This window comes from Amia ocellicauda, chromosome 5 (assembly GCF_036373705.1).
Source record: "Amia ocellicauda isolate fAmiCal2 chromosome 5, fAmiCal2.hap1, whole genome shotgun sequence".
NCBI classification, from domain to species: domain Eukaryota; kingdom Metazoa; phylum Chordata; class Actinopteri; order Amiiformes; family Amiidae; genus Amia; species Amia ocellicauda.
Genome location: NC_089854.1, coordinates 6,413,811 through 6,557,989, shown reverse-complemented (window position 1 = coordinate 6,557,989; position 144,179 = coordinate 6,413,811). Strand labels below are relative to the sequence as shown.

The window sequence follows — 144,179 nt, the reverse complement described above, 5'->3', positions numbered from 1 at the left end:
TAATGTAGTGTCGATACTGTTCCAGTAATAAGTCAGACAGTTCAACCAGATTCTGGACATTGTGACAACCTTTCATAGGTCTAAAATAAAGTTAGCTCTCTCATAATCTCTACATCTCACCTCATAAACCTAATGGCTCGACCCATAGACTCACATCTCTCCTGGCTTCAGTCCTCTGAGAGGTCAATGTGCATCCCAGAATGCATTACCAGGTGTAATTATCTTAAATGAGTAAAGAAGGTAAAAGAGCAGGATAACAAATCCACTGAAACATTGTTTTCAAAAGGGTATTTTGTTTGCTTATGGTCTGATGAGAAGAATTTATTTTTAAAACTGCTTTCAAAGGTGTCTGAACTCTAGTGTTCAGGGTGCATGCACAAGTCATATATGCGTTGCTGCTGCATCAGAGGACTGCCCTGCTAGTGGGTTTGTACAGAGGTCCTATATTGTGGACTCCATTCTGGCCAGTTGAAGTTTCCATTAGAATCTTTTGTTGTTCTTTGGAGGAAAATAATTCACCTAATTAAACTTTCTTAATATTTTTTTCTCAAGTTGCTCCCATCAGACTTGCTCTTAAAATAAAAGCACAAACATTTATTTTATATACATTGATATGGGTCTTTCTTTCCATCAGCTAAAAACAGCCTCAAAACTATTTCACTGTACAAAGGGCATTGTGCAACAACAGACAAGAAATGAAAATGTTCGGTTATTTTCACCTACCAAGTGGAGTTCAACAAAGCTTCCTGTTACGACTTTAAGAGTTCTCGCTCTGTAAAGAATATTAAGATTACCAAAGGGGCTGAAAATGCCAGCGTCTTTGCGCTGTTTGCTTCTCCTGGTAGGTGAGTTGTTGTGGTTTAATTATTTTATATATTTATTTTTTCAAAAAAGAATGTATCACTGAACCAGTAACTAGAAACCAGATTATCTTTAGCTTCCAATTTACGGTCAATGTTTCCCATCAAAGGATCTTACAATGATGTGACCATGGCATCACTTTATTTTTCTACTGTTGTGATTTGATCTAAAGTATTAGAGCAGTTAGTGTTTAGTGTTGAATTAAGTCTTCAGTTTCGTTTCAAGTGTTCTGTCCTTATGGAGACTCACTCTAGTGTCCATGATGAACCTGTCCAGGATGCGGGAAAGGGAAAGTGAAATCATGCAAAAAGGGGTAAATGCCAAACATCTTTGTAAATGTAATGTGGTAAACTGCTCAAATTAAGGGTGTTTCCACACTTGGTTTGTTTCGGACATTGTAAGTGAACTCAGAGCGGCTGGCAAAACAATTCACACATATGTGAATGCTCCAAACGATCTCAGACGCTCTGAAGTGAACCGGACTCAGCCCATCTCAGGAGGCGCTCTCAGTGCGGTCCGTTTCAGGTCCGCCGTGTGGTTCGCTTAACCTGTCCATTGTGAACATGGCACGCTCTGGGTTCGCTTGCTTTCATAATCGCTTTTCCGTCTTGGCCCTCTTAATTCATTGCACATACATAATTCACATGACATACATAATACATAAAGCGACCGTGCACTTCTTATACTAGTGCTTTATTTTAGCATCCACCCTCTGGTATGTTGCAGTACCCATGTTTTGATAGAAAGGTGTCAGAACACACAGTGCATCGCAGTTTGTTGCGTATGGGGCTGCGTAGCCACAGACCAGTCAGGGTGCCCATGCTGACCCCTGTCCACTGCCGAAAGCGCCTACAATGGGCTCGTGAGCATCAGAACTGGACCACGGAGCAATGGAAGAAGGTGGCCTGGTCTGATGAATCACGAGTTCAAGGTGTTGACTTGGCCTCCAAATTCCCCAGATCTCAATCCAATCGAGCATCTGTGGGATGTGCTGGACAAACAAGTCCGATCCATGGAGGCCCCACCTTGCAACTTACAGGACTTAAAGGATCTGCTGCTAACGTCTTGGTGCCAGATACCACAGCACACCCTCAGAGGTCTAGTGGAGTCCATGCCTCGACGGGTCAGGGCTGTTTTGGTGGCAAATGGGGGACCTACACAATATTAGGCAGGTGGTAATAATGTTATGGCTGATCGGTGTATGTATACACTGGTGGTCTGGGTTCCCAAAGAACAATAGTGTGAATGGTAAGTGGACTGAGACCCCTAACAGCTGAAGTGGACCAGAAAGAGATCTGGGACAGTGTGAAATCAAAGAGAACTGGGTTATTTTTCTCTTGGTCCACTCTTTGGTCCACTTTTAAAGAGGACTATATGTGAAAACACACTAAAGGCTTTAATTTATGAGAACTTCTAGTCCAGTGGTGGGCAATCTGCGGCCCACGGCCACATGCGGCTCAGAGTGCATCCACTTGTGACCCACAACCACCCTCCCCACAAAATAATACACAATAAAGTAGTGTATTTATGACAACTGCTTATTTTGTATCAATGTGTTACTCCTTTAATACATTGTTGATATGTATATATTGCATTATATTGCTATTTGTGGATTAAATGTAGCATTCATGACTTGTAATTGTGGTAAAAGTGGTCTTGCGGCCCACTGATTAATTTAGGTTGCCCACCACTGTTCTAGTCAGACAACCATCGCTGATTTTCACTGAGGTTGCTGGAGTCTTGCTTTTGATTGTTGTTCACTCCTCACTGATGAATGAATTCCTGATTATACAATTTTTCATCCAGTTCTAGGCTGTGTGAAGTCGGCTGACAGAAGAGTGACTGGGGCTGAAGGTGGAAGTGTAGAGATTAAGTGTCCATATCAGGATGGTTCTCAGTACCGTGTGAAGTACTGGTGTCATGATCCCTGTGGGAATAAGGATGTTCTCATTAGAAATGGCAAGGCAGACACTGTTGTTACTGCAGGGAGATTCAACATGATTGACTCTGTCTCAGCAAAGACCTTTACTGTGTGGATGAACAGACTGACACTGCAGGATTCTGGGGTCTATTACTGCGGAGTGGAGGATTGGGGCAAAGACACATTAGAAAAAATACACTTGAGCGTCAGTAAAGGTAGGCTGTCCTTACTTACAGGTGTTTTTGAATTAGCATTATGTGACAGGAAGCTGTCTGTCACGGCTCGGCTGCTGCTGCCGCTCGCTGATTAGGTGCTCATGTGCAAACAGGCTGCGGACTGTGACGTCAGTGGCAGCTGTGCATCATCTATTTAACCTCTCTCCTTTCCCGGGTGAAGCAGTTATCCGATGAGAAGAAGGACTGCCACTACAACTCCTGGCTGCCTGGAGCACCCCGTTTGTGTCGACGTTTGTCTGCTTGTTTTGCTTTTGTTTTTCCCCCTGTTTGTGTGTTCCCACTGGACGAGCCTGATCAAAGCTCAATAAAGCCCAGACACTGCTGAAATCTGAGACTCTCTCACTGCTGTTTGTGTCCGGGTTTTACACATTATTTTGTGACAAATAATGTAGGTGATGATGCATATATGAAGCGCTTAACTGAATTGATTTGTGTGTGAATTGAACACCTGACTGCATTGGTCAGGGTCAGGGTTCCCAGTAATTCATTCGATGCAGACAAACACTGATATTTCGGTTATGCAGGGAATCTAATTTGTCTTTATTCTGTTGATTTTTATTTATTTAAATAACAATGCAAACTATGCAATAGCAATCGAAATGATCACAATGATTTTCTTTTTCTTTCCCTGAAGATTTAGACTACTAAAAGCAAGTTGCTTCATCCAAATACCATCCCAAATACAGAAATAAAATAGTCTTAATTAACACAAATTTGTGATCAACTATATTGAAAATTCAGGCTACAGAAAACTGATTTCACAGTTGATCAGTTGATAATTATCCTACTATTGAAATCAATGCAATGCACACAACACTGACAGGTCTTTTCACCTTTTGAGTAAAATCTTTAGTTTTCTTTTATAAAGGAATGATGATCCTATCTTCTTATCTACCATGTCTGGCATGTTGACAATGATGTTACAATGAAGCGCCCTGAACCAGTACTGTGTTTGTCTCTCAGCTCCCTCAGTCTCCGTATTGTCCACCCCTGGACCTGTGACTGTAGAGACCACAGTTACTGTCACACCAACCACAGAGATCTCCACCCAGGCTGAAGACAGTGAGTTTATAAGGCTGTAGTTTGATTGTTATTTTTTGCTCAAAATGATTCCTACTTGGTTTCTAATTTGATAGAAAAGCACTGATGAAACGATAATCACTGAAATGTTTGCTGCTATTGCTTCCACTTGAGCACTTTTGAGAACTTCTAGCACTTTAGACCAGATTCCACAAAGAAATAAAATGTGGTGTCAGTGAAAATATTTGTTTTGTTGACTTTGTTTCTTCCTAAATACAGTGTGTGGATGGGATTTATCGCTCTCTCGTTTCTAATTTTTTGTCATATTAACAGACTTTTCAAACCCAGTCTATTGTAAAGCTTTATTATCATAAATCTTCCATTTACTCGTTGAGGCTGTTCTCTTAAAAATATATTAAAAAAAAACTAACATCAAACATAATATTGCAGCCTTTCTTTTGATTTTTAACCTGCCCTTCAGTGTCTCCTGTAGGAGCCAGCACAGCAGGAGCAGTACATGATGGCAGACGTCCAGGCATCAAAGGTACAGTACGCTATCGCACTAGGATTTGAGCCTCTCACTACAGGGATAGCCAAGCGAAAACAATGCCCTTTTCTTGCTCTTCTAACTGTTTTTCATAAAGTGAAGACATGTTTATAAAGATCATTGGTCAAATAAATCACACATTTCAGCATTCTATCTGAATCTGGTTTGTTGCAGAAATATCTATAGTGTCGGGAGCTCTGTCCGGGGTGGGGATCATTGTGTGTTTTGTGGCACTTTTCTTTCTGTACATGAAACGGCGTACAGGTGTACAAGGTGAGTTTCCTTAATCAGGGCTTAAAGGCACAGCGCTATCAGTGCGACTCCCATTTATTTCATAGTGGGAGGCTGGGAGCAGGGTTGATATTCAGCTATTGGTTTCTGTCCTATAGCTCCATTGAATATCAACATAGCAATCTAGTATTGTCCCACAAAGTGTTATGTGTGCCAGTATACCATAATACACTTTGTACACCCTGGTGTGTTTGGTGTCTGCAGCTCAGTCCTGTTTACAACATATTTGACATTTTATACAAATCCTATTTAAAACTGATTTTAACTATTAATGGCCAAGAAAATCATTTTCTAGAATGTAATTGGATGTGTTTTATATATCTATAAAATAAGTGTTTTATGCAGGGTTTTCAATGTCAATACCACAGTGTTTCACTTTGCTTTAGTACTTTAGCACACTGTCACTTTCATGGTGAAATATAGCACTATGCACACTGACAGAGCTTTCATTTTACTTAAACTTCATGGTCTGATTTAGACTAACAAGCAACCCAAAGCTCACATCAAAACTGCCAGCGCAGTCCCGGACAGTGCTGTGTATGCCAATGTGCCTTTAACAGATTATCACTAAAAGACCTCTGACACACTCCCCTGACCCAGGACCAGGTATTAACGTCAGTTGTGCTGTGTGATATCTATTATATTTGTTATATTTAAATATGTTTCAGTTCTTGTGCCTGACCTTTACTTTGAAAAGCTAATTTTGATACATTTCAGTGGAAGGATGTGCTAAAAAGCAGGTTGCTGAAAGCGAGAACTGATTTTAGTAAAACAGGAAAATTACCTTCTCGGCTGTGGTTCTGTTTTCTACCAGGTTGAAGAGGATGACAGTTCACTGAAGAACCACAAGAGGGGACCAGCAGGACACAGACATGGACCCCAGACAACAATATTGTATTGTACCTCTTACAAAGAAGAGCCGGCTATTGACCCGAATATTGTATTTCTGTACTGATCTTCACTGAAGAAATCATTCCCAGTGTGGCTGCACTGTAGTGTGTTTTAAAAATTAATTAATAAAGTTTAACTTGTTTTTGTTTCAGAAAACACAATCTTCAGTATTCCATTTTTTACATTATCCACATGCCCACACATGGGTACAACATACATCGTATGTATAATTAAAACTGAAGAACCGCATGTCTGTCCCTGAGTGTCTGTGTGAACAAGGTCACAGTCTCACAGTCTTACTGGGCTACGGTACTGTGCTAGAGTTCAACTCTTGAACTGTTTCAACAACAATTTGGCTAAATCATATATGGGTGTTCCTGACTAGTTGTCAGGCAGAAACCGAATTTCCACTCATCACGGGACAGACATGTGGGCCCTGTAATCCATCTCTCCTGTCTGGTCTGCATAAAAGTACCTGCACTTCATAACTTTTCTAAGACTGTTTGTGAGATTGCCTCTTGGACCTCTTCTGTGCAGGTGTTCGTAATAATAAAACCTTTTGATTGGAAATGCATTTCTCTGGATGATTTTTGACTCTTAAAAACAACAAACAAAACAGCAGCAAGAGGAGAAACATTAGATGAGTGTATGTCAGCACTGAGTTATCCATGATGCTGTGACTGTATGAAGTTTTGGCAGTGAATGTTAACACGCGTTTGGCGATGGTTAGTTGGCAGTTCCAGGGAAAGACTGCAGTTCTGACGCGCTGCTGTATTTGTAGTTGTGTTGTACAGTAGACGAAAGTGTAAATATGAGAATTACATTAATTGACAGTCTGGCTTCTTTCATGTGAAGCAGGAATCCAGTGGCAATAAAATGAACAGGAATGCTCAGAGAAGCTTCAGAATTAACACCCGTTAAAAACAGTATAACTCCAAGCACTGCAGCGCAAAGGCAAGTATGAGCGAAACAAATCAACAACAAATGAGTAGTATTTCAAAGAAATAAAAAGCTTTGGTAACAGTAAAGCCCATGTATGGCATCCTGTCGTACTCATAAATTAATATACTTAAATAACACCTTAAGAACAAGAGTGTTTCACAGGAAACTGTGGTTCTGTAGAGCTGCAGCCACAGCTGATTAAAGGCTACAAAATTTACACATTTTTCAACTCGACTTTACAGTTGCATTTTAAGTGTTTAAAATTGAAAAAAGAAAAGCAAGAGAAGGGAAGGGGGAAAGGACAGATGTGTGTTTGTAAACTTTCTTATGATCTTATGTTTTACGTCCACGATATGCAAAAACTATTCAAAAAGATCATATAGTACATTCTTAACAAAAAAAATGTAATTCAAATATTGAAAGAGACTACAAAGTGTTAATTAATAACAGTTCCTTTTCCTAAGTCCCATCATTATCTTTGCCTTACCAATCAATAGTGTATGAGGTTTGCTTTGTATAAAAAAATTGATTAATCCTTTGGCAACTACACCACATTTATTCTTTAAAAATAGTAAAAAGCTTGTAAACTTACAAACTGTTCATGGTGTTATCTTTACTTAAACATTATTAACATGTTTCTGCCTTCAAGTTTGCTGTCAAAATGGATGCAGAAAAGTTAATTTTATATACATTGATATGGCTTCAAACAGCTAAACAAAGCTTCAATTGAGTAACACTGTAAAGAGGGCATTCTGCAAACAACAGAATAAATTAAAGTGGGTGGTTGTTTTCTTGTGACGTTATCAAGCAAAGTTCCAATAAGCTTCTGTCATTTCCTAGTATGACTTTGGTACGCGCTCTCTCTCAGTACAGAATATTAAAATTACCACAGGAGCTGAACATGCCAGCATCTTTGTGCTTTTTGCTTCTCCTGGTAGGTGAGTTTTTGTGGTTTCATTATTTTTTAATCTTACAGAAAAAGATAGAATGCATCAGCGAACCAGTAACTGGAAACAAGGTTATCTTTAGCTACCAAATGCCTGTAATATGTTTCTCAAAGTATCTTACAATACTGTTTTGAAATAGAGCTGTTAGATGTGACAATGGCATTCATTTCAGCACATATTTTTATACTGTTTAAGATGTGATGCGGTCTAAAGTATCAGAGCACTTGATGTGTAGTGTTGCATGAAGTCTTCAATTTCCTTTCAAAGTGCTCTGTCCTCATGGAGATTTACTGTAGTGCATCATGATGAACCTGCAGCCACTTTTACCACCGATTGCTACTACAAATTGAAGGTAAAACGATGAAAACATGGGTAAAATGCCCATCAACTAAAATTGCTCAAATTAAAGGCTTCTTTAAGAGTATTTATACTCTGATATACTCATTTTCATTGCTTTTCAATCCTGAATGACCAATTCATTTTTGATTATACATATTTTTTCATCCAGTTCTAGGCTGTGTGACGTCGGCTGACAGAAGAGTGACTGGGGCTGAAGGTGGAAGTGTAGAGATTAAGTGTCCATATCAGGATGGTTATCAGTACAGTGTGAAGTACTGGTGTCGTCATCCCTGTGGGAATAAGGATGTTCTCATTAGCACTGGTACGACAGACACTGTTGTTACTGCAGGGAAATTCACCCTCACGAACTCTGTCTCAGCAAAGACCTTTACTGTGTGGATGAACAGACTGACACTGCAGGATTCTGGGGTCTATTACTGCGGAATGGAGGAATGGGGCAGAGACACATTAACAAAGACACACTTGAGCGTCAGTAAAGGTATGTAATACTTTTAAGCTTCATTACATTTATGTCACTTTGAAATGCACATTATTTGTGTATTTTTCCTTGACAATTTTAAAAAAGAAATATAAAACATTTATAAACCAACAGGTATCACTTGATGGAAGCAATGCCTCATATAAAGCACTTCCTTTAATTGATTTGCTTGTGAATTGAATAAGGTGACAGTGTTGGATGGGATCAGGGTTCCAATAGAATTTCTTTTCTGGCTGAGAGTTCAAAATTTAGTTATTGTGTTGATTTTCTTATGTAAATTAACGAGTAATACATTAAATGCTAATCACAGACCTTGATTAGCACTAGTCTAAGCCCCATTCACACTGAAATGAAAGCAAAATGCAGGCAACATTTGCTTGCTTGTTTCCTATTGCACCACCATTCACAACAGTTTTGAAAGCCAGCAAAATGCAGGCATGTATCCATTCCCACCCAAAACAGAGAGCCTTGAGAATGAGGCGCTATGAAGCCGGTGGATTCAGGAGAGCAGACACGGACCCATATTCTGGATGTTTGTAAATGTTCAATCATTTTCACATTTTGCCAATTTCCTTCCATTGTGTTTACTGGGCCATTGGTTCTAACCAGGGCGCCGGGTCGGTTCTGACTCACTACCAAAAACAAACAGTCAGGAGGGAAACACAAACGGTACATCAATCTGGGGTGCATTTTTGCGTTTGTCTGGTTGTGTGTTTCTGCGGTGTGGTCACTGGACCCAGAGGTCACAGATCATTTAAACCAGTGAACCCAGTATGACACTCGGCTATCAGCTCACGGTCAATTAACGAGAGGCATTGTGTGGGTCTTGACCAACTGCAGCAAAGTTAAATCAACTGAAATAAATTAGAAAAAAGCATGGCATTACATTGTATGTATATCTATATCTAAAAGTCTGGGAGTGCAGATCTGCGATTGATTGCTCAAAACAACTTCTTTTAAAGTTTGACATTACTGCCTTAAAATGAAATAACGTGAAACAAAGTAATGCAGTCTAACACGTTTGCCTATGTATAGAGATATTATATTTTGTGTGACAATAGTTAACACACGGGTCGGCAAGCCGCGGCTCTTTAACCCCTCCTCAGGGCTTTGAGAAAAACCCCGCTGCTGGCTGGCCTGTGTGTTTGATCTGTAGCAAGACAGACCAGCTGTCAATCATGCGGTGTGGAGTGTGGAGGAGCAGTCAGGGCTCTGGGCTCTGGACTCTGCAGTGGATGGCTGTGGGCTCAATCCCCAGGTGAGGGGCACTGCTGTATTATCCTTGAGCAAGGTGTACTTTACCTAGATTGCTCCAGTAAGTGCCCTGCGGTGTAAATGGGTACACATGTAAAAAATATGTGATGTTTTAACAATTGTAACACTAATTGTCTGTTAAGAAGTCAGGTCATAATAACTGAGTCAGACCCACTTGAGTCCTTCTAGCCAATCGGAGCAGACGCGCCTAAAACTCCAGGTTCACATAAAATGGCTTCAGCCAATAATGCTGCAGTTTATTAGAAAGTGCGTTTCTCGTGTCTCTATGGCTGTGTCTGAAATCGCCCACAAGTTCACTCATTCAATATTCCCCATATAGTGAGTGCACTATTAATCAGCAGTGAGGGAACGAAATGAGTGAGCGATTTCAGACGCTGACGTCAATTACCTGCACCAGAGAGCACTGAGGAGCTGTCCCAGACATGAATTTGATCATCTCTGTAATTTTTATATATGTCACGGTACTCTTCTTGCGTTGTGTATTTTCTTAATAAACCGCAAGAGGACTCCAGTATGTATCACCAATCATTGCTTTATTGGACGATCTGGTCAGAAACAAAGGGAATACAGATGACACGATGCAGCCACAGATCATCACCGCTGCATGTACACGCTGGCGCTTGTTTGGCGCTTGCAGACTGGGCGATTTTAACTTAAAATAAATCACCGACATACAATTACATAAAACATTCAATGCAAAATAAAATAAAAATAATGTACCTGGTCAGAAACAAAGGGAATGCAGATGACACGATGCAGCCACAGAGCATCACCTCTGCATGCATACACTGTACAAAATACATGAGACTCCGTTACTCACGCCGCTATCTCGCTCTAGCTAGCAAACTAAAAACAAAAGGATATTCGACAGAATACTCTTAAAACATATATGCACAAACACCACATCTCATGCATAAAGTATCGGAAATAATTACAAACAATATTATCTAACTTAAATACACAAATCTGATTTAGGAGTATACTATTACATGTTTATGTACAGTGCCTTGCAAAACTGAACGTACCGCTGGTTTGGCGCTTGCAGACTGGGAACACCGCCCTCATCAGCAAGACACACAAACCAGCCAATAATACACAGTGTACAGCAGATGAAGGTGGTACAAATGAAACAGAAAATCCCATGGGTGCAAAAATATATATAAATAACAGCAGCGTTTTCATTCTTTTTATCTTTGATGTCATATGGAGTACTCAATTCTGTGCACGAGCAATGTATGTTTGCACTCTGCCGCCGGATCCGCGTTGGATTCTGGGAAATAGAGGCCGGTTGCGTCCCAAATCGCACACTTGTTCCCTTGTTCCCTTCCCTTGCGGGGCGGCGGTGCTGCGGTGTCCATCTTAAGCGCTGTGTCCCAAACACGGAGGGAGCGAGTGAAGAGCCTAACCGAGCCGGTTGCCCTTCAATGCTCCTTCAGCGGAGTGAACAGAAGAGCGCACTGACGCGGAAGTGTTTAGCGCTGAAGTCCCAGAAGTCTTTGCGGTAAAGGCGGAGACACGTCACCTGGGAAAATAGAGCAGCGGCGGGTGAATATAAATGTAATGTTAGCAAGACAGTTGTAGAAATTGTTAAATTATGTATCAAGGGAATAATACATAGATAGATAAAATAAAATGATTATATAATCATGATTTAATATACGATTAGAAAGTTCAGCCAAAAAAATATTAATATTAATTAATTACTGAAGTAGTATCCTATAAAACTAGGAGGTGATATTAACGAACAGTGTATTTCAAAATTATTATTATTACTATAATTAAATACAGAGACAAATGACAAGAAAAGACTGCGTAGGTACTTTTTCAGACAAAGGCGCTGAAGTGAGTCCCATTGAGCGCTTTTATCTTCACCTACACCTACTCAAGTGCACACTCTGTGACGTCAGCACAACGTCACGCAAAGTGTACACTTGTCGAAGGGTGTAGGAGCAAGTGTGCGATTTGGGACGCAGCCATCGTATGTCCCCTCGAAATCAGATTGCACTGTGGGTAAGAATGAGTGAACAAATGTAGGGAATGAATTCGGACACCACTACAAAATGGCTGACACCCTAAATAGTGAACTATGTAGTGGATAGGGGGCGGTTTCGGACACAGCTTATGTAATCGTATGGAAATTAAAATGATAATTAACATAGGCTCGTTTATGAGAAGATTAATAGTTAAAATAGGCAAGGGTTAACCACAGCTTTGCCTAGAGCCTTGGTTCTCAAACTGTGGTACGCCAGACTACCCTGCAATTTGTTGTGTGCACAGAAAAATTAGTAATTAAAATAATAACAATAATAATAATAAAATCTATGTCAATTCATTATTTGTAATGTATTGAATTTGTTTAAGAAAACTTGAGACGGGTTTTCATATTTTCTATTTTAATTGTCTATTAAGTTCCTATTCACTACGTCTGTACTGCACGCGCTAATACGTGAGTGTTTACACCGCTCTCGAGTATGGAGCGCCGTTTGTGCCAAAAGTGTTCGTCCGTCAATTTGGTAGTTCATCCAGAAATTCATTCGGAAATTAGTCAATTTGATCATACAGTAGTACATTCATCCAGGACACTATCAACTTTGTAATTAATGTGGCTATTCATTAATATAAACAGACAAACAGACCAACTTTCAGACAAACTAATTAACTTCCAGACGAACAGACAAACTTACAGACAAACCGATGAACTTCCAGACAAACCAATGACCTTCCACATGAACAGACATGCCACGCCGCTGCCTAGTTGCGTCAGGAGCCGCTTGTGAGGAGGGGGGTTCTGTCACATCTGTGCCCCACACTTCCGAGGTCAGCTACCACAGGTCCTCATCCCCTGAATTCTAATTGCCTTCACCCTACCTCAGCTTCTTGTCCAATTATTCTAATAACATTCCACAACACCATGTGCACTTGTTTCTCCTGTCCTCCTTCCCATTTGTTCAGCACTTCCACCACTGGTATCCTGTCTTCCTCTCCACTGCATATAACCCTCCTGTGACTTCCATTCTATGCTCAGTCTTGTCTATTCTCCATAGCAATTCCTTGTGCTCCTTATTCCCCCTATTGCGTGTTTGCTTGTGTTCCCGTATTACGACCCTTGCCTGCCTCATCGACTACGACACTCGGACTTCCTTGGACACTCCTGTTTGCTGGTCTCAACCCCTGCCTGTTTCCAGGTCTCACTGCATCCACACTTGTGTTCCTCTCCCCGGTTAGTCTCCCCGTTACTATGGCCAAATTGATGAATTTCCCAATGAATTTCCCAATTAACTACCAAATTGACGGACGAACACTTGGCACAAACGGCGCTCCATACAGCGCTACTCCAGTTTCCAAAGCCCAAGAAGCATCTTACCATGCTAGTCTGCGCATTGCTAAAGCAGGTAAGCCCCACACTATTGATGACTAACTTTGTTTCCCATTTTGGCAAAAGAGCTGACGCATTATGTGTGGAAACAAAAAAAGCACATGTACATAAGTATTCACAGCCTTTGCTCAATATTTTGTTGAAGCACCTTTGGCACCAATTACAGCCTCATGTCTTTTTGAGTATGATGCTACAAGTTTGGCACACCTATTTTTGGGCAGTTTCTCCCATTCTTCTTTGCAGGACCTCTCAAGCTCCATCAGGTTGGATGGGGAGCGTCGGTGCACAGCCATTTTCAGACCATCCAGAGATGTTCAATCAGGTTCAAGTCTGGGCTCTGGCTGGGCCACTCATGGACATTCACAGAGTTGTCCTGTAGCCACTCCTTTGTTATCTTGGCTGTGTGCTTAGGGTAGTTGTCCTGTTGGAAGATGAACCTTTGCCCCAGTCTGAGGTCCAGAGCGCACTGGAGCAGGTTTTCATCAAGGATGTCTCTGTACATTGCTGCATTCATCTTTCCCTCGATCCTGACTAGTCTCCCAGTTCCTGCCGCTGAAAAACATCCCCACAGCATGACGCTGCCACCACCATGCTTCACTATAGGGATGGTATTTGCCAGGTGATGAGCGGTGCCTGGTTTCCTCCAGACATGACGCTTGCCATTCAGGCCAAAGAGTTCAATCTTTGTTTCTTCAGACCAGAGCATTTTGTTTCTCATGGTCTGAGAGTCCTTCAGGTGCCTTTTGGCAAACTCCAGGCGGGCTGTCATGTGCCTTTTACTGAGGAGTGGCTTCCGTCTGGCCACTCTACCATACAGGCCTGATTGGTGGAGTGCTGCAAAGATGGTTGTTCTTCTGGAAGGTTCTCCTCTCTCCACAGAGACACGCTGGAGCTCTGTCAGAGTGACCATGGGGTTCGTGGTCACCTCCCTGACTAAGGCCCTTCTCCCCCGATCGCTCAGTTTGGCCTGGCGGCCAGCTCTAGGAAGAGTCCTGGTGGTTCCAATCTTCTTTCATTTACGGATGATGGAGGCCACTGTGGTCATTGGGACCTTCAATGCTGCAGAAATGTTTCTGTACCCTTCCCCAGATCTGTGCCTCGATATAATCCTGTCTCGGAGATCTACAGACAATTCCTTGGACTTCATGGCTTGGTTTGTGCTCTGACATGCACTGTGAACTGTGGGAACTTATATAGACAGGTGTGTGCCTCTCCAAATCATGTCCAATCAACTGAATTTACCACAGGTGGACTCCAATCAAGTTGTAGAAACATCTCAAGGATGATCAGTGGAAACAGGATGCACCTGAGCTCAATTTTGAGTGTCATGGCAAAGGCTGTGAATACTTATGTACATGTGCTTTTTTTGTTTTTTATTTTTAATAAATTTGCAAAGATTTCAAACAAACTTCTGTCACGTTGTCATTATGGGGTATTATTTGTAGAATTTTGAGGAAAATAATTTAATCCATTTTGGAATAAGGCTGTAACATAACAAAATGTGGAAAAAGTGAAGCGCTGTGAATACTTTCCGGATGCACTGTATTGTTTGTTTATTTTATTTTCGTGTGCACATATTTAATAAAATACAGTACATTATCCGACTTAAAGTAATTAGCTAATATTGCAATGATTTTCAATCGGTAAAGTTTAAAACCAAAATCTCTGTATGAACACACGTTTTATACTCTAAAAAGTAACAGTTCTAATAAGACCCTTTTAGGGTTTCCGGGGTTGATACTGTGGAGGAACCCTTGAAGCTTCTTATTAGGACCTTTTACCCAGGTTCCTCGCAAACAATGATCCTTAAAGAACATCAAATGTGTCTTAAATCAACCGCTGTCATGATGAAAAGGGCTCTTAAATGCTCCCATGTGTTTACCACGGACCTGGCGGTTCTTAAACGACCCTTTAATGAAAATAAACTCACGAAGACCCCGAAGGCCCCATAGACTGCTGTATGTGGCTGCGACAATGATTATACCTCGCACTGAACTGGTCATTCTTACCACTTAACTTTCTTCCAGATTAAACCAGCGGTGCCTCTTCAACCTGAAACTGAAACAGTTGATTTCTATAGTTAGCCTATGATTGAACTAGGATGTTTCTTGATACTGAATTCTACAGAAATGTAAAGGCAAACGTATCAAAAGTAATTTTTGATTTACTATAGTTACGTCAATTGAACCAACAACATAGGTCGTAAATGCTGCCCAATGAATGAACGCACTGGCGATTAGGCTTACAAAGCCTCATCTACTAAAAGCACGGTTCACTTATTTACTTTTGTTATTTTTTAAATCTATGTTTTATTTATCCTATTATCAAAGTAGGCTAATTTTGATTTCATGGTCTGACACGTATTCAATCAATTTCACACGTAGTGCAGCCACCTTGTAGTAAACATATGAACGACAATTGTAGTGGTGGTGGGCTAATACAGCGTAAATAAGATGGCCGATTTATACTTCTGCGTAGGTCCGCGTCTGCGTCCCTGCGTATAGACGCAGAGCAGGGGTTTGTGGGTAAGCGCAGCCCGCAGACGCACCGACGCCACTCCTCCGAGATCAACAGCACGTCTCTGCGTCTGCGCGTCAGGCCAGCGCTGATTGGCTGAGCAGGATATTCTGAGAGCCGCGGCCAGGCGCGCAGTGCTGCAGGTCTGTGTGTGGCGCCGCCGCAGAGAAACCGTGTGCTGACACACGAAAGTATTTAAAATGCATCCACAAAACGCATTTGTCCACATAATTAGTATTTTGTCCCTCAAACAATTCACATTTCATGAACATAATTCACATTTTATCCCACGAAATGCCCACGTATTTCGTGCTTGGCAATTTTGGACGAAAGGTAAAATGTACTTTGCTTTCCGTGGACGGAATGAACAATTAGCATCAGGATTGAACAGTGATTGATCAAGGCATTGATCCAGAGACCTGGGTTTGCAACGTGATCAGGATTGAACTTGCTGGGCCGATCAGACGAGCGCTATATCAAGTGCAAATTAATACAATACATAATTATAATTAATATATGATGTGTAGCAAATAGCGTATTTCACCAATAAACACGATTATAAATATTTCACAATTACTAATTTGATTACAAAGCCCATGTTGTCGGCTATATGTATTACATTATTCAGTGGGCTATAAACTCACATAAACTGTGGGTCTGGCAGTTGGAGAACAACGTATTTAAAGCTCATTAATTTTGAGGAGTTTAACAGCAGAAACGCCATATATGTATCTAATTCAAATATACAGTAACATACATGCAGGAGAAATTCACATACGCAGAGATGTGCGTTTCTTATGTGTCTATGTATGTTCTAGTGTTAAGTCTCTAGCCAACTATAGCAAGACAATAGAGATCTGCACATACAGGATGCAATTTGCATGTGTGTGTGCGTGTAGTTTCTGTAATAATAATAAAATAACATGTCATTAACAGTACATTATCAGTTATCAGATTTCCTTGGCTCATCACTTCTGGATAGTGACCCACATGTTGAAGTAAGAACAAGTTTTATGACATTGAAGGCAACATTACACAAAGGGACTTTGTCTGTTCCCTTCTAATCTGATTATTACATTGTAATTATCAGCCCATCAAGCAATTACCGCACTTGTTCCTCATTTAACAGCTCACTACTTAGTACTGCAAAAGTACTGCTTTGCCTCTCTCACAACCATACTGAGCACTTTGATTAATCTGCTTCCTGAAATCCTGTGCATTGACCCCAGCCTGATCACCATTCTTGTTATTATTATTATTATTATTATTATTATTATTATTATTATTATTTATTTATTAGTAGACGCCCTCATCCAGGGCGACTTACAAAATATAAGTGCAATACACAGTGCAAAAATACAGTGGATTGCCTTGTCTGGCAATTGATTGACCTACTGCTTGTTTACATGGCTATGCCTTTTGCCCCTCTTGCACTGGATTTCCACTCCTCAGTGAAACTTTGTCAGTCCTCCAGAATCCACAACTGGATCCTCACCTCTGTTTACTGCTGGGCATATGGGCCTGAGAAGGGGACGTATTGAATTCACAATGCTTAACAACTGACTATATACACTCAACTAAAGGATTATTAGGAACACCTGTTCAATTTCTCATTAATGCAATTATCTAACCAACCAATCACATGGCAGTTGCTTCAATGCATTTAGGGGTGTGGTCCTGATCAAGACAATCTCCTGAACTCCAAACTGAATGTCTGAATGGGAAAGAAAGGTGATTTAAGCAATTTTGAGCGTGGCATGGTTGTTGGTGCCAGACGGGCCGGTCTGAGTATTTCACAATCTGCTCAGTTACTGGGATTTTCACGCACAACCATTTCTAGGGTTTACAAAGAATGGTGTGAAAAGGGAAAAACATCCAGTATGCAGCAGTCCTGTGGGCGAAAATGCCTTGTTGATGCTAGAGGTCAGAGGAGAATGGGCCGACTGATTCAAGCTGATAGAAGAGCAACTTTGACTGAAATAACCACTCGTTACAACCGAGGTATGCAGCAAAGCATTTGTGAAGCCACAACACGTACAACCTTGAGGCGGATGGGCTACAACAGCAGAAGACCCCACCGGGTACCACTCATCTCCACTACAAATAGGAAAAAGAGGCTACAATTTGCACAAGCTCACCAAAATTGGACAGTTGAAGACTGGAAAAATGTTGCCTGGTCTGATGAGTCTCGATTTCTGTTGAGACATTCAGATGGTAGAGTCAGAATTTGGCGTAAACAGAATGAGAACATGGATCCATCATGCCTTGTTACCACTGTGCAGGCTGGTGGTGGTGGTGTAATGGTGTGGGGGATGTTTTCTTGGCACACTTTAGGCCCCTTAGTGCCAATTGGGCATCGTTTAAATGCCACGGCCTACCTGAGCATTGTTTCTGACCATGTCCATCCCTTTATGACCACCATGTACCCATCCTCTGATGGCTACTTCCAGCAGGATAATGCACCATGTCACAAATGTCGAATCATTTCAAATTGGTTTCTTGAACATGACAATGAGTTCACTGTACTAAACTGGCCCCCACAGTCACCAGATCTCAACCCAATAGAGCATCTTTGGGATGTGGTGGAACGGGAGCTTCGTGCCCTGGATGTGCATCCCACAAATCTCCATCAACTGCAAGATGCTATCCTATCAATATGGGCCAACATTTCTAAAGAATGCTTTCAGCACCTTGTTGAATCAATGCCACGTAGAATTAAGGCAGTTCTGAAGGCGAAAGGGGGTCAAACATAGTATTAGTATGGTGTTCCTAATAATCCTTTAGGTGAGTGTATATATATATATATATATATATATATATATATATATATATATATATATATATATATATATATATATATATATATATATATGAATGGGGTATATGATTACGTAAATTACACTGAGTAATCATGACTAGTGCTTATGTGGATCTGTGAAACCAGACCTAACTGTAATATGGATGAACTGAATTTAGGCTGAGTGTGATGATACTATTGTGTTTTTGTTTCTCAGCTCCCACAGTCTCCATTTTGTCCACCCCTGTAGAGACCACAGTTACTGTCACACCAACCACAGAGATCTCCACCCAGGCTGAAGACAGTGAGTTTATATATAAGACTGTACTTTGATGGTTATTTTTTGCTCAAAATGATTCCTATTCGGTTTTTGATTTGTTGTCATTAAAAGGCTCTTCAAACACAGTATATTGTAAATCTTTACTATCATAAATCTTCCAATTACTCATTGAGGTTGTTCTCTTAAAATACAAACCAAACAAACGAACACCAAAAATAATATTGCAGCCTTTCTTTTGATATATTCTTTTAACCTTCCCCTCAGTTTCTTCTGTAGGGGCCAGCACAACAGGAGCAGTACATGATGGTGAAAGTCCCAGCATCAAAGGTACAGTATGCTATCAAATTGTGATTAGAGCCTTTCACTACAGGGATAACCAAGGAAAAGCACCCCTATCTTATTTACACAGGTAAATAGGTCTATAAACTGGTAACAGATTATCAGAAAAATTGTAATTTCTGTGTCAGTTCTTCTTAAAAAAAAAAAAAAAAAAAAAGTTGTTCCTGTTTCCAGTATATAGAGTGAATATGTTGCATACAGGGATGTGGAGGATGAAAAGCAATGCCCTTTTGTTGCTCTTCTAATTGTTTTTAATAAAGAGGGGATGTGTATATATACTGAACACAAAGTTTAATGAAACATGCAACAATTTCAGCAATTTCAATAACTTCAAACTCGCTATTGTAGATTATTGTATTCTACACAGTCATGTTATTTAATTCATTGAGATACAAAACGTTTTATAAAATGCCCCAAAGTCTAAAACTTAAAGTAAGTGTGGTGGAGTAGGCCCATCCCTTTGTTAAGGTGTTTGGAAAATAACAGCCCTTCCAAACAAAGGCTTACTTTGGGGTGGGGTTGTGGAGCGGCCATCTTGGGAAGGGACTTTAGAGACCTGGGTCGCCTTATCGCTGACATGGGAGGGGGTTTATACTATTGGTTAGTGTTTATTTATTTTGTTTATAGTTTGATTTTATAATCATGCATTTCTTGTATTATAAGTTTTGGTATTTTGATGTAAACCTATTTTGGAATTCAGGGATGTATGTTTTTAATATTTCTTTTGTCACCTTTATTCTCTAATGGTTGGGTCTAGTGGGTGTGGCTAATATTACAGCAGTATAAAAGCTGGGTCAAGGGGTTCAGTAGGGGGGAACTGTGTGGTGGTTAACACCTACCAGTTTGTGGTCCTGTTTTGAGAATTTTTTTAGTGACCAAAAGACAATAAATGTCCCTGTTTTTGAAGCCTTGTTTGTGACTGTCTGATTTTGGGACCACCACAGTAAGCAAATGAGAATTAAGATTACAATACAATAATTTCTAAGACTTGTGTGGCCTGCTTTTTTTAATGATATGACTAGCTGTTATTTTAATATCAGTCTCAGATTTTGAGAATTGAACACCACATACTTAAGGCCAAATTTCACAAAATAAAGGAGTAAAAATGGAAATTAAAAGTTGTAGTGTGACTTACCAACAATCAACTCACATGATCTACTCGCAGAGGAATCGTTGGCTTCTGTATGCAAATTGATTAATTCGGCCACTGACAACAGTTTGTACGTCTATTATATCCAAATGGTCACATAAGTCTGTCCATGTCAGCATTTCTTATTTGGAGTGACCTTATAACTGTCTCACTAACTGGAGTGAGGTTGTTAGTGGAGTTCCACAGGGGTCAGTACTAGGACCTTTGCTGTTTCTAATCTATATTAATGATCTGGACTCTGGGATAGTTAGCAAACTTGTCAAATTTGCAGATGATACTAAAATAGGTGGCTCAGCAGATACAATCTCGGCAGCACAGGCTATTCAAAGGGACTTAGATAATATTCAGTTGTGGGCCGACAGCTGGCAGTTGAAATACAATGGGGACAAGTGCAAGGTATTACATGCAGGTAACAGAAATGTCCACAATAATGACACTATGGGAGGAATATAAGTAGATGAAGTAACACATGAGAAAGACCTAGGAGTCTACATGGACTCCTCACTTTCTCCATCCAAACAATGTGGGGAAGCAATAGAAAAGGCAAACAGGATGTTAGGGTTTATTGTCAAAAGTGTAGAATTGAGAACAAGGGCAGTGATGTGCAGACTGTACAATGCACTAGTTAGAGCTCATCTGGATACTGTGTGCAGTTCTGGGCTCCACATTTCAAGAAAGATATCGCTGCTCTAGAGGCAGTTCAGAGGAGAGCAACCAGACTTATTCCAGGTCTGAAGGGAAAGTCCTACTGAGAGACTGAGGACCTGAACCTTTTCACCCTGGAACAGTGGAGACTACGTGGGGACTTGATTCAAGTCTTCAAAATCATGAAAGGCATCGACCACATCAAACCAGAGGAGCTTTTCCAGATCAGCAGGGACAATTAAATATCAATGTCCACACTCACAGCCAGAATCTTAACCAACAAATTCCTTTTCCTTCTCTACCTACCTCATCTTTAAGGAACTGTAATTCTAATAGGCTGTAAGCAAGATCAAACACAGTACATGTTCATGGATAACTGGGTTAGAACTACTTGTTAAATTGCAGAAGAGAAAATAGTAGTTTTAAGGAGAATTGAAATAGGCCTAAAGCATGTTGTGTAACAGTGGAATGTATTTAGTTCATGTTGAACTGGAACTTGTCACCATGTAAGCGTGGAGCCTTGTGCCGTAATACTGAAGGGGCAATCTGGAGCACAATTCTCAGAAAGTCTAAGATTGTTTGATGCCCGGAAGACTAAAAATGAGCAGTACACAGGAACAAAACAAGAAATAGGACAAAGTAAATCAAAAGAAACACTTAATAACTTGGAAACAAAACAAAATACACACTCTCAATAAACAGAGAGTGTAATCACAAACAAACAAGTTCTTTTTTTTTTTTTGGCTTAGATTTGGGGTTTTAAGCAGACCCTCCCAGAGCCCATCCACTCGCTCTGGCTTGTAACTCTCTCTCTCCGCTCCTGGACAAACAAACACAGCTCGACTTCACAACAGTGATAGCGATATGTGGCTACAAGTTTGTGTATATGTTGCATTAGTCCTTAGTGGAGGAGGGGTGCCGTTTATTGGTAAGACAACACTGCCGTCAGGCGATTTCAGCTCCTTCACACACCATTTATATATTTTAATTAAATTAAATTTTTGGCACCAAATTGTGATTTTAATCCCCTCACCGGTTGATGTAGCCTACTACCGCCTCACTTCAATTTGCAGTGGTGAATAAAACCACACGGCCGATTAAATATAGGCCACTTGCACAAACTCTGAAGACTAGTGATGGGGAAACGAAGCATTGAACCATTTTAAGCTATTGTACCGAAAAAAGGTTTGCTGCTTCGAAGCGCTCGATACATGCTCTCCATAGATACCTGTCGTATGTTAAGTAAGTAGCGGTGTCAAATAAATGTCAAATAAATGCGATTAACTATAAATGTAATCTTCATTTCATATAGCCTATGGTCAACAGTTACATACGAAACTGTTACAAAAGATCCTGTAGGAATAGGAACAGGATCCCGGCCAAAATCCTGTTCAGAAACGGGATACTGTTCAACATCCTGTTCAGAAATAGTATCTTGGGTACAATCCTGTGAGGAATATGATTTTATACCAATCATAATGTTTATGATCTTTATCAGGATTTTTGATATTTTAGGAGCTATCAGCAGCACACACAATTGGATTTGTCAGGTTTGTAAACAAAATAAGCAATACAAGATAAAGAACTTTGAAGACCAAGGCAAAGGAAGTCACATTAAATTTGTAATCTTGTAATCAGTCATTCAGCCTATTTAAATGGAGGAGAGTAGTCACTGTGCCGTTTGGTAACATTGTGTGCACCACACTTAACATGGACCAGAGAAAACAAAGGAGAGAGTTGTCTGAGGTGATCAGAAAGAAAATAATAGACAAGCATGGTAAAGGTAAAGGCCATCTCCAAGCAGCTTGATGTTCCTGTGACAACAGTTGCTAATATAATTAAGAAGTTGTAGCCAACCTCCCTGGGTGGCCGCAAGAGGAAAATCGACCCCAGATTAAACAGAAGGATAGTGCGAATGGCAGAAAAAGAACCAAGGATAACTGCCAAAGAGATACAAGCTGAACTCCAAGGTGAAGGTATGTCTGATCGCACCATCCGTAGCTTTTTGAGCAAAAGTGGCCTCCATGGAAGAAGACCCAGGAGGACTCCAAACATAAAAAAGCCAGACTGGAATTTGCTAAAATGCATATTGACGAGCCACAATCCTTCTGGGAGAATGTCCTTTGGACAGATGAGTCAAAACTGGAGCTTTGTGGAAAGTCACATCAGCTCTATGTTTGTAGATGAAAAAATGAAGCTTTCAAAGAAAAGAACACCATACCTACAGTGAAACATGGAGGAGGCTCGGTTATGTTTTGGGGCTTCTTTGCTGCGCCTGGCACAGGGTGTCTTGAGTCTGTGCCAGGCACAATGAAATCTCAAGACTATCAAGGCATTCTGGAGCAAAACATACTGCCCAGTGTCAGAAAGCTCTGTCTCAGTCGCAGGTCATGGGTCCTCTAACAGGATAATGACCCAAAACACACAGCTAAAAGCCCCCAAGAATGGATAGGAACAGAACATTGGACTGTTCTGAAGTGGCCTTCTATGATTCCTGATCTGAATCCTATTGAACACCTTTGGAAAGAGATGAAACTTGCAGTCTGGAGAAGACACCCATCACACCTGAGACAGCTGGGGCAGTTTGCTCAGGAAGAGTGGGCCAGACTACCTGTTAACAGGTGCAGAATTCTCACTGAGAGACACAGAAAACATTTGATTGCAGTGATTGCCTCTAAAGGTTGTGCAACAAAATATTGGGTTGAGGGTCCCATAATTTCTGTCCATGCCATTTTCATTTGTTTTATTTACGATTTATGTTGAAAAACAAAAACAAAATCAAAAGCAAAGTCTGAATTCGATTAAATATGGAATAAACAATGGTGGATGCCAATTACTTTTGTCAGTTTCAAGTTATTTCAGAGGAAATTGTACATTCTTCATTTTTTGTAGAGGGGTACCAACAAATTTAAGCACGTCTGTATATCTAGGGATGTGTAATGATCCAAGTGATGCTGATATAGAGTATAGCCTACATTTTGTTTATCAGACAGGTATGCTTGTGCAACTGGGAAAGTGATGGTTTATATAGGGCAAAAGAAAACTATATTTTGGGAAGTGGAGAGAGATGTATGATCTTATATAAACAAGAATAGTGATTGTGTGAAGAGCAAATGTGTTGGAGTGACATAATTATGCAACTGGACAATCAGTGTAATTTAAATAATTTATTTAAAGAAAATGTTTCTACACTGCTGGGGCTGACTCTACCACAGTATCTATCTATCGCTATATCTATGTCTCTATCTAACTCGCTATCTGTACATCTGTCTAAGTATCTATCTCGCTCAATAAATGCATTCTGTAGCATCTGCAGATCTGTCTCCTCTCTATAACCCTTGGATTTGAGGTGGTTCAGATCTCTTTTAAGTATTATGGGGGTTTGATACACTGACACGTATTCCAAACCAGTTTGACAGTCAGCTGCTGGTGTGACGTAACGAAGCTTAGTTTGCAGTGATTACATGGTGCTGGTAATCAAACCATTGTATCTATGCATTGTGCTTCGGAAGTGTCAATCCTGCTTCGTAACATCACTGCTGAAGACGCAAACTGCGTATTTCTGGTGAGGACTAATGGGAGTTTTTTACTCTCCCTTTGTCATTTGTCATCTGAATCTGTTCTGTTGCAGAAATATCTATAGTGTTGGGAGCTCTGTCCGGGGCGGTGATCATTGTGTGTGTTGTGGCACTTTTCATTCTGTACATGAAAAGGCGTACAGGTGTACAAGGTGAGTTTCCTTAAACAGTACTTCATAGTGGGAGGCTGGGAGCAGGGTTGATATTCAGCTATTAGTTTATGTTTTATAGCTTCATTGAATAGCAACATAGCAATCTAATATTGTCCCAGAAAGTGTTATGTGTACCAATATACCATAATATACAGTTAGGTCCATAAATATTTGGACAGTGACACAATTGTCATCATTTTGGCTCTGTAAACCACCACAATGCATTTGAAAGGAAACAATCACGATGGGCTTTAAGGGCTTTCATCTTTAATTTGAGAGTAGTTTCATCCAAATTGGTGAACGGTGTAGAATTACACACATTTGTATATGTGCCCTTAAACGCCCGAAGAACAAGCAGGCACTAAAGACAGTTGCAGAACAGGCCTGGCAGAGCATCACCAGGGAAGAAACCCAGCATCTGGTGATGTCTATGCATTCCAGACTTCAGGCAGTCATTGACTGCAAAGGGTTTGCAACCAAATATTGAAACTCACAATTTAATTCATGATTATGTTAGTTTGTCCAAATACTTTTGAAATTTTAAAATTGGGGGGACCACATACAGAAATGGGTGTAATTCCTTCACCATTCACCCAATTTGGATGCATCTACCCTCAAATTAAAGATGAAAGTCTACACTTAAAGCACATCTTGAAACTTTTGGACAAGAGATGTGGAGGATTAGTGGTAGGAGTGTGTTACAGACCACCCAACTCAGATATTCAGAAAGATGTTGTATTGTACAGTGTAATCAAGACTGCATGTAGCAAGGATGTGGCTGTTATAATGGGGGATTTCAATTTCCCAAACATAGACTGGGAAAGCCCGGTTGGGACTACAGAAGCAGAAATAGAAATGGTTGAGATGGTAAACGACTGTTTTCTAACTCAATTTGTCAGGGAACCAACCAGGGAGAGTGCATGCATTGACTTGATATTTTCAAATGACCAGGATAGAGTCAGGGGGACAGTAGTTAGAGAACCAATGGCAAATTGTGATCACAACATGGTTAGCTTTGAGGCATTCTTTCAAAAAACAAGACCCAAGTCTAAAACAATGGTCTATAATTTCGGAAAAGCAAACTTTGAAGGTATGAGACTCCACTTAGAAGAGGTAGACTGGAGCACACTGGATACAGATTCAGTTGAAAATGGATGGTTATATTTTAAGAATATACTACTTGAGGCTCAGGAGAAATTTGTACCAAAACTTAGCAAATTGGGGACCAAAAAACAGTGGCCAAAATGGTTTAATAGAGGTATGTAAAATATCAAGAGGAAGAAAATGTTGTATAGTGCATACAAAAGGGATGGAGACGAAACAAAATACATAGAATATGTTGAGCTGCAAAGAGATCTTAAAGGGATCAGGAAAGCAAAGAGGGAAATTGAAAGAAACATAGCTCTTGGAGCTAAAACTAATGCAAAGAGCTTTTTTCAATATTACAACAGCAAGCGGTCAATAAAGGAGGAAGTGAAACAGATAAAGAGCAAAAATTGAGGTATCTTGGAAAACTAACAAGATGTGGCAAATGTTCTAAATTAGTATTTCACAGAGGTTTTTACAAAAGAAAAGACAGATGACATGCCACAGTTTAACAATCAGTCCAGTCAAACCCTAAGAGAGATCAGGATAATTAGGTACAATCTCGGCAGCACAGGCTATTCAGAGGGACTTAGATAATATTCAGTTGTGGGCCGACACCTGGCAGATGAAATTCAATGTGGACAAGTGCAAGGTATTACATGCAGGTAACAAAAATGTCCACAATAATGACACTATGGGAGGAATAGAACTAGATGAAGTAACGCATGAGAAAGACCTAGGAGTCTATGTGGACTCCTCACTTTCTCCATCCAAACAGTGGGGGGAAGCAATAAAAAAGGCAAACAGAGTGTTAGGGCATATTGTCAAAAGTGTAGAATTGAGAACAAGGGCAGTGATGTCCAGACTGTACAATGCACTAGTTAGAGCTCATCTGGATACTGTGGACAGTTCTGGGCTCCACACTTCAAGAAAGATATCGCTGCTCTAGAGGCAGTTCAGAGGAGAGCAACCAGACTTATTCCAGGTCTGAAGGGAAAGTCCTACTGAGAGACTGAGGAACTGAACCTTTTCACCCTGGAACAGAGGAGACTACGTGGGGACTTGATCCAAGTCTTCAAAATCATGAAAGGCATCGACCACATCAAACCAGAGGAGCTTTTCCAGATCAGCAGGGACACACGCACTCGGGGACACAAATGGAAATTGGGCATCAAGGCATTCAAAACAGGAGACACTTCTTCACACAGAGAGGCGTCACAATCTGAACAAACTCCTCAGCGATGCGGTTGAAGCTGAAAATTTGGGAACATTTAAAAACAGACTGGATAGGATCCTTGGATCACTCAGTTATTAATGGACACCAAACGAGCACGATGGGTCGAATGGCCTCCTCTCGTTTGTAAACTTTCTTATGTTCTTATGTTTCCATTCAAATCCATTGTGGTGGTGTACAGAGCCAAAATGATGACAATTGTGTCACTGTCCAAATATTTAAGGACCTAATTGCATTGTGTACACCCTGGTGTGCTAGGTGTCTGCATCTCAGTCCTATTTACAACATATTTTACATATTATACAAATCCTATTTAAACTTAAGTTTAACTGTTAATGACCAAGAAGAGCATTTTATATAATGTAATTGGATGTATTTTATATATTTATACAATTTGGTGTTTTATAATGTGTATATACAGGGTTCTCTAATGTGTGTTGCATTGCACTGGACTGTGAGAAGGCAGTGTGCACTTTGAATTATGGATCATTGATCAATTATCTTCTTTCCTAGCAGCAGAACACTGCAGGAGAACAGCCCCAGTACAGGTAAATCAGATCAATGTCTTAATGCCCTTTTTCTTAATTTTATACTGATGGCAGCTTCTAGTTAACCCAGTTCGTTCTGGTAACATTTGCAGATGAACAATGGTTTAAGCATACTGTGTGAAATTAAAGGTTCTGCTTTTCCCCTCAAGAGGAGCAAAGTGGTAAAACAAAAAGGTTTAGCAGAAATTGACTGCGTTCTTGTTAACTGTGTGTCTGTCAATACAACAGTGTTTCACTTTGCTTCAGTACTTTAGCACACTGTCACTTTCATGGTGAAATATAGCACTATGCAGACTGACAGGGCTTTCATTTTACTTAACCTTAATTTTCTGATTTAGAGTAACAAAGCTCACATCAAAACTGCCAGCGCAGCCCCGGACAGCGCTGTGTATGCCAATGTGCCTTTCACCAATTATCACTCCAAGACCACTGACACAATCCCTTCATCCAGGAGACACCGATATTGACCCAGGTATTAACGTCAGTCATGTTGTGTGATATTATATTTGTTATCTTTAAATATCTCTTAATTCTTGGGGCTGACTTTACTTTGAAAGCGCTGGACTTGGTGAGAAACTTTAGCAGGCCTCCCGAGTGTCTCAACAGGACTCTCAGCTTGCATGCTATAGCCCAGTGGTGTGGAAGTTAAGCAGCTGCATCCATGAAGAAATCATTATTTTTATGAATGTGTTTAATACAGTATCATTCCTGCTTCTGCCGCTACATCACTAATAGATAACTCAAAGACTTGTTTAGGCAGCTTTAGTTTGATACATTTCTGTGGAAGGATGTGCTAAAAAGCAGATTGCGGAAAGCAATAACTGATTTTAGTAAAACAGGAAAATGGCCTCCTGGCTGTGGTTTTGTTTTCTCTCAGGTTGTTTTCTCAAGAGGCCTGACAGTTCACTGAATGACCACAAGAGGGGGCCAGCAGGACACAGACATGGACCCCAGACAACAACATTGTATTGTACCCCTTACAAAGAAGAGCCGGTTATTGACCCGAATATTGTATTTCTGTACTGATCTTCACAGAAATCATCATTTCCATTGTGGCTGCACTGCAGTGAACTCCAACACATGTGTTAACAAGGACAAGGAATCTTGATCAACGTTAAAATAGTTTTAGTTTCAGAAAACACAATCTTCAGTATTCAATTTTTGACATAATCTACATGCCCACACGTGGTTACACAATACACCATATTAATTCAAACAAATAAACAAAACAACAGCAAGAGGAGAAACATTAGATGAGTGTATGTCAGCACTGAGTTATCCATGATGCTGTGACTGTATGAAGTTTTGGCAGTGAATGTTAACACGCGTTTGGCGATGGTTAGTTGGCAGTTCCAGGGAAAGACTGCAGTTGTAGTTGTGTTGTACAGTAGACGAAAGTGTAAATATGAGAATTACATTTATTGATAGTCTGGCTTCTTTAATGTGAAGCAGGAATCCAGTGGCAATAAAATGAACAGAAAAGCTCAGAGAAGCTTCAGAATTAACACCCATTAAAAACAGTATAACCTCAAGCACCGCAGAGCAAAGGCAAGTATGAGCGAAACAAATCATCAACAAGTGTGTGTCATGAGCATTGAAAATAAATAAAAACCTCTGGTAGAAGCTTTGGTAACAATAAGGCCTCTTTATGGCATCCTGCCATACTCAGAAATGAATATACTTAAATACTAACAGTCAACTTCTTAAGAAATGCATGTAGTGCAGGAAACTCTGTGCTCCTGTAGAGCTGCAGCACAAGAGGCTCAAGCTTCAGGGTTTCGTGGTTTTCATACTAACCAAGACTTCCATAAAGCCTGCGGGAATAAGGCTCTCATGGACTTGGGCTGGAGAGCACAGCTGTATTGACACTGTACCGCCCACCAAGCTCTTGCCACAGCTTATACAAAGGCTACAGTTTTCAACATGATATTACAGTTGCAGTTTAAGTGTTTACTTTAGCATTAAAAAAGAAAGGAAATAAAACGAAGGGGGAAGTACAGATGTACATTTGTTTTAAGTCCACGAGGTGTAAAAACTATTAAAAAACAGATCCTATAGTACAATCTTACCAAAAATCATTTACATCAAATATTAAAACATTCCCTGCAGACTAAATAGTGTCAATCAATAACACTTATTTTTCCTAAGTCCCTTCATTATCTTTGGCTCACCAGTCAATGAAGTTTGCTTTGTATAAAAGAAAAAGAAGAATGAAAAGATCTGAGGACTTCAGATGAAGAAAAAGGGTAATGTGTGAATCATTACATCACACTTATCCTTACCAAAAAAAGCTTATATAAAAAAGCTTGTCAACTTACAATCTGTTTATAAGGTTCTCTTTTATATAAAAAAGATTTAATTCAGAGTGATGAATGTATTGAGTAGGTGTCCGTGCTCTGTCTGCTGGTTACCCCTGTGAATTGTGTCCTGCCATGTAGTCATTGTGCGCAGACAGCCCTGCAGGAGGGGCAAGAACAGGGCACAGTGAAGGTCACTTCAGGTCTTCGGTTCAGAGGCAGTGTCTAGCTGTCCATCTCCATGTCATTGAGGCCCGAGGACGACTTCAGAGGAACGGAATCGAACCCATCTGATGTCCTCTGTGGAGACGTGAACATGTCACACAATTACTGATCCCCCCCTCTTACAGAACAGAGCTGGTCTCCTCTCTTTAGCATCTGTACAGCCAGACTGATCTGAACTCTCTCACTAAACTCGTGATCAGGGTGTTACTGGTGATGCGCACCGAACACAAGGCTCTTCGGAGATTAGGATTGTCATGATTTTAATCAATGCAAGTTTCTTGGATCTCCAGATCTCCTTTCAGTGTTACTCAATGACTATGTTTATATTGTTTTACATTTTTGGCACTTATTGTAATCTGTTTTGTGAAATGAGTAGATTTTGCCCTGAGTGATTGTTTGCTCAGAATGAAATAATAGCAATAACAGATGCTGTGTATCAATCTCGGCCCGTTCCTCGTACCTGGTTGAACTAATTCAGACTAAGCAGATGTTAGCCGGATTCAATTAATCTGATAATTTAAATCAGGCTGTCTCCATTCCTTGAAGTTAAATAGATACTAAACTTGTCTTGTTAACTGGATCCCGACTTGAGAAATCCGGGTGCTTGTGCCGCCTCACAAGGTGGATTGCGGAGCACAGAGAAACTGATTTGCACTAGAGATTACATCAAAACAGAGAGCAACTTTTGTCAGCATGACTGAGCAATGTAAAGTTTTAAGGAATATAAAGACATTTTCGCACCTAAACGAAACACTGCTGCTGCGCTTCCTTTCATTGCTTCATTTTAAATATATATATATATAATATTATATTTATGTATTTACCCCATTATAATAATTTCACACACATCCAATTTAAATCAGCATGCTTGTAGTTATGGAATATAACATGGACAGCGTTTGCTGCATCAGAATTGTTAGCTCTCTATTGTGTTGTCATATTTTGCCATTGTTCTGTCTGATATAAGTTTCTTCGTCTTTTCAGAAAAAATAACAGGAAATTATCCCTTCATATTGATGTATGAGATAAATACTATTAGATCACTTCATAAAATAAATATTTAAGCAATGATTTCTGACAAGTACAATTATTTCCTACATCCATCAATTTTTGAAACAGCTTATCCTGATGAGGGTCGCAGGGAAGCTGGAGCCGATCCCGGCAGGCACAGGGCCCAAGACAGGAATACACCCAGGACAGGACGCCAGTTCATCACTGGGCAACACACAGACAGACACAGACACACACAGGGCAATTTAGAGAGACCAATCAAGCTAACCCACATGTCTTTGGACGGTGGGAGGAAACCAGAGTGCCCAGAAAAAACCCACACGGACACTGGGAGAACATGCAAACTCCACACAGACAGGACTCAAACTCAGGACCCTGAAGCTGTGAGGCAGCAGCGCTAACCACCAAGTCACAGATCATATAGGAATAACTGAGGTCAAGTCAAGGATGATGTACAGTGTTATCCAAAAGCTGATACTCTGCTGTCTAGCATAGGCATTGTATAGACCTAATTGTCGTTAGAATTGTCATTAACGTCATGAGCACCTGTACATTAATGCTGTGAAATTATTTCCTGATCAAAAAATCTTCCTCATTTGGTCCTGAGGGTACCTTGATGTGGATCTGACTGTACAACACCATTGACTTTGTGGATCTCTGCATAATAATGTAGTCTATAAAAGTACAACAATAAGATTACCTTTTCATTAACTTTTCACATAAACTGGTAGCAGTTGTCTCATCCCCACAACCCAGTCTAACCTGCCTTGAGCAAACGCTTCCCCCTAGCAGTCAGATCTTTGGAAATGTCATCCCGGTCCCAGCTAAATTGATGGAAGACTTGACCTAGCTGCACCTACCTTGTTGGTAAAGGACTTCATCTTGCCGAAGATGGATTTCTTGGTGAGGAATAGGAGGTCATCCTCTGCGTCCTCACCCTCCATGATGGCACAGCTGTCGGCCGCCGGGAGCTCGCAGTCCTTAATGCTGGAGTTGCTCACCAGCTTGGAGTACTTATACTCCAACCTGCACAGCCAACACCCACATTAGTTACAGCTCATCTGAGTGTCATCTACTCAACAGGGCTATCAGTCTCTCTCACAGGAGAACACTAACCACTAGCTTCTTTGATTTCTCTTGACTTCACTAGGAAACGAGTAACAGGAAAGTGCAGATTAGAAATATCTCTTTCACATATCAAGAGAGCAGGAATGCAAAGCAAAGTGGTCGACTAAATAGATTTGGTTTCACATTTCTCAACCAGGCCAGATTGCTCCCTCGTTTGCTCTGGGTTTCTAGGTTTCTAGGTCATCCGTTTGCCACAGACCACCCATATCAGCGGTGGCATAAATGAAGAGATTAAAAAGAGTGGGCGACAACGAATTGCACTCACTTGCGTGTTTTCTTCCAGAAGTAGCAGCTGATCGCCACCAGCAGCAGGGCTGTCAGCGTCCCAGTGGAGACCCCAAACTTGAGCCAGAAGTCCATGGTGACACAGGCACTGACTTTCTGCTCGGGCAGGGAGACCCCGCCGGCACACTGCCTGGGCTCCTGCCACACATACGTGGTTCTCTGGGACAAGAAGAAACGCGATTATGCCTACAGCAGCTACGATGGTGATGTAATTGGACACACTGCTGCTTTGGGCTCCTGAACCACACTCTTGTAATATTTCACAGATGGAATCTTGAGTCCAACTATATTCACCTTATTCAGGTTATCGGCAAGACTGGCAGCATAACTGGACACTCAGTTATCTTGGGATCTTTGCCTCGCATCTTATTTTCGAGGGACAGAGTATCAGTAGGCTCAGTGATTTGCACAGCGTTAGTTGTAACCAGTGGGAACCTCCTATTAACAAGAGACCTGGGTCCTATAGCTGTTATATATCGCAATTCAGATGTGAGTGTAGGCAACATGCTGAGAGAGGAGGAAGCAGCTGCTGGGTCTTTACCTGAATGCCTTGGATGCAGGCGCTCACAATCTCCTTGTAGTCATTTTTGGAGCACAGCGGACAGGCCTGTCTTGACCTCCACAGAAAGTGGAAAGAGCAGCCGTCACAGGTCCCCTCGTGGCACTTACTACAGAGAGAAAGAGGCCATCACTAAGCCAATAGAACCAAAAAGCCATTTATACTGTACTATCATTTGTCTGCTCAACTAATATTCTTTGACGGTACACGTATCACAGGAAGTAACTCAGTTTATTAAATGTCGATTCTGCTATATTCTGACTGGTCTGCGAGTCCCATGTCTGAGTCTGCAGGCGGATGTTTCACGGCTGTTGTCTGAATACCTGGGCAGAGAGAGCTGGTGCTGGACAGACTCAGGGTCGCATCTCACTCTTATTGTGGTCGCTCTACCGGTCTTGCAAGCCTGTGTCACCTCAAGGGACCTACAGGAATAATCACAAAACAGCAAAGCCACAGATGGTTTTATTAACCAGTCAGAAATCTTTGCATAAGGTATCTTGTTTCGTTATACCTGTCAGGACCCCATTCAAATGTGAATGCTCTCACAGCTTCCAGACAGAGCTGAGTTTATGACTGAACAACATTGTCCTTTTTCATTGCTAGTAAACCAGTGATATTACAGTTTTGTGTGTCTGCTAATAAATAAATAATAATAATAATATAAGAACATAAGAAAGTTTACAAACGAGAGGAAGCCATTCGCCCCATCATGCTCATTTGGTGTCCATTAATAACAGAGTGATCCAAAGATCCTATCCAGTCTGTTTTTAAATATATATTCACTTGTAAGGTAAGTCAAGGGACCAACAAACAAACAAAGCCAATTTCGTTAGGTTAAATAGCATTGCGAAAGGGTTTATATCCAGTAACTGCTACATTGAAGTTGCAATGGGATCCTGGGGAAAAAAGGGGTTTTCAAGGTTCAAGCATAATTTAGATCAAAACAATGATCCAAATAGTGAATCCTACCTGAAGTAGAATATGACATCTGGCCTGGGGGTTTTGTCCGGGAACAGATCCTCTGGTGAAGTGATGTAATCAAGCACAGTATCAGTAGTGATTCCTGACAGGAAATGAAAGAAATAGCAAATCATTGTCGACCAGAAGAGTCATTCCTTCATCATATTGTCACATCCTAGGTCCCCTCATCCCCAAGTCCACTGGCAGATGTTGCCCTTACCACAATCCAGTCTGACTTTTTCACATCATCTGATTATTTCATTATCATCCCCAGGTCATCAAGCAATTACCGCACCTGTCCCTCATGTACCAGCGTTCTATTTATACTCCTTTGTCTCCACAAACAATTGTGAAGTCTTGTCTTGCCTCTGCAGCATTACTGAACTTTTCCCTTGTGTGTTTGCCTGGTTTCCTGTATTATTGACCCTCGCCTGTTTCTTCGTCTCTGTCCTTGGATTCTCCTTCTGCACCCTGTCCGCTTGATCGATTGACCCATTGCCCGTGACCCCTACTACGCCCTTTGGCTACTCTACATCGCCCTGCTTGCCGGTTTCCTGACTTCTGCCTGTTTCTGACCTGCCTCCTTTGGCCGCACTTGGGTCCTCCAGACCACTGTCTGCTCCAGTGTGTGAAACCCTGACACATACAGCTGTACACGTGTGACTCGAGGAAATTGCTTTTTTACAAAGGTATGAAAAATATATAGTTTTGATCTGTTCAGAACATTGTTCAAGATTCATCGACTATTATTCAGGAGGTTATAGCTCTTGAAATGTCATCCTTGAATAACCAAGACCTTTCTACATCAGAGTATTTTCAGTATGGAGGTTAGCCAGGCCCTGTCACTTATGAAGTAGGCTGTCGAGTGATTTCCACTGCGGCGCACAAGTACCTTGTTATCTGTTGCATAATGCAGGCAGCGATGATAACGCTCAATAGGAGTCCTTACCTATCAATCTGTCCGCGATGCTGAAGGGCTGGGAGGACACCACGGTTTTCAGGCCTCTAACATCCGAGGGGATGACTGCCGACTGGCAGACATGGGCCGCGACCTCTCTCCTGGACTCGGTGATGTTGTCAACACAAGACGCCAACTTTCTACCCTGGGAGACGCCCAGAAAGAAATCAAACACTTAGAAGAACAACAAATCAAAATACAAACAGTACTGTCTTTCTGACTAGCTGACAAACAAGGGCTTATCTTACTCATCAATCTTGTCTTTATCCCCCCACTTTTTATTTTCCCCAGTGTTTTTTAAGATTGAGGAGGTCATGTCAGAGGACTGAAACAGAGCTGCCACAGAAAGGCAGTCCTTCACAGTTCCATCCTTAGTTAAAGCTCAAATCGGCATGACTTAAATCATCAGGGAAACCTATGGGGTAACAATCTGTACCTCGTTTCCACACAGGCTGATGCTGAAAAGATTGAAGTATTTGAGTCCCCGGGAGGTGAATCGAGGTCCACTCTGTAAGCTGGTAGTGTTGGAGAGAGGGCTGAAGTCATACTCGAGGCTCTGTCCTTCATGGACCACTTCCAGCTTGCAGTCACTGTAGCAGGCAGAGCGCAGCTGAAACACAGCACAGTACTTCAATAACACCAGGCCTGCTTGACTGGCATTCACAGATTGTCCGATACGAAATGGACAGTTTAAAAACTAGAGAAGAACACTTTCAATCCCTGTGAAACAGCAAACACTTTTTCTCTCTAGGGGTATTTTACACCCTTCCAAAAGAAAAATTTTAAACATCACGATCTACAACAGTGTTCAGCTGACATTCTGAGTGAATTGTTACATCATTTCCAATACAGTTCATTTTATTACATACAATAGAAGTTCTGCTTCTGGTGCACAGGTTCATGAAACAGGGCTCAGGCTGTTGAAAATATCTGTGTGTTTAAATCCTCTTTGTGCCAGTCCTTTAACTTTCCAATTTGCAATGTAAAACATTTGGTGCGGTAGGCAAATGTTAAAATTAGGATATGAAGCTTTTAAACAGCTCAACTCTTTACATTGAGGTAACTTAATGGATGTTGGCTTGGAAACATGGAAATGTCCAGGCTAATAAGATGCGAGATGGCATTCAAATAGCCCGAGGAACACTAAAGCAATTATAAAGTGACCCTGCTTATCAGATTTACAGCAAATGCTTGGTACCTTTCAGGAATTACCTGTGAAATGCATGGAAAAACAAGTTGGGCAGGTCTGACAGAAATCTGCAATTTTCCTTTACCAACTGAAAGCAATCGAAAGCACTCAAGCGCAGATACAGATGGGGAAGCACTGAAGTAAATACAGCAAGTTAACAGGTGCACTGAATAATCAGGAATACTATGACACTGACTGAACCGTGCAATCAGAAGATAAACCAAGACATTTTCCTATTCACTGCACACACAAAAAATATATATATTTTTTTAACTACAAGGATTTAAACTATATATACTCTAAAGAAAGTAACAGTCATTTCCAAATAATTATGACAAAACAACCCAGTTGTGGTGAATATTCCATTGGCACCAAATCTCAATCAACAACAAAATTGAAGTAAACAGTTTTGGGACAGTCTGAATACTGCATTACTTGACTGTAAAGACATACCAAGTGAGCAGGATGAGAAAAATGGCTTCCTCTCATTTGTAATCTTTCCAATGTCCTTAGGTTCTAAGCACACTAAAATGAAGATGCTTAGGAGAGGTAAACAGGAATAGTTAGGTTACCTCATTGCTGTTTGTGTTGGGTCCACATGGGATGCATGCCTGCTTGCCAACTGGCTGGTCAGGACTGATGAAGGTGTTGGGGGGGCATTGCTTGCAGGCGCTGCTGCCACTCACTATGTAGTGCCCCGGGGGACAGGGCACACAGGAGGAGCCCGACTCGGCGGAGCCCAGGGCGCAGTGACGGCACTCAGACGCCACTCCGTCGATGGCATTGCTGATGTGGATGGAGTACAGTTTGGCAAAATCACTGCTGTATTTCCTCTCCTGGAAGATCAGATGTCAAAGCGTGTGAGAAAGCCCTGCAGTAACAGTCTGAAGCTGGAATTAGCTTTCCACTTTGTATCTCTGCGTTCCTAAATTAGCTCTACAAAGGTGTTTCAATCAATAAAACATTTATTGTGCGGCAACGATTCTCAGAAATAAAAGCGTCACACTACACCAAGCCATATCAAATTTCTTAATCTGCCATTTTCTCTGCCTTCAGCCTCTCCCTTGATCCTGGTGACACCAAGTTCAAGTCAGGAAAAATGAAAATTAATTACTTGCTTTCAACTGCACCATCTGCCCAGATTCGTCCTACCCAATAAGCGTAATCAGCAGAAGTAAGGGATATGTTGTGGATGAAGGAGTAAGCTGTCAATAGTACATATTTAAAGCATCTGCCTTCGCTACATCTCTAACAGAGACAGAGAAGCAACCGAATCCAAGACAAAGAAATACTATGACCAATATGGCAGCCAATTTGAACATAGTACATGAGGTGTGACTGTGGACTCCTTGCCATGGTCTCCACTGAACACAACACATATTGTTCAGGGTGACACAAAGAAGGAAAATACAGATATACTGCGCTGAAAAACTTCAGTGTCCTTCATGCGATAAACACAACAGAAAACTCTGCACACACATCCCATGGTGCAATGCTCCCTCCTCCTCTCTGCCTGATGTCTTACTGTGGTATAGTCCCCAGTGCGCTGGAAGGCCCAGGTGAAGCTGACGGTGGCGTTGCTGTTGATGATGTAAGTGTAGGACTGTCTCTCCCTGGAGCCGCTCCAGTGCTCCAATACAGTGTTGGCCCTTTCACCGTAACCCTGAAAAGGTAACACTGTCAGTCAGCTGAAGTCCCCTTTATAGTGTCAAGACCATTTCAGGTTGTATTTGGGGATATGGATTTTGCTGCACCAGTGGAGTACCAGCAAGTGTGAAGAGCATTTGTTGGTCTTGTTTTGGACTCATTTTGTGTAGGCCTACTTGTTAAAATACCTCATGGGCCCAACCATTTCAACCCTAGTTTGAGAACTTAATCGTTTAGTCAGACTTATTCTTGCAAGGAATGACCAGCTCCGGAACTATCACTCCGAAGAGTGTCTCAAACTCTTGGGTCCTATAAGAATATATTTGAGGAAACAAACTAAAAAGACAAGACAGACAAAATAATGAAAACCTCACCGCCATGAAATGCAGCGTACAATCAGCCGAGCACTGAGTCTCGAAGACGAACGTGATCCGTGACATTTCTGTATTCTCCGTGTCCTTTGCGACAGACTGGGGTAATCTGGAGAAATAAGTTACAGCAACAGTCATTTGTTGTTTGTGTTTTAACAGTGAGGAGCTCACAAACAAAAACCCTTCACTGTGTAACCACTATAACCACTATTGGGTTTGAAATCGAAATCTTCTTCAGCTTGGTTTTGACTGATGTATCAATGAGCGTACGCTCGTCTCAGGCGATTCTGAACTTCTTTGAGACAGTTGAGACATTTATTTGATCTTTTAACTTATGTTCTTTCTTCGACAGGGATAGTCAAGTTCATGTGTCTGTTTTATTTCTGCAGTTATTCCAGAATGTAACACACTTTTCTGTAGGGCATCTCCAACTCATTGCCTATTACAAGTGTATGTGTGTGTGTGTATAGGATACTCAACATAAATAATCACAACTTTATAAAGCTCACCTATAGCCAGGTACAGTCAAGGTCAGCATCTGGTAATCAGAATCTAGATCCCCCGGTGTTGTGTAGACGTATTCACCAGCCACCTCCCACGCTAGCAAGAGAAACACAATCAGCACTATACGAAGACGTGCACGTGAACAGGGCCTTGTATTGCCCAGTACGTTTGGCATCCAACATTCCTATATGCAGTTAAACAAGCGGTCTCTGCAGTGAAAGAACACTCACTTTGCACTCATTTCTGAAATGCATTCTTCAATCTGGATCTCTCAGCCCGTTCTTAAACCTAACCCTTTGAACGTTGAACCCTGGGCTCAGTTTAGTTCAATGGCTGTTGTCTTTAATTAGGGATATGAGTAACAGTATCACAGAATAACATTTCAACTACTGTTTTGCATTGGTTAAGTTGACCTCATTTAGCTATGAAATCAGGGTTCAATTTTGGTTTGGGCTAGGGTTAGGTCTAGAGCCAATGAATGACGTTAGAGTGGCATTTCTAACTTAGGAGTGTGAACTATGGACTATTGCTAGGGTTAGTAATGGCTTATACTGATTTGTATGAGCTTACTGTGCTTTGTTAACGTATATATGGCATATTTTCTGCTCCCCACCCAACAACCTCAGGGGGTCTGCCAACAAATCAGTTGAGCTGATCAGTTGTGTCCTGGTTTTTATTTCCGCCCCCCAGAGATCAGACCCTCACCTGTTTCTCTGCCAGAGCTGCTGTATTCTCTGCTCAACACCGATGACTTCATGTTCCTGGGCATAGTGTTCCACCACTTGTACTCAAACCCCACCATGGGTTCAGTCCCAGCGGGGCACTGCACACAGTCTGCGAACAGACACGGGGAGCTGGTTACTCTGTGGCATTGTTCTGATTTCACAGCGATCAGAAACTACACTTTAGCTAGAGCTAGGCAATAAAACAAAGTCTGTAAATGTGTCCAACAATGGGGCATAGATAACATGTTTAAGTTAAGTAAATGCTGAATTCCCATTGATAAGCAGCACTTGATAGAGCCAATAGCCCATATTTCTCAATCCATGCCAAAATAATGTATTTTATGACTAAGAGTAACAGGTTTTGTGTTTACTATTGCATTCCAAGTTAAAAAAGCTAGAGGCACTATTATTATCAACTTTTTGGCTGCAACTACAGTAACTTCATTACAGTAAGAAATATTGATGTTGTTTTCTCAAACTGTGCAAACTGAAACACAATTAAACCGGTCTTGGCCTTTTCTGTCTGTGTGGGGGCCTGTATTAGGTCTGATGGTGCTGGAGGGGAAGCTTGGTTGTGTACATATTAGACAGTAATGTCACAAGTCAAAGTTGGTGCTCCATTTCAAATTCCACTGGAAGCATAGAAAGAGGATTAAAGAAGGTGCCTAGAGATCAAGATTTCAGATTTCATAGAGGGCCACGTCTCCAGACTTAGAGTGAACCGGACGGGGGCTCTCTGGCGACACTGCACCTGTTCCGTTGGAGTAGGAGCCGTAAGGGCAGGGCTGGCAGTTCAACATGTTGTTTTTGAAGAAGCCTGGGTTGCAGGGGGGGCAAGTGATCTTTTCTCCAGAGGCCGGCAACTTCACCGCTCCCTCCACGTTCTCGCTGCAGATTTTGGGCTCACTCCACTTGTACATTAGCTGGGTCTGAAACACATGACCAGTTTACAAAGCACAGATTTCAGTCTGACCCTTTAGTTAGTACAAGACTGCATCGGCATCATTCCTACAGACATTATAATAGACAAAACATGTTACACTCTTTGAAAATAAGATAAATCTCTACTGTATTGAAGTTCAATATAGCTCCCCTCAACCATGTGCAACCTGGAGGTGCAAGCAGAACATTGTATGGATGCTTACTTGTCCATTAGCATCACATGGCGTGTGGGTGTAGAAATAGTCAGTAGCATTGCAAGGAGGGCGTGGTTTGCAGGACCCAGATCCTATTTCTAGGGAACAAGAATCAGAATCATATCCAGAGACAAAGTACAGAAACATCAGAGCTGAAGTCAACATTAGAACGTACAACATGAGAAGCAAAGCTCACTTTTGATTAACTGGACCCCATTTGGAAGGGCACAACCAACATTCCTCAGCAGGGACCCAGCTAACACATTTAATTCTGGCAGTGTTGTGCGAAGTTGTAGTTTGGTGATCTTTCGTTTGTATTACTAGCCTGACCACACAGTGTTGTTTATGTTCTCGATTGTAGCACAATATCATTGTCTTGCACATTTCATAGGTCCATCTCTGGAACTTTAATACATATCAACACAACTGTATCATTGTGCATGCAGATATTGAGAATATTTTGTTTTATAGAGTATACAAATTCATGTTTCCACAATCCGCCAACATGTGTCAGTTTGCAAAAGTCAATACAATGAGTGTGGCGACAAACAGGCTTTGCGGGAGAGAGAGTTGGACATACCTGCATACTTCTCACCATCACACTGGCTGCACACCGTGGCTCCCTTGTTAGAGTAGGAGTTTTCAGGGCAAGGGGCGCAGAGCGCAGAGCCGGGTTTGGAGGTGTAGGTGCCAGGCTTGCAAGGAAAACACTCTGAAGTGTAAGCAACCCCTTTGGAAAAATGACAGAGAAATTAAAGACAGATAGAAATTAAATGGATTTGTTTAACTTGTGGCCATTTGAGAACAAATCTCCATGGTGTGGTTTAAAAATGAGAGCACGGCTGTGATACGGAAGCGAATTAGACATACAACTTGCTGAGAACAGTTCTCAAACAGAGAACTCTAAAATCCACAATCCTGTTCCCGAGGCTAGCTTTGGTAGTATGGAGACGGAGCGATGGGAAATCAGCAGTTAAAGCATGTCATAGTTTTGGTAGAAAAGATCTGGGGCAGTCAACGTTTGAACCGAGCAGACGTATTTTAGTCATGTAAAAGTCATTTTACATTAAAAGAAGGGAGTTTCTTCTTTGTTTTTAGTTTTTTACCTGAAATGGCCACATTCCTGACGAGCACTGGCTTTGCCGCAGTGTTACCCATTAAGAATCCAGTTGTTTTCCAGTACAGGACATTGCTACCACGGCTCAGCTGAACCTGAAAAAACACCATACATTTCACAGGAGAGGCAGGAAGAAAACAAGAGTACTTGGCAAGAAACTAAGATACATCCACAAAATTAAACATTGCACAAAAGGTAAAGAAAGAATAGGCAATCTGTGAAAATTACCTTTTACGTAATCTAATTAATGTCTCTGGTACAGTTGCTGAATAAGTAACAGGGGCAGCACAAGCTTTTTTAATGCAAGATCCAAGAAATTACTGATTTGATTAAGGATGACCAATTTCCAAAAAAAAAAAAAAAAAAATACTTACAAAGTGAATTTCCCATTCAGTGTCAGTGCTTTTCATCCATCTCGTCTGAGTGTCTGTTGACTGACACTGGTCATTTTGAACCTATTAAGCAAGAGAAGATTTGTTTACATTGTGCTTTCGCGATTACAGATTTGGAGGCTATAGCAACTGCGTACAAATTATTTGTTTTTCTTTTCACATACCAACATCAGTTAATGAACATACTATCATTCAACTGCAGTTCATACATTAGTTTCTGAACTAGTCCTGAGGTTCTCAAACCCCAAAGACTGAAGATCTTAAACAAAACTCACACCAGAGAGAAGCAGGGGAACAAATGTCATGTATAATTCCCACGAACTTGAAGGCCAAGTCTAATCACCCAATTGGGGAAATTTTCTGAAGACACATGGTCCATATTCAGACTGTGAATGCATTGCATTTAACACATGATCAAGCTCCTGCTTTCAACCATCAATCAAGGTCAGACTAACATTGAAGTCTGTATTTGCCACAAACCAGTGAATTAAGTTACAAGCAGTTCTAGAAAGGTAAACAGTTTCTATTGTGCGGTCTTGCTTTTAAAAATGGACCAATTTCTTTCTTATCTGTACATTTGTTTACTTTGTGAAAAGCAGCCAAATTATATTTGACGTCTTCAAACTCTGGTAGACGGTGGCAATGTGAATGGCTGAAAGCATTTCTCTATTTCATTTCTTACAATCTGAAATTGAATGACTGTTGTCACCAGTGTGTGCTATATCCTTACTAGCAATACTGTAACATTGTGTATTTTTATCATGCTTTCTTGGTCTATAGGGAATTATCACAGTTTTAAAGAATGCAATCAGTGGGACTAAGGTGTTTTATGGGCAGTGATGAAAAAGAGAAATATTGTAAAACAAAACTTACATAGAACTCAAAGAAAATGCTGTTGTCTGGGTAGAGGTACTCGAAGGAGACGGAGCCAGTCTGCTTGAGATTGACAGCGTATGACAGGGTGGAAGTGCACTCGTCAGTATTGGATGCAATGTAGTCACCTTTGGGGGTCCAGGTAGAGCTGTCAATAGCGCAAGCGAATTCACTTATTTATATATTTTGATATGATAAACAAGGTTACTAGTATACATAGGGATACTTTCAATGTTGGCCAGGCTTCAAACCCACTTATATAATACAAGGCAGGGAAATAGCAGTTGGTAATGGTTAGTAATCTGCTCCTGGCCTCGGGATTAATAGAAACGAGGATTATGGCTTACTTTAAAACTGTATATTGTTCTGTCCTCTCTCAAGGTCTGTGACACAGAACAGCAGAATGAAGACCAGCCCTGAAGTCTGCGTCACTGTCATGAGGAAGCAACTCTCTTTGTTTCCAGATAGCGTTTTATTCCCGAACAAGGCTCACCAGTTCCAGGTAAAACTGATCTGTCTGTTTACAATGTAGCATGTGCTCCACCGGTAATTGCTACAATATATACTGTGGCTAGAGAAAGTATTCAAAAATCCAATTTCAATGCATCCCAATTTCAGTGCACATATATATACTTCCTATAGCCAGTGTATATATTATTCTATTTGAATGTCCTGTATAATTGCAGCATTGTACAGGACCATGGCATGTCATTTGTGAGGTCCTCACTTGGAGCAGTTGCTGTGTTTGGAGCCCAAGTCCATCTCCATATCTGTCCCAACGCTGACAAACCCGGGGGGCAGGACGTCCCATTCGTCGATCCGCACCCCCGTCCCCAGAGAGTACGTCCCCGATGCGCACTTCACGCACGACTGCTCCTTCATCTCCAGGTATTCCCCCGCCTTGCAGGAGAAGGCTGAAACACACAGAAACCAATCGAATCTAAAAGCAGGCACATAAACTGCCTGAACTCCTGTGATGAAAGAATAGTGTGAAATCTCTGGTTAGGCCTTGTAAAACTGTGTGGGCAAACACACATATCTTTAACATCAATGTATTCAACCATCACTAAAATATTTTGTTTATTTTTCCCTTTTTAATGGTGTCCTTGTGCTTTTAGTAGCCTACACAGCTTCAGACCGTCCAAAAACCTTTGCAGCTATAAAGCTAAATGGCCAATCTCCGAACTGAAGAACATAAGAAATTTGATTCATGTGTGTTTTGTGTCTTATTGTATTACACTCAGAACAAAAGGTAGAGCTTCCTCCCATTTGGATTAGGCAGTTACAAAGTCACTTGACATCCTTGTTTAATCTGATGTGTAGTAAACCCTTGACTGAAGGAGTCAAGATAACCATTACAAGACCACAGTCAACACACTTACAAAGACAGGAACTAAGAGACTGTGTCGCCACCCTTATAATGCCTTTTAAATACTTGGCCTGAGTGTTTTCATTGTTTTCCTTAACAGGCGTTTCTTTAACGAGGAAAGATGAGGTCAGGAATTATTGTCTGTTTGATTGTTGAGAAAAGGTGGGATAGAGACCTTGTTGCTCTGAGCTCAAATGACTGCTTCAGATAAAGCACACACTCAAAGACGTCATAAAACTGATGTAGGAACATCCATCATCATGCCGATATGAATTGTACACCTTTAAAAAGACTAAATGATAAATGGGTCAGATGGGTGACAGTTAGGACATGACAAATACTTTACCCCCACATCGATATAAAATGACTTTGTACACAGTTGAATTCAGATGATACATGTGACCGACACCTAGGCTTTATAGAATTACAGAACAGACTGAATGGGGTGGGGGGGTGATGCAGACGGGCACTCACAGCATTGCGTGCCCTTGATGGGGTCCGGCACACCAGTGCAGATCCCAGGGGTGTGCGGCACAGCCACCCTCCAGCGCGAACCCAGACTGTCACACTCCGTGTACTCGAAGTGGTAGTCAGACTGCAAGACACACCGACAAAAGGGTTACGTGACACATCGCACACTTCAGCCACAATGCCGAACTTCAAAATTACATGATAGGTTTCCCAGAGATCAGAAAATAACATGTTTTTGATATACAGGTCTGCACTGTACCCATTCACAATTGTTGATCATATTTTCTCAAAAACAGATGGAGATCTTCTGTGTACCAGGCCCTCTGCTGTATTGGTTTAAAATCATTTGCTACAAAACAAAACACACTTTAACCTGTTGTGCAACTCAAGGAGATCCTGAAGCTGTATGTGTGTAAACACTCTCTCACCTGCCTAGACTGTCTGCCTGATTCATACAGAGGAAATACAATCCTGTACAGAAATAGCAACTTTTTGTAGTTTCCAACTAGACATTACTTTTATTAATAAGAAAGTAATAGGATAAGCTCTTTTGCATTTGAGAAAGGAAAAAAAATGCACTTGTTAGCTCCTTGGGACAGTCATATTAAATCTATCAAAATAACACTATACGCACACACCTCAACACATTTACCTAAAAAAACCGACTGACCCGGAGGAATCCATCCCTTTGTCCTTATGACATTTCCCTGTGAAAACAACCAACCCCCTCTTTAAATAAAGCGTTCTGTAAATATTTGTATTACAGCCTGCCTCACCCAGTCCCTTAATTGCCATAGGGTAGTTTCATTTGCTGCCTGAGCTTTCCCATTAATTGGCTGGAGACCAACAACACTGTTTAACCTGTGAATACGGTGATTAGGAATTATTCTCTGGAGCAAGAAATGGGGCTACAGTATGCCAATAAAGACTTAATGGACCATAGGAGTTTGGGATTATGTTATAGATTGTAAATACATTAGGTAAAATTAGCCAGGTTGCTGTAAAGTGACATACAAACAAACATAACATACAGAAATAGTTAATTTGGTTCAGGATTCATCCATTTTGTAATTCCATTTAAAAATACAATGGTAAAATGGTATAAAATGAGTGAGTGTGATTACGATATTAATCTGAAATCTCTCATCCATGCATACTTGTAGCCTGAATATATCTGTTATCTTATGTTCGAGAATACAGGAAGGGAAAACTGGTATTTCAGAAAACGGTCAATGTACCGTTGCCAAATTAGGGCTTTTACAAGCAGATTGTGTTCCATTGAAACTGAATTACTTTGTACTGCATTTCACACACATTAATTCAGATGATATGAGTGAATGTGCTACCTAGGCCTGGTTAGCTTCTTATTCCTTTCTTCTGTACAGCCTGAGTAACTTCAGTATAATATTACAAATACTATAATTATTGTCAATAGGTCGCTTCTGTGTGTGACCCAGAGGATGGTGCTGTTGACCTCAAAAGCGCATGAAGACTGAACTGTGCACAAGAGACGTGTTAACCACAGTGCTCTGTGGCTGACCATGTTTTGTGTCACATATGGAGATCTCACTCATCACTCACAGCAGCTTGACCAGAAAAAAGCCACTGTAAATCTCTTCAGCTCAGATTTAACGGCTGCCATGACTTTCAGTGGTGGTGGGCAACTGGCTTGCATCCCACAACCAACGGCTGCAAAGGAGCCATGTGTTTGGTCAGCTATTGCAACATGCCGTTTAGAATAAATTCTGAAATGGGCAGAACTGGGGGAAGAATAACATTATTAAGAATACGTGACAGTTATAAACATCTCTCTCAGTTTGGTTCCCCGTTGGCTTTCCTGAGGTGAGGATTATCTGTTCCAGCTCCTTCTCTCCTTACATCTCATATTTCTCCAATTCCCAGTCAGCCAGAGCCTTGGAATACGAATCAGATTTGGGAGATTCATGTTGCGCTCCCGGAGCACAGTCCTCATCTCTGTGGAGAACATCGTGATAGCAACAGTGTCTCTCGGGAACAGGTGTACTTTCTCTTTCAGAGGAAGATGGATAACACTACCCTTCAACCTTGATTTTAATGCAGGATCTGTTTGTTCTGGGACAGGGTTTACTGCAAACAATACTCCTCATAACTGGGATTAATTCGACAATAAACAAGTGCAAAAGGGTGGTGGCACACACTCTGTGGCGGAAGATCATTAAGATAAATCAATTAGCCAGTTCTGAAAAAGCAGCACATAAAATACTGAGATGCTCAGCAGATGGTATACACAAATTGTGCCCCTACAATACAAATAAGTCATAAAAGCTGACCTAGCAACACCTGGTAGGCATAAGGCCTAGACTGCACTCTAAAAGCAGAAACTGCAACTGACTAGCTTTTCTACTCAGGATGTCTCTGTATCAATATGGATAAGAAATGACTTTTTATCATCTTCACTTAACTAAACCTCCTGTGGCACAACATCGCAAATCTCATTGTTGAAGCGTCTTGATCATACGTATATTAAATCTTCCCACGCACCTAAAGGTGTAGCCTTTCCAAAATACTCGAAATTGGCAGAGTGGTTTCAAATACCAATCTGAATTTTCAGAAATAGATCCTCATTTTTGTGCATTGAATTTCTACGGGGGAAGGAGAGACGGCGCTGCTGGTGTGATTGCAGTTCCACATGCAATAAAAGTTAAACACTGCCACGACCGACCAGGCCAATGTGCTTAATCGGCTGTACTCTAGTGCTGAAGTAGAGCATCAGGTGGCTTCTCACAGGCATCAGTGAAATGGCGTGTGAAGCAGCCCAGAGTGTTTTTACAGCGCTTGATAAGGGAACAGCAGGCAACAGGCAGCGGCTACTGATTAACCCTTACCGGCCGTGCATGCGTGTCTGCAGATGGAGAATATATAGAGGACTCGGCTGCAGACAACCTGACGGTACTGCCTTTTAACAGAAAAATATGCCAGTCCCGAGAATATAGTCGTGTGTTGGTGTGTGTATTTGTAAACAGCGTCACTAGCCCAGGAAGGAAGTATGAAAAAGCTTCTAAGATTAAGCCACCTAAAGCATTCGAATTATCTAGGTTAAAATAGGATGGACTTTAACAATGTATTATTCATTCGTATTATTATTTAAACAGAGTACAGTAGTAGTCCTAAGGAAACTGTGTACAACATGAATAGAAGCTTCTGTTCCCAGTTGTGTAGGGACTAATCCTGGTGCGGCCGACTCACAGAAATCAAACCACAACAGCTGCTTCAACCCTGATGTGTCCATTAGTGTCCTTTATCTATCTGAGGGCTCCTGACCTACTTTCATGTCAGAAAGGTCACTGGTTAATCCACTCTAGTGTCCCTGTGTAATCTATTATTACCCAGGGCGTTAACAGTAAATCCTGGATTTGGCTGATGTGTCTGTATATGTCTTTCTTTTAACCTCTTACCTGTTCCTCTGTGTGAACGCACATTACCACCTGCAGGAGCGCCTCGACACAGCGTTAATGGCATGCGTGCCAGGATGGTGTAATGGTCTACAATGGCCGCAGCAAAAGCAAAACCCCCACGTGGGATATGCTGACTTCAGACTGATTGCTTTGGTAATAATCTCAATAGTAAAGCTCAGATTTCGGGAGTTTAAAAGCTAGTGTGATAAAAGTGATTGAAACATAGATCATAACAGGATCAATGCATGTATTCTGTAACCACACTGCTGATGTTGCCATTGTGCAGCAACATCTGAGATGGTAAGTAAGTTTCAGCTTGGATAAATAACTCAAATAATCCCCAATAGAACTGTCCAGGTTCATCTGCTTGGCTCATAGGAATGTCTAATACCTACAGCAAAAATACTTTCTAACTTGCAGCTGAGCGACACCATGTACTTATTTCTAACAGCCCAACAAGCCTTCAGGTTTTGTATGGGTCCAGTTGAGCTCTCAATGACTTACCTACCCGCAAATCACAAATTACAATCTAATACACTCTCCTGTTTTCATTTATAAGCAGTAGAAAGAGACTTTGGGAAATAAAAATACATTGAGATTGGGTAAACGTGTAATTTGTGATTCACAGGTAGGCCAAAGTATCAATATTGTCTATAGGCCTAAATTAAACAAATAACGATTTAAGTAGAACTTTTGCATTGTGCAACAGCCATGCAAATGTGCCAGTAAAACCATACCATATGCAATCACTGGCATTTTAGGAGAAGGAAACAATATCAAAAATATATTCAGATGAAGCACTCTGGCAGGTAACGCATCCGAGCTTATTTGGATGAAAATTGGACAAGTACCAAATGGAAGCTCAAAGAAGGTAAAACCTGTCTGCTGACTTACTGATATCTTCTATATCTACCATTCTCACCACAGGTCATGCATTTGCATCCACAGTTTTCATGATTTCCTCCCACTGCTGCTTTGCATCATATTTTCATACCAGTTAGACTTACTGAACAGCAACACTGGAAAACAGTACACCCCTCTACACAGTTTTGTGTAGTAATACAATATTAAGCTAAATAAGCTTAAGGACACCTGACCTATAATTTATTTATTTACAGTATCGATACCCACATCATTACAGAAACCCAAAATGAGTGAAGATACCAGCCATGTCTCACTCACAACTGCACAATCCTTGCCAATGCAAATGAGTTCTGCTCCAGATAAGGTACATCAATATTCATGTAATGTATTTATGGAACATGACAGCTCTTCATTCAATTACTGCAGCAGCCTCTATCCTTCGTCTTCGTTCTTTCATAACCACCAAAGAGATTGTTTATGTTTAATGTCGTGCTCAGAGGAAATACGAATATCAGAATTGCGGGAGAAACTCCTCACTAGACTCCTCACTTTCATGATTACCAACAACCAAAAAACAAAACACCTTTAAATACATTATACGAGACGAGTTGATGATAATGTGTACAGTAAATTGTGAGTGTCAATATAGGCTACATTATAGGAACTGATTGATCAAAATATTGATTCCCGTTTTATCCCTGTTTTAATCATGTCATTTAGGCCATGTTTTAAATCCAATACTTCTATTTGTTAAGTCTCTTTTCTTCTGTCTGCTTCGGGTATCTAAAGCAAAATGTACTTGACCAGGTCACTATACACTCACCTAAAGGATTATTAGGAACACCATACTAATACTGTGTTTGACCCCCTTTCGCCTTCAGAACTGCCTTAATTCTACGTGGCATTGATTCAACAAGGTGCTGAAAGCATTCTTTAGAAATGTTGGCCCATATTGATAGGATAGCATCTTGCAGTTGATGGAGATTTGTGGGATGCACATCCAGGGCACGAAGCTCCCGTTCCACCACATCCCAAAGATGCTCTATTGGGTTGAGATCTGGTGACTGTGGGGGCCAGTTTAGTACAGTGAACTCATTGTCATGTTCAAGAAACCAATTTGAAATGATTCGACCTTTGTGACATGGTGCATTATCCTGCTGGAAGTAGCCATCAGAGGATGGGTACATGGTGGTCATAAAGGGATGGACATGGTCAGAAACAATGCTCAGGTAGGCCGTGGCATTTAAACGATGCCCAATTGGCACTAAGGGGCCTAAAGTGTGCCAAGAAAACATCCCCCACACCATTACACCACCACCACCAGCCTGCACAGTGGTAACAAGGCATGATGGATCCATGTTCTCATTCTGTTTACGCCAAATTCTGACACTACCATCTGAATGTCTCAACAGAAATCGAGACTCATCAGACCAGGCAACATTTTTCCAGTCTTCAACTGTCCAATTTTGGTGAGCTTGTGCAAATTGTAGCCTCTTTTTCCTATTTGTAGTGGAGATGAGTGGTACCCGGTGGGGTCTTCTTCTGTTGTAGCCCATCCGCCTCAAGGTTGTACGTGTTGTGGCTTCACAAATGCTTTGCTGCATACCTCGGTTGTAACGAGTGGTTATTTCAGTCAAAGTTGCTCTTCTATCAGCTTGAATCAGTCGGCCCATTCTCCTCTGACCTCTAGCATCAACAAGGCATTTTCGCCCACAGGACTGCCGCATACTGGATGTTTTTCCCTTTTCACACCATTCTTTGTAAACCCTAGAAATGGTGAAAATCCCAGTAACTGAGCAGATTGTGAAATACTCAGACCGGCCCGTCTGGCACCAACAACCATGCCACGCTCAAAATTGCTTAAATCACCTTTCTTTCCCATTCAGACATTCAGTTTTGTCTTGACCAGGACCACACCCCTAAATGCATTGAAGCAACTGCCATGTGATTGGTTGGTTAGATAATTGCATTAATGAGAAATTGAACAGGTGTTCCTAATAATCCTTTAGGTGAGTGTATATCAATCACTCAATTACATATTTCCTGAAAGGCCATTTTCCTATTACCAACAACCTTTCCACTTTGCACTAATCCTCAAGTCTTCTCGAGGGAAACAAACCCAGGAGAGACAGCAGGCCCTCAGTATACAGTGCAGTGTGTGCAATGTAGCCCAACAGTCACGTCTCCTCACAGATATTATCAATGCAGTTCAAGTGAACAAATGCACCCATTGCGTTCAATCCTATATTTTTCATATAAATCAATACTGGCGTTTATAGATCAGGTGTTCTCTTGAATGGTATACCCGCTGTGCCACATTGCACTTGGCATGGATCTCACAGTTAAATACAAATAAGTGATGAGTGAGGTTTTGGTCAGGGATGTGGGGCACATGTTTATGGCAGCATCCATCTTTTTGTTCATTTGCTGATGAACAGCTTCAGAGCACGAATTTAATCAGTGGCACCACTTTCTGCAGGACATAATATAAGCAGACACCAGATATTATGCTGGAAACTTAAAACTGTATTATAATAAAAAGTATTCGAGCACACAACTCCTTTTACATTTACAATCGAGCCCTTGGGGATGGTGCTATTTTTCTTGCTTTTATTCATTATTACTCAAAATATAGGAAACTATTAATGTATTTTAAAATATATAAACATTAATACCTTATCTATAGCCACACTCGATGACTCAACTCTCCCGCCCCTAGCACACCTGTTGTGCACCATATGCTTCATTACACGATGAACAAATCCATTAAACTATTACTAATATAAAAGGCAACGAAGCGTCATTACACTTTTAGGTAAATTATGGAAGTCTGAACGACAAAATGCGAAATAACTTCACGTTTTATATTTTGGAGGGACATTGCACACAGATTAACTCTTTACAGTGTGCCGGACTGAACAAAACATCTGCTCGCAGTGTGTTCTGTGATCCAGATGTGTTAGGTGCAGAACACGTTTTAATAAAGAAATAAACGTAAGTTACGTGGGACTGCTTATATGTTTATCTCAAAACGCATATTGAATTTGACAACATTTCCATTACGAAATGAATGTTGGTGCAACACAAAAAGTATACCCTATAGTTGCTCTGCATGTGTACCTCCCTGGGAGTCACGTTTATCCACCTCAATATAACCAAAAGGTCCAATCTTACCTCCTTACACATTGGCAACTGCCTCTCTTGTGCTGTCACCCCAGGAGCAAACAGGAGCAACACGAAGAAGTGTCTGGAGAGGAGAAGGGCATTTAAAAGCGCACGGTTCTGTGAAAGTGATGCCATCCTGTCTTCGCTGTCCGTGGAGAGGACGCTGGTGTACCAGTGCACGGTGGCACCAGGCGATGGTGATGGTACTCTGCTCCGGGATGCTGATCCTATGTGCGAGTGTCTGTCTGAACCGACCTCAGAGCCATCGCCCGCTGGATATATACAGCTCGGCAATTGCTGCTCTTCGCTGTCACTCGGCAGAGACGGAAAGTACCGAATCAGGAGTCCGCACAGGTGAGGGGCGTGAAGTGCACAGGGAGGCGAAAGAGAATAGACCGCTCCCGTGCCTGTCTCTACTGCGCAGCTGCGTGACATTTCAATCCACCATCTTGGGTGGGAATACACCCCGCTCCTGGAAGGTAACATGTACTCGCATCGTTTGCGGAATTTAACTTATATGGCTTCAATAAAAAAAAGATTTATAAAGCTCCGATCATTTATTATTACATTACTCTTCAATCGCTTGCGTCTAGCTATTTAATCTCCCTAGCTGCGAACAGGAAGACATATTCCTCGATGTTACTGAAATCTGTTCATCTGTTCAATGTTGTAATGAGGGTAGAGTGTTCAATATGTTGTTACGATATGCCGGGATTTGACAAACACCACCAGTATTTAGTTGATTTTCAGCCATGTGATTGTACTGTTCACTTTGATCAAACAGATATAATTCGATATATGTCTAAACTAGAGAGACTCGGTATTACTGATCCATATAATGTTACGTGGATGTTACATTTTAAAAAGGTGCATGCTGCTGCGATGTTTGTGTATGCGTTTCATTCTCTGACACTCATCATAATTTTTTTTTATCATTCTGATATGTTGCTGCTGTGGAGTTGCACAAAACAGTGAAACTGAACAGTTAAAAGTGAATGTGTTAACTAGTACATTGATTGAGTTCTCCATTGTAAAGGAGAAACCATATTTATTGAGCTTGGTTGGAACAAAAACCAGCGGAGTAGGGGGTCCTCCAGTAGCAGGGTTGGGAATCTGCATACTCCTAAAACAAGTGCAGGTAAATGGTTCCGATTTCAATATTGAAACTGACATATTTATTTCTTTATTTTGTATGAATGCTAATATTAAAATGTGTATTCGTGTTTTGTTTTTTGGAACTACTGCCAGGTTGATCACCCTGCGCACAGCATTGTACAGTTATTTTGTCATACTGCCTTGTAACTCGATTAGCTTCCCTACCAAAATGGCGACTAGTTTGATGCAGCCGCTACAGCTGCTTGGGATTGTGACGTCATCGGCTGGCACTCTATACTCACAAACCGTGTCCTAGCAACCCCGCCGAAGACCGTAAACAGGGAGCCCAGACAGCAGACACATCAGAATCACAAGTCACATGCCACAGTCCAGGGACCCCTTCCCCTACCCGAGATTTGAAAATGATGACACTTTCCTCGGAGACAGCAAGAGATATCACGTAAATAGAGCTTTTTCTTGGGGAAGAATATATGCGTCCATACAAGCACACAAGCTGTGCTGTTTATACGGAGAACAACATCTGCAGTTGAATCCAGTTGTGCACAAGACATTATTATATTGTAGATACATATATTTTTGGAAACATTTCTTTAAAGTTTATTTCAAATTGTATATCAAGGGTGTTTTATCAAATGTCCCATTGCGTATATGGGATCACAACGAACGACGAATATCGTGTGACCATAACTAATCATTTATAACTATGAATAACTTGGTGACGAGTCGTTTGTAACTGTTGCATCGTTTCCTTTACAGATACCGCACGATTCAAAGCCCACCCATCTGGCGCAGAAGGACGACCCCTGGAATCGCCTGAACGCCGGAGCCAAGCAGTCCAGCAAAAAGCAAGAGGTCCTAAACAGGGACAAACCTACACCTCACCCCCCGACTGACAGAAAGACAAAGCAACTCTTAAAGCACATACATATCCGACTGTAGCTGTAATACACCAACCTATAGCTCCTGCACTAAGCCCGATGCACTTAACCATAAGATCCTGGGCTGCTCAGCACACTTATTTTGCACTTCATTAACCTGTTCCTTTATGCTCCTGCGCACTTGTGTATTTGCAGCACTTCTATTGTGTATGCCTTCCCCTCCCTTTAGCACATATCTAGGATTTAGCTGCTTATATCTGCACTTATTGGCTCATTTCACTAGTATGGTTACTGATTGTGTTACTTCACCTTTGTAATGCTTTATGCTTGTATAAACGTTTAATTGCCCTGAAATGTTCAAAATTAAATAAGTTTTAAAACAGGGATTTTACACAAACATTCAAATGATGCCCACATTTAGGAGTGTTAATCCTGGAAGCTTATGCATTTACAAATTGTAAACAAAATCAAACCTATTCCCCCTCCTTCTTAATGGACTTTATAGTCTGAGTTTGTTCACTGTACTTCTGACGTTTTTGTCAAGGCCCCTCAAGACAGCCTGGACTTTAGGATGAAGTCCACCTATAACCAACATGAAGACTTCCTGAAGAGCAAGAATGAGACCCTGTACCAAAGTGAAACCTTTAATGAGGACCATGGGTGAGAATACAGACCATTAATCAGCAGAATTAAAACAATGTGTATAATATGCAGACATGAACAGGCAGGTCAGCACGCTTCAACCCCGATAAACAGCCACACCTAGGCCTGCTGATTCAGACATGGACATTAGCAACCCTCTTGCACAAGTTTTACCTGCTTTCTAGAGCTTACACACAATTCTACTGATTTCAAAGCATGACATTGTATCTCAAGGATGTTTAGTGCTGCCACACACAGGTGAAGGGGGAGAAAACAGCATTATTGTTCATATTTCTTCTTATCCTAGTTTGTAAAGAATGTATTCAAGTGTGTTCAGCCCCTGTATCACACAATTGTGTTTATTAACACAACCCACACAACTACTTCTTCCAGGAGGATTTTGACGAACCATGTGAAGGAAGACCCTCCACAGAACAACCCTGAGAAGATTCCATTCAGAATGTGTGTCAGCGGTGAGAGACTGTCCATTCACAGGATCAAGGGAACCATAGGTGAGAGAGCGGAGAGACGTGACGGGCTGCTTTGTGGAGTCCAGGACCAGTCACCGGGCCAGTTTGTGATCTGCCGCTGTGAGAGCTCCTGTAATGGAAACATATTCAAATGCACAAAAGCTCCAATGAAGAGATGCAAGATAACATGTGACAAATCCATGTTTTGCTACTCTATGTTATATTTAACAGTAGATGCTCTGACCTCATGTTAATAATAGTTAAAGGTACTCAGTTACTATGAACGCCTGCTATGAGATGCAGCAAAGCCGTAATAACACATCAGTAAATGCAGGGACTTGAAAATGTGTCTCATTCTGTACTAACCCATTCCTCTTTCACACACCTATGTACTGACTGTGTATTGAGGTGACCATTGTGATGTGAAGTCTCCTTTTGTCTCTCCAGAGGGTCCCCACAGCGCACTTACTAACAGGGGCTACTCCAGGAAGCACGATGGAGGATTCTACTGCACTTAACACCACAGAGGAGTCCCAGCAGTCCAAACAGCATTTTAAAAGGCATTTGATTATTCCTTTTCTCTTTGTTCTTTTGGTGGATGTGATTTGTTTTCTGATATCGTCATATGTATTGATTGTTTTATTTTAAAATGCATTTGTTTCCTTTTGTTTGACTTGTTTTATTTGTTCTGATTCTGATCTGATTAGTTTTAGGATTTTAATGTTTTAAAGGCTTTTTAGGATTTTATTTTAAAATATTTTAATCACAAGTTTTAAAATATGGAAGTTTTAAATATTATAAACATGTAGACTACCAAATAACGAGTATTCAAACCCACATATCCTGTAATAAATAAGGGACGAATATCTTGTGATTATAGCTAATCATTTATAACTATGAACAACTTGGTGACAAGTTATTTGTTACCGTTGCATAATTTCCTTTACAGATACAGCACGATTCAAAGCCCAACCATCTGGCGTAAAACGATCCCTGGAATCACCTGAACACTAGAGCAATGCTGTCCTCCACTTTGATATGGAGGTACATGATACAAACCTACACCTCACTCCCCGACTGATAGAAAGACAAAGTAACTCTTAACTGCTCCGGCTTCCTGCTGGATGTAAATCACATAAGTATCAGACTATCTGTGTAATACACCAGCAGCCTAAGCTCCTGGGCTGCTCAGCACACTTATTTTGCACTTCATTAACCTGTTCCTTATGCTCCTGCCCACTTGTGCATTTTTAGCAATTCTATTGTGCTGTTGCAATCTCTCCTATGCAATCCCCTCCCTTTAGCACATATCTAGGATTTAGCTGCATTATATCTGCACTTATTGGCTCATTGTACTAGTATGGTTACTGATTGTGTTACTTCACCATTGTAATGCTTTTAATATATGTTTGTTTAAACTGTAAATTGCCCTAAAATGTTCAGAATTAAATTAGTTTTAAAACAGGGATTTTACACTAAATTCAATTGATGCCCACATTTAGGAAGAGTGTTAATCCTGGAAGCTTATGCATTTACAAATTGTAAACAAAATCAAACCTATGTCCCCCTCCTTCTTAATGGACTTTCTAGCCTGAGTTTGTTCACTGTACTTCTGCCATTCTTCTCAAGGCCCCTGAGGACTGTGGGGTGCCGTTTGTGTCATACATGATTCTGTGCATGAAATGTTACTTTTACATTTTGTGCACGGAATGTATTTTTCCTTATATGTATTTTGTAGAACTCGTTATGTGCATGTAATGTGAATTAAGTGCAGAAAATCGTGTGACGAAATGTAATTTCATGAGTGGATTTGTGACATCATCGTGACACGAGGCATATTGGCGAATCTGATGAGAGTGATGGCGCATACGAGTTGAAATTGTAAATGTCCGGTGTTTAAATCGCCATTTCAAACACTGTCAATAACTCCTAATGTAGCAGAGCGGCCAAATTTAAAACTATCCAATATTAAATAAATCAGATTTAAATATCTGGAGCTGATAATCAGTCAGGGTCTTGAATGTCTTTGTATAGAGGAAACTAAATCCACTAAATATTAGACAACATAGTTGGCCAAAAAACATTGGATTGCGTGCATATACTGGTTCATAATTTCGCATGCATACTATACTGGTTTGTGTGCATACTATACTGGTTTGTGTGCATACCATACTGGTTGTTCACATGAACTGGGCGGGGCAGGACTAGAGGGACAAAAATAAATCAAGGTGGAAGCAGCAGTGCAAAGTTTGTCCTCAAGCTACACATTATTGAATGACTGAGCAGGACAATACAGATGACTGTTGAACTAATGATCACACCGTGTCCATGGTTCACACTAATGGGGCGCCTTTTTGGTGTCAGACATAATTTCATGCATGAAACCGCTGTTGTCCAGCAATACACAATTTGTGACACAAAATGATCAATATCTGTAATTCGTTTTTTTAACGAAATGATGAAAACAGGGTTTTCATTTCATCCACTAAATTTTGTGCACGGAATATATTTTTCCTTACATCATTTTGTGGACTTAATGCACTCGGGTGTTCATTCCGTCCACAGAAGGCAAAGTACTTTACTTTTTTCCACAAAATTGCTAAGCATGAAATAAGGACAAACTCATTATGTGCATGAAATGGTCATTTTGTGGGACAAAATGCATACTGATGCACAAAAGCGCTTTCTTGTACATAATTATGTCTGTCCTAAAAGGCGCCCCATAAGTGTCAACCATTAGCACGGTGTGATCAATACTTAGACAGTCATCTGTACCCTCTTGCTCAGATGACATGGTTTAGTCATTCAGTGATGTGATGCTTGAGGACAAACCTTGCACTGCTGCTACCGTCTTGATTTCCCTTCATCCCTAATCCTGCCCCACCCACTTGAGTCACGTGAACAACCGATATGGTACACACACAAACCAACATAGTACACACGCAAACCGATATAGTACACACACAAACTGTGATACTATGCATGCTAAGTTGCTTACCAATATAGTACTTATGCAATCCGATGTATTATGGCCTCTTTGGCACCCCAGAGCTGCATGAAGGCGTGGGCGTAATTAATGGAGGGAACAAGGTGGGCATGTCCTACCCACTGTCTTTTTTATAGACGCGATCTTTCACAATGAATGTCCCTGCCCCCTCGGGCGGGGAGATGAGCAGCAGTGATGGACCTCAGCTAATGGGATGGAACGAATTACAGGCAGTGATCTTCTAGTCTCCTGTGTGGAGCACTAGATGGGCATCAATTAGATAATAGGCAAGATCGTACTACAACTACAGTAGTTCTTCCCCCGGAGTCATAGAGTGCCATTTGATACAACACGTATGTTTTTATCTGATGTACCATGTTTTACACCATTTAGCCGCGTGTGATACCAGACGTTCAAGTGGAAGCCCTGAACTGTGACATCACTAAACCTGGCCACAACATACCTGCCCTGGAGGTTAGATAGAGTAAATCCAGATTTTGGAAGTCATTCGATCTAACCACTTTGCATAATTATCCATATATATTTTGACGAGAACCCAGAAGGCATTAATGAAGTGGCTTAACTTACATTTCAGAAGTGTGTGTGTGTGTGTGTGGGGGGGGCATTCGTTGTGAAATATCGCGTCTGTAAAAAATATGGGGGGGGGTTTGACCTATTTAAAGAAGCATTGCGTCCTGAAATTAAACCTATGCCTTCATGCAACTGCAACGATCAGCCATAACATTTATGAACACCTGCTTAATATTTTGCCGCCAAAACAGCCCTGACCCGTCGAGGAATGGACTCCACTAGACCTCTGAAGGTGTGCTGTGGTATCTGGCACCAAGACGTTAGCAGCAGATCCTTTAAGTCCTGTAAGTTGTGAGGTGGGGCCTCCATGGATCGGACTTGTTTGTCCAGCACATCCCACAGATGCTTGATTGGATTGTGATCTGGGGAATTTGGAGGCCAAGTCAACACCTTGAACTCGTGATTCATCAGACCAGGCCACCTTCCTCCATTGCTCCGTGGTCCAGTTCTGATGCTCACGTGCCCATTGTAGGCGCTTTCGGCAGTGGACAGGGGTCAGCATGGGCACCCTGACTGGTCTGCGGCTACGCAGCCCCATACGCAACAAACTGCAATGCACCGTGTGTTCTGACACCTTTTTATCAGAACCAGCATTAACCTTTTCAGCAATTTGAGCTACAGTAGCTCGTCTGTTGGATCGGACCACACGGGCCAGCCTTCGCTCCCCACGTGCATCAATGAGCCTTGGCCGCCCATGACCCTGTCGCCAGTTTAACGCTTTTCCTTCCTTGGACCGCTTTTGATAGGTACTGACCACTGCAGACTGGGAACACCCCACAAGAGCTGCAGTTTTGGAGATGCACTGACCCAGTCGTCTAGCCATCACAATTTGGCCCTTGTCAAAGTCGCTCAGATCCTTACGCTGCCCATTTTTCCTGCTTCTAACACATCAACTTTGAGGACAAAATGTTCACTTGCTGCCTAATATATCCCACTCACTGACAGATGCCATGATAACAAGATTATCAGTGTAATTCACTTCACCTGTCAGTGGTCATAATGTTATGGCTGATCGGTGTATCTAACGTGTAGTGGCTTTAGTCTCCTCTATACAATGACCCTGATTGATTATCAACTCCAGATATTTAAATCTGATTAATTTAATATTGGCTGGTCTGCTGCATTGGGAGTTATTGACAGTGTTTGAAATGGTGATTTAAACAATAGGCATGTTTACAATTTCAACTCGTATGCACCATAACTCATCAGATTCGCTAATATGCCTCATGTCACAAATCGAGTCGTGACCCATGAAATGACATTTCATCCCATGACAATGCATTTCGTCCCACAAAATTACCGTTTCGTGCACATAATGTAAAAGTTGCCATTTTGTGGACGTAATGAAAACTCTCTTTCATCATTTTGTTCACAAAATTGATTACATATATTGTTTATTTTGTGGCACAACATATGTATTGCTGCACAAATATTGCTTTCATGCATGAAATCTGACACAAAAGGCACCCCATAGAGGACAGCCTGGACTGATGTCCACCTATATCCACCACCAGGAGTTTCTGAAGCCTAAGAATGAGACCCTATACCGCAGAGAAAACTTGACATGGGTGAGAATACAGACCGTTAATGAGCAGAATTATAACAGGGTTGTATAATATACAGACATGAACAGGCAGATCAGCATGCTTCAATACCCAGAGAGAATCTCCATTCACAGGATCAAGGGAACCATAGGTGAGAGAGCGGAGAGACGTGACGGGCTGCTTTGTGGAGTGCAGGACCAGTCACCGGGCCAGTTTGTGATCTGCCGCTGTGAGAGCTCCTGTAATGGAAACATATTCAAATGCACAAAAGCTCCAATGAAGAAATGCAAGATAACATGTGACAAATCCATGTTTTGCTACTCTATGTTATATTTAACAGTAGATGCTCTGACCTCATGTTAATAATAGTTAAAGGTACTCAGTTACTATGAACGCCTGCTATGAGATGCAGCAAAGCCGTAATAACACCTCAGTAAATGCAGGGACTTGAAAATGTGTCTCATTCTGTACTAACCCATTCCTCTTTCACACACCTATGTACTGACTGTGTATTGAGGTGACCATTGTGATGTGAAGTCTCCTTTTGTCTCTCCAGAGGGTCCCCACAGCGCACTTACTAACAGGGGCTACTCCAGGAAGCACGATGGAGGATTCTACTGCACTTAACACCACAGAGGAGTCCCAGCAGTCCAAACAGCATTTTAAAAGGCATTTGATTATTCCTTTTCTCTTTGTTCTTTTGGTGGATGTGATTTGTTTTCTGATATCGTCATATGCATTGATTGTTTTATTTTAAAATGCATCCTTTTGTTAGACTTGTTTTTTGTTCATTTTGATTAGTTATTAGTTATTATTAAAAAAATTGAAGTTTTAAAATCACAAACATCGCTGCTGTCTCATTATTGTGCATGCGATGTGAGTTTGTTTCTCAAACAGTTTCTGTCAACTTGCAGGTTCAAACACTTACACTATTAAACTTGCTTAGAATCAACTATTTGGTGATTTCCTATTGAATCATGGACAGAAATAGAGGGTTTACTACAGAAAATAACTAATCAAACATTTGAACCTGTTCCTCTGTGTGAACGCACATTACCCCCAATAGAATCCCCAATCCCCATAATCCCCAATAGAACTGTCCAGGTTCATCTGGTTGGCTCATAGGAATGTCTAATAACTACAGCAAAAATACTGATTTTAATTAGACAAAATGTCCATGTGTATTCAGTGATTAATAATTTAGAGTTCAATAAAACTCCCAAAGAAAAGGTGTTGTGAACAACCTGCATTTGGTCACAACATATCGTACTACACCTGTATCACTCCTTGCTCTATGCCAGTTTGCCCAGATTCCTATTATGTCAGCCTTGAAAACGCACTCTCTGAAAGCCAGGCTGTGGGTGTCTGAGCATGCACACCTGCTCGGGATTTGCACCACTACCGTATTTCTTGAATATTTCCCGAAAGGCCGTCTCCTATTACTAACAGCCTTGTTGTTGTGCACCAAATGTTTAATCACACGAGAAACAAATTAATTAAATTATTACTATTTTAAAAGGCAAAGAAGCGTCATTATACTATTAGCCAAATTAAGGAAGTCTGAACGACAAAATGGGAAATCATCTTTAACTTCAAATGTTATATGTTATGTTATGGTATATTCAGTGTGTTCTGTGATCTAGATTTGTTAGGTGCAGACCATGTTTAAATAAATAAACTTAAGTTACGAGGTACTCCTTATATGTGTATCTCAAAACGCAAGTAGGATTGGACAACATTTCCCATACGAAATGCTCTGAACGTGTAGCTCGCTGGGACTCATGTTTATCCATCTCAATATAACTCAGAAGGTCCAATCTTACCTCCTTACACATTGGCAACTGCCTCTGCTGTGCTGTCACCCCTGGAGCAAACAGGAGCAACACGAAGAAGTGTCTGGAGAGGAGAAGGGCATGAGTCCGTACAGGTGAGGGGAGTGACGTGCACCTGTAGGCGTAAGATAATAGACCGCTCCCGTGCCCGTCTCTACTGCGCAGCTGAGTGACATTTCAATCCGCCATTTTGGGTGGGAATACACCCCGCTACTGAAAGCGCTGTAGCCAAAGTTAACATGCAGTCACAACGCAGCGTTTGGGAAATGATTTATATACAGTAGCTTCAATAATAAACGGAATTAAAAGCTTTGATAATGTACGGTTACGGTTTAACCTCTTGCGTCCAGCTAGCCTATTAATCTTCATAGGTGCCAAAGAAATACTCCATCGATGTTACTGGATTATGTGCATACCTCTCAATCAGTGTTGGAATGGGGTTAGATGGGTTAGAGTTTATGGGGGGTCCCCTAATGGGGGGGCTGTGGGGTTGGGGGGGTGTTGCTTAAAAAAGAATACACACACACACACACACACACACACATTATATATATATATATATATATATATATATATATAGACCCAGCTAGACCTAGCTGAACAAACATGCAGAGACATCACATCTGCGTTCCTTATGCAATATAGTGTAATTTTACATTTCCCGAATCTTTGACAGTAATTATATATATTTTAAATGTGTTTGTAATGTTCCTAGATCTCACAGTGATAAAATAAGGAAGATATGGTTTAGGCAACAATAACAAAAAAAAAGTTGTTAAAACATTTCTTTGCAGAGTGCAAACATACAACATGCAAATAGGCTGACATTTAAGATTAGTGTCTGTCTAAGCATTCTTTTCTCTTCAATCATAATGAGGACAAATTAATAACTGGGATAATTTAATTCAGAATGACCAAGTTTGCTCCATGTAACCGCGTGTTTCAGAGTAACGTTAGCTTAGCTACCTACAATTGTCTGATAGACAAGATTAAAAACAAATCACAAACGAGCTGCTGTTCAGCACGAAGGTGAACAATTCGATAGTTACAGTAACTAAAGTGTAAACAATCCTAAATCAGAGAAAAATTGTGTTTCCACTTAGCTGGTGAAAACTCGAGAAGTGCCGCTGTGTCAGTCGTGCTGATTCAAACACTGCGTGTTCAGAACGTCACTGAAGAAAAACAATGGATTCTGGAACACTGAGGGACAATCAAAGAAGCCGACAGTCGTCTCGTGTCAGGGCATTCGTTTCGACCAAAAATATTATTTTCATTCAATGAAATATCACATCGGTAAGTGTCGAGATTTTTGGGAACTTGTCTGTCACCCATTATTTTTAATCTTGGAGAAAACTGGATTGATTGTATTGATCTTTGTAGACACGCTCCAGCAGGTGATTGCACGTTGAAAAGAAAGCGCTAAATAAAGCCTTCTTTAGTTGTTTTTCTGTGTATTCAATTAAGCAAAATTAATAGAAACTGGTATTCTCCCTGTGCATATGATATCATAACAGTCATGCTCATGATCGTATGCCAATTAGTATACGTATATGTAATAATAATAATAATAATAATAATAATAATAATAATAATAATAATAATAATTCAGATAAATAGATGTGGCACTGTGGGAGAATACAGTAAGGCGTAGTGTGGTGTAGCATGGTAATCACATGGTAAAGTATACAAATAATGCTAACATCATGGTATCAACATAGTAAAAGCAGGGTAAAGGTGTGGTAAATCCATTTTAAAATAAAATGTGGTTCAAAAACATAGTCAAAACATTGCATAAGTGTCTTCGCTGTGTCTTTCGGGTCTCTTGCTCTGGTGACAGCAGGGGGCGGTGTGGGGTTACTCACAGCCCGCGTCCCGGCACCCTGGCAACCCGGCGAGGACCGTAAACAGCCCGGAGCCGCAGCAGCCTGCAGTCCCACAGCTGCGCTTCCCACGGGGTTCAACTGAACATCCTCGGCCATGCCTCGGTCCAGGGACCCCTTCCCCTCCCCGAGATATGAAAACGACGACACTTTCCTCGGAGACAGCAAGAGATGCCAGGTTAGCAGAGCCTGCGTCCATACAAGCATATGCAGCTGTGTAGTTTATACGGGCAACATATGCAGTTGAATCCAATTGTGCACAAGACATTTTTATGTTGTAGATTTTGATTTAGCAAATGTCTCATTGCGTGTATGGGATCAACAATAAGGATGACGAATATCTTGTGGCCATAACTAATCATGTGTATTTATGAATACCTTGGTGAAGTCGTTTGTAACTGTTGCATCGTTTGCTTCAGATATCGCGATATTCAAAGCCCACCCATCTGGCGCAGAACGACGACCCCTGGAGCCGCCTGAGCGCCGGAGCCACGCTGTCCAGCAGCAGGAGAGAGGTCCTGCACTTTGACCCCGAGGTACAGATACAGACCTACACCTCACCCCCGACTGACAGAAAGACAAAGCAACTCTGAACTGCTCCTGTTCCTGCTGGGTGTGAAGCACAGAAATATCAGACTGTCTGTGTAATACACCAGTGTAAACCCCTGGGCTGCTCAGCACACTTGTATCGTTTGCACTTCTGTTACTGCAACTTCTCCTGTCTTCCCCTGCCTTCAGCATACCTAGGACACTGTATTGTGTGCACTTATTGGCTCATTTTACTAACTGTAACTGCACTTGGATAAAGGCATCTGGTCAGGAGAACAAAAAGAAAAAAAGTTTAAAAACAAGGATTTTATACATCAATGCAATGGCTGCCCATGTTTACGGAGTTTGTCAATCCTGGAACTTTATGCATTTGCAAATTGTGAACTAACTCAATCCCTTGTTTCCCTCCTTAATGATGGACTTAATAGACAGTTTTGGTACATTTGCTATTTGTGTCAAGGCCCCTGAGGACAGCCTGGATTTTAATCTGAAGTCCACCTATAACCACCACCAGGAGTTCCTGAAGCCTAAGAATGAGACCCTGTACCAACGAGAAACCTTTACTGAGGACAATGGGTGAGATTACAGACCGTTAATCAGCAGAAATAATTGTGTGTATAATATACAGACATGAACAGATAAACAGCCACGCCTAGGCCTGCTGATTCAGACATGGACATTAGCAACCCTCTTGCACAAGTTTGTCCTGCTTTCTAGAGCTTACACACAATTCTACTGACGTCAAAGCATGACATTGTATCTCAACGATGTTTAGTGCTGCCACACAGAGGTGAAGGGGGTGAAAACAGCATTATCTTTCATATCTTTTCACATCCTACCTTTAATAAAAGATAGTCATCCCCTGGATTGTGCCATTTTTAGTGTGTTTATTAACACAACCCACACAACTACTTGTTCCAGGAGGATTTTGAAGAACCGTGTGAAGGAAGACCCTCCACAGAACGACCTTCGGAAAAACCCCAACAGAGTGTGGGTCAGCGCTGAGAAAGCGTCCATTTACAGCATCGAGGGAACCATAGGTGAGAGAGTGGAAAGACGTGACCGAAATAAATGGTTTTGCAAATGTTATATTCAACAGTAGATGCTCTGACCTCATGTGAATAATAGTTAAAAGGTACTCCGTTACTATGAACGCATGCTACGAGATGCAGGAAAGTAATAATAAAACATCAGTAAGTACAGGGACTGGAAAACACTCATTCTGTACTAAACCAGTCCTCTTTGACACACAGAAGTACTGATTCCAGATGGGATGTACTGATGTTTAATGGTGTGAATAGTGCGAGGCATGTACCATTCTTAAGTCTCCCCATGTCTCTCCAGAGAGCCATCACAACGCATCAACTAACAGGGGCTACTCCAGGAAGCACGACGGAGGTTTCTACTCCACTTAAAAGCACAGAGGAGTCCCGGCAGTCCAAACGCCTCCTCACCCTGCTGGACCTTGGTCACAGACAGCACTGCGCTCACTCATCATGGTGCATGCCATGGGTGTTTGTTCCTCAACCTTTCTGTAAAACATGCAGGTTTGAACACTTCAGCTATTAAACTTGTTTAGAATACACTACTTGGTGTTACTATTGAATCACTGGGGTGGGAAGAGGGGGGCGACTATAGAAAAACTAAAATCTGGAGTTTTAAAGTCAACATTGCATTCTGGAAACTTACCGGCTACAATGTTTACACAACCCACTTAGTGGACAAATAAATCAGTATGTGACCCTTTTTATTTCTGGTTTTGTTGACCAGAATACAAGATCTTTGCACTGAAAGCATAGATCAGAACAATTGGTCTGAGTGCTACAGACGGCATTGTTTCCCCACTAAAACCTGCGAGGTCTTAATAAGTTACGGAAATAAACTTCCAGCCATGCACCGGCAGCCCTAGTGCATGCATTTCACAAAACAGTTTAAGTGCCTGTTCTGAGAAAGAACACAAGACAGTTTTGGGGAAATTAAAAAACGAGTCAAGAAAATAAGACATTGGAGGACATTAAGCATTTTAATGGAAAATTCAAACACAGCTCAGCTTTTAAAGCCACATTTAAAACGCTCAACATGACACACACACACACACACACACACACACACACACTGCAGGTGATGGATGGTTAGATCAGAATCGCCTCTATACTCACTGGCCGGATCCCGGACCCCGGGCCGGAGCCCCGAGTCTCCCCGGCTCTAGTATATCTGATCAATTCATCATGTCTGAACCACATGTCTGCGGCGGCCCTGCTGCGCGGAAGTGCCTCCTGCTCACCGCCGACTGCACGGCTCGCACTGCGGGTTTTATCACTTCAGAGTCGGAACCGGGCCGGCACTCCGACCTGATCAAATAAGATCACGGTGTAGATTTTTTTTTTTCAGTTTGTTTAAACACTCACACAACACACATGCACTCTCGCACAAACACGCATCCATCCACGCACACACGCACTCACGCTTTCACTCTCCTTGCGCACCACGCCATGCACACGTCCTTTCGAATCTGGAACCTCCGACTGCGCAGGCGCCGTCTTTTAAGATGCTCCGCAATGCATCCTGGTAATACACACGCCCCCTTTACATGCTCAAGGCAAAGGCATAAACGGAATGGATGCCCCTTGTGGGTTTATTATAGATAAGGAACAGCTAGGCGAAAATAAGTTTTAGGATTAAAAAAAAGGTCTGTATATTATACACCATTATATACCAAATAACCCTATTTGCCTTAAGTCTACAAATTTGGTTGTAAACATACATTAATCCTCAAATGGGTGTGTGTATAAAATATAGTAGAGATAGTAAATAATGGGGGGGGGGGTAATTATATTCTACACTGTTCATAGCACTACACTTTCTACCTCGTTTCAGCAGTGCAGTGTGTTATATTAAGATCCTGCAGCACATTAATCAGGCACTATTTAGAACTGCTTTGCAATGTCATATTTAGGTCTTCCTTGAGTTACTGTTATGCAGAACTGAAAACTTTCAAATAAAGTAATTGAAACTATGAAACAGTAAGTCACGTTTTAAGCTAATGCATGTTGGTGGCAAAACATGATTGATCTGTTTTCTCTGTATAGAGTTTGAGCTGGAAACAACTTTAGGATTATTGTGAATCTCAAATTGGAGTATCTCTGGCAACATGCTTCTTGTCCTTTCCCTTTAAGTTTGATGACTAAAGATATACAGAAGAAGCCAATCTATTTCTTTTTATTTCCTTAATTTTGATGGGACTTCAATTTGAATAAAATCTGCCAAGAGCTCCTTGATTCATGTATATCAAAGACAAGCATTTCAAAGCCATTCTGCTTTGATGGTTGTTCCCTGGGAGCATTCCTCAGCTGACACATAAAACAACTGCTGCGTGTTGCCTATCCTCTACCTCGGTCCTGGGGCTGGCAGTAATCTGCACCAGAGATTACCTTTTCCACAACACAAAAATCCAGATACCTTAAACTTCCTCATAACCAAATGAAATGCCACTGTGAGATTAGAATGGGTTTCCATTTGAAAAGCCTGCAGGGTGGGAAATGAATCCAAATTCAGTTTCGCCATACAAGATTCAATCGCCTTATTTGCACCTCCAAAAACCTAATCACAAAGGCACCAATCTTTACCCCGACTGTGATTGTGCTAGTTTCAATGACGTCTGACACCTATGTTAACAGGAACGTTGACTGACTCCCGGCCACATTGTTCTGTAGAAGCTTTGCCTTTGTCTCCATGTATTGAGGCAAAACAAAAGTACACACATAATCCTTTCCACTAAAGACAACAGCAGAAATAGGTTTGCAAACATTTTTTCAAAACAGGATTCATACAAATTTAGAATTTGATATTTGACAGGATTTGATGAGACCTATAAGTTTTAAACATTTACACTGGAAATAATTGAAGCACAAAATTGCTTTTTAAAATAAAGGAAAGTAAGCCAACACATTAAGCCATTTGTCATGTTTTATAACATAGGCCTACAAATAATGTAATCTGCTGACATTTAATTAGATAGCAAAATGTAACAGTGAGCGTATTATAGTATGTATGAAATATGTTTACACTGTTTTTCTTTGTTTCAAATGTTTGCACTAGGTTTGTTTAGTTGTTGGTTGGTAGAATGTGTTCATCCAGTATTGCAGGGTGAGGGAGACTAACCTCTAATGAATATCTCAGTTAGCAACATTGATTAATCCTGGTCATTGAGAGACGGACTGAATTGCAAGCAACAGTCCAAAATTTATTTCCCACACCGAACAGTGAACCCAGGGAGGAAAATGGAGACTTTTGAGTGAAAATAATACGAGTCCAGACCAGTGTTGTTAACTAGGATCTCTCTCGTACGTTTAATAAAGAAGAAGGAACCCACCCCTCCCCCGAAGGTAGAAACAGATTCCCATGATGTCAGCCGAGACTCACAGCCTAGGAAACCAGCTGATCAGACAAACAACATTTAAGCATAGTGTGAATTTGTGCACAGGGACATTACAAATACCCATTCAAAGAAACCATCTGGTATTTCCAGACTAATGACATGTTGTACAGCTCATTTTATTGTTGTTTTCCTACAGCATTAAACTGATTTGTTTTTTAAATGTAAAAAGGAACCTGCACATTGCAAGAGCTTAGCATCGCTTTCTCACTAGAACATAAATGAACCTTGTTTTTTTGGAGATGGTCCTAAACAAAAAAAACAGGGTCCTTTTGTGCATTTCAGAGTCAAAAGTTTAACTTCCAGTACCAACGAGGTCACATGTGGGATTCAATCTTCCAGGCTCTTAATTAGTGATATATCTGATACATTCCAGTATATGTTCTGATTTTCACTTTGCCGGAGTTACCCAGGGAGCACCTGACAGAATTATCTTTACTTTAAGAAGCCTCTGATGCAAGTCAAGAGCACAGACAATGCCCTGTCTGTAACCAATGAAAATACACGCTCCCACTCCAACATGCTCCAGAACTCTCCTAGCCAAATAACTAGCAAAACCTAATTTCAATGTAGGTGGACCGCTCACTTAAACGCATTTGAAAATGACAATGGGGAACTTGGATAACAGGACACAATACAGTGTTTTCTACAATTGATTAAATCTGGAACACTACTGCATATGCAAAACGATACAAAAATTGAGGCACTCGTTAAATATTGCCCATACACTCACCTTACTGATGCACTGAAGTAAACAATGGTCTATATACATGTAACGCAATTTATGCCCACCGATTTCCCATTATCCATGACCTCATTGCTAAATGTAGGACACACTTGGTATCAATTTGATTTTATGGCCGTGGCTTTGAGTTCATGGCAGCATTAAAACATTTTGCAACTTGATTCTTTAAACTTATTGTAGTGTATTGACAATGCGGACACGAGAGTAATGCAGTATCATCATTCATTTCACCCTTTCCTTCAGATCTTAACTTCTAAATTGAACAGAAGAGAAAAAAAAAACTACTATATATAGATATATAAATGGGAGTAGGTGTAGGTGAAACATTGCTTGCAAGTAGTGTTTCCTTCTGTTTCTCTGTGCAACATTTACCTAAGTCTTAATCTATGAGTTTGTGCATCAGATCCTGCATTTCACTTCACCTCAGAAATCCCCTCTGCCAACAACTAGTACATACAGAACCAAGGAAGTTTAGAAACTTGATATCTGCCTCTGAGGAAACCTGTCATTATGATCATGAATGCAAAAGACATCATACGGGCCTAAACTGAAATTATATAATAATTTAAACCAGAAAAAAAAGTACAGTAGAAGCAAAAAAGAAAACCTGGCTATAATTTCCCCAATGCTTAAAAAAAGGAGGGAGGCAAATAGTGGGATTGTGTTTTGTCATTTTTATCATCCTGAAAACAGGGCATGGGAAGTGATTGTGACAATGAGACAAACATGACTGTCAGGAGGATAGTTTTTGAAGGAATGGATGCATCTTGCTCAAGCAGCTGTGGTAACATGTTGAGATGCAGAGAATTATTTCCCACAATCCCACCGCCTGCTGCTTTTTAACGTGACAGCTGTAAGTGTCAGGGATGTGAGCTCTGCCTGCTGCTAATTGTGCCCTGAACTGCAGACACTCATTAGAGCAGGAAGAAATCTCTCTGGAATCCATCAGTTACAACACGGAGAACAGTTGTTCATGAGCCTCTTGAAAACTGAAAGTCAAAAACACTTTTAGGCAGGATTACCAGATTTCCCCGTTAACGCGATTTCATGGGAATTGGGAAACCCAGGACCATGTACAGCACTTCTGTGTCTAACTGTTTGAACACGTCATACCTACTCCCCTGCCCTGTTTAATTGAGATCTGTTTGACACACATTTCGAATACAAGAGCCCCAACAATAATTTAGTTAAAAATCTGATTCTACATGTATACCCCACTGCTGCTGTGTGCAACACAAGAACCCCATGTCTAATTTTAAACCCACACAAGGAAATAGAAACAAATCCAGATTCGTTTTATAGTTTTCACTATGCCTGGCACTGCGAGTGTTACCCTTTTCTTCCCCCATACCCCAGATATACAACACAAGCCTTTTCTGCGTGTTCATATTCAGCAAAACAATAAAACCAAGGAATACAAAACTCAATTCAACTCAAAACCAACAGGGTTTTTTTTCTCTCCATTCAGTAAAAGCAGGGGTGAGCCGGTGGGTTCCGGAAGGGTCTCCAGAAGGATGAAAGGGCTTTGTCTGGCACCTTCCTATAAACAGAAGTCGGTTCCCGTTCTGTACACCGGTCCGGGGGCGTCGAGCGCATTGTTCATTGTGTGTCCGTGAGCGAAGCCCGATTTAATGTCACTTTATAAACAAGACGTAGAAGGCCATGGCCACGCAGGAGACAGCCACCGCGAGGTGAAGCCGTGTGCCGATCACTGCCGCTGCAAAAGAAGGAAATGTGATTGCTAGTCATGGTGAGATCACAAAGAAGGAGAATTCGACAGGACAGAGCACACAATTCTTCAACACAGTGCCTGCTGCTTGGGTAACATCTACATCAACACCACCAGCCAGCTTTATCCATCTGACAGGCCTGGCCCAGTGTAACAGGACAGCGCTGAACATACCTTTGTAAAAGACACCCCAGATTCCTTTCTTCTCAGACAGGAGCCAGTTCTTTAGCCGGGGCACTTTCTTCAAGTATGCACACGTGCAGACAAACAGTAAGCCAAACACCAAAATGCCATCGAATGAGTAAACTGCCGAGAAAGAGGGAGGGAGAAGAAACAGTCATTCACAATACTGCATTCAAGAGCACCACCCTGCCCAAGACAATACTCTGATTTCACTTTAATTGCTGGGCACTGGGGCGGACTGGACAATCTTGACAAACTTGAGTGACAGATGACGTGAATAAGACCCCGCCCCTGCATGGCTGACTGAATCACTTCTGTGTTAGGGAGCTGCTTAACACAAACTATCCATGAAACCTGAACATTATAATATGATAATACAATGCTTAACTCCACATATACGGCGTGTCTATTCAAACATACGTGAGATAAGCGAGCAAGTTCAAACAGACAGCGCCTGGTGGTGAATATGTACAGGAACTTGCATCTTGTAAAACAAACACACAAATTAAATCAGTAATAATTGCCTTTTGACATCGCTGGTACTGTAGTCAGCTCAATGTATACCAAACACAATGAGGGGCGACACAAGTATTCAATGACACTGGTTTCTGTTTAACTAGAAAGGTAACTAAAGGCAGAACCTGATCGACACTATGTGGTTTAACACAACCTAGCATCAGCTGTTCAAAAACAAACCAAACAGACCGGACCGAACCATGTATACAAATTACACCAGACCGGTTATACACATTAACCAGACCTGACACCAAGATCTAGATATTATTAGTATATGCAGATGCTTGTTATTGTAATCACTCTTTGTGTGTGTGCGCTAATGGCCTCGGCCTGCTGCTGCTGCTGCGTCCCCGGAGCCACGTACTCAACCCGCACTCACTTCCTGCTTTGCGAAAGGAAACGCCAGCCGCCCGGGACCCGGACCCGGCGCCCAGCCCGCCGTCGGCACCGGAGCAGAGCCTTACCGTTCGTCATGTTGGCCGTCCGTGTATGATCCTCTGGCAGCGAGATCCCCGTCTTCACGATGCCCACTTCTTGCCTTATCGCTTCATTTTCCGCCCGCTGCTGTGGCAGTAAACAGACAGGCGCAGGCAGACGAGCGCCGAGCGACCCGCTCCGCCAGACGCGACCAATGGAGCCCCGCACAACCGAGGCGCCTACCAATGACGTAACCGCAAGGAAAAGCAACCTAATCACCCGAAATACATTTGTATTGCTGCCACTGCGGTCTTATACGTTGAATTCATGAAATATATGGTTTGATTCGTAATACAGTTCAACTACACGGTTTAATGAATGTAAGGGAAATAGGTAAACGATTCTTGGTTACACTTCTTTGTTAAACACGACCTTTTGTGTGGATTATCACCCATTTGCAGAGAGCTTTACATACAATGCAATAGGATTTATGTGTCACACAATGATCACCAACCAACCAACCAACCAAACAAACAAATCAAAACCAAAAGGCTCTTGCTCACAGATTGGATGTCAGACATCATTCTAGCCATTACAGCTCATGACAGTGAGTGTGTTCATGTGTCTGGACCTCTCATACATTTCAACAAAGCCTTTGCTGGACCTGGTTTTATAATCCTTACATCAGTCACGTTTTCCTGTCTTTAGACATCTATAGCCAGCAAAAGACTAGCCTGGTAAGCCTATTGTATTGGCTGGCTAAGGAGTCATGTACGCCCACTCCGTAAATCATACTTGTGCAGGATTACAAAGCTAAACCTTCGGAAGGCAAATACCCTGGGCTGAAAATAGGGCTGTTGGGCAGAAACCTCGCAACCTGCGCAAGGGCAGTCTTTTCTTTCCTAAATGTTTCAGCTGAAGTTCAATGCAGCATTTAAAATATATGGGTCATCTATACCATCCACTACCACAGTTACCTCCAGCTAAGCCACTCTTTCATTAATTAAATGAATAATCCATAGTAATTATCAGATAAATTAACAAATAGATTCAAATTTTAATTCCATAGATATAACCTAAAGCATACAGTGGCTTTAATGACTGTAACCTAGCAATGTGGGGAATCCTCTGGCAATTTCCCTTTAAAAAAAACTACAATAGAAATAGTATATACAATAATAATGATAATATAATAATAATAAGTAATAATATATATACAGCTCTGGAAAAAAATAAGAGACCTCTTAACATTGATTTCTGATTTCTGAGTGGTCTCTTAATTTTTTCCAGAGATGTGTGTATATATATATATATATATATATATATATATATATATATATATATATATATATATATATATATATATATACACACACATCTCTATATATATAATCAGTGTGAAATATAATGGTACTTTTCCTAAGATGCAATGATACCATATATACTGTAGTAAAATATATGAAATGTTAATATGCCAATGACTGTGATGCACCAATCAGCCACTAGAAAACCAGCAAATAACTTTGGCAATAAAGTAACACATACAGGTACACCAAGGCAGTAGCATATCCTCATATTGGGCCTGGTATTTAACTGAAATACTGCAGCACAACAGTGTTCATCTGGAGTTATATTATATGGTACCTTTATAGGAGTTTTCGTCTTAACCGGCTATGATTAAATAAATAAAGGCCTAACGGTCAGACTACAAATCCCAAGAGGGAGAATATGTGTCCTCATAAGCTTGTTTAAGCTAATTGCAGCAATCACGTCAGTGGCAATTAGCATAAACCTACTTTGCACCAACTAAAGGATGGGCTCGCAGGTTAAGCTTGGATACTCTAATGGGATTTCAAGACTGTCTGATAACAAGGTTAAAGAAGGGCTTCCAATTCTAGATAGAAATAAACGACAAGGAATTCATTGACTGGGCACCAGTAAAGCAGGGAGCGGGTCACCAACGCTTCTATGAAACGATGGGAGTGCAAGGAAAAGATGAATTTCTATAGCATATGAATATCAAAGGTGTCTTCTGCAACTGACAGTCCAAGAAACAAACTGTGAAGAAACAAAAAGTCCTAGGGGAGTCATCTGCACCTATAATGGGAGGATCACATGCTAAGAAAGTGAGTCTGGCCGCTCAGCACTATATATTCTTTATACCAAATATTATTTTATACTATTCAGGCGATGTTTGAGTTATGTAATTGCTAAACATATGTATACATATTATAATTGCACTGTACCAATGCATAACACCATCTAATGTTATATTGGCTAAATAGCTTTTGTATTACTACAGTATCACATGTAGAGTTTCCTGTTGTTATTATATTATGAAATGTGGTTTATGAATGTGGTGACTGAGGTGACTTTTATCAGGTACAGAACTCACACTGTATGTCCCAGAAGAGAAATTGCCATACGGTTAGACGCAGAGCTGAATATGTTAAACACAGCATGACAAAAGTTAAAGCGACAGGATAGCCTGTACAGTATTTTCTATACAATATACAGTGAGGGAAAAAAGTATTTGATCCCCTGCTGATTTTGTACGTTTGCCCACTGACAAAGAAATGATCAGTCTATAATTTTAATGGTAGGTGTATTTTAACAGTGAGAGACAGAATAACAACAAAAAAATCCAGAAAAACGCATTTCAAAAAAGTTATAAATTAATTTGCATGTTAATGAGGGAAATAAGTATTTGACCCCTTCGACTTAGTACTTGGTGGCAAAACCCTTGTTGGCAATCAGAGGTCAGACGTTTCTTGTAGTTGGTCACCAGGTTTGCACACATCTCAGGAGGGATTTTGTCCCACTCCTCTTTGCAGATCCTCTCCAAGTCATTAAGGTTTCGAGGCTGACATTTGGCAACTTGAACCTTCAGCTCCCTCCACAGATTTTCAAATACTTTTTTCCCTCACTGTACAACTTTGATAGTAATGTAATTTTGTTGTTTGTTTACTTATGTATTCACATGTTCATTTGAATAACCATAAGCTGTGAAAGTAGATTGGTGTCACTCTGAGTCAAGTGTACAACTGACATATGGAGGTAGTAAAAGTGTTGTATGGATATTTATGGAAGTATAACGTCTACTATGAACTTGGAATCAATGTCAGGTGTATCCAACTTAATAAACGATAATTCATAATAAGACGGGGCAAACATCCTTGCAGTCTTTGGAGGACTGACTTATATCTCACACATGTGTCAAGACTGGCATCCTCCAAACTTGGTCCTAGATAGCCCAGTGCTCCAGGTTTTACTAAGTCTTTAATGAGAGTGTAAGGATGCTATTAATCATGCCTAAATAAGCCAATAATGGGTTCAATCAAGCAAGAGAGAGTTGGGAGTATTAACCAAAAGAGCCTATGGTTTTCTGGGACTGGGGATGGAGACATATATCACTGAGCTGTGGAGCTGTCAAGGAAGGTGTAAAGATGTCATCTCAATCTGGCATGAATACAGACTGACTGTTCAGGAGTTATTGCGCTCTGAGGAGGGGACCCACTTTTGATAAGATACCTGCCTTTATCGAGGACTGAGACTGTAGGTCTCTTCAGACCAATCCCCAGATCTTCCCCACTGTTCTTTGCATAGCTGACAATCAAACAGATACAGATATGGGTTATGTTTCAGTGAACATCTCCCTATCAACAGTGATATCTGGTCCCCACTGAATATGACACATCCTTTCCTCTTCAGTGTCAGTAAAAGTGATTAGGTACCTAATCTGATTTAAATTAGTGTTATTCTTTTCAGAGGGATATGCTGGTTAGTCCCTATAGCTAACAAATAGCTGACTACTGAAAGCTGGCTACTGACACACATCCATACAGCTGCTCAGTGTTAAATCATCCTAGACAGGACCAAGTCAGCTCCAAACAATGGGGTTAATTTGAGCACTGCGTTACATTTATTCTGAATATCGTTCTACACTTCCTCCAGCAGAGAGCAGATTTGAGGCCTTGTGACAATATTCTTCATTTCTGTTTTCCTATGGGTTGTGTTTCTCTTTGTAACTTTCTGTCTGCTGCACATTGCACATCTGATACATACATTGTGTTACACCAGGGGTCTCACACTCAATCCCTGGAGGGTCGTGTGTTTGCTGGTTTTCGTTCCAACAGAGTCCTCAAACTTAATTGGTCCAATTGTTTAATTAGCTAGATACATTTAAGCACCTATCCAGGCCCTGGGACATTTTAGAAGCAACTGTACCTTGAATCAAATGCCCTTTTATACCATCAACTGTAAAATACCTCGCAATACAATTTTTAAATAAGTCAAATTGAATAATGAATTAGACAAATTAAGTAACTGAGGATGTGGTTGGAACGACTTTCCTCTTTTAACCCCTGTTCCTCTTTTCTCCTGTGAATGTGGGTGAACTCTACAGAAGACCGGATTCAGGAACATGAGGAGAGGTACAGTTTGTTTTGAAGGTGATAGTTTACAATTGCTAGTCGTGGAGCATTTACTTTTGATTACAGGCCCATGACTTTAACAAAATAAATGATCAGAGGATTTCATCTGCTCTCAGTCCTAGTGTATTGATGAGTTAAGTAGATAAGTCAACAAAGAATTGCTCTGAGTCTCCCCAAACTTTCTTATTGCCCTTATTCAGTGGGATATTCCAATATGAATGGTTCAATACCAACAGAAAAGGGACAGGAGTTTTAATTCACTTAAATGTTTATGACTAAACTTAATACATAATGCTGAATGCTGAATACAAAATAATTGTGTTATTTGCTATTTGCTCCATTTGATTTCTTAATGATGTAACAGAATCACATCCCGGTCTTACGCCAGGGAGGATCTGTAGGTACACGTGCAGGCCATTGGCTTTCTATTCTCACTAGTAAATATCCCTGTCCTTGTACTCTGTCAGGTGTTGACACAAATGTGGGATCCCTGCCCGCCCCAGCAGAGCAAGTGATGTTTGGGTGGCCCATGTAGTGTGACCCATAGAGAAGTGTACTTATGAGTGTGTGTTTGTGTTGGTGGGGTGTGTGATTTGGTTCCAGAGAACTATGTTTGTCGGTCTTCAGCCTGCCTAACAATCGAAAGCAAAGCTGACCTGATCCAGCCCAGAAAGATAACCAACCCCATCCTGGAGTCCCCGAACCACCAGGACCTCCACAGAGAGCTGCTTCTCAGTCACAGGCGGTGAGCGACTGCACCCGTTTCCCAGCAGATTTTGCCCTACGATTGTCAATATGGGCCTCTTACCTCCAGGAAGCCTATCGCAGTGAAATAAAAACATTAAAAGACACACAACACTTTTCCTCGTGACGAGTTGCATCAGCGTTTGTGGCTTAAAATATTAATTACAACTTGACTAGGTGAAGCTAAACCTTCAGTGTCTGTGAAGTATTAAATATGGAAACACTTCCTTAAGTAAATAAGGTGCCATGTTCTTTTTAAAGGGCATTCCTGCTGCCAAGCTAGGAAGGACTAAAAGGGGAACAGACTGATCCACGCCTGGGCTGACTCTGTTTATGTCTGGTAGCCAGGCTAGTATAGCTCAGCTCTGTCTGAGGGGCAGGACAGCGGGATCAATAAGAGCTCTTACTGAGGACACAGCTTTCCTCGGCCTATTTACAGAATCGGCAGTCCAGCCTTTCTTATTGGCTTTACCACAGTGGCAGTCAACACTTTAATTATCTTGTTTGTAAACAAAGACAAATGGGCTTCTGGTATCTCCTCGTTTTATGTTTACAGTCCCTATTTGGACTGCGCATTTCTCTTTTATAAAACAATCATACATGAAGGTTAATTTGATACAAATCCATGTTTTTTAGGTTTCAATGTATAACTGACATGGACTTCCTGAGCTTATGTTCTACACTTTTAGCAACAAATGCTTCTGCATGACGTTAACCCTTGTTCAAGGCTTCCTGTTGTGATCCACTGTAAACACCAAAACATATTTATTAAACTTGAACATAAGCAACATGCAGACAGACATTTTAAGTTTCCTTCCCATTAACCATATGAAGGACTGTCTGACAATTACAACTTGGGGCCTGGAACCATGATATAGTGTACCACACCTGTGCAGAGTTCCCATGAGTCTATAATAAAACAGCAGGTCTCCATCTCTCGTCTCTGTGCTCTGTGATGCGGCAGAGGGCTGTTGCCAGAGGAGAAGCCCGAACTCCAGCGTGTTCTGGAGCAGAGGCGGCTGGAGCAGGAGCGAGCCATCACACCACCCTCCGACCTGGAGACCGAGCTCCGCAAGAGGCAGCAGAAACTGCAGGAGGTACTCCAACGCCGCCAACACACACCCTCACACACACACACACACCCTCCTGCCCTGCTGCTCACCAGCTACTGCACTCACTGACACACACACACACACACACACACCCTCCTACCCTGCTGCTCACCAGCTACTGCACTCACTGACACACACACACACACAGCCTCACACACACACACCCTCACACAAACACACACACACACACACCCTCACACACACACACCCTCACACAAACACACACCCAAACACACACCCTCCTGCTCTGCTGCTCACCAGCTACTGCACTCACTGACACACACACACACACACCCTCCTGCCCTGCTGCTCACCAGCTACTGCACTCACTGACACACACACACACACACCCTCACACACACACACCCTCACACAAACACACACACACACACACACACACCCTCACACACACACACCCTCACACACACACACCCTCACACAAACACACACCCAAACACACACCCTCCTGCCCTGCTGCTCACCAGCTACTGCACTCACTGACACACACACACACACACACACCCTCCTGCCCTGCTGCTCACCAGCTACTGCACTCACTGACACACACACACACACACCCTCACACACACACACCCTCACACAAACACACACACACACACACACACACCCTCACACACACACACCCTCACACACACACACCCTCACACAAACACACACCCAAACACACACCCTCCTGCCCTGCTGCTCACCAGCTACTGCACTCACTGACACACACACACACACACACACCCTCCTGCCCTGCTGCTCACCAGCTACTGCACTCACTGACACACACACACACACACACACACACACACACACACACACACACCCTCCTGCCCTGCTGCTCACCAGCTACTGCACTCACTGACACACACACACACACACACCCTCACACACACACACCCTCACACAAACACACACACACACACACACCCTCACACAAACACACACCCAAACACACACCCTCCTGCCCTGCTGCTCACCAGCTACTGCACTCACTGACACACACACACACCCTCCTGCCCTGCTGCTCACCAGCTACTGCACTCACTGACACACACACACACACACACACACACACACTACTGCTATTTGGGAAGATGTATTCTCTGCCATGTAGGGACATTCTTCTATGTGTCCAGTGCCCTGTTCTCAACAGTGTTGTCTCCTTCTGCAGTACGAAAGGGAAGAGATGAAACGCAAAGAAGACCAGGAGAACATTCCCGAGTTTGTCCGGGTGAAGGAGAACCTCCGGCACATCCCTGTGACCGGGCAGTAGGGGCCTAGAACTGCTTCTCTCTTCCTGGCCTCCAGTTAAGGATTTCCCCCCTTTGCTAGCAACACAAAGTCTAAGACAGCAGAAAGAACATTTCATCAGCATGGCTTTGGGATTAGAGCTACTCTGTGGTCTTCACGTTCTGCAGGTTTCTACAGAAAGGACTGGCGTAGCTCTTTTCCAAACAAGTACGATCTCTTGCTAAAGTTTAACCCTTCAACTTTAAAGAAAGGGATTCCCTTTTATTTTTTGGAGCAGAACCCTTTGAAAAATCATATTGTTTATTGTAACTGGTTTTTAAAGGTAAATATTATTACATAGTATTATATATAAGCAGCCACTGTACATTATGCATGTCTGTGCAGCACTGCCTTCATGGGTATATTTCATTTGAATGTATGTTGTGCATGTCATGTATTTGTCTTGTATGGAGTGGTGGACACACAATGTTTGTTTAATGTATATATTGTTTGTTACCTATGACCTTTGTCAACATACTACATACGTGTTATTTCACACATTAGCCTGCCTGAACTCTTACTTGGGTAAGGGAGGCTTGGATTCTGTTTTCCACACTAAAGCAGTTTGTTTTGTTCAGGTCTCGTGGTGGCGTGCTTTTCCTGGCAGCTACTAATGATGTAACCTACAGAATTCATGTTGTACAGTCCTTGATATTGCCATGCTGTTCCAGACTCTTAATGCCTAAAGTCTGCCAAGGCCAGGTCCCACAACTACCAGACTGTGTCTCTACTCAGAGGCCGTCTATTTCAAATGTAGATAAATCTCTCATGTGGTTTTACTTTTTTTCTTTCTTTCTTTATTTGATGAGAACAACACACACAGACATGGATTTGCAGGCTTATAGACCCGAGCTGCAAAATAAAATAGAATGTTTTTGTCAACACCCCCTATTACTGATTTCTAGTTAGTTTGTTATTATTATTAGTAGTAGTAACCATTACATATGCAATTAAAGTGTAGTTATTGGAAATTATACCTAAAGGTACCTAGTGCAAAAGTAAAGTAGTTATATTTTATATTTCTGTAGCACTTTTCTTCAACCTGTATAATCTCGAATCCTGACCTTGTGGGCTCTTAGAGGAGGGTTGGACCTGTTCAGTATGGTGCTGGGTTGGGAGACTCCCAACGAAAATCGATAGTTAATTCTGGAAATGGTGCTGATGCGCCAGAAGGTGGCGCTCTTACTTCTTGATCAGACGTTACAAACCAACACCCCAGTCCAGTGTTGTATTTCAGATGTGAGCAAGGTCCTGCCCAGACTGGGTAGAAGAATTGTCGGGGCACTTTTCTGCAAGAGTAGGACTGTTTGCCCCACTGTCAAGAGCAAATCCAACAAACAGATTTTTCAGTCTGTTCTACCTAAATTCCCACTACCTTAAATAGGATTAAGTTTTCCTCACAATGGCATTTCCTCTTCAGAAATGCAAAAATAAACATTCAGATCTTTTTATAATCTTTCATTTTTGTTGTTTTTTCTTTGTTTGGTCACTTTACAATAATGTGCACCAATGATTTGAGCGTGATGATCATGATTTGATTTATGAATCCCACAGAAATAACATATGGACATACTCAAGGTCAGGTTCAGGGTTATGGAGAAGATTACAGACTAGGTTTGCAGTTAGGGCTTCTACATGCGATCAACATCAGAACCCAGAGGAAGTGCACGAGGCATTAATTTGTTATTTCTGTGTGATTCTGACATTCATTCATTAAGTTATAACTGTAAATTTTAAAGGTATGCTGATTTAGAAAAGATTTTATCATAGAGAAAGCAAAAGGCAGTCAGGGAGGAAATGAAACACACTGTGCAGCACAAGATGAATCTGAAGGGACATGGAGATCACTGAAAATCAACTGCTGATGATCTGGTAAAGATACTGAGAGTATGTATGAAATGAAAAGACAAAATACCAGATGATTGTAACACTTCCACGCAAAGGCAACGATAAGTCTTCAAGAATGACTGAGCCATTATCTTAATGCCCGTTATCTACAAGATCATGATAAAGCTATTCGGAAACAGAAGAGTCAATATGTTAGCAGTAACCATCCGTCTGTAGATAGCTGGCATCCAGAAGTGCATGGACAATGACATTGATGATGTATACTTTGATGAACGCGGGAAGCAGTACATGCTGGGAAATGCAATCAGTAGCACAGCAGCAAAAAAAGGCACAGTAAAAATTACACTGTCAGAAAAAACAGGAGGGGTATTTCTCTTGAATATGCATAATCATTTGTATTCCTACTGCTGAGTAAGCATCTCAAAGCATTTCCATGCAAAGAACCACTGCCAACCCACCACTGAGCTGTTGACTCATCTCAGGATAGGATAGGAGATATATTTCAGTCACTGCTTGTTTTGCCATCCACTGAAAGTGAAATTAAGCCATTTCATTATTCAGATACACTTTTATAGTCATGTTTTACATTGTTACATAAGGTTCTCAGCCTTTTATTTCAATGAGACTATGACAGCTCTGAGTCCATTGCGGGGTGCCTCGAGGGATAACCCTACCAAGTCAGAGTAGTATAGTGTAAATGTAAAGTCATTCGAGGCCGTCACCAGGACACAGGTTGAAATATGGAAGAGAATGCCCGTCTCCTGTCCTGCACCCTGTTGCTCGCCACTGACAATGGAAGAGTTAAGTGATTATGTGTAATGTGAGAGAGCTAGAGAGAGAGTAATAATTGACCATCTGAGTCACTTTGAGAAAAAGTGATTTAAACTTTGAATGCATGAGACAGGAAACATCACTCATTTTCTTCTCTCTCCTGAAAGTACATGATATGCTTTTTAAAGATTAAAATCATACCTAAATGATGTTCCTAGTTCAATTAATTGATCTGTTTCTGCAATTTGCAAGACTTTCCTGGCTGCATCTGCTTTGTAAATCGAATCCAAGCTTGGACACTTATCTGCTGGGTCTGGGGAGCATTGTTTATTTGCTGTACAACAGTGATGACTTCTCCCCTTGAGGGAATGGGAGATATCATTGCGAAATGTTATCTGGACTGTTTAATAGTGTCATTAAAAAATGGTTTTGGGAGGCACCTCCTCAGTAACAGGTGTCTGGCAATGGACTGCTAATGTCATGGGCAGACTGCCAGGGAAAAGTGCAGTAGTGCAAAGGTTACACAAAACCTGGAAACGGGCAAGGGTTAAAGCCTGCAAACAGCAGTGTCTGAGGATATCCGGAAGTTGTGGTCAATTAGGCGGGCAAGGGTCAATGACTGGGCGAACAACACTGAAAGTGCAATCCAAGAGGTGATGATCGATAAGAGGGGAAACACTAATCAAAGGCAATAAGGATCACAGGGATCGAGCGCTAGGAAATGCTACTGGAAAGTAAACAAGACTGAGCATTAAATGGAAGTCACTGAGGGGTGATGGGAGAAGCTGAATGAGTGGAGAAGAGGACAGGACAAATAAGTGCACATGGTGTTGTGGAATGTCAATTGAATAATAGGACATGGAGCTGAGGAATGATTGAAGCAATCAGAAGTCGGGGGATGTTGATCACTGGTAGCAGACTGAGGAAGTGTGAGGCGTAGATGTGACAGCTATAGTACTGCACTGCTTCAGAAAACCGAGAAAAAGAGAGCTAGGAAACCACAGTGAAATCTGAGGTGCTGCGCAGCGGTTCCTCAAATCTGCATCTTTCTCAAATGGAGACTTAAAAAAGAACCAAACACTTACCGTCCCTGCCACAAATCATCAAAAACATCAACAACAGATACAACTACTTCACTGAAATAGCCTATATATGATGAGCTCTTACATGTTTAGGACAGCACTGTCCTCACTTCTCCAAGTAGCTTTTGGGGAAGGACCATGGACAACAATTAAATCTTGTTCACTGCAGGAATAAAGTGGCCAACTTCAATAAGTCTTTTCCCCAAGTCACACAGCCTCGGTTGCTGCAGTGCTGTCCCTCATTTGATGCCATGCTGATACTTAGGACAGAAAACATAGTAGAGAGGACATATTACATCTCCATTCTCCCCTCCTCTTTTCCTAGGAGTTGAATCTTTCCATATAGGCTACCATAAGACGTGTGAGGTTTCTTCTCTCACATGGAAGTACGTGATTTGCTTTTTATGGATCTAATTCATACCCAAATGCAACTGATGACGTTCATGGTACAATTAATTGATCTGTTACTGCAATTTGCAAGACTTTCCTGGCTGCATCTGCTTTGTAAATTGAATCCATGCTTGGACACTTGTCTGCTGGGTCTGGGGAGCATTCCCTTGAGGGAATGGGAGATATCACTGTGAGATGTTATCTGGACTGTTTCCTGTTTAAAGGTGTCCATCATTAAAAAGTGGTTTTGGTCCTGCAATAGTCAGTGTAGGTACAGACAAGCAGATGTTCATCTCAGATTGAACTTGAAAAACAAAAATAAGCCACAGGTTGATTTCCATAATGATAGAAGCAGCCTGTAAATTTATATCTTCCTGTTGTTCCTTTTACACTACACCAGCATTGCTGCTTGTGTGCAATTCCTCAAAACCATTTACTCATTTGGCCATTTGGTGCAACTGACCCCTCAAGTCAGCATTGCACATTTCCCAATAACTGCTTAAAGGTTAAAGAGAGAGCACATTCATTTTGTCAGTTTTTCATACTGCAGCATTACAAAAACAACTTAAATGCATACTGTTGAATTAGCAGACTAAGAAATACGGTTCTGTCCTGTTCTGATTAAGAAGACATGATTCAAAAGTATTTTTTTCCAATACAAATTGTGCCTATTTTATTTATGAAACAAATTACATTCAGATACATTTACAAGCAGAGATGTGTGTTGCTGTTTTTTCATCAGTATGCTATAAATAATTTATGCCTATCTGACTCTGAAACATTCATGTAGCTAAAACGCAGGACATCTCCTTGTGATCGACAACCCTAACCACAGGATGTGCGCATAATTGTTCACAGTGACCGTGGGGGAAAATGTACTTTTGAAAAGCAGAGGTGATTTTCAAAAGGGTCCAAATAATGCACTGGTTGTCAAATGCATTCCTTAAATCTCATCTTAATAAAAGAGATGATATATCAAATTGATTCATGCATTCACTTTCTGCACCTTAAACAATCTAAGTTGTTTGGTACCCAACAAAAGCAGGCTAATTAATGCAACTGACTTGTTAATCCCATGCTAATTGTGTTGTCATTTGAACATATCTAATTAGATTGTATATGATTTGAACCCACCTCTTCCTCATCTGACATGCATTCAGATGCTTATCTCTGTCTGTCTGGGAGGCGCCTCCCCGGTAGCAGGTGTCTGGCAAAGGGCCGCTCTGGCACAGCGATGATTCACGTCAGAAAGTAGAGCTAGGAAACCACAGTGAAATTGAAGGTGCTGTGCAGCGGATCCTCAAATCTACATTTCTCAAATGGAGACGAAAAAAATAATAATAAACACTTACCGTCCCTGCCACAAATCATCAAAAACATCGACAACAGAAACAACGACTGCACTAAAATAGCCTCTATATAATGAGCTCTTATATGTTTAGGATAGCACTGTCCTCAACAATTAAATCTTGTTCACTACAGGAATAAAGTGGCCAACTTCAATAAGTCTTTTCCCCAAGTGACACAGCCTCGGTTTGCTGCAATGCTGTCCCTCATTTGATGCCATGCTGATACTTAGGACAGAAAACATAGTAGAGAGGACATATTACATCTCCATTCTCCCCTCCTCTTTTCCTAGGAGTTGAATCTTAATTTTCCATCTTTACGTATAGGCTACCATAAGACGAGTAAGCTATAATCAGAACAATCAGAACTATCACATGACATGTTTTGCATTATCTTTTGGTTATTTTTTATTTGTGCTATCATTGGCATGCTTAGATTTTGTTATCATTATGCATTTATATGTATATTTATTTATCTTATACATAAATTAAGGATTAACTATAGTGCTTCCACAGGATAGTAATAACAACAATGATGATAATAATAATAATAATACAAATCATAGAAGTACCATTTGCTTTTTTGCTTGTGTTTGGTATTTTACTCTGCTTGGTGTGGATACTTGGATGTTATTGTGGTTAATTAAATTATTTGATTGGCGGTTTCAGTGGGTACCTGAAAATCCCTAAGAATAAAACACTAACAAGTTCATCATTAGAGTGGAGTCCTGCATGCACTTATTTAAAAAAACATAATAAAACAAATACTATATTTATTTAAAATGATCAGAGTTGAGCATTAGACAGTACCTGGTATTGTGTGGAGGTGACTTTCCATGAAATTGTCATGTAATTACTTTAAATATCACACTATAAAACCACAGCATTATTGTTGCACTTTAGACATGCTCAGAGCATTGACAATCACTATTCAGGCTAAATTGTTGATTTGCTCTATTGTTTAATTGGGATTATAGTGTTTAATGTAACATTTAAGTGAGCTTCTTGCATAATAGAGAGCTTTTTTCATTCTTTGATTTATTAATGAACTACTGCTTTTTGGTGGTGTCTCTAAATATGCTGACGGGGGCTGGTTGTCTCATGTGTATTTTGTCACATGAGTGCCCTACTACTTTTGTAATAAAACTTAAAGCTGGGGTGTCCAAACTTTTTTCTCAAAGGGCCAGGTGTGAAAGTTGGAGTATTTTCAGGGGCTGCATACAAATCAAACAAATCATTACTTGTGATATTAATGTACAATCACTTGAATATATGTAAATAAAACATTTTACTTAGAATACCTGCTCACAGATACAATAGCATTATACACTGTATCTGAGGTGGGGTGAACTGAGTATCAAATCATGGAAAATTAAAAGTATGGGTAGGCCTATATGAAAAAAGGAAGGACCTTTTGATCTTTATCTTGGAAGGCTATGCTACATCATGTCAGGTAGTCAGCATAAAGTTAGCAAAACAGTCTGTTTGAGGCAAGTTGTCTCGTGAAATTTGTGACTAACAAGTTTTAAAGATATAGTTCTCTTTAATTTGTAATTTTACTTTTGAAAAATGTAAATTTACATTCACTTGCAAAAAATGTGTAACCTGCCTGCAACAAGGCATCACTTGTGTTCTGGTGTGGACCACTAAAGTTTTAACTTTAAATGTTATTAATTAAACATGTTCAATACTTGGGTGGCACGGTGGCGTGGTGCTTGGCACTGCTGCCTCACAGTGCAGGGGGCAATCCTGCCTCATGCCAGGTGTCTGCTAGGTTTAGCTGCAGTTCACACCCAGTAAAAGTATGAAGAATAGATATAACTGTGACAACCAACCCTGTACTAGTGTGCACTGTCTATTTAAACATTTATAAATGAATGCTGAAGTGAAGAGTGAAACTTTTATTCTCATTTCGATTAAGTTGTTTCGCTTTTTGTGCAAAAAATTGATGTGTGGGTTAAAACTGCGCAATGCAAAATAATAATAATACGAAGAAGAAACGAAACCCCGATCTTGTAGGGATATTTTACCCGTCTCTGCAGCTAAAAATAATAATGAACCAGGTTAATAAAACATCACATTTTTATGTAATCGATTTGTATGTTAAATACAATCTCGCATGTATTGCAAGGACTGCAAAATAAAAGTGCCATATTGGCATTTGGTGCGCAATAACGATTCAGCAGATTCTGATTCTGATTATTTTAGATAATATAGCCTTGATGACATCTGTGAAGTTTTTGATTATAATTATTATTATAATTATAATGATTATAAAGTGTCTGTCCGAAGTCAGATCTCAGTGTGATCCTACCCAGCCTTTACCTGGTTAAAACATTTTTTCTTTCTCTAGTGCAGAAATGGTTGGTACAGAAAAAATCAATATAAAGATAAAATACAAAGTAGGCTATAATGTCAAAGAGATAGTACCTTTGTCCTGCACATAAGGGCACATTTTTGTTTTGCAGAAATTGCCTATTTGGAGATACGTGAAATGCCACAGAAACACACACGCCTCTCCGGTAGCAGGTGTCTGCAATGGGCCGCTCCGCCACAGCGATGATTCATCTCAAAAACCGAGAAAAGGCGATTTGGGAAACCGCACTGAAATCGGAGCTCAATGCTTTTTTATTTCTTTTTCAAATTACGATTGATACGAATGGTTTTGTCTTTAATGCTTTTAACTATATCTGTAGGATATCCAAAGTTATTTTCAATGGAAATGTACTTTAATGTGCTGCTCTACAAACCCATGCAATAATAGGGCATTGCTGCGCTGTTCTGTTGTATTCTCGACACTGGTGTTCCTGACAGCAGTTACTGTTCACACACCTTCGCTTGGTTATACACAGTGTAAGGGAATGCACCTAAAACTAAGTCTTATACATTCATCTCTAGCCAGGTTATCCTTTGGTCTGTTTCTGATTGACCAAAAAAAAGTCCTACTTAGTAAAGCATTTATTTGGATTTGTACTATTCAGTCACAGGAGCTTTTTTCAATAAACTTGAATATGCCGTTCTGCATCCTTGCTCAATATACTATTTTTGTTTTTAAGAGGAAAGGGTCTAAAACAAACAACAATAATAATAAAGTTTAGTTTAAAGTTTATCTCCACACAGTTGCATGTCACATTGTAGTAATTGTAAATGTACAATGCCCTCCAGAGTATTGATACCCATCAATGTAACAAAACGTTGATTTTAGCAACAAAAAAGTGTACAGCGAGTTTAGATTTTTTTGATAAATACATGCACATATAAAACACCGTTTCTTTCTGTGTTTTTATTAATGAACTATTTTTGTTAGCTTTTTTTAGGTTAGAATTATGTCTCCAAATACTCAATGTGATAACAGTGCAATGCTGTAGTTATTGTCTTATTAATAAATATTGTGTTACTAAGCGAATCGAATAATTTTTATTGTCATTTCGATTAGGTTCATGTTTCGCTTTCTTGTAAAGAAATGAAATGCGGTTATGTGAGGATTAAATCTGCGCAATGCAAACAACAACAACAAAAACATCACGTTCATAAAACATCACATTTATATAAATGATAACCACAACCGATTTCTATATTAATTACAATCTTGCATGTACTGAAAGAACTGTAAAAATAATGTTTTAGGTGCCAAAATAACGATTCATTAAATTCTGAAGACAAAAGCACTTTTATAGATAATATAGCCTATTGATGTTGATAGTTTTTTTAAAATACTTTACCTATGTTTGTAATACTTATTATTATTATTATTATTATTATTATTATTATTATTATTATTATTATTATTATTATGATAAAATGGCTTGTTAATACTTTTTTCTTGGTTGCCTTTCTCCAGTGCATAAATGGTTAGGACAAGAAAACTCAATATAGTAAGGATAAAATAAAAAGTAGGGTATACTGAAGTGAAAGAGATTGGACCTTGGAGATTGTGCACAGAAGGGCACATTTTTGTTCTGTAGAAATTGCCTGTTTGGAGATACATAAAGTGTTTGCACCACTTGCCATTACACACACACACACACACACACACACACACACACACACACACACACACACACACACACACACACACACACGAAACTGCAAGACAAGGAAAGCAAAACATGTGTGGTTGCTGGAACACGTGATCTAACCACATGGCTTGTTAAAAACTCTGGGTTGTCTCTGCAGTGTGGCACACAAGCAGTTGACAGCTTGGTTTCTCAGTAGTGCAGCCTGCCACGGATCATTGAAGATGGCAACAGAGGAGTACGATTACTACGGCGAAGAGGAGGTGAACGCCACCGAAAACAGCACAGGATGGTACCTGGAGGACAACGCAGTCTGCCCTCCCAGCACCCTGCCCCATCAAACCATCATTATACCCTCGCTGTACTTCCTTATCTTTTTCATCGGTTTTGTGGGGAATCTGTTTGTCATCATCGTCATGGCCAACAAACACAAGAGCAGAAGGCTGGTGGACACCTTCGTGATTAACCTGGCGGTGGCCGACCTGGTCTTTGTGTGCACCCTGCCATTCTGGGCCGTCTCTGCGGTGATGGACAACCGGTGGGATTTCGGCGATTTCCTCTGTAAGATGAGCAGTTACGTCATCGCCGTCAACCGCTACTCCAACATCTTCTTCCTGACCTGCATGAGTGTGGACCGCTACATGGCCGTGGTGCGCATGCTGGACTCTCGTTTTCTGCGCAGCAACCAGTGCGTGCGCCTCACCTGTGGCATCATTTGGGTGGCCTCGTTTTTCCTGGGCATTCCTTCACTCATCTACCGGAGCACAATGAAGTATGAAAGCAGCCACCTATGTGTGGAGGCCACTCAATCCAAATTCTTCAATGGCATCAGTCTGATTTCCCTCTTCCTGACCTTTGTCCTGCCGGTGGTGATCATAGTCTTCTGTTATTGCTCCATCTTGGCCAAGCTGCGGCACCCCAGTGCGCTGAAGACCACCAAACCTGACCCGCGGCGTCGCCACTCCATCAAAATTGTGTTCACCATCATCTTGGCCTTTTTGGTCTCCTGGCTGCCCTTCAATGTCTTCAAGTCCATCCACATTGCCCTCAGCCTGGCCTCCTCCGACCTACTCCGCCCACAGGCCGACTTCTCCTGTGCGACCCAAACGGTCCTGACCCAAGGTCTGACCCTGTCTTCCTGTTTGGCTTTCCTCAACAGTTGCGCCAATCCGGCCATCTATATCTTCCTGGACCGTCATTTCAGACACCGCAGCCTGCACCTCTGCTTCGGCTGGCTCGACCCACAGGCGAAGCACAGGAGGCGGACCGTGGCCTCCTCCTCGATGGAGACTTGGGACAGTAGCTCCGGGTCAAGCTTCACTCGGAGCCGCCTCTCTTCAATTCACATACAGTGAAACTGACACTTAGATTCTTAGTCACCTTTTTTCGGAGAGAAGATTTCAAGGTGAATTAAAGGCGTATTTTTGGGATTGCACTTTGACACTTCCAAGGTTGTGGTTCCTCATACGACGGTGATCTCGCAGTTAGTGACCCTTATAAACCCCTTATGTCAAGCAGAACCAGCTGAAAAACAGAAAGTAAAAAAATTATTAAATTATAACAATAAAACTAGCAAGTATTACAATTAGGCCATTTATATTTTTTGGAAGGTTTAAATAAGAGCTAAATTATGTCTTAATTATATATTCCAATACAATATTGGAAAAGTATAAGATGAGTGCATGTTATTTGTGGATGTTCTTGTTTGAACACAAATACATTTTCTTCTTCTTCTTGTATTATTATTATTATTATTATTATTATTATTATTATTATTATTATTATAAGAAGAAGGTTACTTATAAGGTTTTCTTCTGTTTTTTATTCATGCTTGAAAAATAAAGTACATTATTTAGTGCGTTCAATATTTTTGGAGGCATAATTAATTGTATGCTGATGTGAGTTCAAGCTCCAGACACATATATATTTTTATCCTGTATGTGAAATACGTTTTTTCAAGGTAACATCAAACTACAATTTTCGAAGCTGATTTTCAGAAACCACAATTTCGTTTCCCTCAGAAAGACTTCAAAGCTTCACACAAATCTTCAATGTTCTTTGTTCCCATACAAATAGACAGTCGTTTTTTACATTTACATTTGAGTATATTATATTTTTATCTCCGTTTACCACCACGTATTATATTGCCTTTGTTTTTCTCTCTGCGCTAATATATTCCACTGTATATACAATAAATAAAATGCATTGGCTGGCCTTTGCATTGGGTTTGCTTTCAAAAAGGTTGTTTAATATTCTTTAAACACATTGCAAATATGAATTGTGAATTACTATATTATTTTATTTTTCTTTAAATACATTGCTTCAGGCTTTCAGCATGTAAATGGAGAAACAACATAAACAACATAAAAACGAAAGAATTTTGGATGCAATTGTAATGCTTTATGTATAAAATAGGTCTGAGGCTTATGTAATGGATTGGCATTTAAGTTGGGTGTCTCATCGTGGGAGTTGTGGCATCTTTAGTTTTCTTTCCATTTGATCTTTGTGTTGCTTCATTGAACGTGTGACTTAACTAGTCAATGTTAAAAATGTTCATATATTTAGACAAGATATTAAGACACATTAAACCAAATATTCCGATAAACAATGTAGACCACTAACTGTAGCGATGCATATTATAATAATTTACAGTACAGTATTTTAAAGTAATTATAATTAACAAATGTGTGTGTTCTATAATAAATATATGCTTTGTTAAAATGCGTGTTTTGTTTTTGTCCGCTATCCTCAATTCCTTGTTGAAAGTATTTATAGCAGCCATTATTGTAGTTGGGATGTTTTTCCCTAATATTTTGAAAATATTAAAGTTATATTATACTATACTATAGTTTTGTTAATTTCATATATATATATATATATATATAAAGACAATTCACAGCAAAGCAAAACAAACAAATTAAAATGGATGCTCACCATACTGAGTAGGAGACAATGTTAACTTGTTTATGGCAAAGTTGAAGCAATACATCCGTCACCTTTTCTCAGTGTGACAGACAGGGTTGAGAAATTATTCAAGTTGTTTAGAGAAGGCTGAGAACCTGACATTGCAATTTCAAACAGGAGACTAAAAATACTTCCATACAGGTGGTTACTGCAAATGTCTTGCTTCCATCCTGTTATATTGTTGGTAACAGTACAATAATGGGCACCAATTATTAATGAAGTATTGCATTAACCCCACAGGAAATACAGATGAATGCCTCATGCACTTCCACTGAGTCTGATGTTGGGCACATGTACGAGCCCTGATCCCAAACCTAGTCCAAAACCCGGACCAAAGCCTTGTGTGACACTGTGGGAGGATGACCACAATGCTGTCTAGGAAACAGGCACACACAAGGCCTATGTGATGAAAGGACGTGAAGATTTATTATATTTACAGATTCAGCGTGATGCTTTGAATGTCAGAACAATAGCATTACCTTAACCTCTTCCTTTCAGAGCTGCTAAGACTCGATGTTCAAGAGTCTAAAATATTCTATTTAATAACGTAGTACAAGTCTCCATTTACACATATTGGAAAACCAGTTTTTTGTTAGTTTGCTGGCTTGCTTGTTTTATTTGAAGGCCCACTAATTGATCCTTACTGCCCAGTGAAGCTGGTTTGATATTCAATGTCCCATTTCGTCTGCCTTCATTGTGAAACTCAGCTCTGCTACACCATTTCCTTGCAAAAGTGCGATACAGCCGTTTGATGCCAAGGTCACGATCACTAGTTTGCAGGAGCTTGCAGAAAACAATTGTGTTTTTGATTTGCACATTGAGTAAGAGCTGATGATAATGCATTATTTGTCTAATACAACTGAAACTGAGCATGCAGAACAATAACAATAAAAACATAAATTATAATTACTCTGCTTTCAGTTTTTTACAATATCTTTTTTAAACACTATGAATATCATTACCACTTGGATGCATAATTCAAGCATACTTTGAGACAGGGCAAGCTTTTGAATCCAAAACTAAAAGTAATTAATCTTTAATCCCAGAATATATCTCCCTACAAACACATCATGATGTTTATATCATTATTTATTTTGACTATCTGTTCAATTTTCAGTAACATTTTATATTAAGGTCTCATTAATAAAGGATTGGTAAATAGTTTAAAAACTAGTTAGGAACAGTTAATAATTCCAAGTATCAATAGATCTTTATACTATATGATTATCATTTACAATACAGCTTTGAAACAAAAGTGGTTTTTTTTCCCCTATAAATGATTAATCACATCGTATAAAGGTTTATTGATCATTTATACAATGCATTATGAATAGTTCCTGTTTTATAAACTATTTACCAATGTATTAATAAGCTAAACACTTGGTAACATTCAAAAACAGACTGGATAGGATCCTTGGATCACTTAGTTATTAATGGACACCAAACAAGCATGATGGGGCGAATGGCCTCCTCTCGATTGGACACTTTCTTATGTTCTTATGTTCTTATAAACTGTCACCCAATGTCCTTGCAATTTCCCACATTTTAGAATTGGTAGTTTATTTCCTGTACAGAAATCCCCCCGTTCATGTCCCAAATACACCTAGAGCTGCCTTCAATTATAATAGGCTTTTCATTTTGCTGTTTTCATTTCACCCCTAACATTTAGTTACAAAATCAAACTGATAATTTAATTAACTGAACCATTTCAACTGTTTGCCCAAGTCTGAAGGCAATGGTGACCTACAGATCTCTACGCTCTGCTGCCAGACTGCTTTAATGTCTGCTTCTAGATTTTTACGGTTTACAGTTTTGCAGCTGTTCCCTCACTTCCGGTCTCTCTCCTCTGTGTCAGTTGTCTGACACCACAAGATCAATAGAGTGAACTGCTCTTGTGAGTCTATTGTCGTTTTCTTATGCCTCCCACTAATAGAGAAACAATATCAACTGTGCACAGAGATTACAGTTATTGCTTCACTTTCATTTTTTGCCCGAATGTGAGGGCAGATTGGTGGATCTAATCTCTTTGAGATTTTCTAAAAGTGACACCAGACTTCAGGGAACTACTGTTAAAAAACAACGTTACAGATAAGGCAAGTCCACAGTGTGCTACTCAGGGGCATGACCTGTCTGTACAACAGTTTCTTTGAAATGTTTCACAGTCAGCTAGCAATGTTGCTTTTAAACCTGTTGAAAGCAGACTGTCTCACATTTGAAGTGATACGTTTCACAGTCGTGTGGCTTTGAATAACACACTGACGAGCTTAACAGTTACCAACACAAAAGTGTTCTGTGGCACGATTCAGTCTTTGAAAAGAAGTGAAACCTGTTTACTTTATGGGCATCAGAAAGGTTTTGGGGGTTCACTGTTACTGACAGAATAACATCGGGTGTCTGGTTTGTGTTTTCATTCGTCCTCAGCGTATCTTCATCAGAGCCACTGAAGGCTCAGGTGCTGTCCATGCCATGTTGCAGATGATCGCTGTAAAGCCGTCCCTGTCGAGGTGAAATCCCTGTCCCGTTTTTTAGCACTGCAGCCCATCCTGAGGGTTAAAAAACATACAGACAGCCCTTTCTTGATTACGCATGACTGCTCCATCCAAGGGAAATACAATTAAGAGGCATGCTTCTCTACAATATAATAATAATAATAATTTTACCAGGCCTGGATGAAGTAATTAGCAGCAGCTATGCAGCTGAGAAGAAAAACAATACTACTACTAATAATCATAATTGAGCACATATACTAGGCAATTTGCAGAGGACAGGGCCAGATTATATCAAACCTACCAGTGAATTACAAATGAACACCTTCAATTTGTTGATGTCTTTTTGATTGTAGACACTTCTTGCATCTACCAGCTGGAAGATATTGAGTTCTGAAGATGTAATCTGGGATTGTCTGGCACTTTAACGTTTAGATGCAAAGTTGTTCTCACACTTGTCACTTTTCTAGAACGTCAATACTGAGATTCATTGAGGGGTGGTTAGAAATGTTCAGAAGTTCAGAAGTTCAGTGATCTGACTCAGACTGAGATAGTAAACAAGACACTAGGATCATGACTCATCATGGTCGGGGGCAAAATCTCAATTTGCTCACCTCCAGCAGAAAGGAAAATCCAGATTTGAATTGCTTGTTCAAAACTGCAGTTAATTTCCCAGAGAGAGACTTCAGCTGGGTTATGTCTGAGATTTTTTTGTTTTTTTTGTTGAACTGTTTAATTTTAACACTTTGTTTCAGTGGCAAGACAAAGACGTTAAAATGCAGAGTCAATTGAGCTCATTAAATCAGACGTTTAAAAAACTGAGCTTATGCGTCAATAGATTTCAGTTACAATTCCAAGGGTTCAAAGCGATCTCTCAGTTTGTGCCAACCGCCCTTCTGAACAACATCAAGCGCTGTGGTAAGCCTGAACACAAACATGTACAACAACAACAACTAAAAACACAAACGATCATTACTCCCTGTGCACAAAATAAATACAAAGATTTATGTTATAATTTAAAAGATATAAAGATATAATTTAGAGATCTTGAAATACAATGGAAAGCCTTTTAACATTTCAAAGTGAAATACATTGGAAGAAATATACTCACATTTATTTAAATATATTCTGTGTACCTATGCACACACTGATGCATGTCAAAAGGGTCCTAAGATATAATATATGTGTATCATATATTACACTCATTAAAATAAAAACATATTGTAATATACCCTTAGACAATAAATACATATTTAAGTGCATATTTGTTTAATGTTCATAACAGAATCAGACTTTTTTAACAGGTGTTTATCACTTTATCTTTAAAAATAAATGACCTTAAAACTGTTTTTTTCTTTTCATTTTGTAATTTAAAAAATCTTGTAATAACCACAAAGCAAATGGAAGCTGGTTTATTTTTTCAGTTTATAATTTTCTACTTTTTATTTTTAAAGGGGTAATTACAGATTACAGTACTGTATAGCTAAAATTACAAGTACATAAAAATATGTTCAAAGCTCAAATGCATCTTTCTTTCATTAAAGAAAAACGTTGTATTATTTACAAGTATATGAAATACCAGCACCTTTACCATGACCATGCTTTACCATGGCTGCAGTTTGCTTTTCTACACTTCACTCCTGTTATACCATGGTATACCACAGTACTTTTTGCTTTGTTTACAATTGGCCACTGAATGTTAATAACCTCTGAGTGACATCGAGTGATTGTAAAGTCTCTCCTGCACCGTGAGAACTGGAACACAGGAGGTAGAAACAGAATTAAATTAATCAAAAATACTTTTATTTAAATAAACACAAACCAAACCACCATGGGCCTGAAATACCAAACCTCACTCACTCTTTCTCTTCCTTCTCTCTCTCTCTCTGTTCTCCCACAGTCCCTCTATTCTCTCTCTACTGCACTGTTCTCTTCTTGGGAGCTGTCAAGTTTTTCAATTCTCCACAAACACATACCCATGAACTTTTAATCACTGACAAGGCCTACAGCTTACACTGACACTTTTTTAAAACGGATGTACACCAGCAGAGGCGTGTGAGCATTCATTGCCCAGAGGGAACAAGATTTAATGTTCATGTATTTAAAAATAATTCAGCACTTTTGTCTGAAGGCTTTTAAAGTGTTCTTACTGTGGAAAAAATATTTAAATCCTGTTCACAAAACTGTGAGAAAAGCTAGTTGCTAGTTCTTTACCCTTGCCTGGAAATCTCTCGAGATATTTCACTCTGAATGTAACCTTTAAAATAGATTTTGGTTTTCAATATTCAAAATTTTTCTCTCCGTTTTATTTGGAGAGAATATAAGGTAGTCCTCAATAGCACCTGTCTTTTTCATTTATATTTTCTGGATGGGGCCTTTTAATGCAGAAAAACTGAATACTGTAAATTGGTACACCATAAAATAACTCCTTCCACAAATAAGCAAATTGTTTTGTTTCCTTCAAAACATCTGAAACCATTATATCAATTCTCAACACAATTCCTGCAGATGCCATCGCAGTGAATACTCACGGGCAAAACTAATCACACATACAACAAGTTAACATACAAAATACCCAATTCAACACCATGGATGAAGCTCCCTAATTCCTGTTCGACAGCTTTCGTACATTTCACAAGTGAACGCGCTGTTTGCTAAACCCATTTCTGTTCCCGACTGTCTTCATTCCACGCAAAGAGAGAGGTTCATTTAATTTTGGACGGAAACTGAAGTACAACATCGCATGATTTGTTGCCACGATTTGTTTTTTGGAGATGTAGTCAAATTGGAAATGGAGACTGAACTTTACAACAGCAAAGCTTTATCATTATCGACTGGACGTCTTGGGATTTTGTTTGCAGAAAAACATAGTTTATCAAAAACCTGAAATGTCAACTGAGGCCACCTTTTGATAACCTGAAAAGAAAAAGAAGTATACAGCAACAAGTAAAAACACTCTGAGACCACAAGCTTTCAGCAGATATCTTAAGTCAGCATGATGGTGAAAGGTGTTAAAACTCCAGCCAAGATTAGCCTCACAGCAGATCAGTCACCTTTGAAGTGAGACTTGAATCGGATGGCAGAGGAGATGTTCTGCTTTAGACGATTTCCGTGGTATTATAGCGAAGCTGTGATGTGAATAAGTGCTCAGAAGCTTTCCCATGTACTTAACAGATGAGAAGCACACATTAGAGACTTTTAAAAACCAACAGTCTGCCTTTATGCCAATTTCAAGTAATTTTGAAACTGGCACATAAGTTCAACAAGTAGTCATGCGTGGGCTTCGTCCTGCTATTACAGTGCTTCAGAGTAACCCATTTACAAACCAGGAAAAAGTGAACTCCTGACCTCTGAGAAGAAGGCAAGGTGTTTGTGCATTTTCCATTGAAGTCAATGACAAGGACGCTGTCTTGCGCTTGAGTGTCTCTTTTAACCGTTTTATTAAGAGACCAGTTAGTGTCATTTGCACAAGCGTCATTTATTTTCTTCCCCTATCATGCTGTTCATTAGTAATAGTGAAATGTTAGTAATGAAAAGGATGTAAAACAGTTGAATATGTTCCAGGTGCTAAAACATACAGCTTGTTAAGACTTGTTCATATCAAAAGTGTGAGATTCTTGTTCACACGATACATCACATGTTGCATAGCTAGAAATAGAGACTGACCTATACTATGGAGGATATGATTATGATTATCTTCGATTCTCACACTTAGTATATAATTTTTTTTTTTAATATGTTTCTAATATGTAACCACATTACATCCTATTATACAAGTAAAGATGTTAAAATGTCTTAAACTAAAAACTGAATGTCTCTCAAGATTACAAAATTACAAAATGTAACCCAAAGAAAAGCAAATTTCTCCAAAAATGTGAGGTACAGTAATGCACCAGAAACGATACTCAGAAGTGCGGGTGACAGATAAGACCAGGCACAAAAGAGACGTTCTATGAATAGTGGACAATATTATGCCATGACCCATTTAGTTTAATAAATATGGTTGATAGTCTAGAGGTATTGTGTGTCAAACATCTGAAACTAAAGGGGAAAAACAAATATTAGAAATCAGAAACAAATAAAGCAAAAGAGGGGAACTACATGTTTCAAAGGTGCAAGGTGCTCCCCTCTATTTATAATACTCATCATGAAACTTGCCTTCATGCTGTCCATTTCTAGTTTTAAAACTAAATTGTTAATTTCACAGAAATAAGGACCTGCAATAGGTGAATTGGTTTATTTGACACAAAAACCAACATATTATGTTGCTGAGAAACAGCTACAAGTGGAACACCCTACACAGAGTGTTTTGCTTCTGTTTTAAAGCATAACTCTACATTGTGGTTCCTCATTTGCACTTCCTAAAAATAATAATAATAAAAAATAGACCACAAAAAGTGTGAAATTAAATAGCAGACTGTGGGAAGAAGTTCTGAGCACAGTTTATGTTTCTCAAACCCTGCCATTGAAGCATTTACACGTCAGCTATCCATACAGTCTGTGCCGACTCCTCAACATCATGCTTTGAGTCAGTTTTTTGCAAGAAGTAACACTTCATTATATAGCTGGCTTTAAAAATAAATCAAAGTAATTATTCCACTTCCAATTATTACACAAGATGCTTTAAAGAGATCCAATACAACAACAACAATAATAATAATGATAATAATTATTAATACATAATAATATATGTATATAATAATATAATAATAATACACACACTTTATATTTGAGATGTTTTCAGAAAATTTGCATATGACTTGCAGTCTTCTCATATTATTTTGGGTAATCTATTGTTTCAGCCTCCAATAAACCAGCCTCTCACAATATCAATCAACACAATCTTTCTAATGCGCAATGCCTAACAACGTTTCCCAAGTCCCAAGGTTTTAAAAACGTCAATATTAGGTATTTATAATTTCTAATCTGTTGTTAAACTGATACATTTCGTTTTTTAAGATAATTATGACCAGATTCTGGACGAAAAGCTGTTGTTAGACTTCAACACAAAAGTGAGTTACAGCATGCTCTGTATTGTGCAATGTATCCGCACCGGCAACAGCAAATCCAATCGCGTCCCTCTGCCGCCCCCTGCTGGTCTGCGTTTGCAAGTTTGGTTTGATTGTTTCCCTTTCAATTATTTTACGAATTTAACTAAAAACGCGGAAAAAAAATGTGTTGCTTGTGTCGGCTATTGGGATTAAGGTACAAAGTGTTAACAGTAACTAATGAAAAATGATGCAAATAACGCCAACGAAAAAGCTTTTATAATAAAATAATACTTTTTTTTTTTTACAGTAATATGCATTTGTATAAGAGGCAGCTCATATATATGTTTTATAAGTTGCCTCTAATATTACCGGTATTCATTCTAATTAGCAAGACTAAGGCTGCCTTTAAATATCTTCCTAAAAGTAGAAAGGAATATCAGTATTGAAACATACGTACATTTTCACTTTTGATTATTTATTAGAGCTGTATAAGAAAATTCGACATATAGACATAGAGAAACATACATACAAGCAATCATACGCTACCTACATATATACACACACACACATACATACATACATACATTATAGTTTCCTATAAATACTACAAATTGTCTATATAACTATTACACTTACCGTTGCTGGCTAGTGCGTCCTAATTGCGTGTTCACGATTGCGCAGCTAGCACTGCAGTGAGAGGCAGTCTGACAGTGAGGATGACCTTTTGGTGCCTCCAGAGCGTTGCAACCCGCAGACGCGACGCATCGCATCAGTGTTCTTGCAGAATGAGGTGGCATGTTTTTCCCACGGCAGCTCTCTTCTGAAACCGGGCATAGAAACATTGCTTTCCACTTATGTGCATGCATTTAAGAGAAAGAACAGTGAATATATATTTTACTATAGCTAACATGTAATTATAGTATCCTTATAGTCTGCTAAATTGTACTTATTTTTCATATGGGTACAGAAGCACTATGGTAGCAATCTATTCACATCAGAGATTATTGAATAGCTAACATACATTCATGTGTAATAATAATAATAATAATAATAATACAAGTACTGTATGTATGCATGCATGTAGCTCAGTATGTATTATTATTATTAATAATGTAAAACAATATGAATGTAAGGAACATTTTCATTTTCACAGAAGCTTAATTTAGTTAAGGCAGTGTTACTTACCAAGGACTTTTGGGAAGTGTGATTCCTTTCATTACATTACAACATGAAATTGAAATTTGATTGAAATCTGCTGCTTTTAAAGAGCAGAATAATAATGTAAAGGGTCTTATTTAGAGAAGTAAGTGAAACCTCAGCTGCATCACAAACCAGCAGACAACTGACTGGCCAGTGGCTAGGACTGGATACCCCTGCAATGGACTGTCAGCCTTCAGGGACCATCTAGAGACGTTTCTTTATATGAGAGACAATCCAGTGTGTAGTTTGTTTAGCTTGAGTGCAGCTACAGCCCTAATCACGTGCACCTCGGCATGCTCTCTGTCATCAGTGACAAGTACAGTAATTAAGACTGGGAAGATTCATTTCAAGGCTGAAGTGCCGAAGTGCCTCCTGCTTTTAATTCCGTCCAACCTCTGCTGGGTCGAGAACAGGACTACATTCATCAGCGCAAGTGTAATGACTGCCCCGGGTCTTAAGAGCTTGATTTAAAGAGACCTATAAAATCAGCCGGATTGTAGCCCTTCCAGGAGCAGAGCTGCGCTAACAAACCATGGCAGGAGCCCCCCGCCACTTGGCACTGCCTCCAGAGTATCCCATTCAGTGAGAACGACCTTGGCGGCGTTTTTAAAATGTCCTCTGAGTCTCTTTTCAGCTTATTGCAAACAGTTAACAGTTCATTTTCCAGAGCAGGTGTTCTGATGGAAACCCAGCCTGGTTCGATTTCTTTCCCCCTTGTAAGGAGGCCCTCAGAGAGATTGTACCTCCCTCAATAAGCACTCTGGCCCTTATCAAGCTGGTTAATGGATAGAAGTTTGTTTAGGCTGGTAGATATTGGTTATCTCTAGGTAAGGATAAAACAATTGTTTTCATCTGGAAATATGTAACCAGGTCAGATATGCAGGAGGTAGGGCATGCCTGGTCCGATTTTCATTCCACTCCCACTTCCCAATCGGCCCACTCTCTGTGTCTTACCACACATATAATTTAACATAACATTTTTAATAGACACTTTATTAAAATATTGATATATTTAGCGCATGACACGCTGGTAATATGTGACTGGGGATTTGAGAGTACAGACAACAGATTCATCTGCACTTTCTGACACTAATCTCTTGGATAATAGAAGAGAGTGTAATTGATATAAAGGAAGACTTGTTGTGACAAGTGTTTCCCATGCTGATGGCTCTACTGACACAATATGTGGCTTGGAGCTCCCCTGTGTGGCATCTTTAGTTTTACTTTAGTTTAATACTAATCATAATCCTAAAGATCTTGCAAAAGACCAGCACTGCATGTTCTCACATGCAGACAAATAAAACAGAGCCACCTCTGTCTTATTGCTATGAATGTAGTTAATGATAATAACAGTATGACTCAAGACATCTTTATGATGCCATCTTACAAAAGGGACAGTCCTGTGAGCACTGTTGTTTTCTATGCGTAAATCAATTTCCTCAGACCTCTGATTAGTGATGTAATGGTAAAGGACATGATCCAATTTTACAGTGGTGTACGTGTTTATATTGGATGATTAATTAAAGTCAAATGACAACTTTGCATCAGGTGGGTGTGATTTTCATATATTGTCTCTTGTATGTATATATTAAGGATAATTAATTGTCTCTATGTATTTCAGTACTTTCTGCTTGTATTCACAATCCACAATAACTACAATACATATCTTTGTGTGTAGGAGTAGAGCATATATGTGTATCTGTATAGCTGTCTCTCTCAGTGTGTACCAGACTTTAGATGTCCAGGACCAGGCTGGAGATCCTGCCTTACTGTGCTGAGAGATGCACTTACAGTGGCAACGTTGTTCATGAGGACAACCACATTAATTTCTACAATTTTATTTTTAGTTTCTTAAAATATTAAACAGTCAACGGTGCGGCTAGAGACCCACTCACCTTGAGAATAAGAGACTGGTACTGTGTGTGTGTGTGTGTGTGTGTGTCACTCAGGAGGCTGAAACATAGAAGTTGAAAATAAAGCACTTGATATACAAGAACTAAGACCAAAACCACAAGCACACAGGAGTGGAATATTTAAACTCAACAATTCAGTTAGTCAGTCTCTGCTCTCTGACTCCTTACAAAGGGTGTGGTCCAGATAGATACATCTCTCGATTTTATCTTTTCATGGCTTATATGAATTCCACACAAATTCCTTATTACTTAACTGAACTGAACTATGTCACCAAGAGAAATTTAACGTTCAGCTGCTGGTGATGTAAAGGAACATATTCTTTTTTCAGTATTTCTTCCAGTTTTGAATCCTCCACACGTGTTTCTTTCCCGGGGAGGGAGGTATAGCTATTCCACTTGATTTAATTGGGGGCTCAGTGTGCCGGCTGCTGTTTGTACAGACCCCCACAAACCCCCGTCACCCTCCACCCCTGCCAACACACTTGCACCCCCCCTCTTCAATTCTGCCTCTCTTTCAGATGTAAATTGGGTGCAGTTTAATTAGGCGACCCTTTCACTCCTACACGGGACGGGGGAACAAAGAAGACCATCTGCTGGAGGGGTGACAAGCCCCCACACCCCCGGGGAAAGACCTGGGCTCTTCTGTCAGCAGCCACTGGTGTTTTACTTTCTTCACATTCAAAAATACAGCAGCTGAAGACACTGGATTCAGACACTTGGCAATATAGGGTATTGGGAATTAGTACAAAGAAGCTCCCCTAGAAAGTTTATTATCCTTATTATTATACTTAGAAGGCGTTTGAAGAATACACCTGAAAGTAAACAGCTTTTAGGAAAACGCCTCTGAGTGTAGAGTACTTGCCATTGCATTGCCTTTAGTTTGGCCTGATGTGTGTTGCTCGGAGAAAGGGGTGGTGAAGAGGGAGGGGGCGCTAATTCATGACTCTTACTAATAGCCAGCTGTCTCGCACACTCGCCCTGTGAATAAACTGTTTTCAGGCCATTCATCGGCATTTGGACTCGCGTTTTAAGACTCACAACACCCCCCCATTGCGGCCGTGTGCCGCCCGGAGAAGCGCATTGAATCACGGCAGAACATGCGGCTGGTGCGGGAGGCAGCATCGGAGACACAGGGAGGGGAGACGTGTTGCAACTAACGCCAACGGAAATGATTATTCATCAGTGAGTGTCAGCAAAAACGATGGACGTCGCACCTGCTCTCCAATGTGTGTGTGGCTCCGCGGTTTAAGTGTTTTCCGTTTCGTTATTGATTCCTGAAGAAAACGCCTGTATCACAGACACCCCCCGTATGGAGGAGAATGGTATAGCCCTCGGACAGATGTCCCTCTCCAAAACAGTCGGGATGCGCCGCTAATGCTGGGAAACGTGGAGGCTGTGCGGCTTTCGCTGGCATGGATAGAGGCAAAGCAGCGCAAACTCCCCGGGACTGCTGACACAACACGGGACAAGGTAATGGCATGCTTAGATAATGCAGATAAAACTAGTGCTTGGCGTCAAAACTGCACTGTCGGGTACCGAGTCGCGCCGACGCAAAGATACTGTTGAAACTTTTGTTACATTGATGTAACTTCCAGCAGAGGCGCATTGTTCCGCAGCTCCACTTGAAACTTCTGTATCGATAGATCATGCGTGGTAGTGGGTTTATATCGCTTTGTGAACCTTCTGTTTGGAGAATTGTGTTACTGTTACGGGTTTTAGTTTGTGAGCTTTTGTGTGACGCAGATGTCCGCAGATCTGCGCGCTTCCACCAATGGGATCGGCGGGGTTCAGCAGATCTGCGCAGAACTGCGATAATCTGCGCTACAAGGACGCGGTCTTGGTACAAAGATCAGACGTGTGTGTTGTTTGTTTGTTTGTTTATTTTTGGGTTGGGGGGCATCTGAAACATGCGTATTTGATTGCAGTTTGGGGAAGATGTTCTTATCAGACTTCCAGTGGGACGCTGCTGATGCGCCTGCCTGATTAGATTGATGTGGTCGGTGGGGGGGGGGTTGCAAAGGAAGGTATTTGTATTTTTAGATAGCCTGTCCTTCCCCACGGGAGAGGAGACCAGCATGTCTTTGAAGGAGTGCGTTTGATTAGTCAGACAATAGAAAGCTTTACTTGACAGAAATCCGACAGCCACTTCCAAAGGAACCGACAGTAACAAGTGGCTCCTAATTGAGCAGCCATCCGCATTTGATTTTAAAGCAAGTATTTGTCAGCCGTGATGATCAGGTTACAGAGAGAATGCATCTTTGAAGCAATTAAATGAAGACCAGCTGGAAGAATACAATAAAAGTGCGAGCACATCTTTTGGACTTGGCTGCATTTCTTTGCTGTGCTGTAAATAATGCCGGTTCAGTCCAGAGGTGGGAGCGACCAGTTGTAAACTCCCTCGGTAAACAGCCCTTCCTGCGTCTCCACCAGGGACTGTTATCTTCTCCTCAAAGGCTTCCTCAAGAGGATTCAATGTAGATTTCTCTTTTTGCAATGTAGCCAATGGTCACTGTATTGCAACTGCAAATATGTCGATAACACTTTACACACACTTGTAGACATTTCTTCTTTACTTTAGACATTAGATGAAGCATTCAGTATTCACAAGACAGTTCCTCTTTCCTCCAAGAAAAGAGAGAGCATTCAATGTATTGGTTTGTGGCTAAATGGTTAGACTTAAAGAAAGCAACTAAATAACCATTTGTTACCACTACAAAGGTAGAGTAATGCATGTGTCCTTAAGGGGTTTACTTGTGATGACAATGTTTGCTGTTTGGCCATTTCCCTCATTGCCACTCTTGCTTTCAGATGGGGTTTAGAGAGCTGGTCTTACGATTAGATCCACTGCGTAACTGGCCCTATGAGGGCTTCTCCAGTTTTACAGAAACTGGTTTAATTGCATAGCCAATCATCTTAATTAGAAGCCGCACAACAGGATTGACAGTAGTACTTATTACAAGGGTCCTATGTTCAAGTGTACGTTTAACAGGTAGTGTACAATTTAAGAATTGTGATGTGTTATCTTAACTAATAGAGCTTTGTGAAAATGGATGTATGTGGTCTGTTGTCTTACATTTTAGTGTACCTTATGTCTGATTAATTGAATGCACTTCCAGTTCCATTGTTACTGCGTGTCCACTGTGCCATATCGTATTGAGACTTTGTGAAGCACTTTATCACGGTGATAAGTCACCCTTCTCTGTCCCTGTCTATCAAAAGTGAGGGATCCATTGATTGAAGTGTACCTCTACTGTAGTGTACAGCTGTCACATCTGTGACTGGGGTAGAAATCCTGCAGAAGTCCTCCAGTATTCTGTGGGGAGTTTCTCGGTACAGATCCTTCCAGCAGCATCTGGACGCTCCTCTCATTGTCTCGTGTTACTCTGAGTGCCATCTTCTTAATGTGCATTGATTTTCATTGGTAGTGGACTGCAGACAAAAGTGAAATGGCCCCAGAGTGGGCTATAGAATATAGATTTTTCCTTTTAAGGGTGGCACAGCCCCTCAATACAGTGTCACCAGTCTCTGATTTCTCGGAGTACCTGAATGCCTCCCAAAGGGCCTGTATCTATCCATCCCATGGTTGGCAGTTTTGCCTGGAGAAGATAGTGGGCTTGAGAGCTCCAGGTCTAAAAAGCAAAGGGGACTGAGTGAGTGTCTGTGAAGGCTTTTTTTTTAATCAGAGATCTTATCAACAGGCAAGGCGCACTCCCGGGCCTGATACAGCTGCCCCCGCCTGAATCAAAGGCAGCCTTCAAAGTTCACGTCCTGCGCTTTGCCTGACCTCGCCGTGCACCGAGCCGTGACCAAGTCTGTTGCTGATCTGAGGCAGGCGGAGGAAGGAGCTACAATCGCAGCCCGTATAGGAACCTACATTTGATCTTTCTGTGGGAGTTTCCATGAAAATGTTTTTCAGTCATGATTCTAAATCGGTGCGTTTGGGAGGGAATCCTGATTGTCATTTTCTGAGTCTGTGCATATTGTACAAAAAATCATCTGACATGATTATTGTGAGTTTTAAAACAGCCCAACACTTCCCATTATTCTTCTGATGAGAGATGTGCTGCTAAAGGATGGAGTGTGGGGCTGAATGAGGTGGGGATCATGGATTTTATTTTTTTGGCTTTCACTTCTTACCAGATGGACACAGGCACTGTTCACGCAGGTCAGGTTGTCATGCATTCAGAGTAACTAGCAGACAACACTAAAAGGATTCCTTAAGCCCCATTCCCCACAGCATGGACTGTAAATAATCTTGGCTCGAGATCTCTGGGGGATTTGAGTCCTGCATTTGGGGGGTCATCTCGTTTGCTTTTCACACCATCCCTCAAATGAAGGGATTAGGGAAAGCCTTTTTGGTCCTTAACCCGTTATTTGACAGATCTTATCCTTGACTTACAGGCCACTATTCAGACCCACTGAAATGAGCCTGTAGATGAATATTGCCTGTAACAAATCTCTTGTGAAAGTATTGTTGAATGCCACCTGAAACATGCAATGCATCTCCTGCAACAAAACTGTTCCCACTGTTTGTAAATGGTGCATAATCTTTGTCTGTCTTTATTCAGCACAGCTAGAGGCCAGTTTGTTTATAATCACTACTTTGCCTTTCCATGTGGACGTTTGTACACTTTGGTGACCATGACTTAAATAACAAAACAAAAACAATACAAAAGGCCTCTTTGTCAGGTGTTGGGTGGTCTGTATAAATCACAGAGCTCTTTAAAATGTTCTGGCCAGCGTTTTGATTTGGGGGGGGGGGGGGGGGCTTCTGGCTTCTTTATTTTGATGAGCACTAGCACAGGAGGACAGGGGATCTAGGATTAGGCTTCTGTAATGTGTCACAGTCCTTGGCATTGCAGAGTTGTTACTGGGGTCAGGCCAGAGAGAGGCGAACAACGTGGGCCCATTGTGTGGTGTTGACAGGCCAGTGAGGACTCGGGCTGCGCTGTGGTAATTGTCCAGGGGCATGCTTCAGCTAGCAGTGATGTCTCAATCTGATCTGCCCAAAACTGTGCTCAATAGGTTTCCCTTCTCTTAACTCTTTCAGTGTCACTATACAGAGGGGTGTAGGTGTAGGAAGTGTGTTTTTAATATTACTGGCTTTATCCTGATTTTATGGACCTATTGACTTAGTTACCATATCTTTCTAGTTGTGATTAAATGCTCGTGTTGGAACGGGGACATTTCAAGAAGTATTTCCGTTTGCTCTGTCTTATCATGCGTTTCTGAAAACTTTATCAGAAGCCCCCGTGCAGGAAGATTGTTCACAATATAAGGCTGGGGTTTGGTGGTGAGAAATGTATTGGTTTAATTGTGTTGGTATGCTCCTCAAAAAGCCTGACCAACACACACACTTTCTTCAAAAAGTTAGCTGTAGTGGGAGAGTACACGATCTAAGGCAAGTTAGGGCAATGGAAAAACATTGGGAATATTGTTTTGATTGGGATTTTGTTTTCCATTTGTTACTTTCGTAATACCAATGTTTACAGTGCAAATTGCAGGGGTTCTTGACAATGTGGTGTTTTAATCAAACTGTTGCTCCAAACAATCAGTCACATGGTTAAGATTGTGGGGAGCTTTAAATCTTTAAAAGTTAAAAAGCCTAATTCAATCCCAAATGGATATCGAGGATGTGTGCTCCGGGCTTTTTCAGTTTGCATCTGTTGCAGCTGTGGGAGAGAAGCCAAGCACAGACTCCATGGTTTGAGGTCAGCCAGATAGCCGGGTCGATGACACATCCCCGACACAGATGCAGAGTTTGGAAGGTGAAAATATCAATGAAAAATACAACTGTGGAAGTAAAGCAGTCAAAGCAAAAGACGTGGCGATGCATAACAGCATCTGCCTGTGCCATCTTAAGTCTCCTGTCTCACCCAGTGCTCCTACATACATTTGTTTTTCATTCTGTATCTCATCTGTATTGTGCTGGTTTTCTCATTTCTCATTAACTCCCTCATTTGTACACCAACTAAGTTTCTATTATAGAAAAGCTATTTTATTCTCCATATACCATAGCAGTAACATTTGTGTGATTGACCTAGTTGGAGGACAACAGTTCAGTCCCTTTCCTCTCTTACTGAGGTGCAGAACTCAATTTTGATTTTGTATTCTGAGTTGAAATAATGCACAGGCTAATGTCAATAGAGCTCAGCAGGAAAGTGTTGTTTATAGGCAAATAAGTATTTTATTATTTGAAGTATTACTATTTTGGTAAAGTTGGATGAAAAATGTATGCACATTTCTTTCTCTAAGGTAGGCATGCTAGCTCTGTAGCCTGTGCTGTGATGCTGTGCCTTTTGCGTGTGTGTTTGCTGTCCTTCCCGTGTTCTCTATTGTGGCTTTTCCGTGCTTTGACAGACGTCGGATAAGATTAAAGGCTCAATTTAATTAACTATTATTGAAAGGCGAAAGTATTCCTGGAAACTTTGAACAGGATGAAGGTACCTTTTTTTTAAATTAGTTTTTTGCAATAAACAAGACTGACTGTCTTATCAAAATATTAAAAACAGCTAATAGTGAAATTATTTTTTTCATCCTAAGTGTCATTTCAGGGGATTTGGGGCGTTTTGAATACTCTGTTTTTGTTAAGGATTATTCCACTTTTTCCTTGGTTACTGTTAAGCTGACTTTATTGTCACGCACCGCTGGTTGAGAATTTGTGGAATAAACAGACCCGATTAAGCAAATGTGAGGAGAAAGAGACTGAATATATATAAGGGCGATGGACAACTGTCTAACTTGGCAACTTTCAGCCACATCCTGCTGCCTCTTTTATTCCCCATTGAAATGATGCTCCCTGTATGCATGCTTTCTGAACTCCACTTAGTGTGCAGCATTCGGGATCCACAGTCCCATTAAGGGTAGATCTGTTTCTTCATAGGATGAGTCCTGTTCTGCGTCCAAGAAGGACAGGTGCCCCACAGAGCTGGGGACAAACGGGAGCAAGTGATGTGAAAATGTTACAGTAGTTTTAGAATCAGATTTTAATTTGCCACTCTTCAATGTCATGGAAACTTTTAACGTTGTATCTGTTCAAGTGTATATGACTAGTTTGGAAACTCTGAAATAACTACGTAATATTCTACACAGCCTATATGTGCTATGGCATTGGACCACTTTTTTGCTTTCATCTGTAAAATGTAAAAGTTAACTGGGTCACTTTGGAGTGAATTTTGGACTCTATAGTCTGGAGATCCCTGGCTTAAATCGTGAGAGATGCTATTTGCCCACTGGGACTGGGACCCACAAAATGTTGTGCCATAGAGTTGAGTGGGTGTAGGGCCCTCGGGGTTTCCTTGTCTTTCTGTGTAGCAGTGGTGTGTCATTGTCGTGCAGAGAAACTGAAAAGCCTGCAGGGTGATCAGAGGGGTCAGTGCTGGTCCCCTGTCGACACTTTCAGCCCGTTGTTTGCATTGTAGGGCTGTGGTGTGAAAAGAGGCAGAAGACCTGACAGTGCACATTCGGAAGGATGTGTATATAGTCCCTCCCGGGGTCTTTAGAGCTCAGCCCAGTTGATCAAACAATTCCAGAATAATTTGCTGATGAACTGAGAAAACATTTGACTGAAACCGAACCTGCCTCAGGAGTGTAAGTCCTGTAGAGGTTGGCACATTTTTGAAGATGTAACGATGAAGGTGTTTGTTTGCATCGTTATTATTTTTAATGTATCTTTCAGAGAACAACTTTTAACATTCTAAACTGATTTAACTCCAAATCTAAAACGGGACACAATAAATATAAATAAATAAATAAGCCCGTGCTCTTTTGGTATCAATTTAGAGTGTGGAATGACGGGAGGAATATAATTTCAATATCCGTGTTTTCCAGAAGCTAACTGGGAACAGATGCCCTTTGTTCATGGTTTGCTGTGCGTCCCCCCACCTGGCTTCTATCAGTGTTTTATTGTAAGAGGAAGACTTTTTGAAATAAATACAGTACCCAGTATTAAGTCAGTCCCACTTAGTTTGATCCTGACTTCCTGTTGTGAGCTCGTTTCCATTAAGGCCGTGCGTTGTGCCCCAGTGTTTGGCGCTCCCTCGCTGACCCCTGACCAGAGTGGCTCAGCTCTCGTTGCAATTGAATTAAAAGCCTTTTATTTATGATGTCATAGCCTTTGACTTTCTTAAAGCCATTGTATATCGCATGCATGTGGCTTCTGTTGTGCCCGTCAGCCGAGGGAACGGGAACGGACAGAGACTTCAGTTCCTGCTCCAGCCACACTCCACTAATGAGACCCCAAGTGAAACTCCTAATTGGCACGGATCAGGGAAGGCACTGAAAGGAGACGTTCCCTGAGTGCTGACTGACAGCCACAGGAGAAACCGCATAATGAGATTTGGTGGTATTTCAATATATTACTTTGTTTTTTGTTTTTATTCGAAAGCTTGATGTGTATGTTTTTTTTTTTCCCACCAGACTTTTTTTTTTTTTTTTTTTTAATCAAGCAAATTTGTTAATCTGCCTTGGCATAAAAAATGTAATTCGTATATAAAGAAGTATATTTAATTGATTTGCTTTGCTGTAAGTGAACATCTTGTATAAAATTTGTCATGCATGCAAGACCTCTGTTATAATCCCAAATAGTGAAAACAACTTATTTAATTATGTTTTTATTCAAGTTAGACCTTTTCAAGGAATATGTATTTTAGCATCTGCTTATTGCTTGGGTGGAACTGAGAAATGCTGTCCATGTTGACACCTATTATTTCACATTGTCAGGTCAGCTCTTCTCCTCACAAGCATCGGGGTATCCTTTTCATTCTTGTCTTCTGTGCTCAGATCCCAGTATGGGACGGTTCCTGCCCATCAGGCGTTGGCTGCTTACCAGACTATGAAATTAGCATATTTGGCAAACTGGGAATGAATTCAGTTTTTCACTAAAATATCAGGCCCCCCACTGAGTTATTTAAGTGCGGGCTGAAAATATCTTCATGATTTGGTTTTTATTTCGCCCGATGGGATTTTCTGGGTGACGACTGCTGCTGTAGTGTAATGACTGTGGGGAATGCCTTTCAGTTCTTTGACGGCACAGTTGAGGAGACAGTTAATCCAGATTGGAGTCTGTCGGTCTGCTGTGAACCTCCACTGGCAAGTTTCCATGCGGTTCCTCATGCCGATGTTGAGTGCCGTGCAACTCTTGCACCTCATGAGTGGCAGAGCTCGAGATCCCTCCAGAAATTTCCCTCAAGGATGTTTAGATTTATTTTAAAAAGCATTTGAACCCCCTTTTTTGGTGTGTGCACCCGTGGGATGGTCACTTGTGCTCTGGAGTCAGCGTGTCTGCAGGGAGCTCAGTGGCAAAGCCCCAGGGCGAGAGCCAGCTCATTGTCCTGCAGCAGATTGCACTGATAGGGAAGGTCAGGCTGGGGGGGGGGCGCCCGGCATCGGAATCCCAAACTCAGTCACCCACGGGGCTTTTGTTTTGATGCGTCTGAGTAAACTCCTGCGACAACCAAAGCATGTTGTGCTGCCTTTGTGCTCGCTGAGGCACACGGATGCATCATTGCGCATGAGCTGCTCGTCTGAAAGGACAGCGGCGCTCCGGTCCCCGTCGCAGCCCCTGAAATAACAGCCCATACAACGCCCCTCCCGGATGTTTTTACACTTTCCAGCAGGTAACTTCTGCTGGCGGTCAGGGGGAACTTTCCCATTGGTTGACGTTTCTATGGGAAAGCCGCGGATAAGTGTGTATCTGCCGGGGCTTAAGCTCGGAAAAACCTTGCCAATAATCCCTAGGTCATCTATAAAGCAAATCTAATATACATCCGCTCCAGATTTGTAGACTCGCAGTTTAGACTGGGAGGATAATTTCTGTGAAAGGACTGAGACAGATCTCTGTGAAAAGTAAAGATATTTTTTTCCTTTGAAATGAAAATAGTCTTATTTCATGTTGAGTTGTGTGGGGGACTTCAGCTCTCATTAACATCATGGTGTTATGCAGAAACCTGTCTTAACCGTGTGAATCACAGTTCAATAGGTTACCCTACACAGAGTTGGAAGTAATGTGTTGCTCATACCTGAGTCATTATGATAAACCACTTTGTTGTGAAACTTTACTTGGTTTCTTTTTTGATTAGTCTTGTATCTCTTCACAGACAGCCTAATATATACATGCATAAATAACATCATCTCCCTTTATGTGCAAAGGGCATGCAAATATTCATTTTCAATTTTTTTAGTATCGTTTCACTGACATGTTTGTAGTCAGAGTATTATCTCCCATACTTTTGCAATAGATTGTATTATTTTCTTGACAAACCTAAAGAACTGTATAGTTCTGACCAAAACTCTGTACATTAGCAATGCCTGTGACTTCCAGCAGATCTAGCTTCCCGGGACCCTTCTTGTACTCTCTGGGAGGAAGTGGACAGAGGAATGTCTGTGGGCACAGATAAAGACCGCTCATCTCCTGTTGCTGAGCAGTTCCCCCAGAGCAATGTGCGGCTGTGACCCGCATTAAAAAGCGAAGGTAATATGATCTTCGGCTGCAGCAACTGACTATAAAAAGTTGCCTGAAGAGCACATGAGGAAGGAGGCAGAAGCAGATAACACCCACACCAGGGAAGGAAATATCTGAATCGCAAAATGCAAATGTTTGTGTACCAATAGACTTGTTATTCTCGCCTCGACACAATGAAACCTTGGCGTTGCAGAAGGAATGGACTTCTTACACAATTTCAGCAATTGGTACATTTAGATGATTGTTTAAATGGCTGTTGGTTTTCTTTTAAACATAATCCAATTATTAATATTTTCAGTGTTAGAACTGCTTGTGTATTTTTAGACACTGGGTACTATTTTTCCAAAATTTTGTTAAACATTACAGTACAAGGAAGTTGTCATTTGACAGCTTAAAGTGTACACCGTGGAAATCCCCCAAAACATAAAAATAAAACCTTCTAAATCGCCACATGTTGCTTCACCAGTTTCAGAAACGTGCATGTCATTTTCCTCTGAGAAAGATATTAGCAGCTGCCAGACACCCAGAGCCCACACCCCACTTGTGAAACTGCTGGCATTGTGAAGCTGATTGTACTTGACTTATAACTTGTAAAGCCTAAAATCAGGTCGGTATGTGAACAATGCAAACACAAATGACAGGCAGCTGACTGAAATGGTAGAATCAATTTCAGTTATGCTTTATTTTTAAATAACTAGCACGTCTTGTCTTCGGTTTCTTCTTCTTTTGCATTTGCTAACTTTTTTTCCCTTTCATTCTCAGCCCCAATCTTCCAGCTCTGATCCCCGAGGGCTTCATCTGAGTGGCTTTTAGTGCTGTCTTTAAACGATTCACTGCTTTAACCTTGGAAAACAAGGGGCTAAAGAGGCCCAATTAAGAAGATAATTAGTCCAGTTAGGTATTTACAGACTGGTTAAATAAAAACTAATGGGCCCTGTAACCACTGAATACCAGAGTTCGAGCCTCTCCTTACAACATATGGGTTACATTTTAAGTGTATATCATATCACCCTAAGCTGTTTATTTGTTTGGCTGCTGGGGAAAAGAAAGTGCTCCCTTCACCAGTGTCTCCTCGCTTCCTAATGCATTCCTGTGGTCGCCGACTGATGCCAGGCTTTGCTGCTGCAGCCATACTTCACACAGCAAGCGTTTGGGCTTCAAAGCCCGGCTGGACGGTTGTTTGGGTGTTGAATGTGAGGGACGTGAGGAGGAGGAGAGCAGGTGCAGGGCCAGCATAGGGGGGGCATTCCTGCCACCATCTGTTTTGTCTCGGAGGTCCTGGCCTGCAAACACGCACTCCGTCACGCCCCAAAGACAAACCCCTCCAGTGTGGGCTGTTGGGCGTCCAGTTTCCCTGGGCTACCACCCCCTGTTTGAGCGATCAGTCTGTCTGTCTAATGGGCACGGGCGCGACGAGGCCTTCGTAAGTGTGTGTGGGAGTGGTATTTATGCGGGACAGCTGATTAAGCTACAAGTTTTTTTTTTTATGGGAATATGTAACTTATCTGTTCTTACACTTGGTCGGGCATGACTAGCTGTGATTCCTGCCTGTTGCTGCTTACAGAGCTGCTTCCGAGCGTGCCTGTACTACAACGCACGCACATGTGAAGCTAACACAGGTCTTCAATGGCCCAGCAGGCTGTCGAAACGTGCAAAGAATGCTGCCTGGGGTGAGCAGCGCATGCTTTTGTAGACAGTTTTTCCAGCGCAGGATCTACAAGTGTGTTTCTGACAAGCACGCTTTGAGACTGTGTTTCTGCCAGGTTGAAATTGGTCATGTTTCTGGGAGGACATTCTATCTCTTTTGTACAGAATTGCACTTTTAGGATCACTATTGCTGTTATACTCCACTGAAAAGGTAGTAGGGTGAGATGGACAAGGCAGAGAAGTTCTTCGGGTAGCCAAGAAAAACCTTAATTCTTTGTATTCATGCTGTGGTTCCCAATAATTATTGTCATTGGAGCTTTACTTTCAACACCCATTTGTTAGGTGTGAATTCCCAAAGCATCAGTCAAGTGGAAATGGCAGCAGGTGGTTTATTTAAGGACAATTTACTATTATATTTATGTTAAACCCCGTTCGGTTTCCTGTGGAGTGATGTTTCCCACCATTTCGTTCCTGCTGTTTAGAGTAACAGGACTGTATTCAGGTTTGTCACGAACTCGACAAAAATCAGCTGTTATGTTAACGTGTGTATATGTATATGTATGTGTGTATATATATAATTATTGGTTTAAAGTAACGTAGGTATGCATTGGGCATACTTGAAACACTGCCTGTCATTGTATTGAAAACTGTACGCAGTACAATTTGATCCTAATCAAGCAATACATCAAAGATCATGCCTAGACGACTAAAATGCCCGCTGGGATACTGCAATTAAAAATAAACTATACATAAACAACTATAAATAATCTATGACGGAACAAACGTGATGCTATGAGGAAATTGAGGCTGCCGACAATACTTCACAGAAACATCCGTGCAAATATACGTGGTATGTTGCTGCCGAATTAGTTTATATACAGACTACTGCACTAAAGTACAGCACACTGCAGTGCAAAACAATGAAACCTAAAACGAGCATAAGCATACATTATTATTAGTATCAATAAGGGTCTTTTCTGATATTTTTGCGTGGGTTTAGGGTTTATATTTCTTTTCACAGTTTGCAAATAAGAGAGTAACAAAGTAGCTGGTTTACTGTTCCGATTGCACAGCTGTAACCAGACAAGCTCACAGATTTACGGTCGCTTTGGTGCAGCCTTGTCCTCAGTCCTGCGCAGTTCTACCAATGGGATCGGTGCGATCGTGCAGATCTGCGCACAGCTGCGGCAAAGTGCGCTGCAGGAGTGTGGCCCGCTGCCCTGCGGATCTCGACAGGTAGGGCCCCCCGCGTCACAGCCGAGGCCCCGCCCAGCCGCTCCGGGGCTCCGGCAGCGCGGTCTGGCAGCGGGCAGAGTACACCTCCACCGCCGCGGAGCAGCGCCGCCATGTAAGTGTCCGAGTGGAAACGCTCGCTACATTTAAAGCTACATGTTTTTCATGAATAGGACACTTTCTGACTATCAGGTACTTCAGTGCAGCAGTTTAGCGCTTGTGAGGAAGTTGCGTCCATGTGAAAATGTGTTTTTGTTGCATCCGAAACATTTGCATTGGCTCTGATGTTAAACTGGGAGTATGTTTGTATTTTTGAAGTGTAGGTCATATTCATATCACCAGCACGGTTGGTTTAATGAGAGAAAATACACTTTAAAACAGTATGGGATGGTAATGTTACAGTAGTAGTACAAGCAATAATACATATTATTTATTAAGTATGATGTAATAGATTTTTGGTAGTGTGGGTGTTAGTAATATTAATGTCTTGTGCAATTGATTTTAATGACAAGAATAACGTTAATAACGCCTTTTAACCTTGTTCATAAATCTATATAAATCTATATAAATAATGTGGTATTCATACGCATAGCTTTTTTTTCTGTTCCCAGAAGTTTGCTTTAAAGGCAAAAGCTAGTAAGTTGCGTATGTTAGGTGGTTGTTGTTGCTCATATGTATTGTTGGCAACGCATACAGTTTCGCAGTGTTTATGAATGAGACTCAGTGAAAGTGTCTGCGGGCCTGCGGGGCTCACCTGGGGCGGGGGGCGCAATCAACACCGGGGCCAGACAGCGATTGTCGGTCCTTAAACTGTCTGGCTGTTAGTTCATCGGAGGTTTCCATATTTCCTTTAAATACAAGCAATTACTGCTGACTGCTCAATTTACATTACAAATCCAGCAGCATGCATGTACTATGGTCTTGGTACAGCATTGCTTTAAATCTTTTGAGTGCTTTAAGGTAGGGCAATGTGAACTCTGGGTTCAAATTCCAGAATACATTTCAGACCTAACTATCTCTCCTTCCACTTCAATGAATCATTCCAAATGCAAAAGTGTACAGTATTTTAATACAGTGCATTTAATCTGTAATGCCTACTTTGTTCATACCTGTATACGTGATAATCTGCTGTACTAATGTATTCTAAATTAAAACACAGTAAAGTTTACAATTTATTCAGTACAAGACTCAAAGCTTTCCGAACTCGGGTGTAAGCGTTTAATTCTCCCACAGCACCACGTCATCCTGTTTTATTAGTTTGTACTTGTAGATAAGCCCTTTGAGCACTGGCTTTGGCTGCTCTGTGCTGACGTCACAGGACCACAGGTACTCGGTGTGCTGGCTTCTGTGTCACAGGAAATTGCCCAGACTCTCCCAGCACATGGGAACAGCCAGCGGTGTGTCACGGGCAAGTGTCATCATCGGAGCACAGTGATGATGTCATTCACACCGAGACCCCTGATTGACCCTCAGGTTAACAGTCAGGTAGATGATGTTAGGTCTGACTTATTCAAACATTGTTGAAAATCACACGCAGAAATGAGGAGCCTTTTCTTCGTTTTTTTTATTTTTATTGAAAAGATTACATTTAATGAATTCTTAGCCTATTGGAAAGTTGAGAGAGAAATGGGAAAACAACATCAAAACTTATCAGAAAAGCAGCAGATTCCTCATCTGTTTCTTTGCCGTATCCCAGTGAATGAGTCCGTCCAGTTGGCCTCGACGGAAATGCTCAATGCTCTCAACACTTCATTTTAACGGTCCTGAGCATAAAGAATCTGTAGGCTATATTGTGATCGTCTACATGAAGGGGGAAACCTTTTTAACGCACTGAAAAAGGTGTGCTTGGCATTCGGCGGATTGGTGACTGGCACTGGTTGGACTCCTGTGTTACAGAAAGACTGATGTGGAATCACTGAGTTAGATTGCACAGTCGGGCCACTCGGATGAGAAGGTGATAGTCTGGTATTGGTATTCTGTAGCCAGCGCTTCGAGGCCTTGGCTGAGTTTCTTTAATCTTTACAACATTGAACAGAAGGGGAGAGACGGTGCAGTCTGAGTGGGCAACATGGTCTTTAACCCACTTATGTCGGAAACTAAATAACTAAAGTGACAACCAATTTAGAAATAATGAGATGTGGAGAATGTAGGGCTTTTAAAAAACATAATTTAACGGTCTCCAAAGCACATTTTTAAAAAAAGTCCAGTGTGCGCCTTCTGGCTACTTGCTTGACATCAGCACTACCTGAGCTCTCCAACACAGGGTTGAGTGGCTGGGAATTTTCTACTGCTTCCCCCTGCCCTGGGGCAGATCGCTGTCTTAGTTTACATTTTTAGGACTTTAGGGTCAACAGGACACTTAGTTTCACCCCTTCATTCCACTACTGACAGAACACTAGTGTTTTACAAAAACTGAAACCTGCATCTGCACTTTCAAACACTCCTCCATACAAACTGCAGAAACAATGGCAAAAGATCTGATAAGGTCTTTCCTTGACAAGAGGTCGAGATAGACATTTTTTGTCTGGCAGTGTTTCCTGTCCATGCTCTTAAGATCATGGTTTCATCACCTGACTGATTTGCAGCCACCGCAAGAGATCACAAAACGGGCACTCCTGTTCCTCTCTGGTCCCAGCATGCAACTGGACAGACACTGTTTTACAATGTCCCAGCATTTCACAATGTTACAGAATTTGCACTCTGTCTATCCACTTCTCACACTTAAGAGCTCAATCTTAAAATGGTGTTGCCCATGTAGAAACCACTGGCCTCTGAGAGAGTGAGAAGCCAGCCTTTTCTCCTCTCTATCCAGTGGTAGTAATTCTGAATAAAAACAAGTGGGGAACAGAAAAAACTATATAATTTAAATAAAACAAACCCACTCCACTAATTCTGTGACTGTGATTGCTATAAGTCTTTCAAGTGTAAGGATACTTTTTTTTTTTTTTTTTCATTTCCGTACAGAATTTGTGCAGTTTTGCACAGGAGCACAATCAAACCGATCAAAAGCAGTCTCCAGGCCGGTCCACTGTATTCACAACGATCTGTTTCTCTTTTTGCAGGCACTCCTGACACCGTAAGTTATTCCCAATTCTCACACCGAGGACTGACTCCTGAAGCTCTGACATGGAAACTAAAGATGAGACAAGTGACACAGACAGCGGGATCATCCTGCAGTCTGGTAAGAAGGGCTCCTCCTCTCCTTCTCACATTCCTTCTCTCTCTCTCTCTCTGAGATGGTTTTAGAGGAGCAGAACATGGAAAATTGGGCAGGAATGATTTTATAACCTTTTTTTTTATTCTGAGCATGATGAAGGGCAGTCGCATGAGTAGGATAATAACGCTAACCACAGCTCTGAGCAATGTTTTCGCATTATGTAAAATGCCCAATATCTACACATCTCTCCGCCTTGATGGGAGAAGCCAGCATCGCTTGTGAAATCCCCTTCAGTTTCCTTCATCTCTCCATGTTGCTCTGCCTGTCCCAGCAGCTGCTTCCGGAAAACGATTGCGTTTCTTTTAGATTTACTTACAGTTGCCCTGATGACAACTGCTTTCTGTGCTGTCACACCCTTTTTAAAACATTCAGGGTTAAAATGAAATCACAACACACCGTCTCTACTTACCTGCTGTGAATAATCTCTTAAACCCTCAGCGATTTGAAAAACAAAGCCCATGGCCTGCGGTTACGGCTGCCTGGCCTTTGACATGAACCCAGCGCTATTGTGTCAACAATGTAGCGGGGGCATACGAAATACATTTGTGTGTACACTCACCTTTTCTTGTTTTGCTTTTGTAGCAAATACCTTTTTGGTGCAGTCGATTATTATGCTGGGAGGAAAACAACTTCTTGTTAATTGACCTGGGAACGCCCAGTAACAAAGAAGCAAGTCCGCAAACAACAGTTTCCAATTGACTGGGAGAATTGTAGGCCTGTTTACATTGCGTGCCCTTAGATAAAATGGGTTTAGATAGATTTTTATTGACTTATGGGGGTGCGGATCGGTCAGAGTGGCACCCTGTTTCGGGAGACCGTTTGCTTGTTTCGCTCACTGTGGTGTTGGCGCGGTGTTGCAGGCCCAGACAGCCCCTCTTCCCCTGTGAAGGACCTGACCACACACACGAGGGCCGTCAAACTCCGCCACAAGTCCCTGGAGGACCGCCTGGAGCTGTGCCTGCTGGAGCTGAAGAAACTATGCATCCGAGAGGCCGTGAGTACACCGTGGTGCTTGTGAGGGGAAAAACAGTGTAGCCTCGCCCACAAAGTCAATACTCGCCCAGCCAAGGTCACAAACACTTCAGTTTCTTTTATATAATACCTGTTAATGGGTGGTTGACTGGCTTCAGAAAAGGCTTTTTTTTCTGTCCTTTTGAATGTGAATTGATTGTTCATCCAGTTAGGTAACAATCTTATAGAGGTGGTGGAGAAGTCAAGGCAAGGGTTGTTTTGTTTAGCCTAGTGGTTGTGTTTCTGGGTGTAGGTGGAGGCTGTTATTCTGGCTTAAGGTTTGGGGTTAGGCACTACATGCCAGTGCTGTTATTGCACATTTGGGACAGGGGTGTACCAATCCGAATAACTGACTTAAATACTATTTTTTTTTTTTCTTACAACTTAGTCATCATCAACATGGAAGGAACCCATTAACCTGTTATTCTTTATTAATTCAGAGTTGGCCAATCTCTCCCTTCTCTTGCATTTTCAGTTTCTATCTGTGATAATGAGAAAATATTCTGACTCATGAATTCGTTTGCAACAGACAAAGGGAAATTAAATGGGATTAATTTGTGATTAATTCTGATTTGTGTCTCTGTGTTAGCCTATACAATAAGATCCACCAAGTCAATCCTACAATAATAGTTTTGCACACAAATGTTTCCTAACCAGGATTTTCTTCTTATTGATTGGTCTGCCAGATAAGGCCGTAACTCTAATCTTTCATAGAAGAGATTTGTTGAGAATATGCGGCACACCCTAACCTGGGAAGTCTGTGGACGTGTTGTTTTTTCTGTTTTGCTGGATACTTACTTTGCCAGCAGTAAATGTATCCATCATTTATACAGAAAACCTGTCATTCTTTCTTAGAGCCTCTTCAAGAGAGCTTTCAGTTCTTGCCTCTCCTCATTAATCATTTCTAACAACTGCAGAGACCCCAATTTACTGTGACCAAAAGCTCTGGTGTGAAATATCAGTCGGCTGAAGCCTGTCCCATGTTTCCCCGGTTCAGCAGGCTCGTCTCTCCTGCTGAGGCTTGTCTTGAAGTGCCAGGATGATACTTAGAGACTCCAGGAGGCTGCTTTTAGCTCTCCTGAATTCATTGAGGAATTAGGAATTGGGGGAATCTCTCATGGTTTTCATTTGTACACAGATCTTATTGAACATCTGGTGCTGGTTCTGTTTGTGGCTGACAAAAGTCTTCTGTGCTCGACTGTGACCGAATGGCTTTGTTATTGTCACACGTGTGTCTTCTGCAGGTTATTGTGGTGAAGCGTTATATGATGGTAACCTCATCGATATTGAGTGAATCAAATGGCTTTAACATAAGTAGGAAGATGATTGTCCTGCTTTTCTTAAGGGCAGGCAGTTTATTGGAGGGTGATTGTGATGTCAGGGAGGCCGCAGCTAAGAGGAAACATCCCTGGAAAGAAAGCCACCTTGACCGTGCTAGCATTGGACTGAAATAATGTATTGAATATAAAGAAAGGGGGAGGGGAACTAACCCTTGGACTGTTGCACCTTTTGTGGACATGCCAAGTGGGGCACAGAGTGCGGATTTGATGCTATCTAGATGCTTGTTACCCATAGGGGCAGACATTGCACAGATCTAGGAGATTGGGTAAGACGTTCACACGGTACAGACGGCAGGGTGAGAAGCATGGGAGAGTTACATAATAGAAAACTTTAGCTTGTCAAGACATGAGTTCCCAGTGACGCCAATCTCTTTCATCCAGTTATTTAATATCTCCTTAATGTGAGAATCCCATCCATCTTTTCAGCATCCATGCCCGGGCTTGGTAGTTTGTTTCCATACAGAGTGTCTTTATATAGGAGTTCCTCCTTTCCTGACTTGCGTGTGCTTGCATTAGACAGGTATCTGTCCTCTTTCTTGTCACTGAGATCAATACAACCTAACAGAACTGCTTAGTTTATAGTCAGCTCTTTACTGTTAATATCCATTTGTAAGGCGAGATCCAATAGAGCCCAAGGGAGGGTAACTTCAGGGGGGAAATCTGGGATTATAAAGGAGCTATTTGTGGATTTTCTCACTTTCTTTGGAATCTATCAATAATAATGTCAAGAAATCATCCCCTGGGTGCTCAGTGGAAGGGTCCATGTTATGACACCGCTCCCTGCTATCTTGGTTTGACAGGAGTTGACCGGGCACCTCTCCAAGGACTACCCGCTGCTGCCTGGAGAGAAGCCGCCACACATCCGCCGGCGGATTGGAGCTGCCTTCAAACTAGACGAGCAGAGCATCCTGCAGGGGGGCGAGGTATGCATGGCTTGAGCCTGGATGATAGTCGGCAGACAGCAGATCATTGCTGTCCTTGCGATCCTTGGTATGGATGGTAAATGTAATGACACAAAAATGTTGTTGAGACTATTCATTAGAATTGAAAGGTCACAAACATGAGGAGAGCCCTTGGCCATTACGCTTCTCTGTTTACTAGTGGTCTTTGGCCCCAAGGTTCCAAAGGAATCGGTTTCAGTAAAGTTTCCTGGGGATCTCAGAAGCAGAAGTGAATGCTGCTCTCGCTGTTGTAAGAGCTGCTGTTGCTCACTAACCCCCCTGCTGTTTTCCCCAGGACCCCGAGCTCAGGTCCCTGGAGGCCGATCTGGCCCTGCAGCTGCAGATCTATGAGGCGGCGCGCAGGCTGTCACTGGAGGAGCACCTGAGCAAGCCGGTGAAGAGGAGCCGTCTGCAGCAGGTCAAGCGCGAGGAGAGGAAGGTGAAGGAGCTGCAGGGGGCCGTGTTCCAGCTGCGCCTGCGTCATGGCCGCGCCTCCCCGTGCCGTGCCGGCACCCCTCCGCAACAGAGAGGTACGCCGCCACGCCACCGTCAGTCGTCTGCGTTAAACTAGCTCCCTCCATCTGCCTTTAGAGATGTCTGTTATCGTATGCAGGGTTATTGTACAGAGGCTGTGAACAGTGAGAGATGCATATGCAGCTCCAGCACACCTAACACTCGGACGCTCTGTCCCCTCAGATCCTGCCATCTCTGACGACAGCTCCCTGTCGGACTCTGCGCTGCTGGAGGAAGGTAAGAGACCCAGTCGTGCAATTCTCTCTCTCTCTCTCTCTCTCTGAGGTATACAAGCACAAATCCCATTCCTGTCCTATGTGTTTTGTAGAAGAGACACCCAGCCAGCCTGCACCCCCCGCTGCAGACCCCCCACCGACTCACCTAGCAGTCCCCCTCCAGGCCAGGCAGGGCTCCCCCCTGCCCTCCCGCCACAGCCCCAGACCAACCCCCCCCAAGACCCTGGAGGGCCTGCATCCGGGCTACATCCCTGTGGAGTATGAACGCTGCCCCATCCAGAACTCCCCCTGGAAGGAGTCCAGCCTCGACCAGCCATACCAGAAGCCGAAGAAGACCCATTCGGCATGCAGCAGCCAGTCCAGGTACGCAGCGGCGCTCGGCACTCTCCGATGGCTTTTCACCATGATTCGTATCGAGGGTCAGGACTGTATCAGAGCTGGGGTACAGGGGGCTGATCAGGGGTTCGAAGGATGTTTTCTGACCCCTGGCAGGTCTGGTTTGCAGCAGAGCAGACAGGTCTTGGATGCAACTGTATCTGGAGTCCTAATTTCACTTTGTTTTGCCTGAATTTGAGGAAGAAGCAGTCGGGAGAAATAAAAGTGAAGACTGTCAAGACGTATATATGGTATTAATGGGAATTGAAACAACAAAAGAACTAAAATGTCCATCTAAGTAGCAACTCCACGAATTATAATTTTAACCTTTTTCTGTCCAGAAATCATATGCATCTCTTTCCTGATGCGTGAGCGGTTCTGCACGCCTTAAATACCCGAGGTGTGTCATGGTCTATTTTAAACAGTGTAGCCAAGCCGTCTCTTCAGACCATCAGAGGGATAATTGCCACTAATTACCCACAATTACCTTTGATAATTCTTAAGAGCAGCAGTAGGCTGGGGATTTGGACAGGGATTGATGGGTAAAGGAGTCATTCAGAGTTATTTTGAAATTGTCTCTCCTGCCAGACCAAACAAACTTATAATTATTTATAAAAAAAAAAGATTAGCTTTTTAAAGGTATGCAGGGAATATAGGATGGATTTCACAGCTGAAGTCATGTGAGAAATGTACTTTTTTTTTCTATTGGGATTCAGCTGTTTAAGCCCCCAATTCAAAGTGACAATTTGTTAATCAGCTCCACTGACTGCCATAACCCTTCTTGAGATGGATGAAGACCGCTCATGCACTGTCGCTCTGATGGTGAGGAGGACGAGTGAAACTTACTGACTCCACTTCCACCGGTGCTATCAAATCTCATTTCCTTTCCTACCGATTTGATTCCCGACAGTGTCACGCTGGTGCTCTAATCCGGTCTGTAAGTGAAATAGTCATGATGTGAAATTCCACACTTTCAGTTTTGTTTTACATTAAACCAAGGCTCAAAACGTTAGGATGTCATTGTTCGACAGACTGGGATGTGTGAGCTGGAGTCCTTGCTCCATTGCAGCTGGGTGGATCGAGCCTGTGAAAACAAATATGTTGTTTTTCCAGACCCCCCAAAAATGCGCCCGCTGTACACTGAGCTTCTTTGTTTCAATAGTGCCGGAACAAGCCTGCTCGGTTTAATGACATTAGATGGAGATTACGGACAGCATCGCAAGTTGTGACTAACGCAGATCGCTTACCATGCAGCCACACTGTCTGGGTTCGGCTCCTGTACGTTAATCCCCAGGATGACTGACTGTGTATGTGTGTGTGTGTCTGTAAGGGAAGCCGTGTATTCAGCAGCACAGTGATACCCTCATGCTTGGCGTGTATGGGCTGAATGCTGAGACTGGGGCTGAAAAGTCTTCTGATTGTAATTGCTTGCGTGTGAGGGTGTGGTAGTGTTCAGCAATTAATACATTCGCTTGCAAGCAGCAATATGTTTAGATTGTTGTGTTGTGCTGACACCTTTTAATAAACCCAGGGGGTTTTCAAGAGACAACAACAGCATGCGTTGACAGAACAGTTGGACAGTGACTTTTGGATGTTTATCGATTTTATCTCTTGCTTGTACACAGTAGTCCTGCTGTGACCCCCGTGTCAACCCCAGTGGACCCACGCCTGGGAGAGACTGCCCTTCCATTCCAGTTTACGCCCATCAAGAACCTGGCGCTGCACCATAACCACTCCAGTAGTGCCCCCTCCACCCCTGAGTTGGCCGGCCGGAGACCACACTCTCAGTCATTCAGGTGAGGAGGCCACGCTCGTGCACATGGGGACTTTTCTGTGTTGCGTCGTTTGCATCTCTGTATTTCATCCAGGAAAGAAAAACTTGGGCCATTTCGGTAGTCTCTCTTCCATTCTCAGTTCCATTCCATTATGTCTTCTTTTAGGGTCCCCAACACCAATCCTCCCCAAGACCCCAACCAAAACCGAGGCCGTGCCCGGCAACCCATGAGACGTTTGATTGATTTCACGGTGACCTCTCCAGAGTACTCCCCCCAGAGAGGCACCCTCGGAAACCCCCTGTACCAGTCAAGCTCCGAGGACAGTAATTCAGAGTACTCTGTGCCCTCCTACACCAGCTCCCCCAGCCATGAGATGGTGTCTGAACTGGCCAAGCCCTGTCCCCCTCCTTACCCAGGCTACCACGGTGGGCACTACCCCGCTCACCAAAACGGGCACCACGGTGGGTATCCTGCCTTCAGCGGCCCGGGTTACTACAGGAACATCCAGCACCAGTCCTCGCCCAACTTCCACCGGGGGTACGTGGATGAGGGGGTGGGCTTCTCTCCAGAGCTGGACATGGGGCGGCTATATGTGGGACCCCCACCGCCCCACCACCTCCACTGGGACCAACGGGACGGCTGGTACGAGGAGATGCCCCCTCGCCGCATCTCAAGGCCCCTCCCCGCCCACGTTAAGCTCTCTCGCGCCCCCTCACTCAAGGAGTACCCCCACCACCACCCCAGCATCAGCCGGGCCCTGCCCCGAGAGGTAGTGTCGGAAGAGCTGAAGTCCTGGCACCAGCGCAACCAATTCAGGGGAGGCCGGCCCCACTCGCTGGACCGGCAGGGGGCTGTCCGCCTGCGTAGCGCCCCGGGGAGGGAGTCCCCACTTTCCCTGCAGCACAACTTCCACCCGCAGGTACGCCATGCAGCTGGGAGCCCGCTGTGGGCCGGGGAGGGGGGGAGGGCTTGGCATTTGCCAGTCCAATCTGAGACCAGAGTTTACACCACTTTCACGTACAGAGACCCTTATTTCTCACTTCATGGATACTAAATGGGTCGTTTTGTCCACAGTGGACAATTGGGCTCTGTGGATTCCTCCCATATACAAAATACCAAATGTTTGTGGTGCAATATATTTAAATGCATATAATTTTGTTAATTATTCTTACTTATTAATCGTTAATTTTGTTTTTGCACACACCCCTTCCTTGTGAAAGGTGAGCACAATCTGTTCCCTGTGGGTATAATCTGAAACCCAGGCAGGGTTAACCTTAGAAAAATAGAATGAGGGCATGGGGGCAAAGGTGGGAGACCTTTTTAAATATGTTAAAAGAATCCAGAGCATTGGTGCCAAACGGAGCCCAATGTTTACATGAACACTGAGCAGAAGAATAGGATTATTGAGGAAGTGGTGATGTTCGCTGACTGTGAAGGATTCTGTGATGTGGTTCACCTGTCTGAAGTCACACTCAACACGGACTGGGACTGAGCATCCGCATGGAGAGACACGCTGTAGATGATGCATATCTTAGCAGGAAATCAGACGTGAGAAACCAATTGTCAACAGTGTTTCCAAAACAAAATTGTGTAAATGATGTGGATTTTAGAGTATATAGAGCACAATAGTGAAAAATGGGAGGGTAGTTTTAGAGGGACATGCAGAGTAATTATTTTCCAAGTAGAGAGTGTGTATAGCTGTTACACAGGAAAAGGGTTTACCTGACTCGTATATATATTTAAAGAAAAGGTTTTGTTAAATGGTAGAAAGCCCCCCTAACTTGCCTAATCACTTGACGTTCAACTCTGTCTTTTGATTGACACCATACATCCAACTGTAAATAGACAAGAACAATCACTGCAACTGTGTATCTATTATCATGAACATTAAATTGTGTTTTGTCACTACTTTGAAGTCCAGTTTCTTTTACAACTTCGTGATTGAAGAGAGCAGAACACAAACCTGAGATCTAGATCATTCTCAGTGTATTTTCTTATTCATTTAACTGAGTACAATTCAAGTACAATCTTCGCACTTTATAGATTCCCTTTGTAAGCAACATTTAAAGAGAAACAAAGTGGGTGAATGGGACAGTTATAGAGGGTATAAACACTAATTGTTCTGATGTATTCTTTGGCTTTCGGTGACAGCATGCCTTTCAGGGGCAAAAAGCAAAGTCCCAAAGTGAATGCGTTTCATAAGCAAAATCTCTCCATGAAAGGAGAAACTTCAGTAAACCAAAGGAGGTTTCACCTTGCCCCTTTAGAAAAACATACTATGAATTTTCTTGTTCACTCTTTGAACGTAAAGCAGAGGAAAATTGAGCTCTTTTACTCTCCATTTGAAGCAGTGGCTCTTGTCTTTCTGTGTGACTGGCGGCTGTTGAAAGCACAGCTCTCTGGAGGTGTGTTACACTGTTCAGTGCTTCCCGGGTGTCAGATGAAAGGAATTTCCACTTGCAGAACATGCTGGTTCTTGGCAGGGGCGATGTGTGCAGGCCTGTCAAGTCCTGAAGGTGTGAATTGTGCTGGGATGGGCTGAAGGAGCACACGTACTTGCGGTGGGTGGGGAGAAAGCACAGAGTGTGCTAAGGATGTGGTGTTCCAAAAAAGGACTTTCCACAACAAAGGGTGCAGCTAAAGTGTACCTTTTTATGAGTTTGTATTCAGCCGCAGTGCAAAGTAAATCCAATTAGTCAACATTAACCTTGCTGCCTTGAGTTACATTGGGTTGAACTGCGGTGAAATAAAAAATATATATTTTTAGCCTTTTTGTTTTTTTGTTCTTCCTTTTGAATATCTATGTTTAGAGCTAAGAAAGTAGTAATCTGTTTATTTATGTATTTATTGGTATGGAAATATCTGTTCAATTTGTGCATGTGAGCGGCGGTGCAGAGTTGCAGCAAAAGAAAGATTGTATATAGAAAGATTCCAGTCTCAAAGACATCGTTGTGGAGTCTGCAATGAAAGGACCTGGACTTTTGGGGACTTGGATTTGAAGACGGCTGGCCGCACTTCAAAGTCCAGATGCATCAATTAGCCTCGAACTGCACCTCAATGACATGAAATCTTCTCTGGGTTTAGCTCATTACTCCATGGCCTGGGGAATCGCGCTTGTGATCTCATGGTAATGAATGGGTTTCTCCCACCCAAAACCTACCCGTCACACAATTCTTTAAATTTACAGAGCTGAATGATAAAGCTAATCCAACAACTTTTTGGCGAGTGATAACGTTTAATTGAACAGATAATGTGCACTGGTTTGTAGGGTGTGGATTTCAGTTGATTTGTCTGGCACTCAAATTCTGCCTTCTCTGGCCTGTGCAATCTTGTCGGCTTTTTCTTCTTCTGTGGGCTCACCAGCACAGTCTCCTCTTGATTTTCTTCTGTCTGTGTGATGTCCGAATCACAGCGAGCTTTCAGCAGCCTTTTTTCCATAGAATTGCCTCTTTGTTTAACCACCAGAACTACCCGGCCTTGCAAAAAGGAATTTGAGCCCCAGTGGAGAAAAGGAGATTCATCACAAGTTCACACAAGTAAGATGCTGCGTCTGCATGGCAGTTCAATGTCGGGCTCTTTGAATCCTGGGCCCGCTGAGGCCTACACCCATGTACAGGCACGGATTGGGTACCAGAAAGTGCGGGAGGAGCCGGTCTGTTTGGACCTGTGTGGGCCGCCAGTCTATGTTTGATTTTATAATCTTATAGTCTCTTTCGTGTGTATATTGTCACAGCAGTCATCTCTTGGGCAGATCCAATATCACAATATCCAAGGGGGGGAGGTGGAGTGGCCGTTCCCGGATAGGACAGTGATAATACTTTAGTGTTCAAGATTGTAATCGTTTTTTTAACGTAGTTTGTGAATTGAGACGATAGCCAACACTTGCTATTTGAACATCCTGAAAAAATCTGAATCAGTCCAGGGCTTGTTGCACTCATAAGGAGAATGAGTCCGGGCTTGAATCTGAACGTCATTCATGGCCTGAATAAGTCTCAGTACCGTAAGCTCTGTTTCACTGGAAGAAAAGTGACACCTTTACTCATAGTGTAGATCAACATGCTGTCAATGATACTGCTATGTAAAAACCTAATAAAGTGCTTGTTGTTTTACAATAGTTATGTTGTAGAAACTGTTTCATTACGTTTTTAAACAAACTGTTTGCGTGTCTTATAAAGACCAATTGTTTGTGAGTTCTGCTACTTCCTTGTTGGCTGAACTCTGCAATCAAAGCAGTCTGTTTGACACTGATGTCAATGAAGCTGCTATGTGTCGTAAGCAATGTTGCAAAGTCGTGGCAGAAGAAGAGTGAATAGAAAAATTGAGTAGTCGGGGGAAAAAAAAAAAAAAAAATTAAACAGGATTTTCAACAGCTTATTATTTATTTATCATGAGTATGTGGCAACATAGTCTATACTTTGCCATAACTAAATTGCCCCTAATATGTTTGAAAAGCTGGTAGTTGCTATAGCCTACAATTTTATTTTATTTATACAGCATCATGATGGCACGCTGCGTGTGCTGACTTTATATTTCTGTATGTTGATTTTGCCATCAATGTGGGCAAGTGAATCAGAAATTACAGGTTTTCATTCCAGTCTGCCCCTGCCCATGTAGCCTGTACATTTACTTTGACCCCTTGTTAGTTTCATGCCTTAAGATGTGATAAGTTCGTTTTGTTTCTTTTGTATCCATGCTCCTCAAGTTCCAGAAATCAATACATTAATCCAGAATTATCAGAAATAGTTACATTTCCATTGAGAGGGAGAAAAAAGTCTGACAAAACAAAATGGGAGTGTAATAGTATAACGTGCAATGTTTTTGAGACGGTAATGCTAAAGTAGCTTACGGCGTTTCCAGATTTAAGCTATGATCCATTCATTTTGGTCTGATGTTTTGGCTGTCACTGTGATCTGTTAGGATTTCTCTTTTAAGACTAGGGCCTTTTTCTTTTAATTTGCAGCTGTGGCTTTGAAGATCACGCAGACGTTTCGATCAGGTGTTCCAGTTGTAGGTGGGCCATGTTCACAGCTCTGTGGATGCTCCCAGGATCCTCACTGACACGTCGGCAGCATTACAGATCAAAGCAGGAGCTGTGACAGGAGATTGAGGCTTGGTGTGAGAAGACAGGTGAAGGTGCTTTAAATAGAGCAGCTTGGCCTGTGGCTGTGGGTAACCTGGTGACGTGGCTGTCAGGTGTTTTCTGGAACTCACACAGTCTTAAATTATAGACCGGAATCGTGAGGTGTTAGGTATGTTTTGTATATTGCTTAGCAGGTGGCCTCCAGACTGATCCAATCAATGTTTCTTAAAGAACAAAAGTGAAAGTGTGAAGCAAAAGCAACCGATTGTATTGATGACAGTGCTGAAAAACAGGATCGACCATTTCAAAATCGGCGCTCTTTTGTGCCGTTTCACTATCGCTGCCTCCGTTCAGCAGGAGTGTGAACAGAAATGCATCTTTCATTTGCTTCTTAGTATGTGCTTCCCTAGTTGTGTGGTTATGCTGCAAATGTACATCCTTAACAAATGTCAGCCCCGAGTCTGAAAACACTTGGGTCGCATAGTTGTGAACAGGCTTTCAGAAATGTTTCGGATACCGATAAAATCGCTACTGGCGTGCGAGTGATACTGCAGAATTCACCTGTGGTCTTATCGTATGCAAGTGGCCCGAGTGCTGCTGTTGTGTTCAGCTCACAATAGAGGAGTCCTTTGTGCGGCGGAGACCGAACTGAAGCTGTGTTTTGGAAGCGTGAGTTTTATCGGTTGATCGTCTCCATGCTCAGTATGTTCTTGTGATGTTTATCAGGAGTCGTCACTTGAGAGCCGTCACTTGGACATTTGGTAGGATCTTTCCCCGAGTCTCGGAGACCGGAGATGTCTGTGTGCACATTCCTGCCGCCTAGTCCAGCCGCGCCGACACACGATATCCCTGCCATGCTGGTATACGGTGGCTCTTATCGGTGTCGGTGCACCAGGCTGGAGCCATTTAAACTATTCTGCCTACAGCTTGTCATTTCTTAATTTCCGTTTCTAGCACAGGCACATGTATTTACTTACTTACTTAATGGCATCAGGTTCACTAGTGGAGACGCTGTTTGCTGACTAAGTCTGGTTTGCTTCAGTCACACGTTGATCTGTTTTTCCGCTGTTCATATGTTCTCTCAGATTTGCATATTCTGTGACATAGTTCCCATAACGTTTAGATTATTTTTTCACTTCCAGTTTGAGTCTTTTTAACCCCTACAGGTGACAATATTCTGCCTCCTAAGGCTTGTTTCACAGCGCAGTTAACATGGTACCAAATACAATGATTTGATAATGCAAATAAACACTAAAGCTTCTGTCAATGCAGAAAGACACAGTTCTTGCTCCTGGCTGGCTGCCCGGGGCGAAGTGTGGGCTGTGGCAACTTGCCTGGATCCAGTCATGTCTGGGCAGAACTTGGGAGTTTCGCCTGAAGCCTCTCTCTCCCTCCCTCCCTCTTTCCCTCCCTCTGCCAGCACACTGCGAGTCACAGCATAACTACCTCTCCTTCTTGCTCCCATCCCCCTCTCCTCTATCGCTCCAACTCCCAGCCCTTCCTTGCATTGCAGTGTGAGAAGGTGTCTCCATTTAATATTTGGATTACAATCTGTTATGTAACTCCAAATGTGGCACATAAGGCAATGTGTTACAGTAAGTTGGTCTGTTTGGTTCTTTGTGTAGGTTACAAAACAGTTTTCCTAACAGCAGGATAAGGAATGTCGACCATGATGTCACTGTTGTATCTTTATTAAGATGTGTATTGCACTACTTTGATGTAACAATTGTAATAAGTATTTTGTTGTTCTACATCACAATCTGGTGAGGATTAGATTTATAACAGAGCTCTCTGGACTGCAGAGTCCTCTCCAGTCTCCTCTCCAGCACTTTCGGCTTGTTGACGCGCTTCCATCCCTTACAGCTGAGTGTCTGAAGTCGTAGATAAGCTCCCTGCATTGCATTGCCCCCACGCGCTGCACTGTGACTCACAGACATGACAGGGCCTTGGGTTAATCAGTCACTGGGAAGGGCAACCTGTCTGAGTGAAGCCATCTCGTCTGTGTTTTTGCTTTTGAGATGACACGGCCCCAGTCAGCGCTCTTTTCATCACGGTGCTTTTCACTTGTGTTGTAAAAGCCCTCTATTCATTTCTGACTTAAAACACCCCGTCGTCATCAAAGCTTTTTCAACCATCTGTCTGGTGGCAAAGCTGTTTGGTCTGTACCACCTGAGCCTCTGAACTAGAAGAATTGATTGATTTGAAGTGGAAGGTTTATTTATATAGCGCCTTTCACATGAGTGCTGTAAGGAATGCACTAAAACAGAAAACGGATGTGGATGTAGGTTTCATACTTGAAAGGCTGGTTTTGCCAACCCAGATTAGCTCTATTCATGGACTACTCAATGTTCTTTTAGGTGGATTGTGCTAATTAAGGTCTGGGAAACCAGCCGAGAGTGTTACTCTTTTCTAGCACTTTAGTATTTAAAGAAAGATGCATAAAAATAAACTACTTCATAAACTCAGACGTGCAGTATAAGCCGTGAAAGCACACTCAATTTTGACTGAACACCGGTTTTCTCTTCCCTTTTTTTGTTTCTAACTTACAGAAGGCACAAAAGGCTAAAACTAGCTGACCATAAAGCAGGTGGAGGGATAAAGATGTACACAAGCTTCTTTTGATGTGTTCTGGTACATTATAAATCGAGAATACGATTCAAGTAGTGTCTAAACTTGTTGATTTTTATTCATTAGTTCTGCTGTTGAGTTATGTGGAGATTCCCTCCAGGTGCTGGAAGAGTGTGGTCTCGGTTCCCACCCAGGTTGACTGGTTGACCAGCTCTCTGTCTCTCTAAATGTTTGCAGGATTACTCAGCTGTGCCATTTCCACTGCTCCTCTGCAGAGCGACACACACACCGCACCTCCCCACACACTTCTCCCTGCCTGTGACTGGTGCCGCTTCGTCACACCACCTCGTTCGCTGAGTTTCTGCTACAGTAAACATCTGCAGCTTCTCTGCCCAAACCGCAATTTGAGTGCAGCTGTGTTTGCACTGCGTGAGCCGGCCACATCAAAGAGGGCTTTCCCTTCCCCTCTGAAGCAGCCACCCACGGCAGAGGTCCTTCCAGGCTGCTGCTCGGCCTACAGGGGTGGGGAGCCTGGGGCCTGGATTCCCACACAGCGCGCCTCTCGACCTCTCCCTCTCATTACAGCGGCCACGGCAGGGGTCAGAACCTCTCTGGAAAGCCGAGGAGACGAGGGTGTGAATTCAGACATTGTTGTTGCCTCTCAACTGATAACTCCAGTATAACCTGAACATTTAAAAGCTTTGCTGAATTGTTGCTGTGATAGGATGTCATCACAAATAGTAGTCTTCTCTGAAATAATATAAAGCATTCTCCTAAAAATATATATACATATCGCCAGCTGACACCCTGAGAAGGCACGACCAGCTCAATGATCGTGGGATTACGGGAAACCAAGTCATGGTTTACTGTGTTCGCTTATGAAAAGGTGTCCCAAACAAGCTTGACATTTTGTTATTTGTATTTCCCCCCCAGAGGCACATCCTGCAGAGAGCGCCGGACGGGACGCCAGTGCAGTGGTTTGTGGAGGAGGATGCCGAGATTGTCAGCCAGGTGTAAAGTTGGGTTTCTCTTCAACTCGACACGGGCCTCGAGTTTGCCCCTCCAAAGAGAGAGCCGAGGCTCCTGTTTATGTACCGAAGCTCACGGACTCCAGCAGAAGGCTTGGAGAACAAGGATACTGCAGACGGGACAGTGGAGAAGGCCGGCGTCACCACAGATCTGCAACCTTTTGTTTGGAAAACTTTGCTTTCTGTGAAAAGCAAATGAGACCACTATGTAAGGCAGTTTGTCATGTACTTAACAAGAACAAAAAAGGAAAACGCCACTTAAGGAAAAAATATATATTTATGATTGGGGTGGGGGGTTTAGGATTGTATAGATAAGCCTTATTGTTGCCTTGTTTTATAGTTTTCTATAAAGATGCGGCAAAACTAATATTAGATATATTTATAGATATTTGCTTTGGTTGTATGTTTATTACTGTGTGCGGTGAATTGTGTGCAAAAGTCACAAGGATTGCTTGGTTTGTGTGTAGATGCTCTCCTTTTCTCCTCCTTAAAAGGACCCCCAGCTGCCAATACTGGACACAGCTCCACCAAGTGTGGGCCCGACCCTGAGCTCCTGGGAGATTATACTAGACCTATAATACGGACATCACTGGGTAGGACAGTGGCTGTCAATGACCAATGCTGTTCGTATCCCTGCTGTAAATGTATGTGGTGTTTGCACAGTTTTCCTATGGCGAAACTATTGCTTATGCTGCGTGTTCTTTTCTCTGTGTCGTCCCACTGCCTGTATCGTGGTGGACTGAACTTTCCACTGTGCTTCACTTTATGGGGCTTCTGCTAGGACAATAGTACAGTCATCTTCTACAAGGTGTCTGTCTGGCTGGATCTGAGCAATGATGTGTTCAGTTAGGGTGATGTCATGAAATGAACTTACTGCAGAGGGTCAGTGTGATGTGAACGACGGCCCTCATTAGGAACCACTTATGGAGACGCTTCCTAAACGTGACGTGATTTTAAAAGAGAAATTAAAATAGGAACGCAATGTATTACTTATGAGTTATATTACTTCAGATCACACCCTTAATCTGCTTTCAAGGGGTAATATATGGAAAGCAGTGGGGCAATGTTTGTAATAAAGTGGCCAGACCTTAAATTCATAATTTGTTTTCATTTTAAGCTCCTAAGCAAGTGGTGGTTTGAAGTGACTAATGCAGTAGAGCAGGTGACTTGAAATCTTTAGTTGTTTAAGAGCTAGTAAAGAAAGAGTATATAAGGGTGAGTATCTGAGAGTGGGGTCCTTATCCTAGGATCATTATATCAAGCAGTGGCAATAACGTGCAAGTTCAAAAAGGCCACCGTTTCCTAAGGTTAACGAGATTTTGCAACGTGTGTGTTCTGCGTGACCAATTGTATTGAAACGAACCAAGCCAGAGACGAACAGCATTTCGGAGGCCCTTGGTCACTCTTTTGAATTCCTGCTATACCTCAGGATATCGCACTGAAACTGAGTCTGTCCGCATGCTGTTTTGTGGAAGTGTTGTCAGATATTAAGTGTTGTCGCCATTCTTTAAACAGAACTTTTCCCCATCTTCTATTTGGGATAAAGAATGCAAGCCTGTCGTGCCTCTTAGCTGATCTCCAGTATGGCTGCCGTGTTTTTGCCTTTCGGTGTTGGGCTGGTGTGAAGTTTGTAGCAAGAATCAGCTTGAGTCAACTACTCCAGACTGGCAGATATGAAGGTGGCGAGTGAAGGAGCCCAATGGCATGCTACATGGGATGCCATCTTCAGATCACAGGAATTGTACAATCTGACTTAGTTCCCAGTGCCCATGGATTTTCACCCCCGGGACAAAAATAAAAGTGAACTGAAGCTGATGAATTCTGAACCTGGGATGTCTTTAAATTAAACAGGGTCCTTTAAAACTCAGATATTTCACATTGAAAGAAACCTCAGAAAGCTTTCACATTTCCTTCCTGAATCTCCATATTATACCATCTAATTTGTGTAATGATCTTCAAGCTGTATTCCTGGAGGCTTTACTAGATTAAATACTGGTGAAAAAGTAGATTTTTTTGCAATCAGATGGTTCTTGGATATTTTTACATGAAATTTGCAGAGAGACTTATTTTACAGTCCTTTTTTTACGGTGGAATGAAAGACTGGTCACTTCTTTCACGGCTTTAAACATTCAATTCTGTTTATCAATGGCTTGTTTTCTGGTAGCCATGCAAATCAATAGGTATTGGAATCACAGGTTTTTTGGGGGGGATCAGCTATATACACTAGGTCCCTTTTACAGGAAATAATACTATGGACCGTTTATTAGGTTATTTTCTCTTTAGAAAATTCACACATTGTTATCTTTGGTGAACAACTTATTTAAAAAAGAAAAAATCTGTGAAACTATATAATATGTATTTGTAAGTTAAATTCTTCTCTGTTGTACAGTATTAATTGTAAGCAATCAGTGTTTTTGTACTGAACAGACATTACATGGCATTTGTAATAAAATATTTGTAATATTCTGGGTTGTGGCTTTTGTATTGTTTTTTGGGTGGCCACAGAATTTGGCTCCTGCCAGAAATGGCTGCCTGGGCTCTGAAACTGTAAATGAACAAAGAATTGCACAAGAAGAGGCAGACTTGGATCTCTTACAAACTGTGGGAAGAAAAGACACAGGGATCCACTGATGCCAGAAGCCATGGGAAGGCTGTGGCCGGTGTCGGGTGTCCAAAGCCCAGGCACATCGGCTGAAGTGTTACGAAGCGCTGCGGAGTGTTTCTATAAACAAAGTCCTGTGATCAAGCCAGCCTCCTGCCTCTCTGGTAATTATCCTGTCGGGAGACTTGTGTGGACCTGCAGGGGGCAGTGCGGAGGCCGGGGGGGTGTATTGTCAGAGCAGGAATTATAAAGTGATGTAAGAAGGGAATGAAAACAAACTGAACCATTATTCATAGACTGTTCGTCAAGAAGGAAAGTCATGTGGTATGGTTTCAGAAACAAAATTAGTCTGTCACACAGATTATATTTGGCCTCCGGCCCATCCAGCTTGAGCAATGCCCAATTTCCCCGGTACAGGGTGAAGAGCACCCCTCCACACACCACGGCATTTTAAAAGAAATTACTCTTGTAACATGTATAATAATGTGAGGTGCTAGATTAGATATATTACACACAATGGAAAGGTCTGGAATGTCGTTGGAATGTCTATAAGTTGTTGGAAAATATGATAATGAAACAGATTAAGAAACAAACCTTTGAAAATATCACCAACTTATATTTTGCTGCTGTTGTTGTTAATGATGATGTATTTCTTTTTCACTGCATGCTCCCTGTGTGCTCGTTTCCCAGCTGTGTGGGCTCGGCCCGGAGAGATGACGGCCGCTTATTTCTTGGAACAGCATTCATGGCACAGCATGACGAGCTTCTACTGCCCTCTTGTGTCCAATACAGAACCCCCACCTTGCCCTGACCAGTCCTGCTCTCTGGGTTTGTTATTTTGTTTATATTGTTAATGGTTTCATGTTGTCAATTCTGTTTTGTCTGTGAAGCAATAATTCGTTTATTGGAGTTGTATTACAGCTATTGTCTTTAGTTCAATCAGCTGCTGTCTGTATGATATTCAATCAGCTAAAACAGTAAAGGTTGTGTGTTTTGGGTCACAGGTATTTGATTAAGGACTTAAAACAATGTCTTTGATAACATCTGCTGCCTGAAGAACGCTGAGCAGCACCAATCAACACAACAAACACAACAGCAACGCTAACAAACTCAGGTCTATGTTCATTATTATGCATGTGGTAAATCTATTTGCACAGCTGTATTTTAACCAGATGTAATCACTTCTGATATAATACTGCAACCCATTGTCTATCTGAAGATATGAAAAGGCTTCCCCAACTCACATCCTTTTATCTTCTCTTCACTTTATGTGAGAGGAGCGTCAGGGTTAACCTGTATTTATTTTTTGTAATAAACTTGTTACTACACTACCGGTCAAATGTTTTCCAGTTTTTATTGAAATGTATGCAGTTTAATGTCTCAATGTATTCTTTCTACAATGGAAAGTTGTTTGGAAAGATCTTCCCAGCACTGTTGCATACGTTTCCACAAATGTGTTGCACTTGTAGGTTGCTTTTTCTTTCACCATTCTGTCCAGTTCATCCCATGTTTTGGGTCATTATCTTGCTGTATGATGAACCGTTGACCAACTAGGCGTATACTAGAGGGCATTACAAGGTGCTGCAAAATGCCGTGGTAGCTGTTTTGGTTCAGGGTGCAAGTCACCGACACTGGAGCCAGCAAAAGAGCCCCAGACCATCACACTTCCTCCTCCATGTTTGACAGTTGCTTATCACACACTGAGGAACCATCCTTTCGGCTGCTCTACAGCGTACAAAAACCAGATGAACTGAAGATTTCAAATTTTGATTCATCGGTCCAGAAGACTTTCTTCCAGTCTTTAGTAGTCCACTGGCGGTGCTTCATGTCCCAGGCCAGCCTCTTTTTCTTATTTTGCCCTCTTAGCAATGGCTTTCTTACTGCTCTCTCCACAGTTGAATCTGAGGCTTGCTTACTGCGACCAGTGTTAGGCTGTGCTTGAAGCTGTTGTCCTGTGAGCCGCTTCTCACGCAAACTTGTCTTCTGATTCTGTTGTGGCTTTGGGTCTGCCAGGCCTCTTCCTGAGTTTCCTCCAGTTTCCAAGTGCCATTTGATGGTGTAGGAAACTGTGCTTAAAAACTGTGTTTAAATTTCAATACAAACTGAAAAAATGCAGGTGTTCTAAAACTTTTGACTAGTAGTGTACTTCATGAGAATTTCTGCAAAACCACTACAAAGGTGATTTGTTAGATCCTAAATTAGCAGGTAAATAACCCAGAGTCTGCATACACTTGGTTTCCATAAATGACTCTTGTGTCCTTGACAAGGTTCTAAGACTGACTTTCCACCTGCAAACTGTACAACAGAAGCAATGTCAACACGACAATGTATTTTAAATCAGAGGTGCGTGCTTCTGAACTCACAGATACCCCTGTGAGTAAATACTGTGTGATAACTTATAGTTTTAGAGTGTTGTACTTACAGACACTGGCCTCTAGTGGATCACATTACAGTGACACAGGAAACGCAGACCTACACGTCAACAGGAAGCAAAGTGGAGGGCTTAAGCATTTTACTGCATGTGAGCTATCAAGAATATCATGTTTTTGTTTATTACTTTAGGATTTCCAATCCCATTGAAAATAGACTTCAATCACCATCATTATGCAACTTTTTAGTTTTGTCGAATGCTTTTAAATTTCCTTGTTCAGTTACACACCTTAAATAATCAAAAACATATACACCCATAATAATAATTATACAAATATGTATACAGTTTGGCATATGTGGCATGGAACCAATCACCACAGACTCATGAGACTCTTGGGCCACCTTCTCTGTCTGCACATACATCTGCAGGCTTTCGGAGGTAGTGTCCCTGTACCTTGGCGCTTGTTTCAGAAAATGTGAAAAGACACTGAGAGGAAACTAAACAAACTAATATATATAGAGAGAAAGAGATACATCAGTAAAAGAATGGGAGTCATAACAATAAAACTATAACCCATGCAAAACACAAAGTGGGACAATGATTGCTGGTAATGTGGAAGCATTTAAAACTGGTCAGAGTATTCGGCTAAACAAAGTCCCCTGCCCTTTAGGTGCAAGGATGTTTCTGGGAAAGGAAATAATAACAATTGCAGTTTATTGAAAATATAAAAATAATACGCAATACTTGTAAGTTCTCCATAGAGCTCTGGGAGAGAGCCTTTAATTCAGCGCTTTACACAGAAAAAACACACACAAACACAGACACTAGCCTCTGGCCTCAGTCAATTCTCTGCACAACAGTTGGCTTTTATATACGTTTTCCTTTGCAATCTGAGCACCCTTAAGAACACAGATAACAATTGTCTTCACAGATCAAAGAGAGAAATAGTGAAAGATTTTTTACACGGAATTTGATTCTTGATGTTCCTTACATGGGTAAAACATGCAAATCCTCCCACTCTTAACCAGTGTGAGTGGAGGTTCAAACATCCCATTCACTGACACTTCACTCTTGTCAGGCTTGGCACTGTCACTCCCATCTCCTACACCTGGCTGTGCAGAAGGGTGTAACCATTGGCTTATTTTACAGATACTATTAAATACAGTTTAACCAGGCTTTGTATTAATCTCGTCGAGGAACAAATGCGTAATTCACTGCAGTGTTAACGTGAAGGTACAATAGATGAATGAAATCGGATGTGGAATCAAGCTCAAACACATCCACTGACACCAATACACAAGTGTCCAAATTCAATATCTCACATCACTGGGAGGGTTTTGCTGTTGTCACAAATTCTAACAAGCCCTTTCAATCTCTTAATCCAACAAGTCGTTCCTGTTTTTTATTTTATTTTAAAGCAAATTCCAAGACAAAAAAGACGTTAGGGGAAAGTCAACCTGAAAGACAGTCAAAACAATCTTTATTGCTGGTTTTGACTGTATTTAATATACCCAGCTCCTGCTCAGACAGCAAAACAGTTCTGGCTGGAAGTAATCGTTCCAAATGGAATCGTTCACTCTTAAATTAATCCGTCAATTAGTAAATGATGAACCGGAAGTGGGGGTGGGGCCAATTGTATTAAATACTGGTGAAATACTGGGGCCAGGTTTGAGCCAATCAGACACATGAGGTGGGGCTGATCGATATTGCTGAGATTGGCCTGCTGGGGCGGCCGGAAATGGACGGTTGTTTGGAAAATGTTTTGTGGAGCCAGTTTTAAGTGCGGCTTTCATGAAAACATTTAAGCAGAAAGGGTTCACTCGAGTAAAAACAGCCGCGCCTGTTCGCCTACCCAACGTTAACTCTATGTCAGAGGTTCCCAAACCGGTCCCGGGGGACCCCCTACCCTGCTGGTTCTTGTTCCAACCGAGCTCTCAATTACTTAATTGAACCCTTAATTGAACTAATAATTTCCAAAATCAGAGACTTTTAATTATTTTAAACAGTAGGGGATTTAAGTTAAGTATAGAATTATATTAAAAAAAGGTATTGAAGAAACAACAATTTTCTTACACAATTGAAAAAGTAAAATCTAAGCAGACTGTTACTTCAATTAAGGTTCAATTAAGTAATTGAGAGCTCGGTTGGAACAAAAAACAGCAGGGTAAGGGGGTCCCCCAGGACCGGTTTGGGAACCCCTGCTCTATGCCTGTTGATTTCACATCATAACGATATGGCTCATATAATTAACAACAATGTTAAGACATACAATCTGTACATTGAAGTGCTAAATATGTCAAGGTATCAATCCAGAATGCCTGTAATGTAGGCAATATACTCGATTTTTGGAGTAAACTGTACAATATCAAACATGTATTGTCCTAAATCAGGGGTTTTCAAACCGGTCCTGGAGTATCCCCTGCCCTGCTGGTATCAACTGAGGTCTTAATTATTTAATTGAATGGTATATTGCTTTGTTAGATCAATTAATGGTGCAATTAAGCAATTAAGACCTCAGTTGGAACAAAAACCAGCAGGGTAGGGGATTCTCCAGGACCAGATTGAAAACCCCTGTCCTAAATCATCAGTAAATAATTTTCAAAGTAGGACCCTAAGTTTGTAAATGTTGTTTGTAGTTTGTGATGCTAGGAATCCATTGCAAAGTGGTTGTATTTTTTAAATGTCTATATGGTGGATGGAGAATATGGTGTTGAATGTTTGACAGTTTTCATTCCTAAAATCAACCTTAATCAGAAGAGGAGCTTCCCACCCTTCCGACATTAGAGAGTGGACTGGACTTGTATCTAATACTGTCAATGGCCTGAATAATAGTTTGTGATTTTATTGCACAAGGATCACCTTCCAGTTCATTTTTAGAAGTCAACACATCCCAAAATATAGTAAATGTTTTTTTGTTTTTATTGTTGATGACGCACTGTCCAAAGCAGTAGTTTCTGAGAAAATAGGTTTCAATGATCAGTGGTTTCCAGCCCTGGTCCTGGAGCCCCTATCCTGCTGGTTTATTTTCCAACCGAGCTCTCAGTTAATTAATTGAACCCTTAATTTAAGTAATTTGATTACATTTGTAGCTGATAAAAAGTTGTTTCCTTAATATAAATAGTTAATACTTAACTTAACTTAACAATGGTCGAATCCACCCATGTTCACCGATAGATCATATTTCAGTGCTTGCGTTTTATGACATGCTGATAACTGACTCCACTAGGTAGGTTAGACGAGAATTATTGGGAAGATACCTTTATCCGAGATGACAAATTGTATATTTAAGAAGCACAACCAACAATGATTTAAATCTACACATTACCGAGAATAAAACAATGATTTGTAGTGGGAAAATGTACAGTTAATTGTGTTTTGTCTATAAAGCAATCACTAGGGGGCTACTTTAATTATCAGTTTATCAGAGTTATGTACAGTTATTGTCTGTAAGATATTCAGTCAGCTAAAACGGTAAAGGTTGTGTGTTTTGGGGCACAGATATTTGATTGGAGGACTTAAAACAATGTCTTTGATAAACATCTGCTGCCTGAAGAATGCTGAGCAGCACCAATTAACACAACAGCAGTGACAAACTGCTCTATGTTCATTATTATGCATCTGGTAAATCTGTGTATAACTGTATTTGAACAAGGTGTAATCACTTCTGATAGAGACGACTGCAACCTCCTGTTTATCTGAAGATGCAAAAAGGCTTCTGCAACTCACATCCTTAGTTCTTCAAGTCATGCGAGAGGAGGGTCAGGGTTAAACGTGTAATAAACTTGTTACCTCATTGGTGGACCTGTGAATTTCTCAAACCACTACAGTGTAAAAGGCATGTAGGTAACTTTACAGTAAATAACTGCATTTAACAATGAGCAATACTTCAACAATACAAAATAAAATGTACTGATAGTTTATTTTACAGTATTTAAAATAAATCTATAAATACAGAATGTATACAAGTACTAAAGTTATTTAATACCAATATTTTCTTTGAGTTGTTTAGGCCTGTTTAAGGACTCATTAGTTATTATTAGTCCTTGTCCCCAGTCCTGTTTAAATCTCTGTCCCTGTCCAGTGTGTTTGTGCACGTCAGCCTGGGATTTGTAGTCCCTGGCCCAACGACCACCGCCGCTGACCGAATTAGGTTGAACCAGTGGATTGCAGGCTTAGACACCTCAGGCAGATCTTCAGACACTTATAAGTGAAGTCTGGTGTGGCTCACCATGTAGAGTGCTGTGCTCTGCTCTGCTCCCGAGTCTCAAAGATGCTTAAGTCCTGAGTTCAAATCCTGGTAGAGTCTCTGTCTTCTGTCTTTATCTTCAGATTTTGTGCCAGAGGGGGGCAGTGTGAGGTTGATATACCAGATCTTTGATCATATAATTGTAGCTCACTGTATAGCATGCAAGTCTAGATGCTATAAGGACCTGGGTTCAAATCCTGGTGGAACATCTGAAAACCTCTTGATCAGTAATGAGTACTTTGTTTTAGGGGCAGTGTGAGGTTCATCTATCAGAT

At 41.4% G+C, this 144,179-nt stretch overlaps 6 protein-coding genes, 4 long non-coding RNA genes and 1 other non-coding gene across 23 annotated transcripts; 6 read left to right on the top strand and 5 right to left on the bottom strand.

The window, feature by feature from the left end:
- Window positions 1-8,172: 8,172 nt before the first annotated feature.
- LOC136750536 (uncharacterized) lies at window positions 8,173-19,522 on the top strand. The gene is made up of 3 exons (XR_010816886.1): window positions 8,173-8,494; window positions 18,677-18,763; window positions 19,004-19,522. It is a non-coding gene; the product is annotated as an uncharacterized LOC136750536 (long non-coding RNA).
- Window positions 19,523-23,699: 4,177 nt separating this feature from the next.
- LOC136749301 (uncharacterized) lies at window positions 23,700-31,064 on the top strand. The gene is made up of 4 exons (XR_010816731.1): window positions 23,700-24,603; window positions 27,440-27,471; window positions 27,810-27,943; window positions 28,349-31,064. It is a non-coding gene; the product is annotated as an uncharacterized LOC136749301 (long non-coding RNA).
- On the bottom strand, window positions 28,580-52,436 carry elapor1 (endosome-lysosome associated apoptosis and autophagy regulator 1). The gene is made up of 22 exons (XM_066703451.1): window positions 52,161-52,436; window positions 44,692-44,812; window positions 43,576-43,762; window positions 42,849-42,996; window positions 41,958-42,038; window positions 41,573-41,678; window positions 41,047-41,196; window positions 40,476-40,564; window positions 40,082-40,259; window positions 39,311-39,439; window positions 38,611-38,701; window positions 38,105-38,210; window positions 37,609-37,746; window positions 36,656-36,919; window positions 35,331-35,504; window positions 34,886-35,039; window positions 33,946-34,039; window positions 33,300-33,398; window positions 32,959-33,085; window positions 32,398-32,576; window positions 31,865-32,030; window positions 28,580-30,068 (listed from the first exon to the last, which is right to left on the bottom strand). Exons 1-22 carry the CDS (start codon window positions 52,284-52,286, stop codon window positions 29,994-29,996), a joined length of 2,982 nt encoding a protein of 993 aa, XP_066559548.1. The 5' UTR covers window positions 52,287-52,436; the 3' UTR covers window positions 28,580-29,993.
- A 1,151-nt stretch (window positions 52,437-53,587) lies between these two features.
- On the top strand, window positions 53,588-66,224 carry cfap276 (cilia and flagella associated protein 276). Of its 8 annotated transcripts, XM_066703446.1 has the most exons (10): window positions 55,182-55,299; window positions 55,705-55,817; window positions 56,207-56,301; window positions 60,935-61,047; window positions 63,314-63,503; window positions 64,048-64,268; window positions 64,510-64,626; window positions 65,100-65,215; window positions 65,561-65,679; window positions 65,984-66,224. In XM_066703446.1, the coding sequence occupies exons 6-10, from the start codon at window positions 64,188-64,190 to the stop codon at window positions 66,052-66,054; spliced, it is 504 nt and encodes a 167-aa protein (XP_066559543.1). In that variant the 5' UTR covers window positions 55,182-55,299; window positions 55,705-55,817; window positions 56,207-56,301; window positions 60,935-61,047; window positions 63,314-63,503; window positions 64,048-64,187; the 3' UTR covers window positions 66,055-66,224. The 8 variants fall into 8 exon arrangements, 7 of the variants coding, with proteins under 7 accessions (XP_066559543.1, XP_066559546.1, XP_066559544.1 ...); XM_066703449.1 differs by lacking the exons at window positions 55,182-55,299; window positions 55,705-55,817; window positions 56,207-56,301 and adding exons at window positions 60,071-60,402; window positions 60,513-60,529; XM_066703447.1 differs by lacking the exons at window positions 55,182-55,299; window positions 55,705-55,817; window positions 56,207-56,301 and adding an exon at window positions 60,071-60,402.
- Window positions 54,776-62,291, bottom strand: LOC136749299 (uncharacterized). Its single transcript, XR_010816730.1, has 3 exons — window positions 62,202-62,291; window positions 60,490-60,617; window positions 54,776-55,387 (listed from the first exon to the last, which is right to left on the bottom strand). It is a non-coding gene; the product is annotated as an uncharacterized LOC136749299 (long non-coding RNA).
- Window positions 66,225-66,771: 547 nt separating the features above from the next.
- Window positions 66,772-67,188, bottom strand: LOC136750665 (small Cajal body-specific RNA 2). Its single transcript, XR_010816942.1, has one exon.
- A 1,773-nt stretch (window positions 67,189-68,961) lies between these two features.
- On the bottom strand, window positions 68,962-72,877 carry tmem167b (transmembrane protein 167B). Its single transcript, XM_066703442.1, has 3 exons — window positions 72,712-72,877; window positions 71,723-71,854; window positions 68,962-71,536 (listed from the first exon to the last, which is right to left on the bottom strand). The coding sequence occupies exons 1-3, from the start codon at window positions 72,719-72,721 to the stop codon at window positions 71,454-71,456; spliced, it is 225 nt and encodes a 74-aa protein (XP_066559539.1). The 5' UTR covers window positions 72,722-72,877; the 3' UTR covers window positions 68,962-71,453.
- A 1,556-nt stretch (window positions 72,878-74,433) lies between these two features.
- On the top strand, window positions 74,434-81,713 carry LOC136749295 (protein FAM107B). 4 transcript variants are annotated; one of them, XM_066703440.1, is made up of 5 exons: window positions 74,434-74,790; window positions 77,070-77,115; window positions 77,725-77,842; window positions 78,806-78,938; window positions 80,134-81,713. In XM_066703440.1, the coding sequence occupies exons 1-5, from the start codon at window positions 74,767-74,769 to the stop codon at window positions 80,233-80,235; spliced, it is 423 nt and encodes a 140-aa protein (XP_066559537.1). In that variant the 5' UTR covers window positions 74,434-74,766; the 3' UTR covers window positions 80,236-81,713. The 4 variants fall into 4 exon arrangements, with proteins under 4 accessions (XP_066559537.1, XP_066559535.1, XP_066559536.1 ...); XM_066703438.1 differs by having other exon boundaries at window positions 77,701-77,842; XM_066703439.1 differs by having other exon boundaries at window positions 74,443-74,790; window positions 77,070-77,097; window positions 77,701-77,842.
- A 7,616-nt stretch (window positions 81,714-89,329) lies between these two features.
- gpr25 (G protein-coupled receptor 25) lies at window positions 89,330-92,392 on the top strand. Its single transcript, XM_066703437.1, has one exon. It carries the CDS (start codon window positions 89,930-89,932, stop codon window positions 91,058-91,060), a length of 1,131 nt encoding a protein of 376 aa, XP_066559534.1. The 5' UTR covers window positions 89,330-89,929; the 3' UTR covers window positions 91,061-92,392.
- Window positions 92,393-93,869: 1,477 nt separating this feature from the next.
- Window positions 93,870-101,375, bottom strand: LOC136750535 (uncharacterized). Its single transcript, XR_010816885.1, has 3 exons — window positions 101,332-101,375; window positions 100,783-100,966; window positions 93,870-95,212 (listed from the first exon to the last, which is right to left on the bottom strand). It is a non-coding gene; the product is annotated as an uncharacterized LOC136750535 (long non-coding RNA).
- A 2,854-nt stretch (window positions 101,376-104,229) lies between these two features.
- On the top strand, window positions 104,230-137,150 carry inavaa (innate immunity activator a). Of its 3 annotated transcripts, XM_066703436.1 has the most exons (10): window positions 104,230-104,729; window positions 119,664-119,782; window positions 120,679-120,812; window positions 122,970-123,092; window positions 123,406-123,640; window positions 123,807-123,860; window positions 123,952-124,222; window positions 125,860-126,030; window positions 126,175-126,928; window positions 134,591-137,150. In XM_066703436.1, exons 2-10 carry the CDS (start codon window positions 119,728-119,730, stop codon window positions 134,672-134,674), a joined length of 1,881 nt encoding a protein of 626 aa, XP_066559533.1. In that variant the 5' UTR covers window positions 104,230-104,729; window positions 119,664-119,727; the 3' UTR covers window positions 134,675-137,150. The 3 variants fall into 3 exon arrangements, with proteins under 3 accessions (XP_066559533.1, XP_066559531.1, XP_066559532.1); XM_066703434.1 differs by lacking the exon at window positions 134,591-137,150 and having other exon boundaries at window positions 126,175-127,917; XM_066703435.1 differs by lacking the exons at window positions 104,230-104,729; window positions 134,591-137,150 and adding an exon at window positions 116,624-116,716 and having other exon boundaries at window positions 126,175-127,917.
- Window positions 137,151-144,179: the final 7,029 nt, after the last annotated feature.

Bases quoted from the DNA above. Each gene is read 5' to 3' on its own strand.
- elapor1 (XM_066703451.1), bottom strand. From the start codon at position 52,286: ATGGCATCACTTTCACAGAACCGTGCGCTTTTAAATGCCCTTCTCCTC. The intron at 38,702-39,310 runs GTGAGGGTCTGA...TTCTCTTGCTAG, and splicing joins CAGCTCTGGCAGAGAAACAG to CGTGGGAGGTGGCTGGTGAA. The intron at 32,577-32,958 runs GTAAAGACCCAG...TTCTTGTCCCAG, and splicing joins CCTGCATCCAAGGCATTCAG to AGAACCACGTATGTGTGGCA.
- cfap276 (XM_066703446.1), top strand. From the start codon at position 64,188: ATGCCTCGGTCCAGGGACCCCTTCCCCTCCCCGAGATATGAAAACGAC. The intron at 64,627-65,099 runs GTACAGATACAG...ATTTGTGTCAAG, and splicing joins TCCTGCACTTTGACCCCGAG to GCCCCTGAGGACAGCCTGGA. The intron at 65,680-65,983 runs GTGAGAGAGTGG...ATGTCTCTCCAG, and splicing joins CAGCATCGAGGGAACCATAG to AGAGCCATCACAACGCATCA.
- tmem167b (XM_066703442.1), bottom strand. The intron at 71,537-71,722 runs GTATGTTCAGCG...CTTCTTTTGCAG, and splicing joins CTGGGGTGTCTTTTACAAAG to CGGCAGTGATCGGCACACGG.
- LOC136749295 (XM_066703438.1), top strand. From the start codon at position 74,767: ATGGGAGGATCACATGCTAAGAAA. The intron at 77,116-77,700 runs GTGATAGTTTAC...ATTTGGTTCCAG, and splicing joins AGGTACAGTTTGTTTTGAAG to AGAACTATGTTTGTCGGTCT. The intron at 78,939-80,133 runs GTACTCCAACGC...CTCCTTCTGCAG, and splicing joins GGCAGCAGAAACTGCAGGAG to TACGAAAGGGAAGAGATGAA.
- gpr25 (XM_066703437.1), top strand. From the start codon at position 89,930: ATGGCAACAGAGGAGTACGATTACTACGGCGAAGAGGAGGTGAACGCC.
- inavaa (XM_066703434.1), top strand. From the start codon at position 119,728: ATGGAAACTAAAGATGAGACAAGTGACACAGACAGCGGGATCATCCTG. The intron at 123,093-123,405 runs GTATGCATGGCT...TGTTTTCCCCAG, and splicing joins GCATCCTGCAGGGGGGCGAG to GACCCCGAGCTCAGGTCCCT. The intron at 123,861-123,951 runs GTAAGAGACCCA...TGTGTTTTGTAG, and splicing joins CTCTGCGCTGCTGGAGGAAG to AAGAGACACCCAGCCAGCCT.